Source organism: Silene latifolia, chromosome 2 (genome assembly GCF_048544455.1).
Source record: "Silene latifolia isolate original U9 population chromosome 2, ASM4854445v1, whole genome shotgun sequence".
Lineage (NCBI taxonomy): Eukaryota > Viridiplantae > Streptophyta > Magnoliopsida > Caryophyllales > Caryophyllaceae > Silene > Silene latifolia.
Genome location: NC_133527.1, coordinates 30,817,396 through 30,961,574, shown reverse-complemented (window position 1 = coordinate 30,961,574; position 144,179 = coordinate 30,817,396). Strand labels below are relative to the sequence as shown.

Below are 144,179 nucleotides of genomic sequence, written 5' to 3'. Positions count from 1 at the left end.
CTCTTAACCGAAATAGAGGAGAACAAATTAATATTTTGTGTCATTTTAAGTAAGACTAATATTGTTACTAGATCATAATAATATTGGTTATTAAGAGATTCCTTGGGTATATGCTTTTGGGAGGGATTCTATTTTGGATCCTTTGTTCATCGATTATAAGGAAGCTCAAGAACAAATAAGAAGGAGATCTTACTTGTGCCCTTTAATCCGAAACATCATAGTAAGAAGTGACGTTTTCTTCTCTACTCTTGTTTTAGTTTGCATACATAAGATCTAGAATTTTTTTTATGACTAAATAAATTTGAACATATATGAATATGTAAAGAAATGTGATTATATATTTCCAACATATGGAAAGGTCTTAAGTCCTCCCATAACTCGTATGAAGTCTTATAAGTAGTGTAGCCAATTGGTTTATAAAATTTACCCTTTTAGAGTTCAAATAACTCTTTTTCACTTTATAATCACTCTTTCTTATATCAAATAAGATGTGACGTTAAGTCACAAAAGCATAAGTGAGAATTAAATTCGTAGCTTATGAACTAATTACAATGATCGCATCGTTGTAATTCTTTTATGATTAGATTAAGTCAACATAATTTATGTTTTGATATGAAAGGTGTATAATGACAAGTTTTAGAACGAAAATTTCCATAAGCCAAGTGACTTGGGTTGCAAACCAAGCCACTAAAATTCAAATACAACTTCTGGTTCTTGAAAACAAAAGGCAATTAACTAATTTCCATGTCCAACTAGGAAATTAATAGAGTTCTAAAACAACAAGTTCAAAATACAACAATAAAACGAAGACTATTAATATTAAGGCCAAGCTTCCATAGGTCTTCTACTATGGGCAGCTACTCTAGCTTCCCTTGAAGAGACTGCTTAGGCTTCCTTGTCTTTGCCTTTGTCTTTGCTTGGATGCCCTTAAAAACAAGTTAAAAAGGTTAAGAATCACAACTTGTATCCAAATACCAAAGTTGAGACTTAAATTCAAAATATAAACGATAGGGAGAATTTTAATTATTACCTACTCGAACAATCTTTCCAGCTTTGGTATCTCCAAGATACTTCAGACAATTCCTCTTCCATTGTCCTATGCCATTACAATAATGACATTTGTCTTCGGAAGTAGCACCTTTTTTAGAAGAGCTTTTCACAATTGCTTTTCCTTTTCCCTTGAAGGGAGTGGGTTTCTTGCTCTTACAAATGAATTGTACAATTTTAAGGAATTGATTAACTTGTATCGTCATAAAATTAATCATCTTGTCTATTAAGGAAATTGTCCTATAGGTGTGACCTTAAGGGATCAACTGATCACCATCGTCAAACGATAGTAATGTTAAGCTCTAGTTAGCCAATCATTACTGGTTAATGTTGATCAGTTGACTATATCGCACTATTGTGGAGGACATATACTCCAACGGTCAAGTGGCCAAAGAAGACAGACAACCCTAACTCAAGGAAAGACACAACGAGATGGTGTGAGTTCCACATGGACATAGGACACAGAACAGAGGAATGCCTGGGACTATGCAGGCAAGTGGATTACCTATTAAAGAAAGCCTACCTGAAATATCTAATTCCATCAAAGAACATGGAAGACAATGGAACAAGATAGGACTAGGAGAGACCATAACGTGAGCTGCCTCCAGCACCACCCATCTATGAGGTCTAGTTCATCAACGGAGGATCTGAAATCTGCGGCCTGACTAGCTCTGCTGCAAAGAAAATAGCCAGGGCGTCAAAAATGAAATCTCCTTTTAAACCTAGAAATTTACAAATTACTTTTGATGATACTCACATGCAGGGAATCCTTGATGTACATCATGACGGCCTGGTCATTACCATACAAATAGGAACTCCACGTGTCCTTATAATTTTACTAGATGAGGGCATCTCAGTCAGCCTAATCATGCTTGACGTCCTGAAAGCAATGAAGATTGATGAAAGCCCGATCATAAAGAAATCAAATGTCCGGGTAGGATTTAGTGGTTAAACAAATAACACTCAAGAAGAAATATACCTGCCAACATACGTTGAAGGTGTCTCCTCATATGAGATATTTGGAGTCCTAGATTGCCTGTCATCTTACAATGCCATCCTAGGCAGGCCTTGGATCCATAATGTCCGAGATATCCCTTCAACTTATCACCAATGCGTCAAGATACCAACAGAATAGGGAATAACAACCATTAAAGGTGAACAAAAGTCTGCCCAGGAATGTTATACTGAATCATTAAAAGCTTCCAAGACAGGTAAGTCTCTCGCCTAGCAATTACAGTACCCTGTCAGGAGCACTTATGTAGCAGAAACCAAAATGGAGACAGATCAAGTAATTTTAGACCATGAGTATCCTGACAGACATGTACTGGTAGGATCTGATGTCCCTGACAATATCAGACCATAACTAGTATGTTTTCATATATGTAAATTTTCATGCTTTGTCTAGTTCCACTTTGATATGAATGGTATAGACGACAATATTATTACCCATAAACTCAATATTGACAAATCTTTTAAGCCTGTACAACAGAAAATGAGGAAGTTTGCCCCTGAACGCACCTCTATCATTAATGAAGAAGTGGACAAACTCCTAGACATGTGAATGATCAGAGAAGTCGTGTACCCTGAATGGCTAGCAAGTGTGGTTGTGGTACATAAGAAAAATGGCAAGTGGAGAGTTTGTGTAGACTACACAGACCTAAACAAAGCCTGCCCAAAAGATCCATTCCCACTTCCTCATATTGATGCCATGGTAGATGCTACAGCATGGCATGGGCTGTTAACATTTATGGATGCTTCAAGTGTATTGAACCAGATCAAGATGCACCCAGCTGACCAAGAAAACACTGCATTCATCACGAAAAAGGGGCATATATTGTTATACAGCAATGCCCTATGGCCGGAAGAATGCATGGGCAGCCTACCAACGCCTGGTCAACATGATGTTCAAAGATCAAATAGGTGATACAATGGAGGTCTATAGTGATGATATGGTGGTTAAATCAAAAAAGGTTTAAGATCATGTAAAAGATTTAGAAGTAGAATTCAAGATCCTGGAAGAATTCAATATGAAGCTCAACCCTTCCAAATGCTACTTTGGAGTCTCTTCAGGCAATTTCCTTGGATACATGGTGACAAACAGAGGGATTGAAGCCAGCCCCGAACAGATAAAAGCCATTATGGATTTGGACTCTCCCAAATCAGTTAAAGATATCCAAAGGTTAACAGGAAGAGTTGCAGCCCTGAATAGATTCATATCCAGATCATCAAAAAGATGCAGATCCTTCTATGACCTCCTCAGGAATAACAAATCATTAAAATGGTTGCCTGAACATGAAGTAACCTTCCAAGATTTAAAAACCTACCTAACTACTCCTCCACAGCTGGCTAAGCCTAACAAAGGAGAACCCCTGACGGTTTACTTATCTGTCACTAAAGCAACACTAAGTGGAGTCCTAACCAAAGAGGTTGAAGGCCAACAACACCCTCTCTACAATGTAAGTAAAAGTCCTTGGATGCAAAAACAAGGTATGGATGACGTGAGCGTGTCGTTGTACACCCAATCAAAACACATTTATAATACTCAACAAACAACTAGTTAGTGGTAAGTCGAGGTATATCCATGGGACGGTGTTATTTGGGTTATAAGTCTATCTATCTCAATTTATGCTAGTGTCACAATTTGTTTGGGTATGTAGTTGTGTCTAAACTAATGCAAACAATAAAGTAAAACAAGCAATTAAAGGAAGGATGTAAACAAATGATTAAGAGTACTAGGATATCATGGGTTCATAGGGGATTCATAAGAGTTAACTGTAATACCCGCCCTTCTAGGGACCCGTTGACCGGCGTTGACCGATCTTAGGGGCAGTAATAGCCCTTAAGAATGCGTGCCAAGTTACCTCGTACCTTGAGTTGTGGGTCGTACTCGATAGAGTAGAGGCTACTCGATCGAGTAGCTTGGGTACTCGATCGAGTAGTTTGCCACTCGATCGAGTACGTTAGTTACTCAATCGAGTAACGTCTTTTCAGCGAGGGTTTATAATCGTGTTTTCTTAAAACCGCAAATAATTTCCGCCTCTTTCTTCTAAACCTAGATTTTGTTCCTTCCTCTTCTATTCACCATATACCTTCCTTGGAAGCCTTTGAAGGTCCTTGTGCCATAGGAGCTCATAGCTTGAGTCGGGTAGTGGTTCTCTGCCAGTTTTCCTCATGTAGGTATGTCGTCATCATCATCCGTGTCTTTGAGTTTTCCGTTAGGATTATAATGGTAGTGATAGATGATTGTATTGTGTATATAGGGGTTGCTTGATTGCTGGGTATTGCGTGTATGGGCATGGAATCGTTGCAGTCGCTTAAAGGTAGGTTCGCCTACTCAGTTTCTGTGGATGGTCTAGTGTGTCGGTTGTTATGTCGTGTATGTTGTGTTTATGTGGCAGAGTATATGCGGTAAAATGTTGGTGTATACAGTTTGTTGGTTGTTATTGTATTGCAGCTGTCTGTAATTGATTGTCTCTGGTTCTCGAGGTGCGTCCTCGGCTAAGTGGAGTCACTTGCGGGAGTGGCTTCACGCCCTAGTTTCACCCTCCGTGGAACCCGCCACAGGAGGGGATGTGCACATTAATGGGACAGGGTTATCACTCAGTACGATGAGAGGGCTTAGGTGGGAACGGCTGCTGTCCCCCACTAGCAGGGCTGATCCAGTAGACAGTCGGTGACGGAGATTTATTGGTGTGGGTATGATTGTGTGTGACTGGTTGTGTTTTGTGTTGTGTTGACGGTTGTTGTTGGTTAATGTTGTGTCTTATCTCAGTTATTAGCCTTGTGTGGTTGTCTTGTTTTTTTATGTGTCTGCCGTGATCCCTTTGGGTGAGCAGTCAGTCTTAGCAGGTGTTGATGTGGTTGATGGCTGGAGTCCTGGCAGGGATGAGTCGTCACTAGTTATAATAAAGATAGTGTGTAGCTGTCGAGTTGTATCTTTATTTTATTGGTTGGTTGTAACACTTGTAATATAATTATAAATGTTCTATTATTGACCTTTGATGATTACTTTCCTCGGGCAACCGAGATGGTAATGCCTGTATATGCTAAGGAAGGTCTGGTTAAGGCTCCTCGGTATATGGGGGTGTTACAAAGTGGTATCAGAGCGACGATTTTGGAACCCGTAACAAATGAACCTAATGAACGTAGTTAGTCTAATAAAATGAACCTGGTGTATGTGTAATGGGTGCCCCAGCTGATGCTAGATTTTGGGTGAGTAGGTGCCCTCATTTTGAAATCTTGGTCCCATTGCGCTTAAGCCAGTCAATGGGTATGGGAATGTGGAGTCCGAAAGTATGTGCTTAACGTGTATGGTGATTAGGTGAGAATTGTTTGTGGTTGAATCTTTGTTGAAGTTAGTATCGGTACAATAACTACGTTAGAATCGTGTATGGTGAATTTGTGATGGAGTTAAGGGGCGTATGTGATGATAATGAGAAACGTAGAAGGTTTTATGTGTTAGAAGTGTGTGAAAAGGGTAGAGATGTGTACTGTGATATGAAATGTGGTAATGTTGGTGTTTGTTTCAGGTTGTTAGTGATGGTGATCCTATACGAGTTTATAAGTCTTACAGTAGCCATAATAATGATAGCTAAAGAAGTGTTGAACTATGAGAATTATCAAAATAGTAGTGGGTATATGCAATGTTTATTGGTTGAAAGTTTCCGCTGTGTGGTGATTAATTTGTGTAGAATAATTTGTTTATGTTGAAGCTTGAACGTGTTGATAATACACTTGGATGACATGTGGAAAATTTATCGTTAATTATGCGTTTTGTATAACATGAGTATAAATTTGTTAATAATGTAGTAAAACAAGTCTAACCGTGATATAATAATTGCATACATGGATGACTCGGTAGCAGGTAAACCGGGTTGATAGGATGATGTGATGTGAATCCTATTTGATAGGACCGTATGATATATTTGAGTAGTAATGGGGATATATGAGTGAGTACGATAACCTGTGACGATTTCTGAACTTGGTTTAAAATCGACACGTGATATTGTTTTGCAGGAACCTTCAGTTAATTTTGTAATTCTGACTATGTACTCAACCTTACTTGACCGAGTGCGAGTGCTTACTAGACCGAATAGGCCTCACTCGATCTAGTTAGGAAGCTATGACGTCGAGGTGTAGGAATTTTCTGCGGACACTCGATGAAATAGCACCTACTCGATCGAGTAGAGGGCACTCGATCGAGTACCTGAGGCACTCGATCGAGTAGGCTACAGTACAGCGGCTTCCGCGGGTTTCATAAAAGCCTTATTCTTTCTCATTCTTCTTATTCTTTCTTCATATTTCGAAACCCTAACCTCCTAAACCTCTCAAAAACTCCTATATCTTTGTGTTTGTGGTGATTAATTTGGGTAGTTTTCTTTGCTTTGATTTGTTCTTTCACTTCCTGTTTGATAAAGGTATGAATTTCCTTCCTATTTTCATGTTTTCATCACTTAGAATCTATTGGAATGGTAAAATAATCTGAAATTTCGATTTATATGGAGGAAAAGTTGCTTGTAATTGTTGTAATATGATCCACATGCTTCCCTTTTATGATTGTTGATGTTTATTGTGCTAAAAAAGAAATGAAATTGCAAATTTGGGGACGAATTTTTCTAGGGTTTGTGAAATCAAATTGATATTTGGGTGCCTTTTATAAGTTGGATGATGAAATTGAGTAGTATATGTTGCATATATCATGTTTGAAGTTGAATTTTGTGATTTTCACCTTAAAATTTGCCTTAAAACCCCGTCTTAAAAGTGCCCCAAATTGAAATTCGTTTTCTATAATTGAGATTTTGTGTTGAATATGAATATATATGAAAGAGTTAAACCTTTAATATAGTAGTGGTGATGTTAATTCTTGATAAATGTGTCAAAATTGTTACAGCTGTAGAGATCGTCTGACTATTTGAATTGAGCAGTTTGCTCATAATGTTGAATGTCGGTGATGGTGTGTACTTAGTTGCCCTTTTTATTAGCATACATGGATGTTTCACACGTTTTCAAGTATCTATGGAGTCGTATTTAAGCCAAGTGTTGACAGTTGTAGTAGTTGAGTAATTCATGTTATCTATGCTAAAATTTTCACAGCTATAGAGATCGTCTGAAATGCTATAAACTGAATTTATACATCAAAATTAGGAATTGGTTGGTGAAAGTGTGTACATAGATGATTATTCAATGTTCAATTTGTGAATATTACATGTTTTGAGTGCCTATGTAAGTACGTTTAAATTGTATGCTGAAACAGATGCCGAGACTAAACCTGCGAACCCGTCAAAGTAAGAGGGGGAGGGCTTCTCAGCACGAAATTGGGGAGGGTAGTGGACCGGTAGTACCGTCTGTACCCGAGTATCCTTCGGTAGTCTTTGTGGACTTCAAAAAGAGGGAGAGGTTTGTAGCGTTACAGAAACACAAGATGAGACCCACCCGTTGTGTGGACACCACACTTCTTCATGACCTGGGTGAAGAGTCTATTGATCCAAAATACTCAAGAGGGGGGGGGGGGGGGTGAATTGAGGATTTAAAACTTTTTCGATTATGCGAATGTAATTGATTATTTAAAGTTTATTGATTAAACTTTAACTAATCAACTAACGACATTAAACAAAATAAACGAAGCAAGCGAAAGAACGAAGAGACACACGGATTTTTGAAGTGGTTCAGTTTCACAAGTCGAAACCTACGTCCACTATTCTCGATTAATAAATTTAGTACCTTTCTACGGATTACAAATTTACTAACCCAACTCGTACAACTAACTCTAGCTGTAACTCAATGAGTACCGTTAAATACTCGAGTGACTAACTTACGCTAATAAGAAAGCACTAATGATTCTAACAAAGGTTCACGTTAATGAACAAGTTAAGAAATCAACTAAGCACTATTATCTTATAACGATTAAATAAGAACAAGTATGCGAGTTTTAAAAACACACGACCTTTCAAAATAACAAAACGGTTTTTCTTTGAAAACACACGGTTTGCTTTGTAAAGATTAAATTAATTTTTATGCTTAAGGTCTCTATTTTAGATGTTGTAAATAACAAAGTATTTATAGGGAAGGAAAGATTAGGCTACACGGTTTGTACACAAACCCTAATAGCCGAAATAATAAGATATAAAAGCAAATCATATCTTCTTATTATCTCTTTCCTAAAACCCTTAAAACATAAAAAAGAATATTCCAAAAGATAGAATATAATCTATTCAAATATTATCTTTACTATAAATTCTAAGATTATGATAAGATTTCCTAAAACAAGAATATCTTTTATCATAAACATGTTGGAGCGTGTGTCCTCCACAAATTAGTGTGATAACATTTGTAAATCTCTTACAGGTTCACAAGGGTATACTTTGTATATTTAATCAGTTGATTAACGTTTACCTAATAACGGTTGGCTTGCTAGAAAGTTTGACGTTATTATCATACAGATGGCGGTGATCAACTGGTCCCTAAAGGTCACACCTATAGGATGTGTTTAAAAATGTGGTTATAGAAATATAATCACATTGATGCCCAATATGACTAAAAAGTTAGTCAATGTGTTGATGAGATAATTATTTAATGAAAATTAAATAATATTAGTTGAGACAATTAATCATTAATTCGTAAATTAAATATAATAAGTTATATTTAATTAAATGTATGTAATGTTATCTTGGACTAATTAATCTGTTAATTCGTAATTAAATATAATCAGTTATATTTAATATCAACAAGATGAATGTGTCATTGTGGTAATAGTGAGGGTACACATAACAAGAGGTCTTGGGTTCGATCCTCACTAGATGACAATTCAACACATTTTATATATTTTTGGAAAGACCAATAATAAGGAGATTATACTCCTTATTCGGTCAGATGGGCCGAAATTAGGAGAAATTTTATTCTTCCTAATTTTCGGTCAGTATAAGAAAGAAAGGGAGAGAATTATTCTACCCTAATTTCTTTTTCTTGACCTAGCCTCCTCTCTTATCAGTCCGGTTCGTCTTCACTCTTAGTGTGTTGTAGCAGATTCTACTACTGAATCGTTGAATTATGATAAGCATGTAGGGCACGTTATTTCCATGGGAATTAAACGTGTTCCTGAGTTGTAGTAGTTGATTATGGATTTGATACATTATCTTTTTCATATACTATAACTTCATCGTTTTATATTTATAATATTTTGTTTTTCATGTGGATTGTACTGACAACATTGAACGCCACAAAGTGAACTGAATTACATCATATTTGTTTTGGTCCGTAATCGCCAATGTAAGCTGATAACTCCGGCTATTATATTGTGCAGTCGATTAATGGTGGGTTCAACGAGCCATAAGTCAAACGGTTGACTGATCGATCACAGATGCGAGATTATAACGATACCTCGTAGGACAACCTTTTTTTTGTGACAACGTAATGCAGTCCTAAATGTTTAAAAACATTCGGTGCCAGGTCGTGGATAGGACGTCCATTGTGTTCCTAGATTCGATTCTTTTGACTATCGACTGTCTCTTGAGATTAAGGCAGTTTTTGGGTTACTTTGGTTTCTTTCTCACGGTTTGCCGTAACTGGAGGCTAAGTAGATTTTTTCTGGGTCATTTCATACAGTGCTTACATATGCAGGATTCGAGTTGAGGAAAATATCCAACCCTTATCAGGTATAGTTATTTCTCAGGGCCACTCAAGGAGTTGTAACTGAAATGCATGGCCATGCTCGAATGTTGATTCGTTTATCAGTTAAGTTACTCTCTAGTCGGGGAAACCACTCTTGATATTGATCGCTTGTAAAATACGACCTTTGTGAATACGGATTTGCAAATTGTTTTACATTGAGTGGGAGAAATTTTAGGATATGAGAATCGGTTATCGCACATACACTTGTGAGGACAAGTGGGAGTTTGTTGGAGCTTGTGTCCTCCACAAATTAGTGTGATAACATTTGTAAATCTCTTACAGGTTCACAAGGGTATACTTTGTATATTTAATCAGTTGATTAACGTTTACCTAATAACGGTTGGCTTGCTAGAAAGTTTGACGTTATTATCATACAGATGGCGGTGATCAACTGGTCCCTAAAGGTCACACCTATAGGATGTGTTTGAGAAATGTGGTTATAGAAATATAATCACATTGATGCCCAATATGACTAAAAAGTTAGTCAATGTGTTGATGAGATAATTATTTAATGAAAATTAAATAATATTAGTTGAGACGAATTAACTGTCAATTCGTAAATCAAATATAACAAGTTATATTTAATTAAATGTATGTAATGTTAGCTTGGACGAATTAATCTGTTAATTCGTAATTAAATATAATCAGTTATATTTAATGTCAACAAGATGAATGTGTCATAGTGGTAATAGTGAGGGTACACATACCAAGAGGTCTTGGGTTCGATCCTCACTAGATGACAATTCAACACATTTTATATATTTTTGGAAAGACCAATAATAAGGAGATTATACTCCTTATTCGGTCAGATGGGCCGAAATTAGGAGAAATTTTATTCTTCCTAATTTTCGGTCAGTATAAGAAAGAAAGGGAGAAAATTATTCTACCTAATTTCTTTTTCTTGACCTAGCCTCCTCTCTCATCAGAAAAAACACAAAACAACTAAATTTTACAGAAAATTTTAGATCGATTCTAGCACAATCAATAGGGCATATCTCATATCGTCTTGGGTGCAACTGATAGGCGAATATCAATTTTGATATTGTTCTTAGGCCGTTTTTGCTAGGACCGAAGGTTATTTCTGAATCTTTTACTTTGTTCATGTATTTATTTTATGACTAGTGATCGTCTTAATTTAATTCGTTATAATCCTTCAATTTAAGGGAAGTATACAGATTATTTCCCACAAAACAAATATATTAGGTAAGATATATAAGATAAGTAATGATATTATTATAGAAAAAAATCTTTACCTAATATACCCTAGGTAACACGAGATGTCACGGCTCATGTGCCTCGTGACTCGTGCAAACCCTAACCTTAACATATGATTAGAATTTAGGTTTTAAGAGAGGCTATATAGAAACCCTAATTAGTAGCAAAGTCCAACTCATAAGTTGACCCATCACGACTACTAATTAACGTTCAATACAAAGCCGCACTCCTCACTAAACTGGGCTTAATATAAATACTTTCATTAAAACAATTAAAATAAACTTTAAACCATTATAAGACAATTTTTGAAACAAATATAAGTCGTGTGTAAAAACTCAGCATCTCAATGTTATAGTAGGGGAGCTATAACATTGAGCTCTTTTACTAGTAATGTTATAGCTGCAAAGCTATAACTTTGCCAAATCAAGAAACTCATTCTTTATTATCATTATGAAATAATCACCTATACTATTCTAATCTTCAAGGAGATTTTCGAGTATAGGCTACGTCATCATCCAAGCTTGATTAATATTTAGACGAACTCCGTCTTCACATACTTCTTGAATGAATCTTAAATCTTTCGATTTTTGAATAAGGGCTTGAACTTTATATGTAATTGTCACAATATTCTTTGTTGCTCGTAATAGGTTAGTTCTAAAACACTTGACAAACGATTATACGCAACAAGTATATAAAATGTAAGGCACCTTGACATCATCAAAACATAAACATATAAGCTATATGGTTCAACAAATTCCCCCTTTTTGTTGATGGCAAGTCTCCTAAGATTGTAACTAAGTATGTAGTTCCCCCTCAATATAATACCGTTATCTTTCTATTAAAGATCAACGCAAGATCAAAACGATTTTTCAAAAACCGAAACTTTAAGGACTTTAAGAGACAATTGGTCTTGACAAGGAGCAAGCTTAGGTAGATGCTTACTATAAACGTTCTTTCCCCCTTTGACATCATCGAAAAGCTAAGAACAAATAAAAAATGACTAGAATAATATAAGACGAGACAAGAGATAAAACGTCATATAAATAATAATAACACGCAAGACTATAAGCATCCAAAAGATAATTATCATACAAACTAGGAATTAAACATGTTTACGCCAAAGTGGGCCGAATTAACACATGTCTAATGAAACACTTGGGCCATAACCACAAGTGCATTGCCAAAATGGGCCGAATGAAAATGTCTAAACACACCAACAGAAAAGTAAAAGAAAGCTAGATAAGGTAAGGGCTATATGTGGTAGGACGAGAGGAAATCAAATGTTACGGATCTTATACGGGTTTATGTAGTCGGGCCTAGTACGATGCTCTAAGGCATCAAGACGGTCAAACGAGCTCCGATCCAGCTGAGAAAGAGTACCAATGCTCCTCTCAAAGTTAAGCACTTTCAAGGAAAGAGCTTTTGTGGCCTCCAACGTGAGCGCTTGATCACCCGCCATGGCTTTCCCGTGCATAACCAAACTCCACCCTGACTTGTAAGGAAAGTGAGACGATCACCATGTGGGAACACTTCCCCATGAATTGCCTTCAACTCCCTCTCAAAACCCGCTAACCTTTTGTCCACTTCCTCCATCCAAGAGTACACCCGAGTAGCATCCAAGCCCGAGACTAAAGACTGAGATGGTCCAACCTGTGACAACACCGTAGCCACATTAGTCGAATGCTCCTCGAATTTCTCCATTAAACCACTCATAAACCCTTCCAATTTCGACTCCATAGCTCCCAAACTCGATTCTCCCAGGGTTTTCTCAACATCTTTAACAAGAAGCAACTCGGGTCCATCAACAACAAGACCCATTAGCTTGATCAACTTGTCACACATACAATCCCGAGCACTAACACCATAACTGTCTTGTCCCACCACACGCTTTATCTCCAACAACCGAGACACCCACATCCCATATGGTAAATCGATTGTAGTGCTCAACTTCTCTTTTGTCACGGTGAGACTTGTTTGAATTATACGGTGCAACACGACACTACCCAAATTCACTTTCTGACCTTCCAACCAAGAATAAACCATTATAGCTTCATAACTCGACACCTTATCACGGCCTCCTCTCCTCGGCACCACTGTGTTCCATAAAAAGTTCAAGAGGAACTTGATTTTTGCCGAAAGAGGACGAACCACGATATTACCTCCTTCCGTCATCTCCTCAAAATACTTTTTCACTAACAACTCCTTTTCAATCACAACATTAGACCATTCAAGACTCGGATTTAATTCAATTCCTTCATCGGGAACCGAAAAATCAGAGCAAAAATCCGAAACAGAGACCGTCACATCAACTCCATTAACAACCGTATGCAAGACTCCTTTCTTAATTGAGACACTAGCAAAGAATTGAACCACCTCAACTGGATAAATAGGACCCGAAAACTGACTAATGTGACTCCACCCTTGAAAATCAAGAAAATTAACAAAGAAAGCAAGAGCGGGAACATTAGCCAACCAAGATTTCGGATAATACCTTCCACCATGAATGGAATACCTCAAAACTCGATTAACTAGGATGCTTTCGTCATGAGTAAGCCGAACACGATTTAACCCTTCCTTGGTCGCGGCTTTCGAAACATCCCTAAGCAAGGTACAAGCAACACCATTCCGAACTATTACCTCGGGTTCCTCCACAGCTTCACTGTCATCGAAAACTACCTTATTTTTTCCTTTGAAAAGACGACGTCTTTTGACTTCGGACACCGACTCGTCCCGACCACGAAACTGGGGCGTATTTTGGTTTGGTTGTGGTGAAGGACAATTAATGGAATGAGGATCATGTGGTGGTAGTGGTGATGTTTGGTTGTGAAAGAGGCGGTTTTGGTGGTGACGGGTTGAATATCGGGTATTTTTTGCATGGGTTGGATTCATGATGAAGATGATAGTTTGAAAAAGAAGGTGATGGTGATGGGTTGTGTAAAGAAGATGAGTTGTGATGATGGTAAAAATTTGAGAGAAAGAAAAGTATGCAAGTGGGGTTGTGTGGACGGGTAACACGCAAGGAGGGTAGATATAAGTGTAGACTAGGTATAGGGTTAACAAGTGGAGAGTAATTATGGTAAGTGTATAATTAGGAATAGGAATTATGGTAGGTGTAGGAATTTAAGGGATAGATTTATTAAGGTAAAGGATAAGAATAAGGAAATTGAGTTTGTATGGGAAGTTTATGATTGAGCCGTGTACAAGAAATAACAAATATAGGAATGATTCTTTGTGAATTGGAAAGATAAAAGATTTGGTGTGTTTTATTTATTGTGATAAGTAATTAGTTTGTATAACAATTAAATTCTAAATTACAAATAGAATTTTATGATAAAAGTATTCCTACATACGAGATTATTCATGCAACGCAATATACGGACACAGTCATACAATCTTTAACTTAACTAGTCAGTCATAAGAAGATTGAACATATATAGAAGCTTAGGTACCACTGATTAAACCAATTTCCAACCGTAAAGTGTCAAAACGTTCTCTAGCTAATGATTTTGTCAAAATGTCTGCCCATTGTTTTTCAGTACTACAAAATTCAAGTTTTATATTCTCCTTCTCAACATGGTCTCGTATAAAATGGTGTCTTATTTCAATATGTTTGGTACGTGAAAGTTGTGCGGGATTTTTAGAAATTATAATCGCACTAGTATTATAACATAAAATAGGAATACATCCTACGTCAACACCATAATCACGTAATTATTGCTTAAGCCATAAAAGTTGAGTACATACCAGTCCTGCAGCAATATATTCGGCTTCAGCGGTTGAGAGAGTAACCGAATTTTGTTTCTTCGAACCCCACGTGATAATACACGGTCCGACAAACGTGGCGACCCGACGTGCTTTTCCTGTCTAGAGAACATCCTGCGTAGTCGGCATCAGAATAACCGACTAGATCAAAATTGCACTCCATTGGATACCATAGGTATAAGTTGGCCGTTCCAATCAAGTAACGTAAAATTCGTTTTACGGCCGTCATATGCGATTCTTTGGGAGATGATTGATATCTCGCACAAACGCATTACACTAAACATAATATTGGGTCTACTTGCGGTCAAATATAACAGTGACCCAATCATCCCACGGTAAGTAATTTCATCAACTGATTTACCGTTTTCATCCAATGTCAATTTCTTGTTCTCGACCATTGGAGTAGGCATAGCATGTGAATTTTCCATTCCGAATTTCTGAATCAACTCCTTGATATATTTCTGTTGATGGATTTTAATGCCTTCATCAGTTTGTTGTATTTGCAGCCCTAAGAAGAATTTTAATTCTCCCAACATACTCATCTCGAACTCGGAAGTCATCAGCTCAGAAAAATACTTGCATAGGCTTCGGTTGGTTGATCCAAATATAATATCATCGACGTATATTTGAACAACCAAAAGGTCAGAACCCTCAGTTTTTAGAAATAGGGTTTTGTCGACGGATCCTCTACTGAATCCACTGTCAAGTAGAAACTTAGATAATCGATCGTACCATACCCTAGGTGCTTGATTTAATCCGTATATGGCTTTATCTAATTTAAATACGTGATCCTCAAGTTTGATATTCTTAAAACCAGAAGGTTTCTCAACGAAGACTTCTTCTTGTAAATATCCATTTAAGAATGCTGTCTTTACGTCCATCTGGAAGAGCTTCATCCCTTTGTGTGCAGCGAAAGCTATTAGTAGTCTAATAGCTTCAAGACGAGCAACAGGTGCGAAAGTCTCGTCATAATCTATTCCTTCTTGTTGTTTATATCCTTGGACCACCAATCTTGCTTTATTTCTGACAATGACTCCGGCATCATCTAGTTTGTTCCTATAGACCCATCTTGTTCCAATGACTGAACGATCTTTTGGTCTAGGAACTAAATGCCAAACCTTGGTTCGATCATGGATAGGAAAGAGTAGAAAGAACAGAAGTTGTTTAAGGAACGTCTTGTTTGAACACCCTTCTTAATATTCCCAAGAATATTGTCCATGGGGTGTGAGATCTTGTATTTCCATTTTGTTGAGGTACTTGGTTCTTCATCGTTATTTGAGCTTGACCCGACTTCATTTGGTTCGGAATTAGAGAAAGTTCCCCCTGAATCCAATTCGGGTGTTGTATTTGAGCCAATTATAACCTCAGACTCTAAACCTTGATTTGGATTCAATGTTATAGTAACATCATCTATAACATTGGTTTGGGAGTTCTTGTCTTGAGTCAATGTTATAGTATCATCAACTATAACTTTGTCTTTCTCCTTTTTATCTTTTGAGGAACGATCTAGTTCATCATTCGTTCCCTCAATCTCATTGTCCTCCAATTCCAATTCCGGGGGATCGTCTCTTGAAAGACGAAAGTCGGGTTCATCCAAGTCTTCTTCCTCATCCTGTAAAGGCTTATCGAACACGTTATCTTCATCAAATATAACGTGGACACTTTCTTCAATACAAAGAGTTATTTTATTGAAGACTTTGTAAGCCTTGCTATGATCTGAATATCCTATGAAAATCGCCTCATCACTCCTGGGGTCGAATTTGCTTAAATGGTTTTTACCGTTATTATGCACAGAGCACTTGCTCCCAAAGCAACGAAGATGGGAGATATTAGGTTTTCGACCTCTAAGGAGTTCGTAGGGGGTTTTCTTAAGAATAGGTCGGATCATAGCACGATTATGGATGTAGCAAGAAGTACTAATGGCTTCAGCTCAAAAGTTACGGGGTAAACCACTACACAAGAGCATAGTACGTGCCATATCTTCTAAGGTTCTAGTCATACGTTCAACAACACCGTTTTGTTGAGGAGTTCTTGGTGCAGAAAAGTTATGTCCTACACCATTAACTCTACAATATTCTATAAAGGTTTGATTATCAAACTCGGTACCATGATCCGTACGAATAGGCACAAGATTAGTCTTATATTTATTTTGAATACGTTTCATAAGACAATCGAATTCATCAAAAGTTTCGTCTTTTGAGTGAAGGAAGATAGGCCATACATACCTTGAGTAATCGTCTACAAGAACAAAGACGTACCTGGATCCTCCTCTACTCCTTACCTTCATAGGTCCACATAAACCCATGTGTACTAATTCCAAGGCTTGATTTGTGCTCACTACTCTTTTTGGTTTGAACGATGATCTGACTTGTTTGCACCTAGCACACGTGTCACATATCTTTTCTTGGTCGAACTTGATCTTGGGTAACCCTTCCACCAAGTCCCATTTCTTGAGTTTGTTCAACGTTAGTGAGCTAATGTGACCAACCCGTTTATGCCATAAACAAGGATCATCAAGGGTAAATTTCATGCATGAGAAAGAGTTAGTAGGCACAACATTTAAATCTACCATATAAACATTCCTTTTTCTGTGGCCTTCAAGAATAACATTGCTAGTACCTTCAATAATAATGCGACAACTATCAGTATGAAACACTACTTTGTTACCTTTGTCGCATAGTTGAGATATGCTTAGCAAGTTATGTTTTAGACCATCCACGAGATAAACATCACTGATCGCGTGAGACTTAGAGATTCCGATTTTGCCAACGCCGATTACTTTTGCCTTTTTATTGTCCCTGAACGTCACTTTTCCTCCGTTGAAGGGTTTGAGTGAAAGAAATAGATTCTTATCTCCGGTCATGTGTCTTGAACATCCACTGTCAAGATACCATTGATTGTTTTCTTTCACTTCTTCCTGCAGAAAGGATTATATACAGTTTTTAGGTACCCAAGCTAGGTTGGGTCCCTTATGATTAGTTACTCTATAAACTAAGTCCTTTCGAATCCAAACTTGCCTAGTAACCATTTTTCTAACCCTTGGTTTATTTGGCTTAAGAGGAGTTCTAGGGTTAGGGTTTTCTCTAGGTCTAGGAATTTCTCTAGGTCTTTCACGACTATTTCCCTTGTAAGTAGGTTTAGTAGGTTGAGATCGACAAGGGTTTTGTGAGGTGCTAGGTTTCTTAGCGTAGTCAAAGGCCATGTCATAGAACCAACGAAAGTTATTGTTCCTTTCTTCGTTAGGTTCGTTAGTGGGGGTTTCCTTATCCTCGATAACTGTGTCAACAGTTTTGGCAAGTTCGGCATTTTTTCTTATATCATGAGCCTTTTTGACACAATTGATTTGGATGTGACCTGTATGACCACAGTAATTGCAAATCAGGTATTCAGGAAGATCACCATACTTCCCTTTTCTGAAATCAAAATCCGAAGGTGTTGATTTGTATTTAGAGTGATCTCTACGGCTGTAGCACTCATGTCCTAACCCCATCTTCATATTATTGTCTGATTTTTCGGTTAAGAAGTTTAGGACTTTTGTGATACCTTCCCACTTATCATGGACCTTTCTAGCGTGTAGAAGTAGGTCTTTTAGAGTTTTAATTTCCTCTTGACATTTCGTGTGATCTACATCATTGTCCTTTTTAATGTTATCACGAAAGTCTTGGAATCGTTTATTAAGAATGAACACCACATCGGTGTGGTGTTTCTTAATATTAATCATATCGGTCTTAGATTCTTTCAATTGCTTTGAAAGAGAATCTATCTCTTTCTTTTGGTATAAGATCACTTTCATTAGATGTGACCTTAGCTTCCAAAAGTTCTTTAGCTTTTCTAAGTTCTAAAGTTATAGATTCATTAGCTATAACTTTGGCTTGAAGATGCTTGATGTTAAGCTTTAGGTCTAAAGTTATAGCTTCATTAGCTATAACTTTGGACTTTAATTCCTTTTTTTCAGCTATAGTGGAATCTAATGTTATAGCCTTCTCAACTATACCTTTAGATTTCAACTTCTTAGCTTTAGACTTGAGAGTATGATTCTCTTCTGCGATTTTGAGAATATGTTCGTTTAGATCTTTCAATTTCAAATCCTGTTCGTGACACTTATCAAGAGATTGTTCAAAGTATTCAATTAAAGCCTTTTTAGACAATTTCTTAACACGTTTTTTAAGCTCAAGATAACTTACCTCGTCATCGTCATCTTCGTCTGATTCTCCAAGAAAGCAATAGTTTGAGTGAGAAATTGTACTTTCATCGTCACTGTCGGAGATTAGGTCAAGACTAACACTGCTGAGACAAAGGTTTGCTACTTCGTCGTCTTCAGATTCCTCGTCATCTTCTGAGTCACGGTCTCCCCAACACAAAGCCATCATAACTTTCTTGAATTCTCTCTTTGTCTTCTCACGCTTCGTCTTGTCCTTTATATTTTCCCATGTTGGACAATCTTTGATCATATGACCAGATTCTCCACACGTGAAGCATCCTCTATTTGCGAAAGATGACTTTGAATCAGTAACATTCTTATTGGACGTTTTGTTGTTGTTGTTGTTGTGGGATGGTTTTGTTTGTTTGTTTCGAAATATCCTATTTTTAAAACGGCGTGCAAACAGAACAGTTTCATCCTCTATTTCAGAGTCAACTTCTTCAATCTTTAAGGCCATACTCTTATTGCGACTAGGTTCAGCGTCATCTTTGTTAAGAGTAATTTCATGGGCCATGAGAGCACCAATGAGTTCTTGATAGGAAAGGGTTTCAAGATCTCGTGATTCCTCCATTGCAGTGACCTTAGCACGCCACTTCTTAGTAAGGCTCCTAATAACCTTTCTAGCAATGTCCTAAGTACTGAATTTCCTACCTAGGTTTTTCAGTTTGTTTATGATGCTTGAAAACCTTGCAGACATGCTATCTAAGGACTCATTAGGCTCCATAATGAATAGCTCATATTTTTGCATAAGCAAATTTATTCGGTGCTTCCTAACAATGGAAATACCCTCATAAGCTAATTCGAGCCCATCCCATGTCTCCTTGGCCATGCAACATGAAGAGAACCGATCAAACTCAGTAGAAGTCATTCCGTTTTGCAGGAGACTTATTGCTTTGGAGTTCTTCTCGGCCTTCTTGTAGTCGGCCTCGACATAGTCCTCTTCTTTCTTTTCATAGGTAGTGCCTTCCTCGGATGGCACAAGAATTTTGTGCGGTCCGTTTTGAATAATCCTCCAGCACTCCCAATCGTGTCCTTTCACATAGTGAGTCATCATGTTTTTCCACAATCCGTAATTCTTCCCATCAAAGATGGGACAATTGAGATATTTGGAATCCATTTATCACGTGATAGGCAGCGGAATATAAAACGATAAGATAAATGAAAAACAAGATAGATCATCCTCTTTACGGTTAGGCAATCAAGAGCACGAGGCTCTTATACCAATTGAAGAGTCTATTGATCCAAAATACTCAAGAGGGGGGGGGGGGGGGGTGAATTAAGGATTTAAAACTTTTTCGATTATGCCAATGTAATTGATTATTTAAAGTTTATTGATTAAACTTTAACTAAACAACTAACGAAAGTAAACAAAATAAACGAAGCAAGCAAAAGAACGAAGAGACACACGGATTTTTGAAGTGGTTCAGTTTCACAAGTCGAAACCTGCGTCCACTATTCTCGATTAATAAATTTAGTACCTTTCTACGGATTACAAATTTCCTAACCCAACTCGTACAACTAACTCTAGCTGTAACTCAATGAGTAACGTTAAATACTCGAGTGACTAACTTACGCTAATAATAAAGCACTCATGATTCTAACAAAGGTTCACGTTAATGAACAAGTTAAGAAATCAACTAAGCACTATTATCTTATAACGATAAAATAAGAACAAGTATGCGAGTTTTAAAAACACACGACCTTTCAAAATAACAAAACGGTTTTTCTTTGAAAACACACGGTTTGATTTGTAAAGATTAAATTAATTTTTATGCTTAAGGTCTCTATTTTAGATGTTGTAAATTACAAAGTATTTATAGGGAAGGAAAGAGTAGGCTACACGGTTTGTACACAAACCCTTAAAAGATAAAAAAGAATATTCCAAAAGATAGAATATAATCTATTCAAATATTATCTTTACTATAAATTCTAAGATTATGATAAGATTTCCTAAAACAAGAATAATATCTTTTATCATAAACAAATATATTAGGTAAGATAAATAAGATAAGTAAAGATATTATTATAGAATAAAATCTTTACCTAATATACCCTAGGTAACACGAGATGTCACGGCTCATGTGCCTCGTGACTCGTGCAAACCCTAACCTTAACATATGATTAGAATTTAGGTTTTAATAGAGGCTATATAGAAACCCTAATTAGTAGCAAAGTCCAACTCATAAAATGATCCATCACGACTACTAATTAACGTTCAATACAAAGCGTGACTCCTCACTAAACCGGGCTTAATATAAATACTTTCATTAAAACAATTAAAATAAACTTTAAACAATTATAAAATAATTTTTGAAACAAATATAAGTCGTGTGTAAAAACCTCAATGTTATAGTAGGGGAGCTATAACATTGAGCTCTTTTACTAGTAATGTTATAGCTGCAAAGCTATAAATTTACTAAATCAAGAAACTCATTCTTTATTATCATTATGAGATAATCACCTATACTATTCTAATCTTCAAGGAGATTTTCGAGTATAGGCTACGTCATCATCCAAGCTTGATTAATCTTTAGACGAACTCCGTCTTCACATACTTCTTGAATGAATCTTGAATCTTTCGATCTTTGAATAAGGGCTTGAACTTTATATGCAATTGTCACAATCTTCTTTGTTGCTCGTAATAGGTTAGTTCTAAAACACTTGACAAACGATTATACGTAACAAGTATATAAAATGTAAGGCACCTTGACATCATCAAAACATAAACATATAAGCTATATGGTTCAACACTGGGGATTGAGACGGATGTCCGTCATATTTTTGAGACCTTGGGGTTCACGGGGCTGTATCGTTTAAGGAAGCATTCCTATTCTTTTCTGACTTTGGGGTTCATGAGCTCGTTTAAATACGAGCCAGCTGAACAGTCTGTTGAGTTTCGTCTTATGAACACGAGTTTTGTGTTGACCGTGGACCTCTTTGCTTCTCACCTTGGTTTGGCTAAGCCTCCCAAGGATTCCATCAGCGAGATTCCAGCTGAGTGCGTGGTTTGCCGCCTTATGCCTTGTCTTTCTGGGAAGTCAGCTCCCACCGCCAGCAACATATTGATTAACGATGTTCAACATGTCACTTTGAGGGTCTTTCTTCGTTCTATATCGAATCTTCTTTATGAGAGACAGGATATTAGTAAGTTGAACAATCACGAGTTGTTGCTTTTAATATCTTATCTTAACCCGGAGCGGACTGAGAGGGTGGTCTTCAATGCTCCTGCCATGGTCTATGCTAGCCTTGCTTTGATGGCTACTTCTACCACTCGGTACTTGAGTTGTGGTGCTTTTGCCACCCGGTTAGCTGAAAAGCTAGCCTCCTTTGAGGCTTCTTCTGAGTACGTTCCCCTAGACACACCGGTGCCTACCATGGACAGAGACTACTACCTCGACCTGAAATGGTTGAGTACCTTAGAGAATGGTAGCCTAGCTTAGAGGGTGTGGGGTATGAGCTGGATGAGGATACCGGCTCCTGAGCACCTCCCACCGACAGAGCCGTTCGACCCAGTTGTAGTAGCTGTGGACTCTGATAAGGAGGATGATGATGATGTACTCCGGCCGCGACAGACGTATCTCATTGATGATACAATTCTTCAGGTGATGCCTAAGCCGAAGAAGGGGGAGAACGTGAGAGCGGAGGAGGATAGGCTCAGGTTGGGGAGAGGACCTCGCCGTGTGAGGGAGAGGACAACTGAGACCAAATCACAGCCAGCAGCACCACCACAACACCCTTTTCCTTGTTACCCCTACCTTGATACCCAGAGACGCGTTCGAGCTACTTAGCGGAGAGAGTGTCCTCTACTCTGACATTCCGGAACATGCACGAGATGGCATATACTCAGGGTATTGGGACCGAGGGACAACATCCAGTGTGGTGGAGTGGAGTTGGGGACTATAGTGTGGTTTTCCACTCCTATGGAGTGGACATGGCAGCGACACCTCAGTCCTTTACTTTTGGTGGTTTGACCCCATGGTATTAGAGTCCAGGAGCTGGAGCAGGGGTCGATACGAGTCTTGGGTCATCAGGAGCAGGCACCTCGGGAGAGGATGGAGCTGGAGATGAGATAATGGACGAGCAGCAGCATAAGTGATACACCTTTTCTTTCTCTTTGATTATGGTTTGGTTGTGTTGGATGGTAGTAGGAGTTTTAGTTAGTACTTTTTACATTTGGGTTGTATGGATGGCCATAAGGCAGAATTTGCTTGGTTTAAACTTGTTTGCAGGATTTTGAGGGGTCGGGTTGTCATCCCGACTCGCGTTTATCTGACATCTTATATATATATATAGTGTGTCATGACGGCAAGATTTCGAGGGTTTTGACCTGTGGCCACTCGACAGAGTGCCCCTCACTCGGTCGAGTAGCTACAGGTGTAACGAGGATGAAGCATTCTGATCTCGGACTACTCGATCGATTAGCCAAGACACTCGATCGAGTACCCAATATACTCGATCGAGTAGCACTGTTACAGGAACATTTTGTTATTTAAAATCGTTTTAATGTTAATATCATTGCATGTTTTGGGGTTTAACATGGTTATTGATGATTAGTAATATGTTTGAACCGTTAATTTAATTTGTTGGAAGTCGTGCTTGGAAGGTGAGTGCAATTAGCGACGAATAGTGAAAGTAATAGTTCCTTTTATTGCCTTCTTTTATATATCTTCTATAACTAATTCTATTGGAAAGTCTAGTTATATTTCACGGAGTTCTCATATTTCCCGTACACAATTGATACACTCAAACATTCGTGTCTGTGACTAATTATTCGAATAAAGTTGCATATGCTTTTATGAATTACTGGTTGTATGAGTAATGAGTAATGTCAATAACGAATCATATGTGTTGGGTACATGTCAAGAGGTACGTTTTAAGTAATATGAGTAGTAATTCGGTGGTGAACTTCGGGGACGAAGTTCCTTTTAGAGGGGAAGAGTAATGTCCCAAAATAAAAAGGCTGATATTACAATCATTTTGTTGTTTGTTTATAATCATTTCTATTATTTCGGTTACATTTCTTGTACGAAACTATAATTGTTTTCACTTGTTCGTTGAGTAAATTATATGTTGAAGTAAAGGTTGAATAGTATGCTATGAAAAGACGGTCATAGAGAGATAGTTATGATGCCATGTGTTGGGAATAGAATCGTATCGTTGGGTAACATAGTTGTGTTAATGTGACATGTTTCGTGTTAATGGTTGTTACTAGTGAACGTGTAATCTCGTAGTGCGTGGCTAAGAGTTGTGAGCAGCAGTGTAGTCGTTGGTTGTGTTGGTCCATGTTGTGAGGTTGGTACCTCAAGGGGTAGGTTGCAGGAGTTGATCTATATAGTGTGTGAGACAGTTGATGATGATGACATGGGGGATAGTATTTCCATGGAGTAGTGACCTATGTCGGAAGAGTAGTGATGTCATTTTGTTTCCGTATCTTGTGCTTTGGGATAGGTGAGTTTAACTTCGGGGACGAAGTTCTTTTTAAGGGGGAAGACTGTAATACCCGCCCTTCAAGGGACCCGTTGACCGGCGTTGACCGACCTTGGGGGCAGTAATAGTCCTTAGGAATGCGTGCCAAGTTACCTCGTACCTTGAGTTGTGGGTGGTACTCGATAGAATAGAGGCTACTCGATCGAGTAGAGTGCCACTCGATCGAGTACGTTAGTTACTCGATCGAATAATGTCTTTTCAGCGAGGGTTTATAATCGTGTTTTCTTAAAACCGCAAATCATTTCGGCCTCTTTCTTCTAAAGCTAGATGTCGTTCCTTCCTCTTCCCTTCACCATATACCTTCCTTGGAAGCCTTTGAAGGTCCTTGTGCCATAGGAGCGCCTAGCTTGAGTCGGGTAGTGGTTCTCTGCCAGTTTTCCTCTTGTAGGTATATCGTCATCATCATCTGTGTCTTTGTGTTTTCCGATAGGATTAGAATGGTAGTGATAGATGATTGTATTGTGTATATAGGTGTTGCTTGATTGCTGGGTATTGCGTGTATGGGCATGGAATCGTTCCAATCGCTTAAAGGTAGGTTCACCTACTCAGTTTCTGTGGATGGTCTAGTGTGTCGGTTGTTGTGTCGTGGTTGTTGTGTTGTTGTTGTGTTTGTGTGGCAGAGTATATGCAGTAATAGGTTGGTGTATATAGTTTGTTAGTTGTTGTTGTATTGCAGCTGTCTGTAATTGATTTTCTCTGGGTCTCAAGGTGCGTTCTCGGCTGAGTGGAGTCACTTGCGGGAGTGGCTTCACGCCCTAGTTTCGCCCTCCGTGGAACCCGCCACAGGAGGGGATGTGCACATTAATCGGACAGGGTTATCGCTCGGTATGATGAGCGGGGCTTAGGTGGGAACGGCTACGGTCCCCCACTGGCAGGGCTGGTCCAGTGGACAGTCGGTGACGGAGATTTATTGGTGTGGGTATGATTGTGTGTGACTGGTTGTGTTTTGTGTCGTGTTGACGGTTGTTGTTGGTTAATGTTGTGTCTTGTCTCAGTTACTGACCTTGTGTGGTTGTCTTGTTTGTTTATGTGTCTGCCGTGATCCCTTATGGTGAGCAATCAGTTTTAGCAGGTGTTGATGTCGTTGATGGCTGGAGTCCTGGTAGGGATGAGTCGTCACGAGTTCTGATAGAGATAGTGTATAGCTGTCGAGTTGTATCTTTATTTTATTGGTTGGTTGTAACACTTGTAATATAATTATAAATGTTCTTTTATTGACCTTTGATGATTACTTCACTCGGGCAACCGAGATGGTAATGCCCGTATATGCTAAGGAAGGTCTGGTTAAGGCTCCTCGGTATATGGGGGTGTTACATTAACCATACAAACATGTTCACAAAGTTGCAAGCAATTAATGTTGTAAAGGAACCGAGTTGGTTTATGTCTTACGGTTCTTATGAAGAGTTGGGTCCTGGAGCTGAATCGATTAGATTGTAAAACACCTACAAGTCGAATTAATTTCCTCCTAATCAATTCTATGCATGGTCTAACGAGACTCGAGTTGGTTTATATCTTACAAGTCAAGTTGAATAGATAAGAGATGGTTATAAATGCAAGGATTCATAGGCTTAGCATTTCATCAAACATAACATGTGCATAGGTTGACATTACAACAAACTAGCAATTTAATCATGGAAACATATTGGATTAAGCATGATTATTCCCCATGTTTACCTCCCTTAATTACCCACTAACCCTAGTTAAGAAACTACTCACTCATTATCGTGAAAAACATGTCATTAATGGTGTCAATCATCACAACAAGTATAAACATGATAAGAGCTTAAGGGAATAAACAATAAAGAGTAAAGAGTAAAGGAATTATACCAAACTTGAGATGATAATAATGTTGGAATATGTTTCCTCCGACAATAATGCGATCACAATTGTCGATCATATTGATCACATGTTTAAATATCATTTTAAGAATACGTAAGGGATGATTCATTTTATAGTCAACTGATCAACATTAATCAGTAACGATTGGCTTGCTAGAGTTTGACGTTACTGTCGTGGGACGGTGGTGGTCAGTTGATCCCTTAAGGTCACACCTAAAGGATGATGCCCTTATCTGTAAAGTTGATTAATTGTATGACGATACAAGTTGATCAATTCCTTAAAATTGAACAATTCATTTGTGAGAGAAAATATTGATTTCTTATTTTAATGAGATTAAATAAGATTTATTTGGTAATAAAATGCTTTATTACTAAAATTGTTTATTGTTTGAGAAACGATAGAAATAAGAACGAATGGTTAATTATAATTACAAGATGTTATGAATTATAATTATATGACCCATTTTATTTATGTGATCAAGTATCACTAGTCAATTTGTTGTATGTAATTTAATTAATTCATGAAATGATATTTATGTGATAAATATGCATCAAATTAATTAATAACATGTAACATACTACATGTGACATATTGTGTGACAATTGACAAACTAAAATGGTAGTCCATTTTATATAAATGGACCGAAATAATGAGTGTTATGGGTGTTAGTGGGTGAATTATTTTATGAGATAAAATAAACTAATGATACCTAACCTAGACTTAGTCTTACAAGTCTAAGATATGGAAAAGAACAAAAGAAAAAGTAAAGGACCATATATTGGTCCTCCTCTCACCAAAAACCGGTGGCCTTGCTATCCTTAAGGGAGTTTTGTTCTTATATTTTCTATTACACTCAACCATTAAAATCACATGCAAACTCTCTCTTACCTTGTTCATCTTTCTCCAAAATTGGAAAAATTATGATCTAAATTGTTCAAATCAAATTACTAATATTATTAATGTAATATATGAGTATTAGTAATCAATTTTAAGGTAAACTATTAAACTAATATCTAGGTAATATTATTTAGTGGGGATAAGGGATAATCTTGGGTGCAATCAAGAGAAGAATCTCTACTTTGGGATTTTTGGAGGATCATCCTAATATTCATCATAGCTCAAGAACTAACAAGTAGGAGATCTTGTTGGTGCCCATAATAGCCGAAATATTCATATGGTATGAAACGATTTTTCTTATTCTTTTTTAGTTTTGCATGCATAAGATCTTTAAATTTTTATGACTAAAACTTTAAATCAAAATATTGAAGGAAAAGTAGATCTATATACTCAACATACTCATATATGTTTTAAGTTAATTTAGTCATAAAATTAATGGTGATCTTATGCATGCAAACATTAAACAATTTAAAATAAGAATCTCCATCTTACATTGTGATTTTCGGTTTATATGGGCACAAAAGAGATCTCCTTCTCTATTGTTCTTGTACTTTCCTCAATGGATGAACAAAGACCCAAGTGTAGGATCTCTCCCAAGGATTTATACCCAAGACACACTCTTAATAAAATTAATATTATGTATACTAGACAATATTAATTTTGTAAGAAAAATTGACCCAAAATTATTTGGTTTTTACTCCCAAAACCGGTTGAGAGAGAGGAAGAATAGAGGAAATTTAATCTTTCTAAAACTTTTTATTTTTAGATGAATGAATAATAATATGTCACAAGTGAGTATACTAGTGAACATAAGGCAAAAATAATAAGAAAACCAACATGGTTTTCTTCCCCAAAACCGGGTGGGAGAGGAGGAACAAAAGGAGCCAATGCATGCTCTTGGTTGCCTTCACAAGAATATGTAGGCATGCAAGTCTAGTTTAGTAGGTAATCATGGTGCTTACCACTAACAAAATCAACTTAATATAAGCCTAATCCTCCTCATATTTTCGGTACATATGGATAACATGGAATCCATTTTATTTTTGTCAATTTGTCAATATGTCACATGTCACATGTCACATAAAATTGCTATGTATTTTTAACATATTAAAAATCAACGTATTAATAAAAATACGTCATAAACAAAAATTGACTTAGTAATTCATAATTACTTGTACCAAAATATTTTACCAATTATAAATCACAATAATTTGTATTTATAATAATTCATTCAATTTCAATTGTTTCTTTAAACAATAATTTTATCTGAGTAATGAAACAATTCGATTACTCAAACCGCATCTCATTTAATCAAATTTCAATGAGACACGTAAATATTACTTCCAAAATCGTCCGTCAATTTTAAATAATTTAATTGACTCGTAACGTTATACGATCAATTAAATGATCAATTAAGAGTGTTGCCCTATAGGTATGACCTAGGGGATCAACTGATCACCACCGTCGCACGACAGTAATGTCAAACTCTAGTCACCAATCATTACCGATATGTGTGGACCATTGACAAGAAAATTACTTCCCAATTGTATTCTTTATAATGAGACTTAAACATGTGATCATCATGATCAACAGTCGTGATCGCATTATTGTCGGAGGACACATATTCCAACAATCTCCCACTTGTCCTCGACAAGTGTGCGTCACCAATTCTCTTGTCCTATTACTATCTCCCACTCAATGCAAGGTGTCTTTCAGGTCGTACTTGCAAGTGATCATATCGAGAGTGGTTTCCTCGATCTGGAGAATAACTGATTGACCGAATTTATCCACCATGGATACGTTCCGAGCGTGGCCACGCATTTCCAGTTCATTACTCCTCGAGTGGCCCTGAGATATTGTTATAACCCTGACTAGGGGTGGACAATTCCTATCGCACTCATTCCCTTCAACTAGCCACATCCATCATAACCCAAAATATGCCCATTTGACCCCATTTACGTAGGTCGTAGTAACACAAATCAAAGTTAATCTGAAACTGTGCCATCTGAGGCGAATATTCTTTAGTCAAAAGAATCGACTCATTTGAATACTATAGCAGCTCTCGCCACGACCAGGCTATATAAATTTGCCAGAACTCTATAAGCGGTCATTAGGCCCGACAAAATGTTCCTAACAGTCTGCCTATGTGATCGACTAGTCATCTCACATGACTCTATGGCACTTGAACTTGCCATCAATCGCATCACACTCTAGTCACTTCGAGACGTCACCTCATACAAGTGACTATGGGCAAATACTATGTTAATCCGTGTTCACTTTAACGGGGTTCAATTGTCACTACAACCCGTTTGGATGTAACAATGTATAAATTAAAGATAAAAGACAAATGTGATTATGAACATGAACAAAAACAACACTTTTATTTCATTTCAAAATCTAACATAGACTTGGTACACGTTTAAGTCCCATGGACGCCATATGTCCATCATGTTTAGCCTGCGATAAAGGCTTGGTGAGCGGATCGGCTATGTTATCATCCGTCCCAACCTTACAAATCGCAATTTCCTTTCTTTCAATGAAATCTCTTATGACATGATATTTTCTAAGTACATGTCTAGATCTATTACTAGACTTTGGCTCCTTAGCTTGGAAGATCGTCCCACTATTATCACAATAGAGAGTGATGGGATCATTGGTGGTAGGTACTACTCTTAGACCTTCCGTGAATTGCCTGATCCAAACAGCTTCCTTAGCAGCTTCTGATGTTGCAATGTACTCAGCCTCCGTTGTAGAATCCGCGATTCTGACTTCCTTGAAGCTTCTCCAGCTTACGGCACCACCATTGAGCATAAAAACGAAACCAGCTTGTGATTTCATGTCATCTCTATCTGTTTGAAAACTTGAGTCCGTGTATCCATTAACACGCAACTCAGTGTCTCCTCCAAACACTAGGATAAAATCCTTAGTTCTTCTCAAGTACTTAAGGATGTTCTTGACGGCTATCCAGTGACTCTCACCTGGATTTCCTTGATATCTACTCATCATGCTCAAGGCATACGAGACATCAGGACGTGTGCATATCATGGCATACATGATTGATCCAACAGCGGAAGCATAAGGGATTGTCTTCATGCGTTCAACATCATGGGGTTCGGAGGGAGATTGAGTCTTGCTCAATATCGTCACGGTTACCATAGGTACCAATCCCCTTTTGGATTTGTCCATGCTGAACCGTCGAAGAATCTTATCAACATAAGACTCTTGACTTAGTGGCAATATCCTCTTGGATCTATCTCTATGGATCCGGATACCTAATATGCGTTGTGCTTCTCCTAAATCCTTCATTTGAAAGTGGTTACCTAACCACTTCTTAACAGAAGACAACATCGGAATATCATTTCCAATGAGTAGTATGTCATCGACATACAAGATTAGGAACACAACATTGCTCCCACTAAATTTCATCTATAAACATGGTTCCTCAACACTTCGAGTGAAACCATTTTCCTTTATAACATGATTGAATTGGTGATTCCAACTTCTAGATGCTTGCTTAAGACCATAAATGGATCTCTTAAGCTTGCACACTTTGTTAGGATTTTTAGAATCAATAAACCTTCGGGTTGTATCATGTACACCTCCTCTTCTAAATGCCCATTTAGAAAAGCGGTTTTGACATCCTGATAGGAGTGTCGTTGGGGCTCTCAATCAAACACATTTATAATACTCAACAAACAACTAGTTAGCGGTAAGTCGAGGTCGATCCATGGGACGGTGTGCTTTGGGTTCTAAGTCTATCTATATCAATTTATGCTAGTGTCACAATTTGGTTGGGTTTGTAGTTGTGTCTAAACTAATGCATGCAATATAGTAAAACAAGCAATAAAAGGAAGGATGTAAACAAATGATTAAGAGTGCTAGGATATCATGGGGTCATAGGGGATTCATGGTGTTGATCATACAAACATGTTCACAAGGTTGCAAGCAATTAATGTTGTGGAGGAACCGAGTTGGGTTATATCTTACGGTTCATAGGAAGAGTTGGGTCCCGGAGCCGAATCGATTAGATTGTACAACACCTACAAGTCGACTTACTTTCCTCCTATTCAACTTCTATGCATGGTCTAACAAGACTCGAGTTGTTTTATATCTTACAAGTCAAGTTGAGTAGATAAGAGATGGTAAAAATGCAAGGATTCATAGGCTTAGCATTTCATCAAACATAACATGTGCATAAAGTTGACATCACAACAAGCAAGCAATTTAATCATGTGAACAGATTAGATTAAGCATGAATCAATCCCATGTTGGTTTCCCCTAATTACCCATTAATCCTAGCTAAAGAAACTACTCACTCATTATCATGGGAAACATGTCATTAATGGTGTCAATCATCACAACAAGTATAAACATGATAATAGAATGAAGAAATGAACAATAAAGATTAAAGAGTAAAGGGATTATACCAAACTTGAGATGATTCCAAATAATAAAGCAAGAATAAAAGAAGAAACTTGATGATTGATGGAAGGTTGTCAATCTCCCAATAATAACCCAATAATCTTCAATTACCCAATAATAAACTTGAATAATAAATTTGAACAATAATTATGGAGAGATTAATGTGTAATTTGTGGAAAGATTAAAGAGTAATTTATTCTAATCTACTCCTAATCTAATCTAAGAGGAATTCCTAGCTAAAAACAACATAAAGAGATCCCCCTTACTTATTTACAAATGGGGTATTTATAGTAGAAATTAGGTGGGATGCATTAGGTTAACTAAGGGCTTAAATGACGATTAAGTCCCTATTTAGGGAGACTCCGGTCTTTTTCGAGGGAAGGGAGTCTCTTCGTAGCTTGAAGAGTGAAATCCGTGCTGTACTGAAATCCGTGCGGATTGGGGACAAGACGGGCGGAATCTGGCAAAGGAATCCGAGCGGATTCAAAGCAGGACGCTCGGATTGTTTAGTGGAGACGGGCGGATTTGAGACAATCCGCTCGGATTGTTCTTAAGCAGTGGTTCTTCTTCTTTTCTTCCTTTTCGCTCATTTCCATTTTATTTTTGCGAGATTGGTCTTTTAGTCTTTGCTTCCTCTTCATACTAGTCCATCTAATATCGTCAAGTAGCTTCCAAATATGCACGAAAGACGGGAATTTCCGCCTTATTATCTTCTTTCCTACAAAACATGTAAAATGCACTAGGAAAGCAAATAGGAAGGATTTGACGGATAAAATGGCCATAGAATGATATAATAGTATGCAAAATAGGCTCAATTAGGGGACTAAATGTGCGCTAATTATGGTCACATCAAATATCCCCAAACCGAACCTTTACTCGTCCCGAGTAAAGAGGTGACAAAAACTAGACCTTTATTTAAACTAACCTAATAATATAGCCGATATGAGACAATTAGCGGGTCTCACTCCGCTCCTTCAACTCACAACAAGACAACCATGAGGTAGGATGCCTTCTTGCAAGGCAAGGTGGGGCTTGCCAAAATGGCGACACATCCAATCATTAAGCACACAAAATCAAGTAATGGATGCATCTACAAAAGAATAGCCACTTTCCTCATCTAAGTGGCGGAAATTATCTACAAGGGAAGCAATTCAAGGGTACACAATCCTTCATAGATGCAATTTGTTCAAACTACTAAGCCTAGAAGGATACCAATAAATCACCTCCAAAAGGTGTCAAGCTAGGGTATCTTTGTCCTCAATCGTTAAATGCTTTTGTCAAGAATAGACTCCCTATGGTGTTAGAAACACTGGAGGATCGCGGAATTCCCCCTCTTGCCTAAACAAGAAGAAGGGTCGTCCCCTCTCTACCATGCACAAAAATGGATACGATGGATAAAGGGATCGATAGAATTTGAGTTTCATTTGGGAGTTTGCTTTGTTGTTGTTTTTCCCCCCAAATTTCTTGTGGCATATACCATTTGAGAACACTTTCTTGCCATTTTCTTTGATGTTTGGCATTTCAATACTTGACAACTTTTCAACTTTTTGCATTTCTTTTGAACATTTTCAAAGTCACCCCATATGTAGGGAGGGTGGCTTATATTTGAAGCATAGGAGTTTTCATTTTTGTTACTCCTCTTTTCTTTTTGATGCATTTTTGCAAACTTTTTCTTTTCTTTTCTTTTCTTTGAACTCAAATTGATTTTCTTTTTGATTTTGTGCCCATTCCCTTTTGTTGACAAAAATGTGGTAGAACATGGATGAATGATGGATGGATGGATGCATGGTTTCAAGGGTCACCTTGGAATAAACGGTAGCCAAGAAGTTATCACACCACAAGGTACTCTTGACTAGGCCTTAATCCATGGGTCAAAGGATACTAGCATGACACATCCTAGGGTGTTTTACAAGTATTCTAACAAGCAAAGTCTTAAGAATAAAAAGCATCTACTAGGGCCTATATACACTTGTCAAGCTTCCCAAGTAGACGGTTTCACAAAGTTTTTCTAACATGCGACTACATGCCATGATGCAACTAACATATATACATCCTAATGCAAATGATTCTACCAACTAATATGACATATAAACTAAATGCAAGTCCTAAGTTCACATTGTTGTACCACATCAATCAAAATAAAGCCACATAGTCATTAACATAAAGAGGAAAAAGGAGATTGGAAAGATCATACCATGCGGTCTTCAATATCCTCATGTCTCGGATGTGGCGTAGTCAATCAATGTGAAAAAGGATGAACAAACACAATATATACAAAAATATATACAAGACTACACTACAAAGGAAATGAACATGTTTTTGGATTTTTCAATTATTCAAATTTTTATGGTTTTTGTTTTTATGAAATTAAAAGACATATTTTTTTGATTTTTCGAAATTTTTCAATTTTTATGCATTTTTGGAATATAAATTCCCATCCCCCACTTTATTTTGGACATTGTCCGCAATGTACATGTAGGAGTAGGAAAAAAGGAAATACATGTTTTTGGATTTTTGATTTTTTTTTTGAAATAAAGTACAAATGCAATGATATGGTATGAATGAATGCATGCTCTAACTAAATGCAATTCTATATGACATATATAACACATGAATGCAATCTAAACTATACTATATGATGCATGTTTCTATTAAGCTATGGTCACTTATGATCAAACCTCCCCAAACCGATTTAAACACTATTTCTAGTGTAGAAATGAATAGGTTTGGTCATTAGTAACTATGCATGAATTCTAATCTATATGCAATTATCTACATGAATTATATTACAATGCAAATATATTATATGAACTAACTAATGTAGATGCAACATGAAATATAATACAAATGCATGCAAAAGCAACACTAAATGCAATGTAAATGCAAAAGAGAGAGGGAGAGATGGGTATCATACAAGTGGTAGTGGTGAAGTAGGCCTCTTTCACTCGTCATCCTCATTTTGGTCGTAGCCATAACCATGAGAGCTTCCGGCTTGATCATGTCCCGGTGCTTGGCCCCAATATCCTCCTTGGTCAAAATCTCCTCCTTATCCCGAGTACCCTCCACCTTGGCTAGAATGCCCTCCATCGCCGCGACTCCTATGGTGGTCCCCATAATTTGGGAACAAGAGCTCCGGTTGTGCCCAAGAGGGCTTAGGACCATTGGGGTCAATATACCCTTGTTGAGCCATGTTATAGTATTGGGGGTAGAGGGCTAAGTAGTCGTCTTCCCTCCCTTTATGCATCCCAAGGTCCACTCTATTCATGAGTGCCATCAAATCATTAATACCCGGGGTGTTGGGGATTGCCGGTTGGAAAGGGGTATGCGGAATAGGGTAAGGTGGGATAGGGACGTAGGAAGGTGGGCGCATTTGTATGCCCGGCCCTCCACGAGGTGGTTGACGGCGTGGCTCTTCCCTTTGAGGGGGGTTTTCAAGAATTTGGATATCAAGGAGGTAGCTTGGTGGAGGAGAGTATGGACTCAATCTTGGGTCAATGCCCGGTATCTTCCATCCTTCAAGGATCATTGAAGTGCAACCCTTGGTGTACCATTCCACACTCCCATCTTGAGTGTAGTTGCACCATCGGTGACTATAGAAGATGGTGTGCTCATCAATCAAAGTCCTCCCTTCAAGAGGAATATAGGTTCCTCGGGCATTGAACCCGGGACAAAGGTGTTTAGCCAAAATTGTAATTAGACCTCCCATCACGAAGGTTTTAAGTTGAGATGTCCCTTGAGCAAAGTCATGGAACCTAGTGAGTATCTCAAGTGGCGTATTGAAGTTATAAGGCCTCACCGCACGAACATTCAAATAAGACTCAAGAAAAGTTAAGTCGATGAGAGTACACCGATCTTGCTCGTATCTCCCATTGATGCACCCGGCTACAAAGCGTTCGGTGAATCGAATCACCGGATGTTGGATAGCAAAAGTATAGCAACGCTTTATATGGGTAAAGTCCCTCCCGGAGATAGCTTTCCAAAGAAAATCCACATTGAAATTATCGGGCTTTTCGGTATAGGCGGTGGGTACTTCAAGACCAAAAACATAGGCAAATTCCTCAAGAGAAAGAACATGGTCTCGGTTGCATAACCTAAACTCCATGCCTAAATTGTTGCGGGCATCCGCTATAATGCGAAGGCTACTCAAAAACTCAAGGGTGAGACTAAGGTAAGTCTCTTCATGAGCAAGGAAAAAGTTCCCAATGCCAAGGCCATTAAAGAACATCTCGGTAGGGTACCTTATCTTAAGGATTTCCAACACCCTAGTGTCAACAAATTGAGTAGGCTCGTATTTCTTACCTAGAAGCTCGACGAATTTTTCGCGTTGGTCGTCGGATAGGAAGATCACTTCTTGGAAATTGTTGAGTTGTTCAATACCTCCCCTCATTATCACATCTCGTGGTGTTGAAGAGGATGATCCCTTGCGCTTCTTCCCGATCGGATCAAACAATTTCTTGGCCTTTCCCTTGGAACTCATGTTGGTGATGGGGGTGATGTGGGTGTTTTTGAGGATATGAAGGTGATTTTGAGGATTGAAGAGAGTGTTTTAGGGTTTGATAAGATGAGGAAATGAGGAGGAAAGGGGGGGTGTTTATATAGGAGAAGGAGGAAATCCGAACGGATAGGGTTGGACTTGACCCGTTTTATCCGCATGAACAGTGCAATCCGAGCGGATTCAAGTCGGGACGGGCGGATTCTCGATGGGCAAGACGGGCGTCTTCTGTAGAATCCGCACGGATTCTAGAACAGAGAAATCTGTTGGTTGAGAAGCAGGGACAAGACGGGCGGATTTCGTACGGGACGGACGGATTGATCAGGACGGGCGGATTTTTGAAAATCCGCACGGATTTTGGCACAGATTAAAATCTTGCTTCTGGTCGTCATACGGGACGGGCGTCCCGTGAAGAAGACGGACGGATTGTCTGGGACGGGCGGATTTCTTTGAATCCGCTCGGATTCTTCCTCAGTTTCAGCTTTTTCTTTTCCGTGGGCCCTGGACGGGCGGATTTGTTTGGATCCGGGCGTCTCTGCTTCTCTCTCCTTCTTCTTTCTTCTTTCGTGAAATGATAAACCCCTTTTCATTGATTTCCTCTTTTTCCTTATCTTTTTCTGAAATTTGCTTTAGGAAACATGTAAGATGACTCTCTCTCTCTCCTCTCTCATGCAAGGAATTAAATGCAAAAATAAAATGTACAATATTATACAAAATAAAAGGGTTCAAGAAATATCTTACAAATGGTGGTTTGAGGTAGAAATCCACCAAACTAGTTCAATTTGTTGCAATTCTTATCCATAGAGCTCAAGGCTCTCAACAAAAGGTCAAAAGCTTGTGAACAAACTCCAAATAAGCATATGTATGGGTTTCTCCAAGTGAATACGAAATTTGGCCAAGGGAGCTTGTCATAAATTCTCTTCTTCACCTTACCCTTAGCATTTGAGCTTTTGAAGTGCTTCAAACCAAGAAGCCCATGATTCTTGTTATTATGAGGTAAGAAGTATGGTTCATGGTTGCCCGGAGACTTCCACTCACTACCTTCTTTTTCAACTTTGGTGATGATGATAGCATTTTGATTTTTCAATCCTTCCAAGGTGGAAGGAGAATCGTCATGGCTTTGATGATCGGATACCATAGGAGTTGATGTTGTGGGTGCCAAATTTCCACAAGCAAGCTCATTTGCAATTTTCCTCTTGAGCTTTTCCACCAAGTACCCTTTATATGATGATTTGACTTTTTGGAGAAGATCCACCATATCATCTCCAACCATCATAGGTTCCATGGTGGGTGCAAAAAGGTCTTCATGGTCAATAGGAGAGAGGAATTCATCTTCTTCTTGGAGGCATACCTCAAACTTCTCAAGGATGGGCTCCTCAAGTAAGGCAATCTCACAACTCCATTCCTCTTCTTCATTGTAAGACACATATTCCGCACAAGCTTCTTCCAAAGGCTTGTCATCGTCGCTATCTCCATACGAATCATAAATGGGGGCTTCATCTAGCTCCTTTTCCAACACCTCACCGTTCACATCAAAGGACACACCTTCATACTCGCAAAGGTTAAGAACATTTGGTTTGCTCAACCTCATGTCTTCTTCATCAAACATGACACTCTCATAGTCACAAGAGCTCAAGGAACTTGGCTCCTCCCACTTTTCATCTTCCATGTCAAAAGTCACTACTTCAAACTCGCATTTATGCTCAATATCCAAAGAGCGGTGGTGAGGGGTTGCTTGGAATTCTTTCAATTGGGCAATTTGAATCCCCAATTCCTTTCTTTGGATAGCGATGTTTTTAAGAACATCTTCTTCTTTTCGGCTCTCTTCTAGCATTTGTTTGAAGAAGTTTTGTTGGTCTCCCATCATTTGGAGGATCATGTTTTGAATGGGTTCATTTCTTTGTTGTGGGTGGGTGTGAAAATGGTTGTATTGTGGCAATTGAAGTTCATTGTGAAATGGGTATCGGGTGGGTGGTTGTTGTTGATATTGGGTGTGGTAATTTTGGGGGGAAAAATTGGGGTAGTGGTTAGGATTTTCATTGTATGAGTAGTAAGGTAGGTTTGTGTTGACTTGCTCCTCAAACTCCCCATACCCATAGTCATACTCAAAAGATCCACAACACATGTCTTGAGTCATCATAACTAAGACAAGGAGATAACTACAAGCATGGAAACTACACAAAAACGGTAAGAACAATCCTTGAGGAACGAGTTCCTCAAGGTGAAAGCACAATCAAAATAGACAAACAAGTAAAAACTTAATCACATAGCACCATCCCCGGCAACAGCGCCATTTTGATAGGAGTGTCGTTGGGGCTCTCAATCAAACACATTTATAATACTCAACAAACAACTAGTTAGCGGTAAGTCGAGGTCGATCCATGGGACGGTGTGCTTTGGGTTCTAAGTCTATCTATATCAATTTATGCTAGTGTCACAATTTGGTTGGGTTTGTAGTTGTGTCTAAACTAATGCATGCAATATAGTAAAACAAGCAATAAAAGGAAGGATGTAAACAAATGATTAAGAGTGCTAGGATATCATGGGGTCATAGGGGATTCATGGTGTTGATCATACAAACATGTTCACAAGGTTGCAAGCAATTAATGTTGTGGAGGAACCGAGTTGGGTTATATCTTACGGTTCATAGGAAGAGTTGGTTCCCGGAGCCGAATCGATTAGATTGTACAACACCTACAAGTCGACTTACTTTCCTCCTATTCAACTTCTATGCATGGTCTAACAAGACTCGAGTTGGTTTATATCTTACAAGTCAAGTTGAGTAGATAAGAGATGGTAAAAATGCAAGGATTCATAGGCTTAGCATTTCATCAAACATAACATGTGCATAAAGTTGACATCACAACAAGCAAGCAATTTAATCATGTGAACATATTAGATTAAGCATGAATCAATCCCATGTTGGTTTCCCCTAATTACCCATTAATCCTAGCTAAAGAAACTACTCACTCATTATCATGGGAAACATGTCATTAATGGTGTCAATCATCACAACAAGTATAAACATGATAATAGAATGAAGAAATGAACAATAAAGATTAAAGAGTAAAGGGATTATACCAAACTTGAGATGATTCCAAATAATAAAGCAAGAATAAAAGAAGAAACTTGATGATTGATGGAAGGTTGTCAATCTTCCAATAATAACCCAATAATCTTCAATTACCCAATAATAAACTTGAATAATAAATTTGAACAATAATTATGGAGAGATTAATGTGTAATTTGTGGAAAGATTAAAGAGTAATTTATTCTAATCTACTCCTAATCTAATCTAAGAGGAATTCCTAGCTAAAAACAACATAAAGAGATCCCCCTTACTTATTTACAAATGGGGTATTTATAGTAGAAATTAGGTGGGATGCATTAGGTTAACTAAGGGCTTAAATGACGATTAAGTCCCTATTTAGGGAGACTCCGGTCTTTTTCGAGGGAAGGGAGTCTCTTCGTAGCTTGAAGAGTGAAATCCGTGCTGTACTGAAATCCGTGCGGATTGGGGACAGGACGGGCGGAATCTGGCAAAGGAATCCGAGCGGATTCAAGAGAATCCGGGCGGATTCTGGTGGAGGAATCCGAGCGGATTCAAAGCAGGACGCTCGGATTGTTTAGTGGAGACGGGCGAATTTGAGACAATCCGCTCGGATTGTTCTTCAGCAGTGGTTCTTCTTCTTTTCTTCCTTTTCGCTCATTTCCATTTTATTTTTGCGAGATTGGTCTTTTAGTCTTTGCTTCCTCTTCATACTAGTCCATCTAATATCGTCAAGTAGCTTCCAAATATGCACGAAAGACGGGAATTTCCGCCTTATTATCTTCTTTCCTACAAAACATGTAAAATGCACTAGGAAAGCAAATAGGAAGGATTTGACGGATAAAATGGCCATAGAATGATATAATAGTATGCAAAATAGGCTCAATTAGGGGACTAAATGTGCGCTAATTATGGTCACATCACATCCATTTGCCATATTTCATAATCATGAAATGCGGAAATCGCTAACAAAATCTGTATGGATCTTAGCATGGCTACGGGGGCGAAGGTCTCATCATAATGGAGACCTTGGACTTGGGTAAATCCTTTTGCCACTAGCCTAGCTTTGTAGACATCGTCATGTCCTTCTATGCCATTCTTGACTTTGAATATCCATTTGAATTGAAGGGGTCTTGCCCCTTTAGGCAAATCTACCAAGTCCCAAACTTGGTTTTCATGCATAGAATCCATTTCGGACTTCATGGCTTCAAGCCATAAGGAGGAATTTGGACTAGAGATTGCAGTCTTGTAGGTCGCGGGCTCATCACTTTCTATAAGCAATACATCGAGTGTTCTATCTTCTTCGATAAGTCCCACATATCGATCAGGATGGCGTATAACTCGGCCCGTCCTTCTAAGTGGAGGAGGGACAACCGCATTAGACAACGAAGGAACATCTTCTTGCGTCTCTACCTCGGTTTGTGGCTCTTGAACTTCATCAAGTTCAAACTTTCTCCCACTCTGTCTCTTAGAAATAAATTCTCTTTCTAAGAAGACAGCCTCGCAAGACACAAACACTTTGTTTTCTTGAGGTTTGTAGAAGTGGTAACCTCGTGAGGTTAAGGGGTAACCTACAAAGATGCACTTTTCGGATCTTGGGGCAAGCTTGTTGTCGCCCTTAGACTTGACGTAAACATCACATCCCCAAATATTCATATAGGATATATTGGGAACCCTTCCCGTCCACATCTCACATGGAGTCTTTTCAGTGGACTTTATGGGACTATTGTTTAAAGATCTAATTGCGGTTTGAATCGCAAATCCCCAAAATGAGTTTGGTAACTCAGTTTGTCTCATCATGGATCGAACCATATCAAGTAGGGTTCGATTTCTCCTTTCAGCAACACAATTAAGTTGTGGTGTTCCGGGTGGAGTAAGTTGTGATATAATACCACGACCTTTCAAGTGTGAATCAAATTCAAGGCTAAGGTATTCTCCACCACGATCGGATCGTAGTGCCTTAATCATTTTGTTCAATTGGTTCTCTACTTTGTTTTGAAATTCCTTGAATTTCTCAAACGCTTCACTCTTATGCTTCATTAAATAGATATACCCATATCTACTCAAGTCATCGGTGAAGGTTATAAAGTAGTCATAATTACCACGAGCGGTGATACTCATTGGTCCACATACATCGGTGTGTATGAGTCCCAATAGTTCACTAGCACGTGTCCCTTTACCACTAAAAGGATTACGAGTCATTTTGCCAAGTAGGCAATATTCGTATGTACCATATGATTGATAATCAAATGGTGTAATCACATTAGTCGAAATTAATCTTTTGATGCGATTCTCGTTTATGTGACCTAATCGACAATGCCAAATGAAGGCTTCACTTGGGTCACTTGATTTGAGTTTCTTTGATTGAATGTTATAAATATCATTAGTCGGATTTGAGGTCTCTAAAATGTAAATGCCATTGATGGAAGAAGCTTGGCCTATAACCAAATCATTCCTTGAAATAGTACAACGATTGTTCTTAATGACCAAACAAAAACCGTCCATGTCTAGCATAGCGATTGAAATAATGTTTTTAGAGAGTGTAGGCACATAAAAACAATTATGTAAATACAACTCAAATCCATTAGGCAAAGCTAGAACATAAGTTCCTTTGGATTCGACCGCTACTCGAGCTCCATTTCCAAGGCGTAGATCCACATCTCCCTTGCTAAGCCTCTCCACATCTCTTAAACCCTGTAAATGATTACAAAGGTGAGAACCACAACCGTTATCTAGTACCCATGTCGTAGTGGAAGTATAATTTATATCAATAACATAAATTTCTTTAGGAATTTTAACTTTTGGAACGATGATTCCTTCCCTTATATTTCGCAAATATACTGGACAATTCCTAAGCCAATGTCCCATGCCATAGCAATAATGGCACTCATCATTAACTTGCTTGAAGTTTTTGATTTTCTTTCCCTTCTTCTTGAACTTTTTGCCCTTTGAAACAAGAACTTGATTGCTTGAGCTCCCACTAGTTTTGGCATCTTTATCTTCCAGAGACAAAGACCCTATAGATTGTATGAGGTAGTCATCCTGAGACGGGCTCACACGAGATCTAGTAGTAGTAGGTGGTTTAGAAGAAGTGATGAAGTTAAGGTTTCCATCCGAACCTATCCCAAAATGAAGTTCTCTAGTAGTGTCGAAATCATTGTTGGAGCAAACGTCGTCAAAAACATTGTGGTAAGACTCAATAGTTATCAGTGCGGTAGCATTTGATGGATTCATTGTAATGAACTACAAATATGGAGGAAAAGGAAATATTAACATTTGTCTTTTAATATCATACTTGTAAATAACTAACAAGTTATGAGCATTTATATAGTGACCTCTACCCAACTATTATAAATGATTCCAAGACCCAAATTCATATCGACTTAGGCACGGTGGATTAACGTTTAATCGATTCTACTTTTAGAACTCTTGGTCGATAATATTACATTAACATTTATCTTTAGCCCAAAACACATTCAACAAGGGGACGGTGTGGCCGATAAAACCCTTATCGAAAAACTTTTGTTGAGTTCAATCCAAATTTCGAATAAATGTGTCCATGATCCAAACCCACATTAACTTGGGCACGGTGTGGCCGATTCATACCTTATCAACATGAATTCGGCGGATAGACATTTATCACCCACTTCCCCAACGTAACAAGGTTTGTACCCCGGTGTGGCCGAGTGCACTCCCTCACGAAATAGGTTTTCATGGTTTCTACTCTTTGGTAAGGCTATGTCTCAATTGATTGTTTTAGCGAGAGGTCATGTCAATTTATTATCTATCACGTTTTAAGTGAACTAAAGCGGTGAACTACGACAATTGTAATTGACACGGTCGATAAACTCGATGAAAGATGATGCATGTTTTAGTTATGGCGATTTAGCAATGCATGTGACATATAAATAAAATGCAAAGCATAAAAAATAAATCCTAGTATGGCCTTCCTAAAATAGAAAAAGTATTTAACTATTACATATTCGGAAACCAACTCCATTGGTCCCTTGACCTTCGGTTGTGGCACGCATCTCGAGGTAACACCGTCTTTATGTATCGCCATCTTGAAGAAATCCGTCTTTGGGAACTCCGAGATAATTAAAATTACATAATAAATTACATAATTTCCTATTATACATTTGTAACTAAAATAAAATAAATCTATTAAATTACAAAACGGTGATACGAGATCACAATAAATTACAACCGAATCGATATTCCCATACATTTCGGGTAATACCAATTAAAAACTAAGGCCATACTAAGTAAAAATTACATAAAATAAAATTACATAAAATAAAATTATGACAATCATAAAGAAAATGCAGCATTATAATATGTATGATCATGCCCAATTTTAAGCTAAATCGCCTTTAAATAGCCAAATATCGTATATTACTCGGTTTTTACGGATTTGCGTGATTTCAACATTTTATAATCACAAAAAATACATAAATTCATATTTATGCATAAGTTAATTACCCTAACCTCTTAGGACTCAAAATTTAGTCCTCACTAATAATTTGACCATAATTAATTCATATTTCTAACATTTGTTCATAAATGGACTTAAAATTATAATAAAAAGCTATAAACTTCAAATAAATCACAAAATTTCAAATAAATTTGTAATTTGAAATTTAAACTCATGAACATTCTGGAAAAAATACCATGACGCTTATAATGTTCAAAAACTTAGGTTAAAAATTTCGAAATTTATCCGGAAAAACAATGTTGCGGTTTATCGGTTTTAACTAAAATAATCATAAAAACATGTGAAAAATTATATACATCAACTTTTAAATTTTAGATCTGAAAAAGATAATAAAATGCAACATATAATGTTTTTCCTTAGTCATAGAGTATGTTTTATTAATATTTCACTAATAAAGTCACTATTCATGCTATTTTTCTTCAAAAATCCATAAATCATGCAAAATGAGTTCACTATAGCCTATTATTTTACACACATCTTGTAAAATTGTATGTGACAACATACTAAATTTCTATGACCAGATTCGAATTTATCTCATATTAACCTATTTTTCACTTAAATCCGATTTTAATAATGAAAAATCCATTTTTCGAGCATAAGAAGTCCAAAAATTATGAAAATTTACAGGTCATCTCAAAATAATATATGTGACAACATATCCAAAAATCACTGGAAAATTCTAAGTTTAGCTAATTTTAGTCCGAAAATGACATTTTTACTCATAAAATCATATTTTAATGCCATTATGATATAATATGACCAATAAAAATCCATAAATTAACCAAAATATCCTAAAAACATTTTAGGACCAGAAACATAACATGCATGAATTTATTACGTGATATTTCATAATAACACAAATTATACAAGTTTTATATGTTATTCTTATAACTCGGAAAAACGTTTAACCGATTTGCATGCAAACAACCATGGCTCTTGATACCGATTGAAGAAAAACTAGATCTATATACTCAACATACTCATATATGTTTTAAGTTAATTTACTCATAAAATTAATGGTGATCTTATGCATGCAAACATTAAACAATTTAAAAGAAGAATCTTCATCTTACATTGTGATTTTCGGTTTATATGGGCACAAAAGAGATCTCCTTCTCTTTTGTTCTTGTACTTTCCTCAATGGATGAACAAAGACCCAAGTGTAGGATCTCTCCCAAGGATTTATACCCAAGACACACTCTTAATAAAATTAATATTATGTATACTAGACAATATTAATTTTGTAAGAAAAATTGACCCAAAATTATTTGGTTTTTACTCCCAAAACCGGTTGAGAGAGAGGAAGAATAGAGGAAATTTTATCTTTCTAAAACTTCTTATTTTTAGATGAATGAATAATCATATGTCACAAGTGAGTATACTAGTGAACATAAGGCAAAAATAATAAGAAAACCAACATGGTTTTCTTCCCCAAAACCGGGTGGGAGAGGAGGAACAAAAGGAGCCAATGCATGCTCTTGTTTGCCTTCACAAGAATATGTAGGCAAGCAAGTCTAGTTTAGTTGGTAATCATGGTGCTTACCACTAACAAAATCAAATTAATATAGGTCTAATCCTCCTCATATTTTCGGCACATATGGATAACATGGAATCCATTTTATTTTTGTCAATTTGTCAATATGTCACATGTCACATAAAATTGCTATGTATTTTTAACATATTAAAAATCAACGTATTAATAAAAATACGTCATAAACAAAAATCGACTTAGTAATTCATAATTACTTGTACCAAAATATTTTACCAATTATAAATCACAATAATTTTTATTTATAATAATTCATTCAATTTCAATTGTTTCTTTAAACAATAATTTCATCTGAGTAATGAAACAATTCGATTACTCAAACCGCATCTCATTTAATCAAATTTCAATGAGACACGTAAATATTTTTTCCAAAATCGGCAGTCAATTTTAAATAATTTAATTGACTCGTAACGTTATACGATCAATTAAATGATCAATTAAGAGTGTTTCCCTATAGGTATGACCTAGGGGATCAACTGATCACCACCGTCGCACGACAGTAATGTCAAACTCTAGTCAGCCAATCATTACCGATATGTGTGGACCAGTTGACAGTAAAAAATTACTTCCCAATTGTATTCTTTATAATGAGACTTAAACATGTGATCATCATGATCAACAGTCGTGATCGCATTATTGTCGGAGGACACATATTCCAACAAATATGTGATATTTAAAATATGTTTTCCAACAAGTGGTATCAGAGCATTATGGTTGTTGCATGCAAGATCGGGTTAGTATTTCCAAGTTAATTTAATTAACATATAAAACTTGTTATTTAGGATTTATGAAGATAAATCATGAAATAATTTTGCATGTTAAAAGTTTCTGGTCCTAAGTGATTTTTAGGACATTTTGGTTTATTTATGGTTTTCTATTGTTCATTTTATATATTATTAACATTAAAATGTAATTTTTATGATAAAAATGTCATTTTTGGACGAAAATTAGCTAAACTTCAATTTTTCCAGTGGTTTTTGGATATGTTTTTACATATATTATCTTTAGATGACCTGTAAGTTTTCATAATTTTTGGAGTTCTTATGCGCGAAATATGGATTTTTGCTGATAAAATCGAATATAAATGAAAAATAGGTTAATCTGAGTAATATTTCGAATATGGTCATATAAATTTAGTATGGTGTCACATGAAATTTTACAAGATGTGTGTAAAATAATTGGCTATAATGAAGTCTTTATGCATGATTTATGAATTTTTGATGAACAATCACATAAATAGTGACTTTAATTAGTATAATTTGCTAAAACATACTTCATGACTAAGGAAAAACGTCACACGTTGTATTTTATCACCTATTTCAGATCTAAAATTGAAAAGTTGATAAAAAAAAATTTCTCGTATTTTTATGGTAATAATTGATAAATCCGATAAACCGCAACATTGTTTTTCTCGATAAATTTCGAAATTTTAACCTAAGTTTTTTTAACATTATGAGTGTCATGGTATTTTTCCAGAATGTTCATGAGTTTAAAATTTCAAATTTCAAATTTATTTGAAATTTTTATGATTTATTTGAAGTTTATGGCATTATTTTGTAATTTTAAGTCCTTTTATGAACAATATTAAGAAATATAACTTAATTATTATCAATATCTTAGTGGTGACTAATTTTGAGTCCTAAGTTGGTTAAGGTAACTAACTTGTACATAAATATGAATTTATGTAATTATTGTGATTTTAAAAGGTTAAATCAAGCAAATTCGTAAAAACCGATTAATATACGATATTGGCTCTTTAAAGGCGATTTAGCATAAAATTTGGCATGTTCATACATATTATAATGCTACATTTTATTTATGACTGTCATATTTTAATTTTATGTAATTTTTGAATTATGTAATTTTACTTAGTATGGCCTTAGTTTTAATTGATATTACCCGAAATGTATGAGAATATCGATTCGGTTGTAATTTATTGTGATCTCGTATCACCGTTTTGTAATTTAATAGATTTATTTAATTTTAATTACAAATGTATAATAGGAGATTATGTAATTTGTTATGTAATTTATTTCCGGAGTACCTTGAAGACGGTGCCACTCGAGAAGGCGATCCATCAAAGAAAGTGTTGCCTTAAAATGCGTGCCAAGACCGAAGTTCAAGGGACCAAAGGAGTTGGTTTCCGAATTTGTAATAGTTTATTAGATTTAATATTTTAGGAAGGCCATACTAGGATTTTATTTTATTTATGCTTTGCATTTTATTTATATATGTTGCATGCATCGCTAAATCGCCATAACTAAACATGCATTATCATTCTAATCGAGTTTATCGACCGTGTCAATTAAAATTATCGTAGTTCACCGCTTTAGTTCACTTAAAACGTGATAGATAATAAATTGACATGACCTCACGCTAAAATAAACAATTGAGATTTAGCCTTACCAAAAAGTAGAAACCATGAAAACCTATTTCATGAGGGAGTGCACTCGGCCCTACCGGGGTACAAACCTTGTTACGTAGGGGAAGTGGGTGATAAATGTCTGTCCACCGAATTCATGTTGATAAGGGATGAATCGGCTCTATGAAGGAAATGTAGATTCATATACATACTAACATACTCATATATGTCGAAATTAATTTGTCATAAAATTAAATACGGATTTTATGCATGCAAACAATATACTAAAATAGAGAAGAAATCATATCCTTACATTGAAATTACGGTTCAAATGGGCACAAAAGAAATCTCCTTTTCTTTTGTTCTTGAGCTTTCCTTTAATGGAAGAACAAGATCCAAGTTTAGGATCTCTCCTTGGGATTTATACCCAAAGCTTAACTCTTAATCTAATTAATATTATTTGAGCTAGTATAATATTAATCTTAGTGAAAAATTGAACCAAAAAATATTTTGGTTTTGCTCCTAAAACCGGGTAGGAGAATAGATGAGGAAGGATGTAATTTTTTATCTCTCTAAAAAATTATATTATGAAGTAAGAATGAATAATTATCTAACCACACTCTACATATGGTGAATGATAAAGATAATAAGTAAAAAGAACTCCTTGTTCTTTCCAAGGGAGAACCGGGTAGGGTGGTAGGAAATGGCCTATGCATGGCCTTTGTGCTCTTACACAAAAGGCACTAGGTATGCATGCCTATATTAGAGTAATTATCATTATGCTTACCACTAACTTAAACAAACACAATATTTGTTTAAACAACCTCCCATTTTCGGCACATATGATAATATGAGATTCATATTATTTTTGTCAAATGTCAATATGTCACATGTCATATGTGACATAAATTTGTTATGTAATTTTTAACATGTTAAAAATCAACGTATTAATAAAAATACGTCACATACAAAAATCGACTTAGTAATTTCATAATTACTTGTGCCAAAATATTTTACCAATTTATAAATCGTATTTATAATAATTCATTCAAATTTAATTGTTTCTGTAAACAATAATTTCATCCGAGTAATGATACAATTCGATTACTCAGACCGTATCTCATTTAATCACATTTCAATTTGATACGTAAATTTTACTTCCAAAATCGTCCGTCAATTTTTCAAGTAATTTAATTAACTCGTAACATTATACGATTAATTAAATGATCAATTAAGAGTATTGCCCTATAGGTATGACCTAGGGGGTCAACTGATCACCACCGTCACACGACAGTAATGTCAAACTCTAGTAAGCCAATCATTACAGATATATGTTGACCAGTTGACAGTAACAATATTACTTCCCAATTGTATTCTTTATAATGAGATTTAAACGTGTGATCATCATGATCAACAGTCGTGATCGCATTATTGTCGGAGGACACATATTCCAACACCCTACCGTGCCTAAGTTGATGTGGATTTGGATCATGGACACATTTATTCGAAATTTGGATTGAGCTCAACGGAAGTATCATAGATACTTTCCGAGCGTGGCCACGCATTTCCAGTTCATTACTCCTCGAGTGGCCCTGAGATATTGTTTTAACCCTGACAAGGGGATGGACAATTCCTATCGCACTCATTCCCTTCGACTAGCCACAGCCATCATAACCCAAAATATGCCCATTTGACCCCATTTACGAAGGTCGTAGTAACACAAATCAAAGTTAATCCAAAATCCGAGCCATCTTAGGTGAATAGTCTTTAGTCAAAAGAATCGACTCATTTGAATACTATAGCAGCTCTCGCCACGACCAGGCTATATAAATTTGCCAGAACTCTATAAGCGGTCATTAGGCCCGACAAAATGTCCTAACAATCTGCCTATGTGATCGACTAGTCATCGCACATGACTCTATGGCACTTGAACTTGCCATCAATCGCATCACACTCTAGTCACTTCGAGACGTCACCTCATACAAGTGACTATGGGCGAATACTATGTTAATCCGTGTTCACTTTAACGGGGTTCAATTGTCTGTACAACCCGTTTGGATGTAACAAAGTATAATAAAAGAGTTTTAAAGTAAAACTCGAACGACAAATGCGATTATCACATATGAATAGTCAATGCCTGATTACTATTTCATGTTCTATAATCTAATTTGATCTTGCATGTAGTTGTTCATTTCAATTCAGTTGAAATGGCATGACTCATCATGTTTAGCCTTTGAGGAGGCTTTGGTTAGTAGGTTTTATCAATTTCTTGTACCTTACTCAACCTTACTACATACTCGTTTTCCTTTGTAATGTATACATTTGCATCACAAAACTTTCTTAGTACGTGTCGAGATCCAATCAAGACATAGGTCCTCTAGCCTACGAATAGCTCCCACTATTTTCACAGTGTGTGGGACTCATCCTCTTGCACATCTCATGATTGCAAGTGTACTCAATTTCCGTTATAAATATCTCTTATTGTTCTTTATTGTCTAGAACGATTCTAGAAAATCTACTTCTTTGTTAACATAGCCACAATGGTATCTTAACCATCCTAATGTGTTTTGATTATGGTTTTGTCGGAAACCATGCGCAACCTCAATTGTCAATTGTCACTTGTGTAACACCCTTACACAAAATTGCATCATAAACACTTTGCTTTACTTCCTTAATGCTTCTGCATGCACTTAAGGGTAATCTATATGGTTTACTTGGCAAGGATTACTTAAATTCGATTTTGAAAACAATTCATCATACTCAAAGCATATGAAGTGTTATACATCATTACTCATTTAATTGATCCGGCAGCGGAAGCAAATGGAATCAATCAAATATGTTCAAATTAATTGAACTAGTCATGAATCTTATCAACATAAGACTTCTTACTGACGCTAATATCATGTGGATTTATCTTCATAAATCCGGATATTCCAGATGTATTATAATACTCCAAAAGTCTTAAATCATTCTCAATGATCAATATGTCATCCACATATCGGACTGATTAAAATTTCCGTAACTCCCACTAAACTCCATGTATAAACACAACTTCTTGACTTATCGAGAAATGTTTTATCACATGATCCAAAATGTTGATTCCAACTCATTGATGTCCTACTTAAGACCCTCTCTTAAGTTTTACATTATCTTAGGATTGCAAGAATCTACTAAACTCAAGACATGTATTGAATACATTCCTTCTATTGAAGAAGTGGGTTTTAGATTCACTCGCTATGTATTTCATAACCTCATAATGAAACACAATCCCTAAGAAGATCCAAATAGACTTAAGCAATTTAATTAGTGCAAAACCCTTTGTCACTAATCAACCAATCTTGCTTTGAAATATATCTTTATTAGTGCAAAACCCTTTGTCACTAATCAAGCCTTTTTATTTTGGATTTTCATGGCTCTAAGCCTTGTATTGAGTTGTGACTTAAACACTCTTATGTAAGTCATTTGTTGATTACTTTCCAGAAGTGATCAACTTGAATCAACCAATTTCTTTGTAAGTTGTAAGCTCTTTACTTTCTTAAAAGTAGAATGAATTCATCATTTTTAACAAGTGACGAATTAAACCTCCTAGATTTTTGAAGAAACAATGTCTTACACAAAACGTCTCATGTAGCCAAGAAAAACCGGTTTCTTGCGACATAACATTCTCTGTGGTATTCTTTGTGGCTCTTGAATAATTTCTCCCACTCTGTCTTCAAAAAATAAACTTGTATTTTAGAAAGACAGCTTCACGAGCCATAAACCCGTCGTACTCGTGATAATTGAAAAGGAAAAATGAGCATTTGTTTCTTGCGAAAACTTACAACCATGGTACCCTTACCATTTCATATCTCATATGATTCGATTTAGTGGAAAAATAATTTAGACAAAATTGATAAAATCCCCAAATGGATCAAGTAACTCAAAGTAACTTGATTGAAATCCAAACCATATCGAATAGCGTTTGATTTCTTATCTAATCACACATTATTCCATAATGCGTGCTAAGAGAGATTAACTTGTGATACTATATCACATTTCCTTTGGCTTATATCAAAGTCTTTACTTTGATAATCCCATCACGACTTAAATCGTGATTCCTTGAACTCTTTGAAATTCTTCAAAGATTTCTCTATTTACCTTATTAAGTGAACATATTAGCGTCAACTTAAATCGTTGGTAAAAGAAAATGATCAACCTATTTTGGATCGATGATTTACAAACTCGATCTCCTTTTCAACCAAAAGGCACGAGACATCTTGCTTTGAATACAAGATACGCATATACCATTAACCATCTAATTGCGTTCATCATTCCAAAATTTAAGGTTTAATCTTGGGTTACCAATTTGAGTCTTGCATCATCTTCATGATATATCATTCTAGCTTGGTTTAGAATATAATCACCTTGATGATGGGCTAGCCATACATCAAATCATGGTGTATAGGGTCACAAAAGTGAAACCTCTTTTGTATCTTAACAAATTTGTATTCTTATTTAGAGTTTATGTACTTAATAGTCACAATTAAGTACAACTCCAAACCCGAAAACTAGATTGAGTACACAATGACTCTATCTCTCGACATCATTGATGCTAGTCGTCATATTCTAATCATTCTATGTATCAAGTACAACGATGTAAACCACCACCGGTTTCAAATATTGACGAAGTGGTACTAGCAAAATTTATGTCAATCATATAAACATTTAAAGAAGAAGATCCTATTAGATGTCCCACAACTAATTTGTTGATTCTTCAATAATTTGGGGTAGTTTCCTTTCTTGTGTCCAACATTTAAGACAATGGAAACTTTATCGGTCGGGATTGATAGGTTTAGTATCGCTATTCTCAACAACTTTACTTTTAACATTACCTTGTATCAATTCCATTATAATCCTTACTTCTTGAACCTCGTTCTCATCTTAACGGTTTAAGAGAATGCTCCCACTCATTTCAACGAGTCTTTGCTTTGAGAAGCAAAAATTGAATTCATGAAGATTACTCTTCATTTGTTCGTTTTAGTCTTAAAACTTTCATTGAAGTGGTTGCGTTATTTTGGTTAATTACGAATTCTGAAAATCTAATTACCAAAACAATTTATCGCTTCAAGGTACTTAATTCAATTAAGTATATGAAAAACAATCCATTGTAAGTAGATGTGTTAGTCAAGAATCAAAAACCTGTTTGATAATGAATAACTTTAATCTATACTCTTTACAAGAGATCCTTAGCAATGGTTAATTTGAGGTCTTAAGAAGAAAATTCAAATTTTGTCTTTGGTTACGATGTTTTAATGGAGATTTGAATCAAAAACGAAATGATATCGTATATGAATAGTGGTAAAGAAATAGAACAATATGATAACGGAATAGTGGAAAACAAAACATTCATCGTTATATTAATACTTGTAAACAAGTATAGCATTTACATAGTGACCTCTACCCAACTATGATAAATGATTCCAAGATCCAAATTCATATTAACTTGGGCACGGGGTAGCCGATGAAACCCTTATCAATATAACTCGGTGGATTAACTCTTTAATCGATTCTACTTTTAGAACTCTCGGTCGATAAAATTACTCTAATATTTATCTATAGCCCAAAACACATCAACAAGGGCACGGGGTAGCCGATGAAACCCTTATCAATTACTTTTGTTGAGTTCAATCCAAATTTCGAATAAATGTGTCCATTATCCAAACCCACATTAACTTAGGCACGGGGTAGCCGATGAAACCCTCATCAACATGAATTCGGTGGATTATACATTTATCACCCACTTGCCCTACGTAACAAGGTTTGTACCCCGGGGTAGCCGAGTGCACTCCCTCGCGAAATAGGTTTTCATGGTTTCTACTATTTGGTAAGGCTCTGTCTCAATTGATTGTTTTAGCGAGAGGTCATGTCAATTTATTATCTATCACGTTTTAAGTGAACTAAAGTGGTGAACTACGATAATTCTAATTGACACGGTCGAAAAACTCGATAAAATGACAATGCATGTTTTAGTTATGGCGATTTAGCGATGCATGCGACATAAAATAAAATGCAAGCATAAAAATAAATAAATCCTAGTATGGCCTTCCTAAAAATAGAAAAACTATTTAACTATTACATTTCGGAAACCAACTCCATTGGTCCCTTGAACTTCGGTTGTGACACGCATCTCGAGGTAACACCGTCTTTATGTATCGCCATTCTTGAAGAAATCCGTCTTTGGGAACTCCGGAATGAATAAAATTACATAATAAATTACATAATTTCCTATTATACATTTGTAACTAAAATAAAATAAATCTATTAAATTACAAAACGGTGATACGAGATCACAATAAGATTACAATCGAATCGATATTCCCATACATTTCGGGTAATATCAATTAAAATCTAAGGCCATACTAAGTAAAATTACATAATTCAAAAATTACATAAATTAAAGTTATGACAATCATAAAGAAAATGCAGCATTATAATATGTATGAACATGCTCCATTTTATGCTAAATCGCCTTTAATTAGCCAATATCGTATATTACTCGGTTTTTACGGATTTGCGTGATTTCAACATTTTACAATCACAAAAATACATAAACTCATATTTATGCATATGTTAATTACCCTAACCTCTTAGGACTCAAAATTTAGTCTTCACTAATAATTTGACCATAATTAACCCATATTTTATAAAAATTGTTCATAAATGGACCAAAAATTCCAAAAATAAGCTATTAATCTTCAAATAAATCACAAAATTTCAAATAAATTCAAATTTTGAAATTTAAACTCATGAACATTCTGGAAAAATTCAATGACACTCATAATGTTCAAAATCTTAGGTTAAAAATTTCGAAAATTTACCGGAAAAACAATGTTGCAGTTTATCGATTTTTAATAAAATAATCATAAAAACATGGAAAAATTATTTTCACTAACTTTTCAATTTTAGATCTGAAAAAGATAATAAAATGCAACATTAGACGTTTTTCCTAAGTCATAGATTATGTTTTATTAATTTTCTACTAATAATGTCACTATTTATGCTATTTTTCTTCAAAAATCCATAAATCATGCAAAAAGACTTCTTTATAGCCAATTATTTTACACACATCTTGTAAAATTGCATGTGACAACATATTAATTTTCTATGACCAGATTCGAAATTTAACTCATATTAACCTATTTTTCACCTAAATCCGAATTTAATAATGAAAAATTCATTTTTCGAGCATAACAAGTCCAAAAATTATGAAACTTTACAGGTTATCTCAAAATAATATATGTGACAACATATCCAAAAATCAATGGAAAATTCGAAGTATAGCTAATTTTAGACCAAAAATGACATTTTTACTCATAAAATCACATTTAAATGCCATTATTGTAAATTATGAACAATAAAAATCCGAAAAATTAACCAAAATATCCTAAAACATTTTAGGACCAGAAATATTAACATGCATGGTTTAATTTTGTGATATATCATAATAACACAAATTTTACAAGTTTTATTTGTTATTCTTATAACTCGGAAAAACTTTTAACCGATTTGCATGCAAACAACCGTGGCTCTGATACCGATTGAAGGAAATGTAGATTCATATACATACTAACATACTCATATATGTCGAAATTAATTTGTCATAAAATTAAATACGGATTTTATGCATGCAAATAATATACTAAAATAGAGAAGAAATCATATCCTTACATTGAAATTACGGTTCAAATGGGCACAAAAGAAATCTCCTTTTCTTTTGTTCTTGAGCTTTCCTTTAATGGAAGAACAAGATCCAAGTGTAGGATCTCTCCTTAGGATTTATACCCAAAGCTTAACTCTTAATCTAAATAATATTATTTGAGCTAGTATAATATTAATCTTAGTGAAAAATTGAACCAAAAAATATTTTGGTTTTGCTCCTAAAACCGGGTAGGAGAATAGATGAGGAAGGATGTAATTTTTTATCTCTCTAAAAAATTATATTATGAAGTAAGAATGAATAATTATCTAACCACACTCTACATATGGTGAATGATAAAGATAATAAGTAAAAAGAACTCCTTGTTCTTTCCAAGGGAGAACCGGGTAGGGTGGTAGGAAATGGCCTATGCATGACCTTTGTGCTCTTACACAAAAGGCACTAGGTATGCATGCCTATATTAGAGTAATTATGATTATGCTTACCACTAACTTAAACAAACACAATATTTGTTTAAACAACCTCTCATTTTCGGCACATATGATAATATGAGATCCATATTATTTTTGTCAAATGTCAATATGTCACATGTCATATGTGACATAAATTTGTTATGTAATTTTTAACATGTTAAAAATCAACGTATTAATAAAAATACGTCACATACAAAAATCGACTTAGTAATTTCATAATTACTTGTGCCAAAATATTTTACCAATTCATAAATCGTATTTATAATAATTCATTCAAATTTAATTGTTTCTGTAAACAATAATTTCATCCGAGTAATGATACAATTCGATTACTCAGACCGTATCTCATTTAATCACATTTCAATTTGATACGTAAATTTTACTTCCAAAATCGTCCGTCAATTTTTCAAGTAATTTAATTAACTCGTAACATTATACGATTAATTAAATGATCAATTAAGAGTATTGCCCTATAGGTATGACCTAGGGGTCAACGATCACCACCGTCACACGACAAGAAATGTCAAACTCTAGTCGACCAATCATTACCGATATATGTTGACCAATTGACAGTAACAATATTACTTCCCAATTGTATTCTTTATAATGAGATTTAAACGTGTGATCATCATGATCAACAGTCGTGATCGCATTATTGTCGGAGGACACATATTCCAACACCCTACCGTGCCTAAGTTGATGTGGATTTGGATCATGGACACATTTATTCGAAATTTGGATTGAGCTCAACGGAAGTATTCGTGACCGTAGTCGCATGTGTTCGGGCTAAAGATAAATGTTAATGTAATTTTTATCGACCAAGAATTCTAAAAGTAGAATCGATTAAAGAGTTAATCCACCGAGTTATATTGATAAGGGATGAATCGGCCCTACCGTGCCCAAGTTAATATGAATTTGGATCTTGGAATCATTTATCATAGTTGGGTAGAGGTCACTATGTAAATGCTTTACTTGTTATTTACAAGTATTATTAATAAAACGATAAATGTTAAGTTTTCACTATTCCGTTATCATATTGTTCTATTTCTTCACCACAAATTCATATACGATATCATCTCGATTTTTGATTCAAATCTCCATTAAAACATCGTAACTAAAGACAAAATTTGAATTTTCTTCTAAAAATCTCGAATTATCCATTGGAAGGATCTTATTTAAAGAGTATAGATAAAAGTTATTCATTATCAAACAGGTTTTTGATTCTTGACTAACACATCTACTTACAATGGATTATGTTTCATATACTTAATTGAATTAAGTACCTTGAAGCGATAAATTATTTTGGTAACTCGATTTGTTGGAAATCAAAATTGACCAAAATACCGCAACCACTTCAATGAAAGTTTTAAGACTAAACGAATAAATTGAAGAGTAGTCTTCATCAATTTCAATTTTGCTTCTCTTAGCAAAGACTCATTAAAATGAGTGGGAGCATTCTCTTAAACCGTTAAGAAAAGGACGAGGTTCAAAGAAGTAAAATTAGAATGGAATTAATACAAGGTTATGATAAAAGTAAAGTTATTGAGAATAACGATACTAAACCTATCAATCACGACCGATAAAGTTTCCATTGTCTTAAATGTTGGACACTAGAAAGGAAACTACCCCAAATTATTGAAGAATCAACAAGTTAGGTGTGGGACATCTAATGGGATCTTCTTCTTTAAATGTTTATTTGATTAACATAAATTTTGCTAGTACTACTTCGTCAATATTAGAAACCAGTGGAAGTTTTCATCATTGTATTCAATAAATAAGATGATTATAATATGACGACTAGAATCAAATAATATCGAGAGATAGAGTCATTGTGTAATCAATATAGTTTTGGGTTTATAGTTGTACTTAATTATGACTATTAAGTGCATAAACTCTAAATAAGAATATAAACTTGTTAAGATACAAAAGAGGTTTCACTTTTGTGACCCTATACACCATGATTTGATGTATGGCTAGCCCATTATCAAGGTGATTATATTCTAAACCAAACTAGAATGATATATCATGAAGATGATGCAAGACTCAAATTGGTAACCCAAGATTAAACCTTAGATTTTGGAATGATGAACGCAAAGAGTTATCGAGTACTCTTGAAACCATTAGATCTTATGGTATATGTGTATCTTGTATTCAAAGCAAGATGTCTCGTGCCTTTTCGTTGACAAGGAGATAGAGGTTATAAATCATTGATCCAAAATAGGTTGATGATTTTCTTTTACCAACGATTTAGGTTGACACTAATGAGTTCACTTAATAAGGTAAATAGAGAAATCTTTGACGAAGTTCAAAGAGTTCAAAAACAATCATGATCTAGTCGTGATGGGATTATCAAAGTGAAGACTTTGATATAAGCCAAAGGAAATGTGATATAGTATCACAAATTAATCTCTCTTAGCACGCATTATGGGATAATGTGTGGTTGGATAAAGAAATCAAACGCTATTCGATATGGTTTGGACTTCAATCAAGTTACTTTGAGTTACTTGATCCTTTTGGGGATTTTATCATTTTGTCTAAATTATTTTTCCACTAAATCTAAAGTCATTCATATGTGATACGAAATGGTAGAGTACCATGCTTGTAAGTTTTCACAAGAAACAAATGCTCATTTTTCCTTACTATAATCACGAGTACAACAAGTTTGTGGCTCGTGAAGCTGTCTTTCTAGAATACAAGTTTATTTCTAGAAGACGGAGTGAGAGAAATTATTCAAGAGCCACAAAGAATGTTATGTCGCAAGAAACTGGTCTTTCTTGGCTACATGAGACGTTTTGTGTAAGACGTTGTTTCTCAAAACCTAGGAGGCTAAAGTCATCACTTGTTGAAGACGATGAATTAGTGTTACTTTTAGAAAGTAAAGAGCTTGCAACTTACAAAGAAATTATTTGATTCAAGTTGACTACTTCGGGAAAGTAATGAACATATGACTTACATGAGAGTGTTTAAGTCACAACTTAATACAAGGCTTAGAGCCATGAAAATCCGAAACAAATTCCAAGTGAATTGTTAGATACCAAAGCTTGATTGGTAGCAAAGGGTTTTGCAATAGTTGAAATGCTTAAGTCTATTTGGATCTTCTTAGGGATTGTGTTTCATTATGAGATATATAAAGCGAGTGAATCTAAACCCACTTCTTCAATTAGAAGGAATGTATTCAATACATGTCTTGAGTTTTGTAGATTCTTGCCATCCTAAGATAATGTGAAACTTAAGTGAGAGTCTTAAGTAGGACATCAATGAGTTGGAATCAATGTTTTGATCATGTTATAAAACATTTCTCGATAAGTCGAGAAGTGTGTTTATACATGAAGTTTAGTGGGAGTTACGGAAATTTTAGTAGTCTTATATGTGGATGACATATTGATCATTGCGAATGATTTAAGACTTTGGAGAAATATAGTACGTCTTTAATATCCGGATTTATGGAGATAAATCTACATGAAATTAATGTCAAATAACGAGTCTTATGTTGATAATATTCATGACTAGTTCAATCGAGTTGAACATATTTGATTGATTCCATTTGCTTCCGCTGCCGAATCAATTAAATAGGAAATGATGTATAACACTTCATATACTTTGAGTATGATGAATTGTTTCAAATCGAATTTAAGTAATAGTTACCAAGTAAGCCATAAAGATTACCCTTAAGTGCTTGCAGAAACATTAAGGATGTAAAGCAAAGTGTTTTTTATGCAATTATGTGTAAGGGTGTTACACAAATGACTATTGACAATTGAGATTGCGCATGGTTTCCGACAAAACCATAATCAAAACACATTAGGATGGTTAAGATACCATTGTGCCTACGTTATTTAAGAAATAGATTTTCTAGAATCGTTCTAGGCAATAAAGAACAATGAGAAATATTTACAACGGAAATTGAGTACAATTGCAATCATGGGATGTGCAAGAGGGATGAGTTCCGCACACTGTGAAAACAGTGGGAGCTATTTTAAGGCAAAAAGGCCTATGTCTAGATTGGATCTAGACACGTACTCAGAAAGTTTTGTAATGCAAATGTATACATTATGAGAGGAAAACAAGTATGTAGCAAGGTTGAGCAGGGAGTTGCTAAAACCTACTTAGCAAGGCCTATTCATATGCTAAACATGACGAGTCATGTCATTTCAATTGAATTGAAATGAACAACTACATACAAGATCAAATTAGATTATAGAATATGAAATAGTAATCAGGCATTGACTATTCATATGTGATAATCGCATTTGTCGTTCGAGTTTTTACTTTAAAAACTCTTTTCTTGTACTTTGTTACATCCAAACGGGTTGTGGAGACAATATTGAACCCCGTTAAAGTGAACCCGGATTAACATAGTATTCGCCCATAGTCACTTGTATAAGGTGACGTCGCGAAGTGACTAGAGTGTGATGCGATTGATGGCAAGTTCAAGTGCCATACAGTCATGTGAGATGACTAGTCGATCATATAGGCAGACTGTTAGGAACACTTTGTCGGGCAGTGACCGCTTATAGAGTTCTGGCGAATTTATATAGCCTGGTCGTGGCGAGAGCTACTATAGTATTTTAATGAGTCGATTCTTTTGACTAAAGACTGTTCGCCTAAGGTGGCACAGTTTCAGATTAACTTTGATTTGTGTTACTACGACCTTCGTAAATGGGGTCAAATGGGCATATTTTGGGTTATGATGGCTGTGGCTAGTCGAAGGGAATAAGTGCGATAGGAATTGTCCACCCCCTTGTCAGGGTTAAAACAATATCTCAGGGCCACTCGAGGAGTAATGAACTGGAAATGCGTGGCCACGCTCGGATGGTATCTATGGTAGATAACTCCGGTCAATCAGTTATTCTCCAGATCGAGGAAACCACTCTCTATATGATCATCTGCAAGTACGACCCGAAAGACACCTTGCATTGAGTGGGAGATAGTAATAGGACAAGAGAATTGGTGACGCACACTTATCGAGGACAAGTGGGAGATTTATGGAATATGTGTCCTCCGACAATAATGCGATCACAATTGTCGATCATATTGATCACATGTTTAAATCTCATTTTAAGAATACGTAAGGGATGATTCATTTTATAGTCAACTGATCAACATTAATCGGTAACGATTGGCTTGCTAGAGTTTGACGTTACTGTCGTGGGACGGTGGTGGTCAGTTGATCCCTTAAGGTCACACCTAAAGGATGATGCCCTTATCTGTAAAGTTGATTAATTGTATGACGATACAAGTTGATCAATTCCTTAAAATTGAACAATTCATTTGTGAGAGAGAATATTGATTTCTTATTTTAATTAGATTAAATAAGATTTATTTTGGTAATAAAATGCTTTATTACTAAAATTGTTTATTGTTTGAGAAACGATAGAAATAAGAATGAATGGTTAATTATAATTACAAGATGTTATGAATTATAATTATATGACCCATTTTATTTATGTGATTAAGTATCACTAGTCAATTTGTTGTATATAATTTAATTAATTCATGAAATGAAATTTATGTGATAAATATGCATCAAATTAATTAATAACATGTAACATACTACATGTGACATATTGTGTGACAATTGACAAATTGACAAAATAAAATGGTAGTCCATTTTATATAAATGGACCGAAATAATGAGTGTTATGGGTGTTAGTGGGTGAATTATTTTATGGGATAAAATAAACTAATGATACCTGATACGTGCATTTTATATAGTCTTATTAGCCTATTTTATGCACGTATTTCTATGCTTTTATCGTGGTTTTATGCTACGAAATGCCCCGAATATGCTACTTTGGTTTGTTTTGTCTTATTTGCAGGAATGAACCCAAAAGTAGTGAAATCAAGCCTTTTACCATCCTTTTAGCATGAATTTGGAGGAAGAGTGAATTTGGAGCGAGAATGAAGCTATTTTGAGATGCGCATTGGAGTAAGGAAGTTAGGCGAGCCAAGAGAGTGCTTTAATTTGCTAGTTCCTGCTTGTAAGAGCCATATCTAGAGTTCTACAACAGTTATTACGGTAATTCCAGTTGGAGGTGAAAGCTTATCCACTTAGCTTTCCAACGCCACCAACCACGCCCTATTTGTCCAAGTAACGAAGGAATGGCAGCCGTTTGAAGTTCAGTGCGCGAAGCAGGAATTACGCGCTGAGAAGTGCTCGATCGAGAACTATTTCTATTCGATCGAGAGCCCATTTGCTCGATCGAGAGCCACTTCTTCTCGATCGAGTGGTTTTAGGATGAATAAGTACTCGATCGACTATTTTTCCTTTCGATCGACCGCCTTTTATGCCTTTGCTCGATCGAGTGATTTAGTTACTCGATCGAGTGGATTTCGTTGACGGGCTGGGCTTTTTAGTTATTTTCCGTCATTAGGTTTAATTAAACTCCTAATTTCTTATAAATAGGAGTGAGGTCGTCGTTTATAGATGCTTTTTTCATCCGGGGAGCTTCTCCTCTTTTATCATTTTCACATACACTGTTACCTTTGTTCTACCTTGTTTTCCGGATCATTTATATCAGTAATTTCTTCTCTCCTTTCTCTCTTTTTATTTAATGTTTATTATTCCCTCTCCCTCTTTATTTATTGTTCTTATTAATTCCATGTCTAGCTAATCCCCCGTAGTATGTTAGGATTAGGGAAGCCGTGGTAGCGATGTTTTAACTGACTTGAATAGGTTAGACTTGCGGTAGGAATTGTATTAGGCAATTTAATTGTTATTCGGTCGAATGAATGCATGCAGGAGACTATTAAATCTAGTTAACCCTGACCTGGATCGAAAGATTGGAAGGGAAGGCTTGCTTAATTACAATGGGGTATTGCAGTGAGGGCGAAAGTTAAGCTGTTTACGCTCTAGGGCGGTTTAAGGACCGAAAGGTGACGGCCATAGCTCTTCTTATCAATAGTTTAATCGCCTCAGTATTCCCGATAGTATAAGATTTGATAGCTGCCACGGTGGACCGACTCTTAGCATACTCCCTTCTCTTATCACAATCCTTTTCCCTCGCGCCTTAGTCCTTAGTTAGTTAAATCAATCAAAACCCCCATTAGTGACATTTAGACAGATAAATAGACAAATAGATAGTACACCGCCTCCCTGTGGAGATCGACCCTACTTACCGCTGAATTCTGTTAGTAGTACTTAGGTATTTTATTTTTGGTACGAAACGACATTATCAAATTTTGGCGCCGTTGCCGGGGAGGCGACGCTTTTTATCTGTTTTATTTTGTTTGTCCTTCCGCCTCAAGGGAAGACTAAGTACCTTGAGGCCGTCTTATCTTTTTCGTTAGTGCTGTTTTGATAGGCCTACAGGTGTATTAAACAGGCTACTGAGGGAGATTATCGAAGGGAAGGCTTGAGTACCTTCGAACCCTCTTGCCAAGATGACATATGTCTCCCGACTAATTGCTCAGTTTGAAGCCCAAGCTGAAAGACCTGCTAGTTGGGAAAGGAAGAAATCTTGGGGATGTGGTGCTGCTGAGCACAATGCAGCTGTAGTTGTGCCGTCACATCCACCCCATCAATGGCCACCGCAACAGGATCCTCATGATATACAGAAAAAAGAAATCGCGGAGCTGAAATCCTTAATTCTAGAATATGATAGATATATGGGTGCTCAAGTCACTGAGCTGCAGTCTGAAATTGCTCGGTTAACAGCTGGGTTGGATAATCGGCAACCAGAAGAGGTGTACTTGACCAAGAGCGGTTTTTCCCATGAAGAACCCGCGTTGCCCAATGCTGAAAATGATTTCTATATTTCGGATGACGACTTTCTATCGTATTTCCAGAGTGTATGCGAGGATATTAGCGCTGTACAGGAAGAAAGTCCTCGATCGAGCAATATCTCTTCTCGATCGAGTGAAATGCAGGAGGATAGTTACCGATCGAGTGATTTTGTTACTCGATCGAGTGAGATGCGGGAGGAAAGTGGTCGATCGAGTGATTATTCTGCTTGATCGACTGAATTGGCCATTGGGAGCTTTAAATCGTCACTTGGGTTCATTTTGGATGACGATTCTGACGATGATGATAGTTACGGTGAACCTCCCTTATTCACAAAAGTCGGATACACTTGAAGCTGCGATTTACGGGATGGATTCCACTGAGGAGGTTGATGAAGAAACAGCTGAGCCGGTAATTGCTCCTAGCACGGAAGAGGTAATAAACTCTTTTATCTATGATTCCGTCATTGAAAGCAACCAACCTGAGGTAGTAAACGATAATTTTATTATTGTTTGTTTTAATAGTATATTGCCTCGTTTGACTCGTGCTATTTCTTTTAATGCTATACCCCCTCCTATGTGGACGTATGACTTAACTGCCTTTCACCGTATTTGTCATATCAAAATTGCTAATCTGAATCGGGACCCTAATATATTGACAATTGCTCCCGCGCTCCTTTATTTTGTGGACAAATTTAGGAGCGCTCATAGGAAATTTGTTCGGCTTAAAAAGTTTAACATTTTTATTTCCTATTTCTGTAATCCACTTTTGTGCTACTTATGCTTTTGTGTAGCACATGCGCAGATGCATGACAGGTTGTTGCGCGCTTTGAGTCATTTTGATCGTGATTAATTATAGAGCCTCGAAGAAAAGAAGGTCGAGCTGGGACTGATCAAGCTAGCGCTACCCGGGAGGCAACCCGGCGATTTTATTTTGCATTTTTTTACTTTAAGTTGTAATAAATGGTTTTATACCATAGACTATCTCGATGCTTGTCTTGTCGATTGGGGTTTTTTTCATTGCATTATGCGCAGAATACGCTGCGGATCACTCGATTGAGTACTTTTTGTACTTGATCGAGCACTTGTCTTTCCAAATCCATTCGATCGAGCATTTCATCTACTCGATCGACCACCTGCAAGATGAGAAACCACTCGATCGACCACAATTCTCTTCGATCGAGCTGATTTTGGATGCCCTTTCACGTGTTGACTTGGATTAGCTTCCTGAGACGGTTTTCCGGACCTTTAGCAACCTCCCATGTTCATGGTCGGTTTGGGGAGGTCCCTTTATTCGCGCTATCTTGTGAGTTTTCCGCATTTACTCTCTTTCTCCTTTCAGTTTGCATTTCCTTTCCATGTTTTTGGTACAATGGGGGCATTGTACGGTTTGGTTTGGGGAGGTTATGCATCCATATCTCGTGTTCTGCATATTGTTTTTATTGCATTTCAGTTATCACGCTTAATTTATGTTTGCATTGTTGTTTATTCTTGTTAAAAATTCAAAAATTCCACAAAAATTGAAAAAAAATTGTTAAAAATTAAAAAAAAAAATCACGTTTATTTTAGCATATAGGTTGAGTCGGAACGGTAGATTTCAATGATGATATTGCACTGCGATTGTCTTTTTGCTTAAGCCTTGCATTAAACTATTATCTTTTAGCTTTGTCTTTTGCATGTCTACGAGTTAATGTTTAATTTAGCTGAACGAATAGACTTGACCTGAAATTTTGGCAACCTACTTATAATTTCTAAGAACTAGAGCCTTATAAACTGGTGTCATTTACGACCGGTTCATGTAGGATTGTGAGTAGTTACTCCTTGCATATCATGTATCATTAATTTGCACGTATATGAAATTCAATTGCTTTTTGCCGTCATACATTCGGGTTAGTGGTTGGTGTCACATGCAGGGAGGTGCTTACATTTTCCCTTTCTTTCATTTTTACCCATAAACTCCACATTAGCCAAATCTGCGCATTGACCCTTAGCTACATTCCAAATTTAGCTTGCCTTGTCAAGCTAGTTTAGATTGTTCTGCGGTATATTGTCTATTGTATCAAGTTTGGCTCATATCATATTGATTTGGAGTTGGTAATTTATGAAGAAAAGGAGGTTGATGAGAAAAAAGACGTGAAAAAGAAATAGAAAAAAAGAAAACGAAAAAAAAAAGGAAAAAATTCGAAGAAAAGAAAAAGAAACCGAAAGAAATAAAAAAAAAGATAAGTATGTTCGGTTGTTGACGGTTTCTGCTCCTATGCTTTATTTATATCTTTTGAGGAGTGTTTGCAGTTTGGTTTGGTGAGTTTTATGCCAAATGAAGGGCATTGTGCTTATTTCATAATTGAGTTAGAAATGGATGTTGTCACATGGTTTGTTTAGGTACTAGCTTGATCACCTATACCTCCACATTCCCATATTGTTTTGCCTTTTCTTACCCATTGTCTCACTTTACCATATTTTTGTAAGCCCTCGGCTGTGACATGACCTCGTTTGGTTGGAATGTGTGTACGGTAGCTAGAATTGTCTATCATATTAGTTGCATGCATGTTTATGTGGGTCGTAGTCTAGGTGAGCGACTATTTTTCTTTCTCTCTTATATATATATATATATATATATATATATATATATATATATATATATATATTTGTTCACCCTTTGCTTCATCAGAGAAGAGTGACCCGTGAGAGTCCGATTTTAAAGGTCTTGCAAGGTCGACGGTTCAGCTTTATTATAGACATCTTACAACTCGTTTGCATTTGACTATTTGCTATAGGTGTTAGTTTGCTTGCATTAAATTGGCTTAAGTGGGCATTTGTAGCTAGCTCTGAGTTATCTTTTTCCGTTCCTTTAGTTGCATTTTAGTTTACTCGGGGACGAGTAAAGGTTTGGTTTGGGGAGATTTGATACGTGCATTTTATATAGTCTTATTAGCCTATTTTATGCACGTATTTCTATGCTTTTATCGTGGTTTTATGCTACGAAATGCCCCGAATATGCTACTTTGGTTTGTTTTGTCTTATTTGCAGGAATGAACCCAAAAGTAGTGAAATCAAGCCTTTTACCATCCTTTTAGCATGCATTTGGAGGAAGAGTGAATTTGGAGCGAGAATGAAGCTATTTTGAGATGCGCATTGGAGTAAGGAAGTTAGGCGAGCCAAGAGAGTGCTTTAATTTGCTAGTTCCTGCTTGTAAGAGCCATATCTAGAGTTATACAACAGTTATTACGGTGATTCCAGTTGGAGGTGAAAGCTTATCCTCTTAGCTTTCCAACGCCACCAACCACGCCCTATTTGTCCAAGTAACGAAGGAATGGCAGCCGTTTGAAGTTCAGTGCGCGAAGCAGGAATTACGCGCTGAGAAGTGCTCGATCGAGAACTATTTCTATTCGATCGAGAGCCCATTTGCTCGATCGAGAGCCCATTTGCTCGATTGAGAGCCACTTCTTCTCGATCGAGTGGTTTTAGGATGAATAAGTACTCGATCGACTATTTTTCCTTTCGATCGACCGCCTTTTATGCCTTTGCTCGATCGAGTGATTTAGTTACTCGATCGAGTGGATTTTGCTTTGACGGGCTGGGCTTTTTAGTTATTTTCCGTCATTAGGTTTAATTAAACTCCTAATTTCTTATAAATAGGAGTGAGGTCGTCGATTTATAGATGCTTTTTTTCATCCGGGAGCTTCTCCTCTTTTATCATTTTCACATACACTGTTACCTTTGTTCTACCTTGTTTTCCGGATCATTTATATCAGTAATTTCTTCTCTCCTTTCTCTCTTTTTATTTAATGTTTATTATTCCCTCTCCCTCTTTATTTATTGTTCTTATTAATTCCATGTCTAGCTAATCCCCCGTAGTATGTTAGGATTAGGGAAGCCGTGGTAGCGATGTTTTAACTGACTTGAATAGGTTAGACTTGCGGTAGGAATTGTATTAGGCAATTTAATTGTTATTCGGTCGAATGAATGCATGCAGGAGACCATTAAATCTAGTTAACCCCGACCTGGATCGAAAGATTGGAAGGGAAGGCTTGCTTAATTACAATGGGGTATTGCAGTGAGGGCGAAAGTTAAGCTGTTTACGCTCTAGGGCGGTTTAAGGACCGAAAGGTGACGGCCATAGCTCTTCTTATCAATAGTTTAATCGCCTCAGTATTCCCGATAGTATAAGATTTGATAGCTGCCACGGTGGACCGACTCTTAGCATACTCCCTTCTCTTACTGTCAATCCTTTTCCCTCGCGCCTTAGTCCTTAGTTAGTTAAATCAATCAAAACCCCCATTAGTGACATTTAGACAGATAAATAGACAAATAGATAGTACACCGCCTCCCTGTGGAGATCGACCCTACTTACCGCTGACTTCTGTTAGTAGTACTTAGGTATTTTATTTTTGGTACGAAACGACATTATCAAATTTTGGCGCCGTTGCCGGGGAGGCGACGCTTTTTATCTGTTTTATTTTGTTTGTCCTTCCGCCTCAAGGGAAGACTAAGTACCTTGAGGCCGTCTTATCTTTTTCGTTAGTGCTGTTTTGATAGGCCTACAGGTGTATTAAACAGGCTACTGAGGGAGATTATCGAAGGGAAGGCTTGAGTACCTTCGAACCCTCTTGCCAAGATGACATATGTCTCCCGACTAATTGCTCAGTTTGAAGCCCAAGCTGAAAGACCTGCTAGTTGGGAAAGGAAGAAATCTTGGGGATGTGGTGCTGCTGAGCACAATGCAGCTGTAGTTGTGCCGTCACATCCACCCCATCAATGGCCACCGCAACAGGATCCTCATGATATACAGAAAAAAGAAATCGCGGAGCTGAAATCCTTAATTCTAGAATATGATAGATATATGGGTGCTCAAGTCACTGAGCTGCAGTCTGAAATTGCTCGGTTAACAGCTGGGTTGGATAATCGGCAACCAGAAGAGGTGTACTTGACCAAGAGCGGTTTTTCCCATGAAGAACCCGCGTTGCCCAATGCTGAAAATGATTTCTATATTTCGGATGACGACTTTCTATCGTATTTCCAGAGTGTATGCGAGGATATCAGCGCTGTACAGGAAGAAAGTCCTCGATCGAGCAATATCTCTTCTCGATCGAGTGAAATGCAGGAGGATAGTTACCGATCGAGTGATTTTGTTACTCGATCGAGTGAGATGCGGGAGGAAAGTGGTCGATCGAGTGATTATTCTGCTTGATCGACTGAATTGGCCATTGGGAGCTTTAAATCGTCACTTGGGTTCATTTTGGATGACGATTCTGACGATGATGATAGTTACGGTGAACCTCCCTTATTCACAGCCGAGTCGGATACACTTGAAGCTGCGATTTACGGGATGGATTCCACTGAGGAGGTTGATGAAGAAACAGCTGAGCCGGTAATTGCTCCTAGCACGGAAGAGGTAATAAACTCTTTTATCTATGATTCCGTCATTGAAAGCAACCAACCTGAGGTAGTAAACGATAATTTTATTATTGTTTGTTTTAATAGTATATTGCCTCGTTTGACTCGTGCTATTTCTTTTAATGCTATACCCCCTCCTATGTGGACGTATGACTTAACTGCCTTTCACCGTATTTGTCATATCAAAATTGCTAATCTGAATCGGGACCCTAATATATTGACAATTGCTCCCGCGCTCCTTTATTTTGTGGACAAATTTAGGAGCGCTCATAGGAAATTTGTTCGGCTTAAAAAGTTTAACATTTTTATTTCCTATTTCTGTAATCCACTTTTGTGCTACTTATGCTTTTGTGTAGCACATGCGCAGATGCATGACAGGTTGTTGCGCGCTTTGAGCTGTTTTGATCGTGATTAATTATAGAGCCTCGAAGAAAAGAAGGTCGAGCTGGGACCTGACTGAAGCTAGCGCTACCCGGGAGGCAACCCGGCGATTTTATTTTGCATTTTTTTACTTTAAGTTGTAATAAATGGTTTTATACCATAGACTATCTCAGTATGCTTGTCTTGTCAGTTGCGGGCTGTTTTTCATTGCATTATGCAGGAATACGCTGCGGATCACTCGATCGAGTACTTTTTGTACTTGATCGAGCACTTGTGCTGCCAAATCCATTCGATCGAGCATTTCATCTACTCGATCGACCACCTGCAAGATGAGAAATCAGCTCGATCGACCACAATTCTCTTCGATCGAGCTGATTTTGGATGCCCTTTCACGTGTTGACTTGGATTAGCTTCCTGAGACGGTTTTCCGGACCTTTAGCAACCTCCCATGTTCATGGTCGGTTTGGGGAGGTCCCTTTATTCGCGCTATCTTGTGAGTTTTCCGCATTTACTCTCTTTCTCCTTTCAGTTTGCATTTCCTTTCCATGTTTTTGGTACAATGGGGGCATTGTACGGTTTGGTTTGGGGAGGTTATGCATCCATATCTCGTGTTCCGCATATTGTTTTTATTGCATTTCAGTTATCACGCTTAATTTATGTTTGCATTGTTGTTTATTCTTGTTAAAAATTCAAAAATTCCACAAAAATTGAAAAAAATTGTTAAAAATTAAAAAAAAAAAAAAAAAAATCACGTTTATTTTAGCATATAGGTTGAGTCGAACGGTAGATTTCAATGATGATATTGCACTCACGATTGTCTTTTTGCTTAAGCCTTGCATTAAACTATTATCTTTTAGCTTTGTCTTTTGCATGTCTACGAGTTAATGTTTAATTTAGCTGAACGAATAGACTTGACCTGAAATTTTGGCAACCTACTTATAATTTCTAAGAACTAGAGCCTTATAAACTGGTGTCATTTACGACCGGTTCATGTAGGATTGTGAGTAGTTACTCCTTGCATATCATGTATCATTAATTTGCACGTATATGAAATTCAATTGCTTTTTGCCGTCATACATTCGGGTTAGTGGTTGGTGTCACATGCAGGGAGGTGCTTACATTTTCCCTTTCTTTCATTTTTACCCATAAACTCCACATTAGCCAAATCGCGTTGACCCTTAGCTACATTCCAAATTTAGCCTGCCTTGTCAAGCTAGTTTAGATTGTTCTGCGGTATATTGTCTATTGTATCAAGTTTGGCTCATATCATATTGATTTGGAGTTGGTAATTTATGAAGAAAAGGAGGTTGATGAGAAAAAAGACGTGAAAAAGAAATAGAAAAAAAGAAAACGAAAAAAAAAAAGGAAAAAATTCGAAGAAAAGAAAAAGAAACCGAAAGAAATAAAAAAAAAGATAAGTATGTTCGGTTGTTGACGGTTTCTGCTCCTATGCTTTATTTATATCTTTTGAGGAGTGTTTGCAGTTTGGTTTGGTGAGTTTTATGCCAAATGAAGGGCATTGTGCTTATTTCATAATTGAGTTAGAAATGGATGTTGTCACATGGTTTGTTTAGGTACTAGCTTGATCACCTATACCTCCACATTCCCATATTGTTTTGCCTTTTCTTACCCATTGTCTCACTTTACCATATTTTTGTAAGCCCTCGGCTGTGACATGACCTCGTTTGGTTGGAATGTGTGTACGGTAGCTAGAATTGTCTATCATATTAGTTGCATGCATGTTTATGTGGGTCGTAGTCTAGGTGAGCGACTATTTTTCTTTCTCTCTTATATATATATATATATATATATATATATATATATATATATATATATATATATTTGTTCACCCTTTGCTTCATCAGAGAAGAGTGACCCGTGAGAGTCCGATTTTAAAGGTCTTGCAAGGTCGACGGTTCAGCTTTATTATAGACATCTTACAACTCGTTTGCATTTGACTATTTGCTATAGGTGTTAGTTTGCTTGCATTAAATTGGCTTAAGTGGGCATTTGTAGCTAGCTCTGAGTTATCTTTTTCCGTTCCTTTAGTTGCATTTTAGTTTACTCGGGGACGAGTAAAGGTTTGGTTTGGGGAGATTTGATACGTGCATTTTATATAGTCTTATTAGCCTATTTTATGCACGTATTTCTATGCTTTTATCGTGGTTTTATGCTACGAAATGCCCCGAATATGCTACTTTGGTTTGTTTTGTCTTATTTGCAGGAATGAACCCAAAAGTAGTGAAATCAAGCCTTTTACCATCCTTTTAGCATGCATTTGGAGGAAGAGTGAATTTGGAGCGAGAATGAAGCTATTTTGAGATGCGCATTGGAGTAAGGAAGTTAGGCGAGCCAAGAGAGTGCTTTAATTTGCTAGTTCCTGCTTGTAAGAGCCATATCTAGAGTTATACAACAGTTATTACGGTGATTCCAGTTGGAGGTGAAAGCTTATCCTCTTAGCTTTCCAACGCCACCAACCACGCCCTATTTGTCCAAGTAACGAAGGAATGGCAGCCGTTTGAAGTTCAGTGCGCGAAGCAGGAATTACGCGCTGAGAAGTGCTCGATCGAGAACTATTTCTATTCGATCGAGAGCCCATTTGCTCGATCGAGAGCCCATTTGCTCGATTGAGAGCCACTTCTTCTCGATCGAGTGGTTTTAGGATGAATAAGTACTCGATCGACTATTTTTCCTTTCGATCGACCAGTTCCTTTTATGCCTTTGCTCGATCGAGTGATTTAGTTACTCGATCGAGTGGATTTTGCTGACGGGCTGGGCTTTTTAGTTATTTTCCGTCATTAGGTTTAATTAAACTCCTAATTTCTTATAAATAGGAGTGAGGTCGTCAGTTTATAGATGCTTTTTTTCATCCGGGGAGCTTCTCCTCTTTTATCATTTTCACATACACTGTTACCTTTGTTCTACCTTGTTTTCCGGATCATTTATATCAGTAATTTCTTCTCTCCTTTCTCTCTTTTTATTTAATGTTTATTATTCCCTCTCCCTCTTTATTTATTGTTCTTATTAATTCCATGTCTAGCTAATCCCCCGTAGTATGTTAGGATTAGGGAAGCCGTGGTAGCGATGTTTTAACTGACTTGAATAGGTTAGACTTGCGGTAGGAATTGTATTAGGCAATTTAATTGTTATTCGGTCGAATGAATGCATGCAGGAGACTATTAAATCTAGTTAACCCTGACCTGGATCGAAAGATTGGAAGGGAAGGCTTGCTTAATTACAATGGGGTATTGCAGTGAGGGCGAAAGTTAAGCTGTTTACGCTCTAGGGCGGTTTAAGGACCGAAAGGTGACGGCCATAGCTCTTCTTATCAATAGTTTAATCGCCTCAGTATTCCCGATAGTATAAGATTTGATAGCTGCCACGGTGGACCGACTCTTAGCATACTCCCTTCTCTTACTGTCAATCCTTTTCCCTCGCGCCTTAGTCCTTAGTTAGTTAAATCAATCAAAACCCCCATTAGTGACATTTAGACAGATAAATAGACAAATAGATAGTACACCGCCTCCCTGTGGAGATCGACCCTACTTACCGACTTCGTTAGTAGTACTTAGGTATTTTATTTTTGGTACGAAACGACATTATCAAATTTTGGCGCCGTTGCCGGGGAGGCGACGCTTTTTATCTGTTTTATTTTGTTTGTCCTTCCGCCTCAAGGGAAGACTAAGTACCTTGAGGCCGTCTTATCTTTTTCGTTAGTGCTGTTTTGATAGGCCTACAGGTGTATTAAACAGAGCACGAGGAGATTATCGAAGGGAAGGCTTGAGTACCTTCGAACCCTCTTGCCAAGATGACATATGTCTCCCGACTAATTGCTCGCCTTTGAAGCCCAAGTGAAAGACCCGCTAGTTGGGAAAGGAAGAAATCTTGGGGATGTGGTGCTTCTTTGAGCACAATGCAGAAATGTAGTTGTGCCGTCACATCCACCCCATCAATGGCCACCGCAACAGGATCCTCATGATATACGAGAAAAAAGAAATCGCGGAGTCAAATCCTTAATTCTAGAATATGATAGATATATGGGTGCTCAAGTCACCGAGCCGCGATCCGAAATTGCTCGGTTAACGGTGGGTTGGATAATCGGCAACCAGAAGAGGTGTACTTGACCAAGAGCGGTTTTTCCCATGAAGAACCCGCGTTGCCCAATGCTTGAAAATGATTTCTATATTTCGATGACGACTTTCTATCGTATTTCCGTGTATGCGAGGATATCAGCGACAGAGAAGAAAGTCCTCGATCGAGCAATATCTCTTCTCGATCGAGTGAAATGCAGGAGGATAGTTACCGATCGAGTGATTTTGTTACTCGATCGAGTGAGATGCGGGAGGAAAGTGGTCGATCGAGTGATTATTCTGCTTGATCGACTGAATTGGCCATTGGGAGCTTTAAATCGTCACTTGGGTTCATTTTGGATGACGATTCTGACGATGATGATAGTTACGGTGAACCTCCCTTATTCACAAAGTAGTCGGATACACTTGAAGTCTGCGATTTACGGGATGGATTCCACGAGGAGGTTGATGAAGAAACAAATTTGAGCCGGTAATTGCTCCTAGCACGGAAGAGGTAATAAACTCTTTTATCTATGATTCCGTCATTGAAAGCAACCAACCTGAGGTAGTAAACGATAATTTTATTATTGTTTGTTTTAATAGTATATTGCCTCGTTTGACTCGTGCTATTTCTTTTAATGCTATACCCCCTCCTATGTGGACGTATGACTTAACTGCCTTTCACCGTATTTGTCATATCAAAATTGCTAATCTGAATCGGGACCCTAATATATTGACAATTGCTCCCGCGCTCCTTTATTTTGTGGACAAATTTAGGAGCGCTCATAGGAAATTTGTTCGGCTTAAAAAGTTTAACATTTTTATTTCCTATTTCTGTAATCCACTTTTGTGCTACTTATGCTTTTGTGTAGCACATGCGCAGATGCATGACAGGTTGTTGCGCGCTTTGAGCTGTTTTGATCGTGATTAATTATAGAGCCTCGAAGAAAAGAAGGTCGAGCTGGGACTGATCAAGCTAGCGCTACCCGGGAGGCAACCCGGCGATTTTATTTTGCATTTTTTTACTTTAAGTTGTAATAAATGGTTTTATACCATAGACTATCTCGAAAGATGCTTGTCTTGTCGATTCGGTCGAAGTTTTTTCATTGCATTATGCAGGAATACGCTGCGGATCACTCGATCGAGTACTTTTTGTACTTGATCGAGCACTTGTGCTGCCAAATCCATTCGATCGAGCATTTCATCTACTCGATCGACCACCTGCAAGATGAGAAATCAGCTCGATCGACCACAATTCTCTTCGATCGAGCTGATTTTGGATGCCCTTTCACGTGTTGACTTGGATTAGCTTCCTGAGACGGTTTTCCGGACCTTTAGCAACCTCCCATGTTCATGGTCGGTTTGGGGAGGTCCCTTTATTCGCGCTATCTTGTGAGTTTTCCGCATTTACTCTCTTTCTCCTTTCAGTTTGCATTTCCTTTCCATGTTTTTGGTACAATGGGGGCATTGTACGGTTTGGTTTGGGGAGGTTATGCATCCATATCTGTGTCTGCATATTGTTTTTATTGCATTTCAGTTATCACGCTTAATTTATGTTTGCATTGTTGTTTATTCTTGTTAAAAATTCAAAAATTCCACAAAAATTGAAAAAAAATTGTTAAAAATTAAAAAAAAAAATCACGTTTATTTTAGCATATAGGTTGAGTCGGAACGGTAGATTTCAATGATGATATTGCACTGCGATTGTCTTTTTGCTTAAGCCTTGCATTAAACTATTATCTTTTAGCTTTGTCTTTTGCATGTCTACGAGTTAATGTTTAATTTAGCTGAACGAATAGACTTGACCTGAAATTTTGGCAACCTACTTATAATTTCTAAGAACTAGAGCCTTATAAACTGGTGTCATTTACGACCGGTTCATGTAGGATTGTGAGTAGTTACTCCTTGCATATCATGTATCATTAATTTGCACGTATATGAAATTCAATTGCTTTTTGCCGTCATACATTCGGGTTAGTGGTTGGTGTCACATGCAGGGAGGTGCTTACATTTTCCCTTTCTTTCATTTTTACCCATAAACTCCACACACTAGTAGAAAAAACCACTATCACGACGCGGTTATCGTGGCGGTTCTAAGAGAAATGACGCGAAAAGCCCAATAAATTGGCGGTAACACAATTTTTATGTATGTAGGAGGTCTATTGTGGCGGTTTATGTAAGAACCGACGTGATAACTGGAACTTTTTATGACGGTTCCGAATAGAAAACGCCACCATAAGTTAATTATGGCGGTTATATAAACAACCGACGTTAAAAATGACGCTAAAAGTTAATAATAAGTGTGCTAAAAAACCGCCATTATTTATTTTTGTGTCGGTTTTTAATCACAAGTTCACAACCGACTTTAATAGCAAAAACAAATAACGCGCAAAACCCTTCACATTTCCCTAATACACAATTCAGCCCATTGATTCATTCATCGTCTCTTCATCTCCACACCCCCAAAATCTCAATCCCCTCAATTCAATCATCAATAGAAAATCTGATACCGGCAACCATCCATTTCCTTCTCACGCCTCCGTCGACAACCCACACCAGACTCCGTGAACTGGGCATCTCTTTCACCAGACTCGTTTAATATCCCATGTAAGTTACTACACTATATGAATCTTTAATCGTAATTTTAAATTTTGTATTAAATCTAACACCGGAAACACCGGACCACCCACGCCCCTTCCTTCGAATCCTACACCCTAATTTTGCGACCATCAACAATCTGAGGAGGTATAAACCCTAATTTTTGATTTGTTTTTTTATATGTAATTAATTGGGGGTTGAATTTGAGTTTTTGTATGTAATTAGTTGGGGAATGAATAAGGTAAAATCCCTAATCTAAAACTTAACATCGTTATTTAATTACTGTACTGGGTCTTTGATTTCATAAGGTTTGGAAATGGGTTTTGTTGCTTGATTTTGTTTGATTGTGTTAATTGATATTTGGTAGTTTGCTGCAACATTGATCAGGCTTTACTCTTATTTGATCTTAGTTAATTGTACTCTTCAAGTTTTAGCTTATGGGAATTTATTTCTCGCTGCACTGAGACCAACTATAGTTTAACATAAGGCACCACAAGGAAATTAATTATGTTGCTGCTAGTGCTGGGTACTGGCATTGGGCTCTCTACATTTACATTTCATATAATTTGCGTTGTCTGTAAGTGTCCATAGGCTTTAGATAGTCATACACTTTAGTCTCTTTTTTCTCTTTTCCAAGCAAATGTAAATGTAGAGAGGCCAATGCCATGTACCTGATGTAAGTATATCAATTATTTTGAATCTTGTCCCCACTTATAAGATGTGTAGTAGTTTGATGATCTGGTATATCATGAACCTGTTGTTATGTGATGTAACCTAATGTTTGATGTGTACTATCTTAAAATTCAACAGATTTCAGTGTCTTACTTATCATCAAGGAAAACAGAGAAAGCTATTATTTTGCTAAGGTCATATCATTACTCCAAGTTGTCTTTTTCTTGCTTGTTTATCTGTCTGGCTGAACTAACTAGAAAATTAGATTGGCAGTTGAGAAGGATCCTGATTGTTATAGAGTTCACTGGAAGACATTATGATGGAGAAGGGACTCTTCAAGACTTCAACAAAGCCTCGGAATATTCAGAATGTGCTATTTCTAAGGTATTGATTTATCCTTATAATTGAAGACATTCTTCTATTAAAGTTTCTTAGCTTCCTCCCTCACTCTGTAATTTTGGAACACTTCCATAATGATCATCTAGTCTAATTTTCAAGTAGCATTTGTGTATAGCTACACTTTAACTGAGGGTGGTTCTGGTTGAATATTTTTTTTTACTAGAGATTAGACAATAAACTCTTGCAAAGCGAGCTTGATACAAACAAGTTTGACTTGTATGACAGGTTATATGGCCTAACAATCTGCTTTTTTGATATCTAAACCTTAACATGATCTACGTTTTCTACAGGAACGAGTGATACCCTTTTGAACATTGTCGACGACGAAGGAGGACGATAACGAAGCCTTAAGGACATTGGATACTCTTACTGAGGGAACTCTGGTACCTTATGTTCAACTTGCATTCCTTGCGGATAGGGTTCAAAATACAGGTTCGTAGATTGTGCCTTAGGTATTGAAGAGATCTAGTTAAAGAAAGGGACAAGTAAAATAATTTGTCTCAAAGCCACAATTGTTATGTTTTACTCTCCATGATTTCACACGATTTAATTGTGGTGTTCCAAATGGTTTTCTATTGTTGTTTGTTATTTGTTGTTGAATTTCGATTGCAATGCCTTGTATTGGTTTTCCCAAAATTATAAACCCTAATTTCCGAGTCTAATTGATTTTATCATGCTATTAGTCGTCACTTGGTGCATTTAAAGTTGTTCAATTTTAGAATCACGCTTATTCGTCCTAGGATGGCAATCACGTATCCGTTTATTTTTTTTTCTGTAAATCGTCCTATTTTTCATTCATTTCCTGCTGAATTGTTATCATTTTAGTGTGTTTCTCCTCTAATTTTGCTTCGTTCTACTCTAATTTATACTACTATGTATGTTCTCTCTTTTTAGGTATATATTTCTTCATTTGAATCTTATGGGGGAGGGTTGGAGAGCAATAAGATGCAAAGTTAAGTGCCTAATTTTGTGTGCTTGTGTAGATTGTCTTGTTTATATGTGAATGACCCAACTGATGCAAATCTCCCTCACCAGTAACAAACCAAAAACTTTGGTTTCATGCTCGAAGCTTTACGAGTCTTTATAGTAGTGTAATGGTAGGTAATCCTAGCTGGTTTAGTAGGACAATTAACCAAATGATTGGCCAATAATTTATTAGTCATGGTTTCAAATCAGAGAATTTCTGATAACTTGGTGAATTCTTATCGTGGTGAATTCTATCGTATTACTCTCTTAGTTTTGAATCTTGGTTGAGTTCGTCTCTGAAATGTATGTAGGAAAAATATTAGTGATTGGCTCTACAAGATCAGCAGCTTAGGAGGACATAGCCATAGAGGACCGAATGTATTGACGTTGAATCCTTGCTGAGTTTGCTAATATGCCATCAATTTCAACTTCCTTTAAAATTGTTGACAACCAAAACACCGATTTTCTTTGCTGAAGGTAAGTTCTGCAATGTGTGTATTAGCTTTTTTAGTAATTGGTGAAGTCATATGCTACGAATGTTTTTGGTTTATTGCTCTTTCTTGTCAATCACTGCTCGACACCCTCACTGCCACCCGATGCCGTCTGTGGTACCTTTACAATTTTCAACCTACCAGAAGATATAATTAAGTTTAGCAATATTGTGTTAGTCCAATCTGTTGATTTTAATAATGCTAAGGTTGTTTTTCTTACTATTGGTTTGCTAAATTTATTATTGCAGATTCAACAATGTTGATTGACGAGATGAAAGATGTTAAAGAGGTGTGGACTATCAAAAGTATAGAGAACATGTAATGTTGATTAGTTTATTAACTAAGACGTGTATGTGATTATTTATACACTTGGATGTTATTTATACACAAGTTTTTTGGTTGTCATTCCCTTGTATCTATTATATGTTCATTTCGCTATTTGGATTGTCAAATCTCTAGAATATTGATACCAAAATTTTGGTAGCAAATAATTTTTTTTTTTTAAATAACTACCTATGGTGGCGGTTTTTCACCAAACAACCGACGTTATAATTACCTTTAGTGGCGGTTCTGCACCAACAACCGACGTTATAAGTACCTTTAGTGGCGGTTCTGTAACAATAACCGTCGTTATAGAGAACATGTAATGGTGTAATGATATTATTGATATACCTATGGTGGCGGTTTTCAAACAATAACCGCCACTATATGTGAGTTATAATGGCGGTTCTTGTCTAACAACCGACGTTTTATTTAAGTTTATAATGGCGGTTTTGGTCTATAACCGCCACTATAGGCGAGCTATAGTGGCGGTTGTACAACCGCCGCATAAGTATATACGACCCCGTGATATACGACGGACCCAAAACCTTTCAAAACCGCCACAAAAGGTCATTTATGACCGCCACCGTAGGGGGTTTTTCTACTAGTGACATTAGCCAAATCTGCCAGTTGACCCTTAGCTACATCCAAATTTAGCCTGCCTTGTCAAGCTAGTTTAGATTGTTCTGCGGTATATTGTCTATTGTATCAAGTTTGGCTCATATCATATTGATTTGGAGTTGGTAATTTATGAAGAAAAGGAGGTTGATGAGAAAAAAGACGTGAAAAAGAAATAGAAAAAAAGAAAACGAAAAAAAAAAGGAAAAAATTCGAAGAAAAGAAAAAGAAACCGAAAGAAATAAAAAAAAAGATAAGTATGTTCGGTTGTTGACGGTTTCTGCTCCTATGCTTTATTTATATCTTTTGAGGAGTGTTTGCAGTTTGGTTTGGTGAGTTTTATGCCAAATGAAGGGCATTGTGCTTATTTCATAATTGAGTTAGAAATGGATGTTGTCACATGGTTTGTTTAGGTACTAGCTTGATCACCTATACCTCCACATTCCCATATTGTTTTGCCTTTTCTTACCCATTGTCTCACTTTACCATATTTTTGTAAGCCCTCGGCTGTGACATGACCTCGTTTGGTTGGAATGTGTGTACGGTAGCTAGAATTGTCTATCATATTAGTTGCATGCATGTTTATGTGGGTCGTAGTCTAGGTGAGCGACTATTTTTCTTTCTCTCTTATATATATATATATATATATATATATATATATATTTGTTCACCCTTTGCTTCATCAGAGAAGAGTGACCCGTGAGAGTCCGATTTTAAAGGTCTTGCAAGGTCGACGGTTCAGCTTTATTATAGACATCTTACAACTCGTTTGCATTTGACTATTTGCTATAGGTGTTAGTTTGCTTGCATTAAATTGGCTTAAGTGGGCATTTGTAGCTAGCTCTGAGTTATCTTTTTCCGTTCCTTTAGTTGCATTTTAGTTTACTCGGGGACGAGTAAAGGTTTGGTTTGGGGAGATTTGATACGTGCATTTTATATAGTCTTATTAGCCTATTTTATGCACGTATTTCTATGCTTTTATCGTGGTTTTATGCTACGAAATGCCCCGAATATGCTACTTTGGTTTGTTTTGTCTTATTTGCAGGAATGAACCCAAAAGTAGTGAAATCAAGCCTTTTACCATCCTTTTAGCATGCATTTGGAGGAAGAGTGAATTTGGAGCGAGAATGAAGCTATTTTGAGATGCGCATTGGAGTAAGGAAGTTAGGCGAGCCAAGAGAGTGCTTTAATTTGCTAGTTCCTGCTTAAAGAGCCATATCTAGAGTTATACAACAGTTATTACGGTGATTCCAGTTGGAGGTGAAAGCTTATCCTCTTAGCTTTCCAACGCCACCAACCACGCCCTATTTTTCAAAGTAACGAAGGAATGGCAGCCGTTTGAAGTTCAGTGCGCGAAGCAGGAATTACGCGCTGAGAAGTGCTCGATCGAGAACTATTTCTATTCGATCGAGAGCCCATTTGCTCGATCGAGAGCCCATTTGCTCGATCGAGAGCCACTTCTTCTCGATCGAGTGGTTTTAGGATGAATAAGTACTCGATCGACTATTTTTCCTTTCGATCGACCAGTTCCTTTTATGCCTTTGCTCGATCGAGTGATTTAGTTACTCGATCGAGTGGATTTTGCTGACGGGCTGGGCTTTTTAGTTATTTTCCGTCATTAGGTTTAATTAAACTCCTAATTTCTTATAAATAGGAGTGAGGTCGTCGATTTATAAATGCTTTTTTCATCCGGGAGCTTCTCCTCTTTTATCATTTTCACATACACTGTTACCTTTGTTCTACCTTGTTTTCCGGATCATTTATATCAGTAATTTCTTCTCTCCTTTCTCTCTTTTTATTTAATGTTTATTATTCCCTCTCCCTCTTTATTTATTGTTCTTATTAATTCCATGTCTAGCTAATCCCCCGTAGTATGTTAGGATTAGGGAAGCCGTGGTAGCGATGTTTTAACTGACTTGAATAGGTTAGACTTGCGGTAGGAATTGTATTAGCCAATTTAATTGTTATTCGGTCGAATGAATGCATGCAGGAGACCGTTAAATCTAGTTAACCCTGACCTGGATCGAAAGATTGGAAGGGAAGGCTTGCTTAATTACAATGGGGTATTGCAGTGAGGGCGAAAGTTTAGCTGTTTACGCTCTAGGGCGGTTTAAGGACCGAAAGGTGACGACCATAGCTCTTCTTATCAATAGTTTAATCGCCTCAGTATTCCCGATAGTATAAGATTTGATAGCTGCCACGGTGGACCGACTCTTAGCATACTCCCTTCTCTTACTGTCAATCCTTTTCCCTCGCGCCTTAGTCCTTAGTTAGTTAAATCAATCAAAACCCCCATTAGTGACATTTAGACAGGATAAATAGACAAATAGATAGTACACCGCCTCCCGTGTGAGATCGACCCTACTTACCGCCGACTTCTGTTAGTAGTACTTAGGTATTTTATTTTTGGTACGAAACGACATTATCAAATTTTGGCGCCGTTGTTTGGGAGGCGACGCTTTTTATCTGTTTTATTTTGTTTGTCCTTCCGCCTCAAGGGAAGACTAAGTACCTTGAGGCCGTCTTATCTTTTTCGTTAGTCTTTGTTTTGATAGGCCTACGGGTGTATTAAACAAAGCACGAGGGAGATTATCGAAGGGAAGGCTTGAGTACCTTCGAACCCTCTTGCCAAGATGACATCTGTCTCCCGACTAATTGCTCTGTTTGAAGCCCAAGCTGAAAGACCTGCTAGTTGGGAAAGGAAGAAATCTTGGGGATGTGGTGCTGCTGAGCACAATGCAGCTGTAGTTGTGCCGTCACATTCACCCCATCAATGGCCACCGCAACAGGATCCTCATGATATACAGAAAAAAGAAATCGCGGAGCTGAAATCCTTAATTCTAGAATATGATAGATATATGGGTGCTCAAGTCACCGAGCCGCATGCAAATTGCTCGGTTAACACCGTGGGTTGGATAATCGGCAACCGGAAGAGGTGTACTTGACCAAGAGCGGTTTTTCCCATGAAGAACCCGCGTTGCCCAATGCTGAAAATGATTTCTATATTTCGGATGACGACTTTCTATCGTATTTCCAGAGTGTATGCGAGGATATCAGCGCTGTACAGGAAGAAAGTCCTCGATCGAGCAATATCTCTTCTCGATCGAGTGAAATGCAGGAGGATAGTTACCGATCGAGTGATTTTGTTACTCGATCGAGTGAGATGCGGGAGGAAAGTGGTCGATCGAGTGATTATTCTGCTTGATCGACTGAATTGGCCATTGGGAGCTTTAAATCGTCACTTGGGTTCATTTTGGATGATGATTCTGACGATGATGATAGTTACGGTGAACCTCCCTTATTCACAGTAAGTCGGATACACTTGAAGCTGCGATTTACGGGATGGATTCCACTGAGGAGGTTGATGAAGAAACAACTGAGCCGGTAATTGCTCCTAGCACGGAAGAGGTAATAAACACTTTTATCTATGATTCCGTCATTGAAAGCAACCAACCTGAGGTAGTAAACGATAATTTTATTATTGTTTGTTTTAATAGTATATTGCCTCGTTTGACTCGTGCTATTTCTTTTAATGCTATACCCCCTCCTATGTGGACGTATGACTTAACTGCCTTTCACCGTATTTGTCATATCAAAATTGCTAATCTGAATCGGGACCCTAATATATTGACAATTGCTCCCGCGCTCCTTTATTTTGTGGACAAATTTAGGAGCGCTCATAGGAAATTTGTTCGGCTTAAAAAGTTTAACATTTTTATTTCCTATTTCTGTAATCCACTTTTGTGCTACTTATGCTTTTGTGTAGCACATGCGCAGATGCATGACAGGTTGTTGCGCGCTTTGAGCTGTTTTGATCGTGATTAATTATAGAGCCTCGAAGAAAAGAAGGTCGAGCTGGGACCTGACTGAAGCTAGCGCTACCCGGGAGGCAACCCGGCGATTTTATTTTGCATTTTTTTACTTTAAGTTGTAATAAATGGTTTTATACCATAGACTATCTCAGTATGCTTGTCTTGTCAGTTGCGGGCTGTTTTTCATTGCATTATGCAGGAATACGCTGCGGATCACTCGATCGAGTACTTTTTGTACTTGATCGAGCACTTGTGCTGCCAAATCCATTCGATCGAGCATTTCATCTACTCGATCGACCACCTGCAAGATGAGAAATCAGCTCGATCGACCACAATTCTCTTCGATCGAGCTGATTTTGGATGCCCTTTCACGTGTTGACTTGGATTAGCTTCCTGAGACGGTTTTCCGGACCTTTATCAACCTCCCATGTTCATGGTCGATTTGGGGAGGTCCCTTTATTCGCGCTATCTTGTGAGTTTTCCGCATTTACTCTCTTTCTCCTTTCAGTTTGCATTTCCTTTCCATGTTTTTGGTACAATGGGGGCATTGTACGGTTTGGTTTGGGGAGGTTATGCATCCATATCTGTGTCTGCATATTGTTTTTATTACATTTCAGTTATCACGTTTAATTTATGTTTGCATTGTTGTTTATTCTTGTTAAAAATTCAAAAATTCCACAAAAATTGAAAAAAAATTGTTAAAAATTAAAAAAAAATTTCACGTTTATTTTAGCATATAGGTTGAGTCGGAACGGTAGATTTCAATGATGATATTGCACTGCGATTGTCTTTTTGCTTAAGCCTTGCATTAAACTATTATCTTTTAGCTTTGTCTTTTGCATGTCTACGAGTTAATGTTTAATTTAGCTGAACGAATAGACTTGACCTGAAATTTTGGCAACCTACTTATAATTTCTAAGAACTAGAGCCTTATAAACTGGTGTCATTTACGACCGGTTCATGTAGGATTGTGAGTAGTTACTCCTTGCATATCATGTATCATTAATTTGCACGTATATGAAATTCAATTGCTTTTTGCCGTCATACATTCGGGTTAGTGGTTGGTGTCACATGCAGGGAGGTGCTTACATTTTCCCTTTCTTTCATTTTTACCCATAAACTCCACATTAGCCAAATCTGCCAGTTGACCCTTAGCTACATCCAAATTTAGCCTGCCTTGTCAAGCTAGTTTAGATTGTTCTGCGGTATATTGTCTATTGTATCAAGTTTGGCTCATATCATATTGATTTGGAGTTGGTAATTTATGAAGAAAAGGAGGTTGATGAGAAAAAAGACGTGAAAAAGAAATAGAAAAAAAGAAAACGAAAAAAAAAAAGGAAAAAATTCGAAGAAAAGAAAAAGAAACCGAAAGAAATAAAAAAAAAGATAAGTATGTTCGGTTGTTGACGGTTTCTGCTCCTATGCTTTATTTATATCTTTTGAGGAGTGTTTGCAGTTTGGTTTGGTGAGTTTTATGCCAAATGAAGGGCATTGTGCTTATTTCATAATTGAGTTAGAAATGGATGTTGTCACATGGTTTGTTTAGGTACTAGCTTGATCACCTATACCTCCACATTCCCATATTGTTTTGCCTTTTCTTACCCATTGTCTCACTTTACCATATTTTTGTAAGCCCTCGGCTGTGACAGGACCTCGTTTGGTTGGAATGTGTGTACGGTAGCTAGAATTGTCTATCATATTAGTTGCATGCATGTTTATGTGGGTCGTAGTCTAGGTGAGCGACTATTTTTCTTTCTCTCTTATATATATATATATATATATATATATATATATGTATATATATATATATATATATATATATATATATATATATTTGTTCACCCTTTGCTTCATGAGAGAAGAGTGACCCGTGAGAGTCCGATTTTAATGGTCTTGCAAGGTCGACGGTTCAGCTTTATTATAGACATCTTACAACTCGTTTGCATTTGACTATTTGCTATAGGTGTTAGTTTGCTTGCATTAAATTGGCTTAAGTGGGCATTTGTAGCTAGCTCTGAGTTATCTTTTTCCGTTCCTTTAGTTGCATTTTAGTTTACTCGGGGACGAGTAAAGGTTTGGTTTGGGGAGATTTGATACGTGCATTTTATATAGTCTTATTAGCCTATTTTATGCACGTATTTCTATGCTTTTATCGTGGTTTTATGCTACGAAATGCCCCGAATATGCTACTTTGGTTTGTTTTGTCTTATTTGCAGGAATGAACCCAAAAGTAGTGAAATCAAGCCTTTTACCATCCTTTTAGCATGCATTTGGAGGAAGAGTGAATTTGGAGCGAGAATGAAGCTATTTTGAGATGCGCATTGGAGTAAGGAAGTTAGGCGAGCCAAGAGAGTGCTTTAATTTGCTAGTTCCTGCTTGTAAGAGCCATATCTCGAGTTATACAACAGTTATTACGGTGATTCCAGTTGGAGGTGAAAGCTTATCCTCTTAGCTTTCCAACGACACCAACCAGGCCCTATTTGTCCAAGTAACGAAGGAATGACAGCCGTTTGAAGTTCAGTGCGCGAAGCAGGAATTACGCGCTGAGAAGTGCTCGATCGAGAACTATTTCTATTCGATCAAGAGCCCATTTGCTCGATCGAGAGCCACTTCTTCTCGATCGAGTGGTTTTAGGATGAATAAGTACTCGATCGACTATTTTTCCTTTCAATCGACCAGTTCCTTTTATGCCTTTGCTCGATCGAGTGATTTAGTTACTCGATCGAGTGGATTTTGCTGACGGGCTGGGCTTTTTAGTTATTTTCCGTCATTAGGTTTAATTAAACTCCTAATTTCTTATAAATAGGAGTGAGGTCGTCAGTTTATAGATGCTTTTTTTCATCCGGGGAGCTTCTCCTCTTTTATCATTTTCACGTACACTGTTACCTTTGTTCTACCTTGTTTTCCGGATCATTTATATCAGTAATTTCTTCTCTCCTTTCTCTCTTTTTATTTAATGTTTATTATTCCCTCTCCCTCTTTATTTATTGTTCTTATTAATATCATGTCTAGCTAATCCCCTGTAGTATGTTAGGATTAGGGAAGCCGTGGTAGCGATGTTTTAACTGACTTGAATAGGTTAGACTTGCGGTAGGAATTGTATTAGGCAATTTAATTGTTATTCGGTCGAATGAATGCATGCAGGAGACCATTAAATCTAGTTAACCCTGACCTGGATCGAAAGATTGGAAGGTAAGGCTTGCTTAATTACAATAGGGTATTGCAGTGAGGGCGAAAGTTAAGCTGTTTACGCTCTAGGGCGGTTTAAGGACCGAAAGGTGACGACCATAGCTCTTCTTATCAATAGTTTAATCGCCTCAGTATTCCCGATAGTATAAGATTTGATAGCTGCCACGGTGGACCGACTCTTAGCATACTCCCTTCTCTTACTGTCAATCCTTTTCCCTCGCGCCTTAGTCCTTAGTTAGTTAAATCAATCAAAACCCCCATTAGTGACATTTAGACAGATAAATAGACAAATAGATAGTACACCGCCTCCCTGTGGAGATCGACCCTACTTACCGCTGACTTCTGTTATTAGTACTTAGGTATTTTATTTTTGGTACGAAACGACAGTATCAATACCTAACCTACACCTAGTCTTACAAGTCTAAGATATAGAAAAGAATAAAAGAAAAAGTGAAGGACCATATATTGGTCCTCCTCTCACCAAAAACCGGTGGCTTTGCTCTCCTTAAGGGCGTTTTGTTCTTATATTTTCTATTACACTCAACCATTAAAATCACATGCAAACTCCCTCTTACCTTGTTCATCTTTCTCCAAAATTGGAAAAATTATGATCTAAATTGTTCAAATCAAATTACTAATATTATTAATGTAATATATGAGTATTAGTAATTAATTTTAAGGTAAACTACTAAACTAATATCAAGCTAATATTATTTAGTGGGGATAAGGGATAATCTTGGGTGCAATCAAGAGAAGAATATCTACTTTGGATTTTTGGAGGATCATCCTAATATTCATCATAGCTCAAGAACTAACAAGTAGGACATCTTGTTGGTGCCCATAATAGCCGAAATATTCATATGGTATGAAACGATTTTTCTTATTCTTTTCTAGTTTTGCATGCATAAGATCTTTAAGTTTTTACGACTAAAACTTTAAATCAAAATATGTGATATTTAAAATATGTTTTCCAACAAATAATGCAAAGAATAAAAGAAGAGAACTTGATTGATTGATGAAGAGTTGTCAATTCTGCAATAATGACCCAATAATCTTCAATTACACAAAAGTAATAAACTTCAACAATAATTAAGGAGAGATTAATGTGAAATTTGTGGAAAGAGTAATCTAATCTAATCTACTCCTAATCTATTCTAAGAGGATTTTCTAATGTGGAATCCCCCTTTTGATTATTACAAAATGGGGTATATATAGTAGTGCATCATTAGGTTAAATAAGGCTAAATTAGTACTCCCCCCATACTACACCAATGGTAACATTAAGAATCTTGGCACTATTCATTATTGTAGGGAATCTTCGATATTATTCTTAATCTATAAGGCAAAATATAGTCATGTGAGATCTTGTTTGATTTATCGTCATGATGCTATAAGAATATCAAATTTTTATAATTTTTAATAATGTGTAAGGGATCAACAATTGTCGATCATGATGATCACATGTTTAAATCTCATTTTTAAGAATACATAAGGGATGACTCATTTTATAGTCAACTGATCAACATTAATCGGTAACGATTGGCTTGCTAGAGTTTGACGTTACTGTCGTGGGACGGTGGTGGTCAGTTGATCCCTTAAGGTCACACCTAAAGGATGACGCCCTAATCTGTAAAGTTGATTAATTGTATGACGATACAAGTTGATCAATTCCTTAAAATTGAACAATTCATTAATGAGTGAGAATATTGATATCTTACTGTAATGGGATTAAATAAGATTTTTTTTAGTAATACAAATGCTTTATTACTAAAATTGCTTATTGTTTGATAAACGATAGAGATAAGAATGAATGGTTAATTATAATTACAAGATGTTGTGAATTATAATTAAATGACCTATTTTATTTATGTGATCAAGTATCACTAGTCAATTTGTTGAATGTAATTTAATTAATTTTTAAAATGATATTTATGTGATAAATATTCATTAAAATTAATTAATAACATGTAACATACTACATGTGACATATTGTGTGACAATTGACAAATTGACAAAATAAAATGGTAGTCCATTTTATAAGTGGACCGAAATGTAGAGGGTTAGTGGATGGTGGTGATTTATTTTAATAAGCTAAAATAACACCATCAGGACACTACTTACCTAGCCTTACATGCCTAAGGTTTAGATAAGAACAAAAGTAAAAAGGAAAGGACCATATATTGGTCCTCACCTCCCCATAACCGTGCTCCCTCTCTACCATAGAGAATTTTTGTTCTCTACTCATTCAACTAATGCATGTTCATTCATTTACATGCATTTTTCTCTCTACTCTTTGATTTTTCTCCAAAATTAGAGAAATCATGATCCAAATTGTTCAAATAATATTACTAATATTATTAGTGTAATATATGAGTAATAGTAATCAATTTAAAGGTAAACTACTAAACCAATATCTAGCACATATTATTTAGTAGAGATATGGGATAATCTTTGGTGCAATCAAGAGGAGTGGCTTCTACCCTTGAAGTCTTTGGAGGATCATCTCATTATTCATTATAGCGCAAGAACTAACAAGTAGGAGATCTTGTTGGTGCCCAAAATGGCCGAAAATATTCATATGGTATGAAACGATTTTTTCTTACACTTATTTATATGTTTTTCATGCATAAGATCCTTAAGTTTTTATGACTAAAACTTTAAACTAAAATATGTGATATTTAAAATATGATTACCAACAACTGTTTGCCTAAGGTGGCATGGTTTCAGATTAACTTTGATTTATGTTACTACGACCTTCGTAAATGGGGTCAAATGGGCATATTTTGGGTTATGATGGCTGTGGCTAGTCGAAGGGAATAGCGCGATAGGAATTGTCCACCCCCTTGTCAGGGTTAAAACAATATCTCAGGGCCACTCGAGGAGTAATGAACTGGAAATGCGTGGCCACGCTCGGAAGGTATCGATGGTAGATAATTCCGGTCAATCAGTTATTCTCCAGATCGAGGAAACCACTCTCGATGTGATCACTTGCAAGTACGACCTGAAAGTCACCTTGCATTGAGTGGGAGATAGTAATAGGACAAGAGAATTGGTGACGCACACTTGTCGAGGACAAGTGGGATATTGTTGGAGTGTCCCCGACAATAATGCGATCACAATTGTCGATCATGATGATCACATGTTTAAATCTCATTTTAAGAATACGTAAGGGATGATTCAATTATATAGTCAACTGACCAACATTAATCGGTAACAATTGGCTTGCTAGAGTTTGACGTTACTGTCGTGGGACGGTGGTGGTTAGTTGATCCCTTAAGGTCACACCTAAAGGATGATGCCCTTACCTGTAAAGTTGATTAATTGTATGACGATACAAGTTGATCAATTCCTTAAAATTGAACAATTCAATTGTGAAAGAGAATATTATTTCTTATTGTAATGAGATTAAATAAGATTAATTTTAGTAATAAAAATGCTTTATTACTAAAATTGTTTATTGTTTGAGAAACAATAGAGATGAGAATGAATGGTTGATTATAATTACAAGATGTTGTGAATTATAATTAAATGACCCATTTTATTTATGTGATCAAGTATCACTAGTCAATTTGTTGTATGTAATTTTATTAATTTATAAAATGATATTTATGAGATAAATATGCATTAAATTAATTAATAACATGTAAGATACTACATGTGACATATTGTGTGACAATTGACAAAATAAAATGGTAGTCCATTTTATAAGTGGACCGAAATGTAGAGGGTTTAGTGGATGGTGGTGATTTATTTTAATAAGCTAAAATAACATCATTATGACACTACTTACCTAGCCTTACATGCCTAAGGTTTTGATAAGAACAAAAGGAAAAAGGGAAGGACCATATATTGGTCTCTCAACCTCCAAAACCGTGACTCCCATTTGAACACTCGAGGCTTTTGTTCTCTACCTATTCAAACTCATGCATGTTTATTCATACACATGCATAAGTTTCATCTCTCATATTTTTGTTCATCCTTCTCTAAAACTTGAGTAATGATGATCCAATTTGTTCAATTAGATTATTAATATTATTAATGTAATATATGAGTATTAATAATCAATTTTAAGGTAAACTACTAAACAAATATCTATCACATATTATTTAGTAGAGATAAGGGATAATCTTGCGTGCAATCAAGAGGAGTGACTTCTATACTTGAAGTCTTTGGAGGATCATCCTAATATATATGGAAAGCTCAAGAACAAGTGAGGTAGGAGACCTTACTTGTGCCCAAATTCGGTCCGTTTTATGTGGTATGAAAAACCGATTTCTTTAATCTTATGTAATTGTTTTTGCATGCATAAGATCCTTAAGTTTTTATGACTAAAACTTTAAACTAAAATATTTGATATTTAAAATACGATTTGCAACAAACCCATCTCACAAATTAATTAATGTAACATTAATATATTATAACTAGTATATAAATAATATCGCATTCAATCTCAACAATCAATTTAAACACATATAAAATGAATAAATTACATATAATCATATAACCCCTAACAATAATAATTATAATAGGATCGGTAGAATTGTGTTACATACATATTTTTACAATAAAGTTAAAATCTTAAAACTAAGTATTAAAATATACGGGTTGTTACACCACCATAAAAGCTCTGTTTTCCCAATTAACGAAGCAATGGCGTCCGTTTGAAGTTCATTACGCGAAGCAGGAATTGTGCGTTGGACAGTACTCGATCGAGTACTATCTTGTTCGATCGAGTACATAATGTCCTCGGTCGAATGAGGCCTTTTTGATAGTGTTTGATCTAGTAGGTTTTCTACTCAATCGTGAGGTTTTGCTAGAAGTTACTCGATATAGGAGTTCGAAAGTCCTCGATTGAGTACTTTTCTATGTCACGTAAGATTTTAATATCTCGTCACTGTATTTCTAGGAAAATAAATGTCTCTCCTATGAATAGGAGAGACTTAATTAGGTTTAGGGATCTCTTTTTCATTCAAATTTTTCTCTACTCTTGGTACTGCTCAAAGTTACTTTTGGCTTTTCACTTTCCAGATCTAGACTTTTGTAATTCCTTCTTCCCTTTTACTCTAGTATTTTTTATCTTTCTTTTCATCTCTATACTATGCTTTCTGTTGCTTTATCTATATCTTTTTCTTCACCCATTTTTATGTTTAGATAATTCTCCTGCTAGGATTTAGGGGATTCAATGAGTTGATGTTAATGAGTTGATGTTAGTTGCTAATTAGGTTTGCAGATATGTTACTAAAATCATGTCTTTGTTGTTAATCACTGCAATTAACTGTAATTAGCTGCTTGAGTCGATGCATTTAGCTAGTTGGTCGGGTGTCAATCTTTCGGTACTTGTCGTGAGGTGCACCTAGACCAAAACACAATTTATATCTCCACAAACAACTCTACAATTAGTAAAGAGGTAAGTAAAGGTCGGATCACAAGGGATGGGAATTGAGATGAGAATAATATTGAAACTAGCGGTGTCTTAGGGTGTCACAATTTGGGTTGATGTAGAAGATCACTAAACTAAAAAGCAATGAAAGTAAACAAGCAAGATGAATTAAAAGGGGTGTAAACAACTGATAAAATGCACTAGGGTGTCATGGGATCATAGAGGATTCATGGGAATTGATCATACAAACATATTCTCAAATTATAAGCAAGCAATTATTGTTGTGATGGATCGAGTTGGTTTATATCTTACCATCCTAGGAAAGTTTGGGTCCCGGAGCCGAATCGATTAGATTGTACAACACCTACAAGTCGACTTAGTCTTCCCTACTCAACAACATGCATGGTCTAATGAGACTCGAGTTGGTTTATGTCTTATAAGTCTCATTGAAAAGATAGGTGATGGGTAAAAAATTCAAAGATTCATAGGCTCGCATTTCATCAAACATAACATGTGCATGAGTTGAGATTCACAACAAGCAAGCAAATAAACTATGAAGACATATTAATTTAAGCATGGATCATTCCCCATATTGGTTTCCCCTAATTACCCATTAGCCCTAGCTAAGGAACTACTCACTCATTATCATGTTGAACATGCTAGCAAGGTTGTCAATCATACCAACAAAGTAAAACATGATGAATAAATGAAAGTGATTAACAATAATTAAAGAGGGATTAAGAGAATTATACCTACTAATGATTCCAAAATTAAAGCAAAGAATAAAAGAAGTACTTGATGATTGATTGAGAGGTTGTCAATCCCCCAATAATAACTCAAATAATCTTCAATTACCCAAAACAAAGGATGAACAAGAGAGAGATTAAGGAACCAAAACTTGTATTAAAACTTGATTAACTGTTCATTACAAGATTAAAGAGAGATTTGATTGATATTATCTATACTAAAGATTGGTAAGAAGAACATGCTCTTCTCATTAGACTAATGGGGTATTTATAGTGGGAATTAGGTGCATGAATTAGGGTTAACTAAGGGCTTAAATGACGATTAAGTCCCTACTTAAGGAAACGACGGTATTTTTGGAAGGATGGCCATCTTTCTTGAAGCTTGAAGAAACGAAAATGGTATGTGAGGGAATCCGGGCGTCTTCAGCACGGGCCGGGCGGATTCTGTGGTATGTGCCCAGGCGTCTTGGGGAGAAGACGGGCGTCTTCTGGAGGTGCTGCCCGGGCGTCTTGAAGAGAAGACGCACGAATTGTGCTGGGTGGAGACGGGCGTCTTCTGGGGAAGACGCACGGTTTGTGGTGCAGTCTCTTTTCTTCTTCTTTTCTTCCTTTTCCTTCATAAAATCCTTGGGGATTTCCTCGGGGGTGCAAGGATATTTCTCATCATTGCCCATTCTACTATAGTATGTACAAAGGCCTTCTAATCTTATCTCTCATTGATGCTTGGTCGTTGAATTCAATCAATTTAGTCTCATTTTTCCATGAAAATGCAAGGTTTGCACTCCATTCCTACCAAGGACACAAAACCTCAAAGAATATGCAAAACAAAGAGCTAAAGACAATAAATAACCCAAATATGCACTAAAAAGCATGGGAACGAGGCTAATTCGGGGACTAAATGTGCTCTAATTATGGTCACATCAAACATCCCCAAACCGAACCTTTGCTCGTCCCGAGTAAAGAGGTGACAAAGACTAGGACCAATACTAACCTAATATTATAGCCGATATGAGACAATTAGTGGGTCTCACTCTGCCCCTTCAACTCACAACAAGACAACCATGAGGTAGGATGTCTTCTTGCAAGGCATGGTGGGTCTTGTGAAAATGGCGATACATCCAAACATTAAGCACACAAAACAAGTAATGGATGCATCTACAAAAGAATAGCCACTTTCCTCATCTAAGTGGCGGAAATTATCTATAAGGGAAGAAATTCAAGGGAACACACTCCTTCATAGATGCAATTTCTTCAAACTACTAAGCCTAGAAGGATACCAATAAATCACCTCCAAATTGTGTCAAGCTAGAGTACCTTTGTCCTCAATCGTTAAATGCTTTTGTCAAGAGTAGAATCCCTATGGTGTTAGAAACACTAGAGGATCGCGGAATTCCCCCTCTTGCCTAGACAAGAAGAAGGGTCGTCCCTTCTCTACCATGCACAAAAATGGATACGATGGATAAAGGGATCAATAGATATTTGAGTTTCACTTTGGGAGTTTGCTTTTGTTTTTGTTTTTCCCCCCAATTTCTTGTGGCATACAACACTTTGAGAACACTTTCTTGCCATTTCTTTTTGATTTTTGGCATTTCAATACTTGACAACTTTCAACTCTTCTTTGCATTTCTTTTGAACATTTTCAAAGTCACCCCATATGTAGTGAGGGTGGCTTATATTTGAAGCTTTAGGAGTTCTATTTTTGCTCCTCTTTTTCATTTGATGCATTTTTTGCAAACTTTCTTTCACTTTCTTTTCATTTCTTTGAACTCAAATTGATTTATTTTTGTTCCCATTCCCTTTGATGACAAAAATGTGGTAGAACATGGATGATGGATGGATGCATGGTTTCAAGGGTCACCTTGGAATAAACGGTAGCCAAGGAGTTATCTCACCACAAGGTACTCTTGACTAGGCCTTAATCCATAGGATATGCTTTGGAGTCATAAGGAGGTGGGTTTTTATAATACAAGTGGAAGGAAGGGTGATGTGTCACAAATTGTGTGGTGGGGTGTAATAAAATTAGGAAAATCGGGGTGGATTTACCACAGGAAGACGGGCGGATTCGAGCAGAAAATGCTCGGATTCAAGCAACTCAGGACGGGTGGATTCTTGGTAAGACGCCCGAATTCTGTCATAGTTTAACTTTCCAAAAAAATGACGCATCCAAGACGAGCGTCCCGATCCTAAGACTCTCGGATTCTTCTGAAAAAAGATGGGCGTCTTTTCCCAAAGACGGCCGGATTCCGAGACAGTAAAACTTCTTGAAATGCACAGGCAAAAAGACGGACGTCTTTTCGCAGAAACGGGCGGATTCCTCAGGACGAGCGTCTTCTCTGCTAGGACGCTCGGATTCTTCAACGGTCCCAAAAATTCAATTTTACAGGCAAAGAGAACGGACGGATTCCACTAAAGACGCCCGGATTCAACAGGACGGGCGGATTTCAGAGAAGCCGCTCGGGTCCTTTGTCTTCCTTAGATTTTCCTTGTCTTTAATGAATACGTTCCCACACTTGAACATTGATTCCTTCCTTCATTCAAAATTCATTAGTGACCCTCCCGCACTTACTCTCATGGAAAGAATTTATGTTTATGATAAAGGGAAATGCAACAAAATTACAAATACAAGTTAGAGGGTTAGTATATTTACAAGTGGTGGTTTAGGGAGGACTCCACCAAACTCTCCCTTTGATGATTCCTTCAAGGATGAGGAGGTCCAAGGTGGGTGACCTCGACCTCTCCAATAAATGCTCCCTCATAGTATGGCTTCAATCTTTGACCATTGACCTTGAATTTGCTTCCATCTTCCGCTTTGATTTCAAAATCCCCATATCTTCCAACTTCAGTGATTACGTAGGAACCCATCCATCTAGAGTTCAACTTTCCCGGAAAAAGTCTATAGCGGGAATTGAATAGAACGACTTTATCCCCTTTGTGCAAGGCTTTTTGCCTAATCCTCTTGTCATGGAGCAATTTTGTCTTTTCCTTGTAGATTTTGGCATTCTCATATCATTGTAGTCGGAATTCCTCCAACTCTTGAATTTGAATCATCCACTTTTGACCACTTAATTTGAGATCAAGGTTAAGCGCTCGGATTGCCCAAAAAGCATTGTACTCCAATTCGATTGGCAAATGACATGCTTTTCCGTAGACAAGCTTGTAAGGGGAGGCTCCTATGGGAGTCTTATAGGCCGTCATATAAGCCCAAATAGCGTCATCAAGCTTTTTGCTCCAATATTTCCGGGTCTTATTCACCACTTTCTCAAGAATTTGCTTGATCTCTATATTCGAAACTTCAACTTGGCCGCTTGTTTGAGGATGGTATCCCAAGCCGGTTCTATGTTGAACACCATACTTAGTCAAAAGAGATGTGAGTTTCTTTTCATGAAAATGCGTTACTCCATCACTTATGATTGCTCTAGGAACTCCAAATCTTGGGAAGATTATTTTCTTGAAGAGCTTGGTGATCGTCTTTTCATCATCATTTGGAGTGAAAATTTCCTCCACCCACTTTGAGACGTATTCTACGGCCACAAGGATATACTTATTCCCATTGGATGTCACAAAGGGACCTTGGTAGTTGATCCCCCAAACATCGAAGATCTCTACCTCTAAAATGCCCCTTTGTGGCATTTCATTCCTCCAAGAGATATTCCCGGTTCTTTGACATGCATCACAATGAATGATGAATTCCCTTGTGTCTTGAAACATTGTAGGCCAATAGAATCCTGATTGAAGAATTTTTGCAATGGTTCTCCTTGCTCCATGGTGCCCACCGTAGGGTGATGAGTGACATCCTTCCAAGATTCCTTGGACTTCCCATTGAGGGATGCATCTCCGGTAGAGACCATAACTACACTCTTTGTAGAGGTTTGGGTCATCCCAAAAGTACCTCTTTACATCGAATAGGAACCTCTTTCTTTGGTTGTGGTTCAAATTTGGAGGTAGTACTCTTCCAACAATATAGTTGGCATAATCGGCAAACCATGGGGTGATGTGCCTTTCAAGTTGTGTTTGAATGGCCATCAAGATATCGTCGGGAAATGAGTCATTGATCGACATTTCTCCTTGTTCATCATGAAACCGAATCCTTGACAAGTGATCCGCCACTACATTTTCGGCTCCTTTCTTGTCTCTTATCTCCAATTCAAATTCTTGAAGGAGCAAAATCCATCTCAACAACCTTGGCTTTGCCGTTTTTTTTATCAAGAGATGTAGGAGAGCACGGAGATCCGAAAAGACAATCACCTTGGATCCGAGTAAGTAGGAACGAAATTTGTCTAAAGCATAGACAATGGCAGGAAGCTCCTTCTCGGTGGTATCATAATTCACTTGGGAGGGGTCAAGAGTCTTGCTTATATAATAAATGACATGAAGAGCTCTTTCTACCCATTGGCCAAGAACCGATCCAACGGCGTAGTTACTAGCATCACACATAATCTCGAACAGTAGTTCCCAATTTGGAGGTTGAATGATCGGTGCCGAGATTAGTGCTTCCTTGATTCTATTAAAGGCTTCAACACACTCATTAGTGAAATGGAATTGGGCATCTTTAAGCAAGAGTTGAGTGAGGGGTTTCGCTATTTTTGAAAAATATTTTATGAAACGGCGATAGAAACCCGCGTGACCGAGAAAACTTCTCACCCCTCTAACATTCACGGGAGGTGGGAGTTTCTCTATCACTTCAACCTTAGCTTTATCGACCTCGATGCCCTTTTCTGAAATTAAATGACCCAAAACAATTCCTTCATTGACCATGAAGTGACACTTTTCCCAATTTAAAACAAGACCAACATCTTCACATTTTTGCAATACAAGAGAAAGATTATGCAAACATAAGTCAAAGTTCTTTCCATAAACGCTAAAATCATCCATAAAAACTTCCATTATGGCCTCTAGGTAGTCGGAGAAGACACTCATCATGTATCTTTGGAAGGTGGCGGGGGCATTGCATAAGCCAAAAGGCATCCTCCTATATGCAAAAGTACCATAAGGGCATGTGAAGGTGGTCTTATGTTGGTCATCCGGGTGTATAGGGATTTGGAAGAATCCCGAATACCCGTCAAGGTAACAAAAGAAATTGTTGGAGGCTAATCTCTCAAGCATTTGGTCAATGAATGGTAGGGGAAATGATCCTTTCTTGTTGCGGTGTTTAATTTTCGATAGTCAATTCACATACGCCAACCGGTGATCTTCCTTGTGGGTATTAACTCGTTCTTTTCATTTATCACCACCGTGGTACCTCCTTTGTTAGGTGGTATGAACGGGGCTAACCCACAAAGAATCCGATATGGGGTATATGATTCCTGCATCAAGCAATTTCATAACCTCTTCTTTGACAACTTCTTGCATGTGGGGGTTTAATCTTCTTTGAGGTTGAATGGTATGTCTATGGTCCTCCTCTAGATGAATTCTATGCATGCAAAAATTGGGACTTATCCCCTTAAGGTCATCTAGACTATAACCTATAGCCTTCTCATGTTGTTTGAACACATCAAGCAATTTACCCAATTGGGTTTCATCAAGTCTATCATTAACAATCACGGGTTTGGTCTTTGATTCATCAAGGTAAGCATATTTCAAATTTGGGGGAAGGGGTTTTAAAGTAAGAGTTTGTACCTCACTTTCCTTCTTTGAATATTCATTGAGAATTTGCTCCATCTCCATTAGACATTCCATTCTCATTGCATATTCAACTTGTTCCTCATTCTCATCAATATCGTCACACTCGAATTCCATGACGAACTCTTCTTGCTTTTGAGCTTGTAAGATGTCTTCTAGGATGGATTGCTCATCTTCTATAGGTTGACATGCTTCCACAAGGATGTTATACACAAATTCGGATTGTGCATGAGTAAGCTCTTTGTTAGCTAGAGCAGCCTCAAAAAGATCTACCTCCAATTCCCAATATGTGTTTTTAGCCTCACTTGCTTCCAAGGGTTCCAGTGCTTGAATGGGATCTTTGAAGAAAGGTATACTTAAGTGGACCTCTACAAAACAATCCATAAGGTCCATCTTGCAAAATATCAAACAACTTGAAGACAATTAGAACAAACCTTGAGGAGCTTTACTTCCCCAAGGCTAAGAAAGACACAACTAATAACAATATAAGAAAATCTAAATCAAGTTAACACCGTCGCCGGCAACGGCGCCATTTTTGGTCGGGTATCAATCTTTCGGTACTTGTCGTGAGGAGCACCTAGACCAAAACACAATTTATATCTCCACAAACAACTCTACAATTAGTAAAGAGGTAAGTAAAGGTCGGATCCCAAGGGACGGGAATTGAGATGAGATTAATATTGAAACTAGCGGTGTCTTAGGGGTGTCACAATTTGGGTTGATGTAGAAGATCACTAAACTAAAAAGCAATGAAAGTAAACAAGCAAGATGAATTAAAAGAGGTGTAAACAATTGATAAAAGGCACTAGGGTGTCATGGGATCATAGGGGATTCATGGGAATTGATCATACAAACATATTCTCAAATTATAAGAAAGCAATTATTGTTGTGATGGATCGAGTTGGTTTATATCTTACAATCCTAGGAAAGTTTAGGTCCCGGAGCCGAATCGATTAGATTGTACAACACCTACAAGTTGACTTAGTCTTCCCTACTCAACAACATGCATGGTCTAATGAGACTCGAGTTGGTTTATGTCTTACAAGTCTCATTGAAAAGATAGGTGATGGGTAAAAAATGCAAGGATTCATAGGCTCGCATTTCATCAAACATAACATGTGCATGAGTTGAGATTCACAACAAGCAAGCAAATAAACTATGAAGACATATTAATTTAAGCATGGATCATTCCCCATATTGGTTTCCCCTAATTACCCATTAGTCCTAGCTAAGGAACTACTCACTCATTCTCATGTTGAACATGTTAGCAAGGTTGTCAATCATACCCACAAAGTGAAACATGATGAATAAATGAAAGTGATTAACAATAATTAAAGAGGGATTAAGAGAATTATACCTACTAATGATTCCAAAATTAAAGCAAAGAATAAAAGAAGTACTTGATGATTGATTGAGAGGTTGTCAATCCCCCAATAATAACCCAAATAATCTTCAATTACCCAAAACAAAGGATGAACAAGAGAGAGATTAAGGAACCAAAAAACTTGTATTAAAACTTGATTAATTGTTGATTACAAGATTAAAGAGAGATTTGAATGATATTATCTATACTAAAGATTGGTAAGAAGAACATGCTCTTCTCATTAGACTAATGGGGTATTTATAGTGGGAATTAGGTGCATGAATTAGGGTTAAATAAGGGCTTAAATGACGATTAAGTCCCTACTTAAGGAACGCCGGTATTTTTGGAAGGATGGCCATCTTTCTTGAAGCTTGAAGAAATGAAAATGGTCTGTGAGGGAATCCGGGCGTCTTCAGCACGGGCCGGGCGGATTCTGTGGTCTGTGCCCGGGCATCTTGGGGAGAAGACGGGCGTCTTCTGGAGCTGCTGCCCGGGCGTCTTGAAGAGAAGACGCACGGATTGTGCTGGGTGGAGACGGGCGTCTTCTGGGGAAGACGCACGGTTTGTGGTGCAGTCTCTTTTCTTCTTCTTTTCTTCCTTTTCCTTCATAAAATCATTGGGGATTTCCTCGGGGATGCAAGGATCTTTTCTCATCATTGCTCATTCTACTATAGTATGTACAAAGGCCTTCTAATCTTGGCTCTCCTTGATGCTTGGTCTTTGAATTCAATCAATTTAGTCTCATTTTGCCATGAAAATGCAAGGTTTGCACTCCTTTCCTACCAAGGACACAAAACCTCAAAGAATATGCAAAACAAAGAGCTAAAGACAATAAATGACCCAAATATGCACTAAAAAGCATGGGAACGAGGCTAATTCGGGGACTAAATGTGCTCTAATTATGGTCACATCACTAGTTAATTTTGGTACACCTTGACCTAGATCGGAAGATTGGAAGGGGTAAGACCTGCAGTGAATATTAGGACACTCTAATGAGGGCGGAAGTTAAGTTAGTACTGTTTTAGGGCGAATAGAGGAACGAAAGGACGTATTCACTGCCCCTTAGACCGATACAAGTGATCGATCTGTGACCTTAGCTACAATTATCTGACATTCATTGGTGACCCGACAATCCCAGTTCTCTCTCTTTATTACTAGTCCCTTTTATTCTTTTCTCTGCTTTAGTTAGTCAGTTTAGATAACAAATCAAGAAAACCCCCAGTTTAGTGACATTAGACAAACTAGAATAACAAGTAGATAGTGACCGCCTCCCGTGGAGATCGGCCATACTTCCACTAGCTTCGGTTAGTTGTTTTAGGTATTAATTTTTGGTACTAAACGATGGTATCATTTCCCTTGCTTCATCAGCCTTTTCAGAGCGTTGGAGTACGAGTCACCAACGTCGGTGAACTTCCTCTGTGGGTTATTCTTCTTAGTAGACGATTCGACAAGATTGACCGCGTCGGTCTTGCTAGTGGAGCCATAATAACGACTCGTTGTGCCTTGATATCCACGACGTATCGTTTTGGACAGGAGTCCTTTACGGATGTCGTCTTCAATTCTCGTTCCTAGTACAGAATAAGTATTTGAAAGACTTTATGTTTTGGTACCTTAGATGGTTCTCATAGATCGGCCTTAGGTTGTCCACAAATTTTTCAACAATAGTAGCTTTGTTTGAGCGTTCGACGAGTTGCGTGCTAGTCTTTCTCCACCTAATTAGGAAGTCGGTGAAACCTTATTTCTCGTTTTGGGTAAGAACATCTAAAGTGCGCATATTGACTTGAATTTCAGCATTAACGTCCCCAACAGCAATTTTCTTGTGCTCCAAGGAGTAGAACCATTGCTTAGGAATAGTATCAATAGATGAAGGAAAGATCCTTAGGAACATCTCTGGCTTAATGCCTTTGATAGACACGTAATATTTGAATACAAGAATATGGTTTAAACGTTTTTCATGCCCCTTGAACTTCGGAATGTCAGTCATGTTGAAGTTAGTTGGCAGTTGAGCATTTACTGCCTCATATTTGCGGTTATTTTTGTTGGAGTTAGTGTCCTCCACAATAGTGCGTTTACATAATAAATCTCATTAAAGGAATATCATTAGGATATTTTATTATATGATCCTCGTCAGTTGATTAAAGTAAATCGATAACAGTTGGCTGACTATAGTTTGACGTTATTGTCGTGAGACGGCGGCGAGCAACTGACCCCTTTCGGTCACACCTATAGGAACAAACCCCAATTGATAACTAATTAATTGTATGAGATACCATTTATTTAGTTCCTTGATTTATTGACTAATAGGTTAGTCAATTATTTTTAGAGAGATTTCGAGTTGCGACCTCAGGCGCGGTTGTTATTATTTAATTATGCGATAATTAAATAATAAATTTTATGAGACTGATTTTAGTTAATTAATTGTTTATTCACTAAAATTGTAATAATTGATTAATGTGATTAATATTAGTACGTAAATAATATTTGTAGCGGTACACGTAAATTTACGGAGTGATTTGGACAAAATTTATTTGGGAAGTATTTAAACATAAATCGATGTTTAAAATAAAATTCACAGGTATTTGTGCCACAAATATAATATACAAAATTGACCAGTAAATGGGACATTGGACCATGTAAAAGAAGTGTAGTGGATGATTATAAACATAATCATTTCACTTTGCTTGATTTTTTCCATAAGTTATCTTATGATCATTTCCATGTGATATAAGATTGGACAAAAATAAAACAAAATCACTCCCTCACTCCACCTCTGCCTACTCGGCCACTTCCCCTATATACACTCCATCATTTGTTCATTTTGATACACTACACTTTGAAAATTTGTATGTGTATATCATTCCTCTCTCTAAAATAATAAAAACCATAATTTACTAAGTTGTTAGTAAACAAAATAATTACTAAGCTTGTTAGTAATATATATATATATATACATACATATATATATATACATATATATATATATACATATATATATATATACACACACACATATATTATCAAGGGTCAAATTTTACAAGCATCTAGTTAATACTTGTAAGATTATTTGGCTGTTGTTCTTGGGTGCTACTTGAAGAAGACTTTCTCTTTGAAGGTTTTTCTAGAAAGATCATCCAATTTTATTTAGCTCAAGTATCATATTCACATGTTACTAGCATATCAACCATATAAAATCTCTTCCATCATACAACATGCGTTATAAAAAAAATATCATATTATCATGCAACAATCATCATCTTTTCCACCAATTATCCATGCTCTTACTCAAACTTTCAGCTATATAAACTCGTACAACACTACCAACAACATATATGTATACATAACTCTATATATAGTTCCAATCAAACACATTTTCTTTCCGTATTTCTATAATGCCATATCGTAAAACAACTATCATGCTTTCAATCAATAACTTACGACATCACATCATCACCATCTTTTCTACACTTTCCCCATTCTCAACATACATACATCCACTGATTCATGCCACACATCACTACATAGGTACACCATACACAAGGTAAACACATAGCGATCCCGACTCATATCCCATAGTGACCGGTTCAAAATTGTAGGGCGAGTTCGCGACTTTAGGACGTCTCCCAAGTCTTTGCATTAGCTCCTACAACTTTTACTCCGGGTTCATTTTAATTGACTCCCTATATTCATTGGGTTCATTGGTTACAGGTTTCAGGATCGTCGCTCTGAAACCATTTGTAACACCCCCATACTCCAAGTGCCTTACCAGGACCACCCAGGTATAAGGATGTTACCATCTCGGTTACCCGAGGCAATGATAATCATAAGACAATAAAGAAACATACTTAAATAGTAAATATAATTTAAGTGATTACATATCTCAAACCAAAACTGTCAAAGGAATTACAAAGTACTCAATCCGTCTACTGATAAAACTATCAAGCTACTAGACATCGTCTAACGCAGCGGAAGACTTCTAGCTGCAACGTGATGACTCATCCCAGCTATCCCGTACGCATCATATCATACCTGCTCAATAACTGCTCACCACCCCCGAATGGATCACCACAGTTTTTAAAACATTTAAACGGGGTCAGTACTATTTACACAAGTTATATATCAACAGTACAACAACCAACACAGCTCAAGCAATCATACACAATCGGGCACTCCACTCCATCTCCGTCACCGATCGTCCACCGGACCACCCACCAGATGGGGGACCGCAGCCGTTCCCACCTAAGCCCCGCTTATCATATCGAGCGATAACCCTGTCCCATTAATGTGCACATCCCCTTCCGTGGCGGGTTCCACGAAGGGCAAAACTAGGGCGTGAAGCCACTCCCGCAAGTGACTCCACTCAGCCGAGAACGCATCTCGAGAACCACAGACAAACAATCGCAACCACAATCACAACATCATCTGAATCAACCAATTATACTAATTACAGCACAACACCACACCACATGTAAGTAATACTGAGTAGGGAAACCCTACCTGGAACAGCAACACAATCAGACGGTCTCAACAGCTGTATCAAAATTCCTCTCCTACGAATCCTCCTCCTAACATATAATCATGCAATTGCTACCAATCAAGAAACATAACAAAAACCTCCAATCCCAAAATTAGGGTTTAATGAAATTTAACGAAATACTATAAGATTGGTATGTAGATCTTACCCTCGACGCAAGGATTACAAAGGTATAAAGAACGATGGAATCCGACCTCTCGAGCTCCGGGATTTGTCAACAACACGGATTAATGCGAAGAACGTAACTTGAATCTCCCATTTAATGTTATTAGGTTTGTAAAGGTTAAAGTGACGGAAAGATTTATATATTAATCCGTGTTATTAACAAAACCCGTCGAATTATCACCCGCTAACCGCTACTCGATCGAGTAGCTGAGGTACTCGATCGAGTGCCCCCTTACTCGATCGAGTATCAAGGTTACTCGATCGAGTACCCAACAGGTCAGAAACTAATTTAAAACGCAACACACCCTTACTCGACAGAGTAAGGCCTACTCGATAGAGTACCCAGAGACTCATAAAACCGTAGTATTACAGTCTTCCCTCCTTAAAAAGAACTTCGTCCCCGAAGTTCAACCCATACATAAAAACAAACATACTAACTCGGTCAAGACGCAACAAAGCTACTAAGAACCCAAAACAAAAACCCCAACTTACAAAATATGAAACCATGAACTCTTAACACCAACTCTACCAACTATTCCTACGTCCACACCTCGCTCACGATGTCGTATCAACTACATCATAAACTCTCCCGACACTAACTCCATACATCACCAACTACATAAACATCAAACGGAATGTTACATTCCACCACCCTTAAAAGGAACTTCGTCCTCGAAGTTTACTCACACTCATAACCTCATCATCCAACTGTCAACACTATCGAAGTATTCTCGCATTCCTAACATCGAACTACTATAAGCACGTCCATGACCTTTTAATACTATCAACCACAACATATACAAATTCATACCTTATGCTACACCAACACTCTACTTCCAAATATACTATCATATGTACAACCATCAAAATCTCTTTTATCGCATCCTACTCCTCTTAAGATAAATGTTACGTCCTCGTAACTCACTAATACTAAATCCTAGATATATCTTTTCATTTTCTTATCACCACCGCATGTCAAAGATAATCACCTATAACCTAAACACTCTCCATGCACATATCCAAGGCTTTCTTACTTAAACATTTTTCATACCTCAACTCATACGGCACACCGCCTAATCTATACCATAAAACTCGTGGCAAAATCACCATACTAACTCTCCATTCTTACTGCAAAACAACATACCTCTCTATGTAAGGCACCTATCTCCCAAAAGCATAACTCACGATCTACACTCGTTACGTACACTCACACTAGATCCTCAAGTTATTTTCTTTATTACCGCAAAACTCATACAAAACTTAACATGACACTAATTCCCAACACCCTACACTCACTGTCCCAAAATCTGATTACGAACCACCTGCAGCGTCCAGATCAATAAACAAAGCCTAAAGCCTCATCTTAAAACAAGATCAAAAGTACTGTAACGACTTCTGACAACTGTGTCCCATCAACAGAATGTCACTATACCATGACAACAACGAAAACATATACAACTCTCTTTCATATCATACTCTACCCTCATACCAAGCCTTAACTGGTAAGAAACATCAATAAACAAAACAACTGTCTATCTGCACAAACTGAAACTCACAGGAAGCAACATCAAACAAAACAACAATCTATGTATGACTGGTATGAACTTTCGAAACTCGTATCATAATCATCCCGCCTACTCCACCACAACCGGTGACGGCATCGCAACACCGCCACCAACAACCACACCACATTGCGAAAATCTCCGCATCACAATACTAAATACCGTGCCCGGATCACCACCCGAGGCACCACAACCACATCGATAGACATCACAGCTACATACAATTTCCACAAACACTGACTCAAAATAACTTCTCAGACAAGAAAAACTTATTCAAATCCACTTTACTAAATCACATCGCAACATATTGTATGAATTAAACAGATAACCTCATGAATATCATCCCCTTACCATATCACAGATTAACATGTATCATGAATACATACAAGCATAACCAGTCACGCCAGATCACTCAAATTATTACCTTTTTGAATACCATTCAATTAGATTAGCGTACCCAACATGCATTACAGAACATTCAAATATGACTTTATAATAATCACACTATACCACTTCTTGTGAGGTCAAAACCTCACACAAACATTTATACACATCATAGACCCGTAATCACATCCAACTGGTCAGTCCTGATCACGTAAGTTACCACTCAACATAGGTTACCTGCCGCCCGAGCTTAACTCATATGCCCCTCACAACATTTTCCCCTATTCGCACAACCATCACTTCCTGCCAAGTATAACCATACCATTACTATTCAACTATTAGCATCCGCCTCATCTAACCACATCTTATACCCTCTCACAATTATACACAACAATCAGGTCCCTATCAAATCAACCTCTTTTGAATTGCTACCTTTCTAATAAACCATCACTCTTAACCATTAGTCACAAACCATAACACCACCACTGTTCGGACATCAAACCTCTTTCACTCATCTCTAAACATCACGATTTCTTTCCTATATTCGGTTAACATTCCAAATAACTATCATCAAATTCACCAACAAAATTACATCAACATCATTCCCAATACTATCTTACTCGTATTTTCATCTAACTCTCCACCAATTATCTATTATCGTGCAAATTCTCCACCAACTTCTTACTCCCTTAATTCCTCGAAACTCATGATTAATCATGTTGTCCTGAAATTTCTGTACAATCATTAACTTACTTACTCTTTATAGTATCATACATCTCGACGATTCCTTACTTTTATGTCACATAACTCCGGTCAACATTTTCCTAGTTTTATTCCCCTCATTCTTTTCTTTTACACTCTACAAAATCAATTAACCATTCAACTCCTTATCACTTCTACCTAACTCTTTAGTGTTCCGGTTACTTTCTCACTGCTCCAAAACTCACATCTAATTATTTTATATCGATATCATCTCACTCTTTCTTACCACAAATATTCTCTTATTATGTCATCAATCACCCTTGCCACTAATCCATCCATAGAATTAACGTTTACTGTTCAACAATTGCATCTCCCTTCTTACATCTCTAGAAATCAAAATTCCTTTCATACCGCTAATTGCCCAAGGAAAACCCACAATAGTTTCATCTCTTACTAAGCAAAATTTCCACCCCGCGACATGTCTCCACAAAGTTCACTATATACCACTCTTCTCAACCCCTTTAAAACGAACTTTCATTATGTATATTCTTAACCCACACGGCTCTTAACTATCTCCCTCCATAATTCTTTACACATCTCAAGTTGTCACTATCCATATCCTTACTCTCAATCCTTTCATTCTCACGTTCCTTAGACTCACATCATCCATTACCCACATTCACTTACTTTTACGTTACTCAACACACACTCATCTCATTTCATCTCAGAAAACATGCTCTATGTCTCAATTAAGCCATAACAATCTTCCTTTTCTTTTTCCACTATCTATTACAACCACGTATAACTCATGTCCTCCCACCGAACTCATACTCACCACAGGTGCCACTCACTACACCAAAAGATTGGGTAACTTAGGCGTCAAGACCAACATACATGTAAAACAATGCATGAAGAAGCAAAATAACAACTTTGAATTAAACATAATATGCAACGAATTCAAAAGATAAGCATATGACCCAAAACAGGGGTCACTAGATCGAGTACAGGACACTCGATCGAGTAAGTGACTTACTCGATCGAGTAGGTGAAGATCAGAAGCACGTAAAACAAATTACCAGGGCTAATCGATCGAGTAACTAACGTACTCGATCGAGTCCCCCCATACTCGATCGAGTATCTAGGCTACTCGATCGAGTACCTATGCATTTCTCAGCACTGTCCAGTTTTCGTAAAACAGTCATAACTCACTCATTTCTTGGTCGTTTTGGGCGTGTGACCTATCGTTAGAATTGTAAAAGGACAAGCTATCACCTCCAATTGGAATAACATTAAAATCATTTATGCATCTCAAGTTATAACAGTTTAATGACGACCTCCCTATAATCGAAAACACAACTACTTGATTTTACTTCCCAACAACTTAAACGACAACATGGTAAACAAAAACAACTCGATGCTCATAAAACCAGTATCCCTAACCACATGTTACTAACTTCAAAAGCAAAGCAACAAATAACTCGATGCACATATATCATTCAACTCACCAATCACATATTACCCACATGTTTTTATTATATAACTTTACGTAAACAAAATCACAATTATATGACATCAAGTATCATATTCACATGTTACTAGCATATCAACCATATAAAATCTCTTCCATCATACAACATGCGTTATAAAAAAAAAAATCATATTATCATGCAACAACCATCATCTTTTCCACCAATTATCCATGCTCTTACTCAAACTTTCAGCTATATAAACTCGTACAACACTACCAACAACATATATGTATACATAACTCTATGTATAATTCCAATCAAACACATTTTCTTTCCGTATTTCTATAATGCCATATCGTAAAACAACTATCATGCTTTCAATCAATAACTTACGAAATCACATCATCACCATCTTTTCTACACTTTCCCCATTCTCAACATACATACATCCACTGATTCATGCCACACATCACTACATAGGTACACTATACACAAGGTAAACACATAGCGATCCCGACTCATATCCCATAGTGACCGGTTCAAAATTGTAGGGCGAGTTCGCGACTTTAGGACGTCTCCCAAGTCTTTGCATTAGCTCCTACAACTTCTACCCCGGGTTCATTTTAATTGACTCCCTATATTCATTGGGTTCATTGGTTACAGGTTTTAGAATCGTCGCTCTGATACCATTTGTAACACCCCCATACTCCAAGTGCCTTACCAGGACCACCCAGGTATAAGGATGTTACCATCTCGGTTACCCGAGGCAATGATAATCATAAGACAATAAAGAAACATACTTAAATAGTAAATATAATTTAAGTGATTACATATCTCAAACCAAAACTGTCAAAGGAATTACAAAGTACTCAATCCGTCTACTGATAAAACTATCAAGCTACTAGACATCGTCTGACGCAGCGGAAGACTTCTAACTGCAACGTGATGACTCATCCCAGCTATCTCGTACGCATCATATCATTTGATGGGGTGATGTCGTCGCTCATCCAATCAAACACATTTATAAAACTCAACATACAACTAGCTAGTGGTAAGTCGAGGTCGATCCATGGGACGGTGGTTACTCAAATTATTCAATCTAATTATGGTTATGCTTGGGGTTGTCACAATTATAATGGGTTGATGATTCTAAGCTAATAAAGGCAATAAACAAGCAACAAAAGGAAAGATGTAAACAATTGATTAAAAAAGCACTAGGGTGTCATGGGATTATAGGGGAATCATGGGATATGATCATACAAACATGTTCTCAAATTATAAGCAAGCAATTATTGTTGTGATGGATTGAGTTGGGTTATATCTTACAATCCTAGGAAAGTTTGGGTCCCGGAGCCGAATCGATTAGATTGTACAACACCTACAAGTCGACTTAATCTTCCCTACTCAATAACATGCATGGTCTAATGAGACTCGAGTTGGGTTATGTCTTACAAGTCTCATTGAAAAGATAGGAGATGATAGTAAATGCAAGGATTCATAGGCTTAGCATTTCATCAAACATAACATGTGCATGAGTTGAGATCAAAACAAGCAAGCAAATAAAACATGAAAGCATATTAATTTAAGCATGAATCATTCCCCATGTTGGTTTCCCCTAATTACCCATTAACCCTAGCTAAGAGACTACTCACTTATCATCATATTGAACATGCTAGCAAGGTTGTCAATCATACTAACAAAGTGAAACATGATGAACAAATAAGAGAGATTAACAATAATTAAAAAGGGATTAAGAGATTATACCTACTAATGATTCCAATAACAAAGCAAGAATAATAGAAGAACTTGATGATTGATGGAAGGTTGTCAATCTCCCAATAAACCCAATAATCTTCTAATTACCCAATAATAAACTTGAATTCCTCAATAATAAACTTGAACAATGATTAAAGGAAAGATTAATGTATATTTTGTGGAAAGATTAAATGATAATCTATTCTAATCTACTACTAATCTAATCTAAGGAAAGATTCATTCCACCTAATGAAAAACTTCATGGTTTGATTATTACAAATGGGGTATTTATAGTGGAAATTAGGGAGGATGCATTAGGGTTAACTAAGGGCTAAATTAGTAATTACACTTTTTAAGTTGAGCAAGGAGCCTCCGGGATTATCCGAGAGAAGGGCTTCTCTTATCGATGCTTGAGGAATGAAAATCTCGTGATGTGAAGAAATCTGGGCGTCCAAGGGTGAAGACGGGCTGATTTGTAGTTCACGTAGCAAGGAAAATCCCCCTGTCCAGGAATACGCCCGTCCCGAGCGAAATCCCAGCGTCCTGAGCTTAAACCCGAGCGGGTTGAAATTGACCCGAGCGGGTTCACAGTATCCCGCTCCAGATAGACTTGACCCGCGCGGGTTGAGCTGCTATTCCCTTTCTTTTTGCTTTTAAGCCTAAGATTCCTCCATATACTCTTTATTTATTCTTCCTTGGTCATCATTCTTGCTTCCTCTTCATACTTAGTCCATCAAATATCGTCAATAAGCTTCCAAATATGCACGAAAGACGGGAATTTCCGCCTTATTATCTTCTTTCCTACAAAACATGTAAAATGCACTAGGAAAGCAAATAGGAAGGATTTGACGGATAAAATGGTAATGAAATGTTATAAAAGTATGCAAAATAGGCTCAATTAGGGGACTAAATGTGCGCAAATAATGTTCACATCAAATATCCCCAAACCGAACCTTTACTCGTCCCGAGTAAAGAGGTGACAAAAACTAGACCTTTATTTAAACTAACCTAATAATATAGCCGATATGAGACAATTAGCGGGTCTCACTCCGCCCCTTCAACTCACAACAAGACAACCATGAGGTAGGATGCCTTCTTGCAAGGCAAGGTGGGTCTTGCCAAAATGGCGACACATCCAATCATTAAGCACACAAAAACACATAATGGATGCATCTACAAAAGAATAGCCACTTTCCTCATCTAAGTGGCGGAAATTATCTACAAGGGAAGCAATTCAAGGGTACACAATCCTTCATAGATGCAATTTGTTCAAACTACTAAGCCTAGAAGGATACCAATAAATCACCTCCAAGTTGTGTCAAGCTAGGGTACCTTTGTCCTCAATCGTTAAATGCTTTTGTCAAGAGTAGACTCCCTATGGTGTTAGAAACACTGGAGGATCGCGGAATTCCCCCTCTTGCCTAGACAAGAAGAAGGGTCGTCCCCTCTCTACCATGCACAAAAATGGATACGATGGATAAAGGGATCAATAGATATTTGAGTTTCACTTTGGGAGTTTGCTTTTGTTTTTGTTTTCCCACCCAATTTCTTGTGGCATTTGACATTTGAGAACACTTTCTTTGCCTTTTCTTTGATGTTTGGCATTTCAATACTTGACAACTTTCTTTGCATTTCTTTTTTGAATATTTTCAAAGTCACCCCAATTAGTAACGAGGGTGGCTTGTATTTGAAGCTTAGGAGTCTATTTTTGTTACTCCTCTTTTCTTTTTGATGCATTTTGCAAACTTTCTTTCACTTTTCATTTCTTTGAACTCAAATAGATTTCTTTTTGTTTTGTGCCCATTCCCTTTTTGTGACAAAAATGTGGTAGAACATGGATGAATGATAGAAGTATGCATGGTTTCAAGGGTCACCTTGGAATAAACGGTAGCCAAGGAGTTATCACACCACAAGGTACTCTTGACTAGGCCTTAAACCATGGGTCAAAGGATACTAGCATGACACATCCTAGGGTGTTTTACAAGTATTCTAACAAGCAAAGTCTTAAGAAGAAAAAGCATCTACTAGGGCCTATATACACTTGTCAAGCTTCCCAAGTAGACGGTTTCGCAAAATTTTCTAACATGCAACTACATGCCATGATGCAACTAGCATATACACATCCTAATGCAAATGATTCTACCAACTAATATGCCATATAAACTAAATGCAAGTCCTAAGTTCACATTGTTTTTACCGCATCAATCAAAATAAAGCCACATAGTCATTAACATAAAGAGGAAAAAGGAGATTGGAAAGATCATACCATGCGGTCTTCAATATCCTCATGTCTCGGATGTGGTGTAGTCAATCAATGTGAAAAAGGATGAACAAACATAATATATACAAAACAATATAAACAAAGGAAATGAACTTGTTTTTGGATTTTTCAATTTTTCAAATTTTTATGGTTTTTGTTTTTATGAAATTAAAAGACATATTTTTGTGATTTTTCGAAATTTTTCAATTTTTATGTATTTTTGGAATATAAATTCCCATCCCCCACTTTATTTTGGACATTGTCCTCAATGTACATGTAGGAGTAGGAATAAAAAGAAAAACATGTTTTTGGATTTTTGATTTTTTGAAATAAAGTACAAATGCAATGATATGATATGAATGAATGCATGCTCTAACTAAATGCAATTCTATATGACATATATGACAAATGAATGCAATCTAAACTATACTATATGATGCATGATAAATGCTTAAGTCACCTATGATCAAACCTCCCCAAACCGATTTAAACACTATTTCTAGTGTAGAAATGAATAGGTTTGGCCATTAGTAACTAAGCATGAATTCTAGTCTATATGCAACTATCTACATGAATCATGTGGGATAAATACAATGCAAACTAATCTAATCATGTGAGGTATAATACAATGCAAACTATACATGAGAAATAGGGAAAGAAAGGTCTCACAATCACGATCTCAATCAAAGCCTCTATCATTAAGGCTATCATCATCTTCATTACTTTATTCTTCTTCTTCCTCTCCTCCTCTTTGGTCATCTTCATTCAAGCCTTGGTTTGGGAACACAAGGTGCGGTTGCACCCAAGAAGGCCTAGGACCATTAGGATCAATAAACCCTTGTTGTGCCATATGATAATATTGAGGATAGAGGGCCAAGTAGTTGTCTTCTTCCCCTCGGTGCATCCTAACATCCATGTTGCTTATCATACCCATCAATATATCCATGGCCGATGGCGGGCTACTCGGGCGAGGGGGAGAAGGTGAAAAGGGTCGGTAGACATGGGGGTATGGAGGTATCTCCGCATATGAGGGCCGAACTCCATGAAGGAATGGTGGAAATTCAAGGCTTGGACCTTGGGATGGTGGTGGTGCATGGGAAGGAGTAGAAGGTGCCTCCTCACGTCTCCTAGGTGGTGGAACCCTAATCCTCTCAATGGGGAGGAGGTAGCTCGGCATGGGTGCAAGGTAACTCGACCTAGGTGTGATAGGAGGAAGGTCCCAACAAGGAAGGGTGAATGTAGTGCTTCCCTTGGTGTACCAATCAATACCTCCCAAATCATTATGTTTGCACCATTTGTGATGCCTAAAGATGACCCTCTCATTAAGTAAAGTATCTCCGGGTAGAGGCTCATATCTCCCATCATCATTAAACCCCGGACATAAAGCATTGGCCATCCTAGTCACAAGACCACCCATCACAATTCCCTTTGATTTTGTCTTACCCTTTGATAGATTTCGAAATCGGACAAGTAATTCAAGAGCGGGATTAAAGTTGTACTTTGGCAAACCTTGGACATTCAAATATGACTCAAGAAAAGTCATGTCAAGTTGACTCACACATCCCGTGTCACTTCTACCATGAATAGTCCCGGCTATAAATTGATGCCACATCCTAATAACCGGGTGATGAATGCAAAAGGCATGACACCTCTTAAAACCCTCTAATTCCAACCCGGTGATTGCTCTCCACAAATGTGACTCCGTGAACCCCACGGGCTTTTCAATGTCGGTCTCGGGTATCGCAAGCCCAAAGATTTCACCAAAGGTACCCAAATGCATTTGATGGGTCTCATTACACAACCTAAATTCCAAAGACACCCCATATGTCTCTCCTTCAAATACTTTGAGACTAGACAAGAATTCCAAGGTGAGGCTAAGGTATGTTTCCTCATGCATATTAAATAAAGTCTCAAGACCCATTTCTCTAAATAAGGACTCGGTTCGTCCTTCAATACCAAGTTTATCCAAAGTTTGACGACAAATGAAACGAGTGGGTTCGAACTCCTTACCAAGTAGTTTCAAAAATCGCTTCCTATGCTCATTTTTGATGAATACTACCTCCGGGAAATCATCAAGTTGCTCAATCTCCGGCACTAACTCCTCTTCTTGCATTTGGTATTCCGGTGGAGCATTAGAATTGCTTCCTTTCCTTCTTTTTGATCCCTTAGAAGTAGTAGCCTTACTCTTTCCCCAAAGATTCATTGTTGTAGCCTTGAAATCCACCAAGTATCACTACCCAAGAATGCCACAAATCTTCACAAATAAGAGTCAAACAACCTTGAAAATGCCTTACTAGAACACTAAAAGCAATGTAGTGAAGCTAGAAGGCAAAAATCAAACCCGAAAATCAATTGTTGCTCACGGATTTTTGGAGCTCCAATTTTTGAAATGATGAAAATGGGTGATTTTGAGCAAATAGAAGGTTGGAAAGTTGGTTTTTATTGTGTAGAAATGGTTTAGAATGATTTTTAGAGTAATTAGATGGTGATTTGGTTGGATTTCATGGTTATTTGGGTGAGTTTTGTGAGTTGAGGTTGAGTTTGAAGGTAGAAGATGAAGATGGTAGGTGAACTTTGAGTGAAGAGTGATTTTTATAGCTGAAAACAAGGCATTCACGGGTTAAAGGCTGAACACGGGTGGGGGTAGCAATATTCTGCCCGTGATACTTGTGAGATTCCAAAGAATCGGAAGGTGGACCCGCTCGGGACAGAATGAACCCGCTCGGGTTGGCTGTGAACCCGCTCCAGATAATTTCAACCCGCGCGGGTTGAGAGTAAAGAAGGGCGTTTTTCTTAAAATCCGCCCGGATTCTTGGGCAGAGAATTTTTCTTCTTTTCTTGGCCTTCAACCCGCCCGGATTTATCTCGAGATGGACGTCTTTTTTGAAATTATGGCCCAACACCTTTCCCTTGATAACACACTTACTCATAAGCCCAATTTTTCCATTTTCTTCATTTTTTGACATTTTTCATCTTCTCATTTTTATGAATTTCCTTCAAAAACTTAATTAAAAATATGAGATCCCTCCCTTTCATCTCTCATGCAAAACTACACTAGATGCATATATACAAATTAATGGTTATTGAGGGACTCCATCAAACCAAGGACTATCAATTAACAATTTCATGGAAAATTATCACTAGCACTCAAAGCACGTAGAAGTCGGTCAAATTCTTGGGAGTGGGACATGAATAGGCATGCATAGCAACACAAGATTATGCAATGAAATAATGCCCAAGTAAAAGACCGAACAAGCATGTCAAGAGTATTATGACAAGAATCATAAGAAAAATGAATGGAATGAACATGAAATGGGTAGTTGGTTGGCAATTGGCTCAACCCATCCTCCAAATAGTCAAAATCACCACATTCAATGCAAGTGCTCTCATTATCATCCAAGGTGATTTTAAGGGTGTCTATTTGAGGTTCCCAAATGTCCTCATCAAATTCCTCATCCCAACAAGGTCCATTATCAAAGGGGTTGTCATAGCAAGGCTCACCAAGCTCAACACAATTGTCTCCCTCAAATATGTCATCCTCAAAGGGTGAGTTTTCACTCAAGTTTTCATCCATATCACTCTCACTTTGCCCATTAACATCAAATTCCATGGAGGTTGATTTCATTGAAACACAAGAAGAGTAGGATGACGGCATCCAAGCATTAGTTTCACAATCAAGAATGTATTCCTCCTCATCATCACTCTCCTCATCTAGCACACCATCTTCCCAAGGTGGGGTAATTTTATGGACAAAGTGGGTTGACTCAAAGTTATAGGAAGGTTTCTCATCCTCACAAATCTCATTTTCATCATAGTTTTCCTCAATGAATTTTTGAAATGTGGCTTTTATCACTTCCATTCCTTCCTTGGCATTCTCAAAGATGTCATGTATAGTTTGCTTAAGACAATGGGTGGTCATGAACTCAACAAATTCCCAAAATTCCTCACAACTCATCTCACATATCCTACCACCACTCAAGTGAAATGCCAAGTTGCGGGTTTCAAGGTTCATGCCATTATAAACAACACAACATGCTTCATAATTTGAAATAGTAAAACCATGATGCCAAGCATGAGTCATATAATCTTCAAATCTTGCAACATATTTATCAAATGATTCATTTTCATATTGCCAAAAAGTGAATGTAGACATGTTGAGCATGTGAAAAAGAACAAGTACAAGAAATAAATTCCCAAGGAACCAAAATTCCTCAAGAAGAAGCACAACTAAAACTAGACAAAAGAACAATTCAAATAAACAACACCATCCCCGGCAACGGCGCCATTTTGATGGGGTGATGTCGTCGCTCATCCAATCAAACACATTTATAAAACTCAACATACAACTAGCTAGTGGTAAGTCGAGGTCGATCCATAGGACGGTGGTTACTCAAATTATTCAATCTAATTATGGTTATGCTTGGGGTTGTCACAATTATAATGGGTTGATGATTCTAAGCTAATAAAGGCAATAAACAAGCAACAAAAGGAAAGATGTAAACAATTGATTAAAAAAGCACTAGGGTGTCATGGGATTATAGGGGAATCATGGGATATGATCATACAAACATGTTCTCAAATTATAAGCAAGCAATTATTGTTGTGATGGATTGAGTTGGGTTATATCTTACAATCCTAGGAAAGTTTGGGTCCCGGAGCCGAATCGATTAGATTGTACAACACCTACAAGTCGACTTAATCTTCCCTACTCAATAACATGCATGGTCTAATGAGACTCGAGTTGGGTTATGTCTTACAAGTCTCATTGAAAAGATAGGAGATGATAGTAAATGCAAGGATTCATAGGCTTAGCATTTCATCAAACATAACATGTGCATGAGTTGAGATCAAAACAAGCAAGCAAATAAAACATGAAAGCATATTAATTTAAGCATGAATCATTCCCCATGTTGGTTTCCCCTAATTACCCATTAACCCTAGCTAAGAGACTACTCACTTATCATCATATTGAACATGCTAGCAAGGTTGTCAATCATACTAACAAAGTGAAACATGATGAACAAATAAGAGAGATTAACAATAATTAAAAAGGGATTAAGAGATTATACCTACTAATGATTCCAATAACAAAGCAAGAATAATAGAAGAACTTGATGATTGATGGAAGGTTGTCAATCTCCCAATAAACCCAATAATCTTCTAATTACCCAATAATAAACTTGAATTCCTCAATAATAAACTTGAACAATGATTAAAGGAAAGATTAATGTATATTTTGTGGAAAGATTAAATGATAATCTATTCTAATCTACTACTAATCTAATCTAAGGAAAGATTCATTCCACCTAATGAAAAACTTCATGGTTTGATTATTACAAATGGGTATTTATAGTGGAAATTAGGGAGGATGCATTAGGGTTAACTAAGGGCTAAATTAGTAATTACACTTTTTAAGTTGAGCAAGGAGCCTCCGGGATTATCCGAGAGAAGGTCTTCTCTTATCGATGCTTGAGGAATGAAAATCTCGTGATGTGAAGAAATCTGGGCGTCCAAGGGTGAAGACGGGCTGATTTGTAGTTCACGTAGCAAGGAAAATCCCCCTGTCCAGGAATACGCCCGTCCCGAGCGAAATCCCAGCGTCCTGAGCTTCAACCCGAGCGGGTTGAAATAGACCCGAGCGGGTTCACAGTATCCCGCTCCGTATAGACTTGACCCGCGGGTTGAGCCGCTATTCCCTTTCTTTTTGCTTTTAAGCCTAAGATTCCTCCATATACTCTTTATTTATTCTTCCTTGGTCATCATTCTTGCTTCCTCTTCATACTTAGTCCATCAAATATCGTCAATAAGCTTCCAAATATGCACGAAAGACGGGAATTTCCGCCTTATTATCTTCTTTCCTACAAAACATGTAAAATGCACTAGGAAAGCAAATAGGAAGGATTTGACGGATAAAATGGTAATGAAATGTTATAAAAGTATGCAAAATAGGCTCAATTAGGGGACTAAATGTGCGCAAATAATGTTCACATCAGCATCATATCATACCTGCTCAATAACTGCTCACCACCCCCGAATGGATCACCACAGTTTTTAAAACATTTAAACGGGGTCAGTACTATTTACATAAGTTATATATCAACAGTACAACAACCAACACAGCTCAAGCAATCATACACAATCGGGCACTCCACTCCATCTCTCACACCGATCGTCCACCGGACCAGCCACGCCGCTGGGGGACCGCAGCCGTTCCGACCTAAGCCCCGCTCATCATACCGAGCGATAACCCTGTCCCATTAATGTGCACATCCCCTTCCGTGGCGGATTCCACGAAGGGCAAAACTAGGGCGTGAAGCCACTCCCGCAAGTGACTCCACTCAGCCGAGAACGCATCTCGAGAACCATAGACAAACAATCACAACCACAATCACAACATCGTCTGAATCAACTAATTATACTAATTACAGCACAACACCACACCACATGTAAGTAATACTGAGTTGGGAAACCCTACCTGAACAAAGAACACACAATCGAGACGGTCTCAACAAACAGATATCAAAATTCCTCTCCTACGAATCCTCCTCCTAACATATAATCATGCAATTGCTACCAATCAAGAAACATAACAAAAACCCCCAATCCCAAAATTAGGGTTTAACGAAACTTAACGAAATACTATAAGATTGGTATGTAGATCTTACCCTCGACGCAAGGATTATAAAGGTATAAAGAACGATGAAATCCGACCTCTCGAGCTCCGGGATTTGTCAACAACACGGATGAATGCGAAGAACGTAACTTGAATCTCCCTTTTAATGTTATTAGGTTTGTAAAGGTGTATTATGAAAGTGACGGAAAGATTTATATATTAATCCGTGTTATTAACAAAACCCGTCGAATTATCACCCGCTAACCGAGCTACTCGATCGAGTAGCTGAGGTACTCGATCGAGTGCCCCCTTACTCGATCGAGTATCAAGGTTACTCGATCGAGTACCCAACAGGTCAGAAACTAATTTAAAACGCAACACACCCTTACTCGAAAGAGTAAGGCCTACTCGATAGAGTACCCAGAGACTCATAAAACCGTAGTATTACAGTTGGTTTGAAGTTTTGCATGTTTATTGATTTTATGAGATAACAGTCGATAAAAGTGAAATAAATTAATCATATACTAGAAACATTTGTTCCTGCCCTTGATAAATTTATGTACATTTGAAACTATGATTTAAAAGTTAAAAAAGAAATTTAAAATGTGATTTCACCTTGTTTTGATGTTTATTGGTTTTTGTGGTTAAAAACGGATAAATATCGGTCTTTTTCTTCATAAAATTTTATCCAAATTTTTGGGCATTTTTTCTGACATTTGGGTGTTCTTGGGATTGTTCTAGAATACTCAAAATTTTTTGTTTCATTTTCTGGTAATATTTTCAATTATTTTGGATTTATTACTCAAAAGTTATGATTTTACAGATTAAATTAGCAAATTATCACCAAATCAAAATAATTATTCATCATTAAATTAGTGAGTACTAATTTTGAGATCCAAAACAGTCTGGACAATTAATTTGGACTTAAATGAGATTTAAGAGTTGATTATTGATTTTTACAAATTAAAAATCGATTAAATCCACAAAACCGAGATGGATACCTACGGTTGATAGATAGGGCGACTTTGGGTTCACTTTACAGCATTTTTAAGCATATTTATTTAAGTTGAATGAATGATTGTCATTTATTTAAAGTATTTATTTTGTTGTACCTAGTATGGCCTAGTTTATTTTAATCGTTATTACCCGAAATGAATGGGAATAGCGATTTGTTTGTAATTAAATACGATCTCGTATCGTCGGTTTGTAATTAATTAATAGTTTTATTTATTTTATTAATTAATGTATAATAGGAATAGCTATGTAATTTAAATTGTAATAGTTATTCTTACCGGCGTTTCCAAAAGACGGATTACATCAAGACGGAGTCTATATTTGGAAGGTGTTCCAAATCACACAAGAAGAAGCTGCTTTTGGAATGAAGCGGCAAGGGACCAAGGAGTTGGTTTTCGATATGTAATAGTCTAGTTTTTATTAACTAGGAGGCCATACTAGGATTAATTATATGCTTGCCTGTTTTTATTTTTGCGCATGCCAAAATCGCCATGCATTTTTATTTTTACGATTGTCAATTCACGTCATTTACATTCACCGACTTAGCTCACTTATAGGGAGATTATGACTAATTTGACAAGATCTCTCACATAACTAAAATTGAGATTAGCCTTACCAATTAGTTACACCTATGAATCCCTTGTTCGTTAGAACCACGCTCGCCCAAGCGGGGTGTTCTCTTTTTACCTCGGGTAAGTAGGGTGATAAACGATTATCACGCGCCAAAGTTGGTTGGACTCAACGGGGTATAATACAGTCTTGTATTTCTGGGCTAGTAGATGGATTTAAGGAAATTCGTCAACCAATAGTTCTAGAGGTAGAATTAGTCAATAGTTGACTTACAGAATTTACACGACTATGGGATGTTTCGCCCAAGCGATGCTCATTTTTGTTTAAAATTTGGGTTTTGGAATCATTTATATAACTTAGTGGGAGATCATTATATAAATGTTAAAACTTGTTGAACATGTTTTAACAAGTATTTTTTAAAACATTGAATGTTAATTTTTCCTATTTTTCGTTTTTTTTTTCATTAATGTATTTACTATGAAATCGCGCATTTCATCCTCCTTTCATTACTATACTTGTTTCGTTCTTTCATAGAAAGCGGTTTCTTTTAAAGAATTCGGTAGCAATGATTGGTAACATGATTTACTAATTCACCTACATAAGCTTACAACAATTATTGCGATTATTATACAACTTAACATCCATATATATTTAAAACACTTCTACAGATACAAGCTATAACAACGGGTAAAAACCTTTGTAAAAACAAAAAGCGGACGTTGTTAAAGCGGCTGTTGTAAAATGTATTTACAACGGTTAGGTTATTTACTAAAACCGTTGTGGAAATTATTCACAACGGTTAAAATCCGTTGTTGTTGCGAGTAAGCCGTTGTGGAAAGTTTGACAAAGTTTTGGTGAGAAGGATATAACAACGGTAATCATATAAAAAACCGTTGTTGTATCTTTCCCACCAAAATTGTCAAGACTTTTTAACAACGGGTATACGGAAATTAACCGTTGTTGAAAATTTTAGTAACAACGGTTCTTCATTTAAAACCTGTTGTCGATTATTATGCGCGGGTATTTGTGAAAGGTATTTGCAACGGTTCTTATTTTAAAATCTGTTGTTGAATATTATGCGCGGGTATTTGTTAAAGGTATTTACAACAGTTTTTGTTTTAGTAACCGTTTTTATTACAAACAGCTAATTTTTTTAAAAATTAAATTTGTTTCATGCCATTCAAAATCCTGCATATATCAGCAGCAACACATATCAGCACTAGTATAAATCACAGCTGGGTTCATCAGAACTCAATAGATTCAATTCAACCACAACAGCAGCATCATATATACTTACAATTTGATCACTTTACATGAACTAAGATCATTCCCTAACTTCAACAAAAAATTTACTAAGCTGATCTAAGCTCTAAGTATCATGCATTTAGTCTTCATTGCTATGTTCTAAGATGTATTTGCCCAACATGTCCCTTACCTCGTGTATTTGGTGCCATTTGTACTGAGGTACTTGTGGCGGCGCGTTGAGTACATACTGCGGAAAAAACAATGACAAGACATTATTGTAACAACATACATCATTCAACTTAGCAACATCATGGAATAGCAGCAAGCAAGACAACATCAGCTCTAATTTAACAAAAGTAATAAACACATTATTAAATTACTAACCTTTTCTGGAATAAGGATATATCTTCGCATAATAATCTCCAACATGAACCGAGAAACGTAGTATCCATATTGTATGCTATTCGGCTAGAGAGGGACCAATTATTACATAAAAAACGAAGAGACGATAAGGCCCACATCAGAATCTTGCACTTTAGGTATTGTATTTGCGCACGTATTATTATTAAGGACAGATTTTTGCACTTAAGGTATTGTATTTGAGCACGTACCCCTGTTATCGTAATAAAAGTAGGGCCATCATCAGAATCTTTCGTGGGTTGATCCTCGTTAGCTCTTTTCTTCTCATAGACCCTTTTTTTTAAAAACAAAAAAAGGAGTCAGAAACTCATATTTTTGTGGCAAAAATGAGCATTTTGCTATAAATAAAAATTGAAACTTAATGTTATTATAAATAAATCAGTATTATAAACTTACTTAATAATCAAGCTCTTAAAGGTCTCGGTTGGCTGTCTATGCAAAGAGTCCAACAAAAAAACTTTCTTCTTGGTCGGCATGATGGCTTCTAGCACCCAATGACTCCTACATCAAGAGACATCATCATTATTAACAAGTACATATATTAGTTATGAAAATGCAATTGTAGGGGGAAACGTAATATTAATTTGTTTATTACCCGATTTCATTATAAGGGGCAAAAACCAGCTTTTTGGTTGTCGCTAATTCCCGAGCAATATAATATACCTGATCTTCGAACGAAAACATCGTGATATGCATAGATAAAATATAGGGGCATAGGAATCCGTATTGATCACATGGAATCTTGTTCTCGGGGATCACTCTCGATTTCAATAATCTACATTATTACGGTATTAATTCCGGTATTTAAAACACTATCTAGTCATATTAGAATATGAAATGATTTATTAAGAAACTTACTTCATCCAAACAAAAAGGTGTTAGACATCAATCTCGAGAAGGCCAATCCAAATGTCTAGCAGCTCCCATGACACAATTGCTTCGCGCTCAATCCCTAAAATATCCTCCTCGAGCGGAATAATTATCAATTGCTCGGTTGCTATGCGACAGCCGGCCTCCACATACAGTTTCCTCATCGTCAGCGTTCTTACTTTTAGCATGAAATCGTTCCCAGAATAAACAGTGGAGTTTTACTCCTAACATCTTTCAGTGTTGGGAAATAATGCTTTTCTCTTTTTGTGCTACTACCACCAGCCTATACATTTAGATAAATAAAATAATAAAAAATCGAAAGGTAACATATCCTAGCTACTTGGAGTAATAAAAATAAAAGAGTATTTAACTAAATATCTCATCAACCTGCTCTTTCAATGATGAGGCAGTAGTAGGTATGTTTGGGGACTTAGCCTTATCCGTCTTTTTTGTCCCCTACAAAAAATTTCCATACTTTTTAGAAATATAGAAAAAATATAAATAAAGGGAGGTTTTTAAAAAAATGGAGAAGTTAATTAAATACCTCATCAAGTTGTTATTTCGACGAAGTAGTTGGAATGTCTGGGGACTTAGGCTTATCCGGCTTATCCGTGTTTTTTGTTCCCTACAAAAAAAAAATAACATATAAAAACATTTAACATATAAAAATTTAACATATAAAAGTATTTTTTCTGACCCCAACTTCTTTCGGTTGAGGCGGAGACGAACGAGCCAGGAAGATGTGAGAACTAGGCCATTGGATGAAACTTCCAACCACATCTTCCAGAATGGTAATGTCGTCACGAACTGGGACGAGCAGTTGAAAATTTCCATGGCCTTCTAAGACTTGAGTTATCTCCACTTTTCTGTGATTCGGCAAAAGTTGTTCGCCATGAACTAATAAATTTTCCGCTGATTTGGTGGTCAAGTCTACGGGACCCCAGCCAACACGCACAGGTTTCTCGGATTTAGGGTCAGTAAGAATAACTACCCTCCTGTTTACGGCCTAAATAATACACATACATTACATATTATATCCCAAAATTTAATAGAATTCATATAAATTTCACTAATTAAAGAACTCAAGCATATGTTGTCAAAAACTGTGAACTGATTTGAAGGGGATGTATGCTGCTGTTTTCCATCAGCCGTCTTCTCAAGTTGCATCCCCTGATTATTGTCAGCTGTGGTGGATAACTCAAGTTTCATCTTCTTTTCAGACTCATTTACCTAATAAAATTAACTAATGGCACGATGTCAGAAGTTATAGCATTAGAGCTAGCACGGAACACACCCCCTGATTTTATCCAAAAATAAAAAAAAAATAAGGAAGTCATATATTTACTTTATCGGCTGTAGTTGTTACAACTTTAGAAGCATTAGGTACCTGATATTTCTGAATCTCGTTGACCGATACTTCCTTCTCATGTATTGCCAAGGTAGTAGTGTTCTTGGCCTCTTGACCAATCTGTTGTACCTTACCCCCTTTAATGACATCCTCCATCATCTTCAATTCTTCTTCGGAAGGCTTGCCTCTAGAATTCATCTTTAGTATCACGGATGCCAATAACTGAACCTGCGTGCCAAGAATGTAATGTTTCAGCAATTTGTTTAAAATAATATGTGAACTTAAATGAAAATAATAGAATAAATGGTACCATGTCAGCCTTCTCAGCCTTAGCCTTCCTTTTCTTCTTTTCTGGGGCACTTGTTCCATAATTTTTCGTGACACCAACCTGTAACGGGACGCCCCTCAATTAACCTGTATGTTCGGGTCGGCCGATCGCTCTAGCAAGAACGTCATCACGATCATTGGGAGTAAATTTCCCTTCTTCTACCTCCTTCTTCTACCTTCTCCTATAATATATTAAATAAACTTCAAATTATATTTGTGACTAAAATAATAAAGATTTTCATGAACTCGTTAATACGTTCATTTTATATAGTCTTTTTAGCCTATTTTTTCACGTATTTCCATGTACTTTTGTACTGTTTTATATTGCATTATGCCCCGAAATGGCTACTTTGGTTCGTTTTGTCTGTTTTGTAGGAATGAACCTGGAAGTAGTGGAATCGTACCCTTTTCGTCCTGTTTTGCATGCATTTTGAGGAGACGTGGATTTCAGAGCGATATATTGCATTGGGATGCGTTAAGGAATGGTCAACGAAGAAGTCGGCAACAAGTTGAATCTGTTTTGGAAGAAGAACACTCGATTGAAGGCTTTTCTTGGTCGATCGAGTGGTTTCACGTGCTAAGGAGGTCGATCGAGTACTTTATTATACTCGATCGAATTGCTGGATATCAGGTTTCCTCGATTGAGTAACATTTCTGCTCGAGCGAGAGTTTTGTTCGCTGAAGTCCTCGATCGAGTTGTCTCAAACTACTCGATCGAGAGGTTTAGAGGTTTCACGGGCCTTAATTAACCCGTGTTACTTATTTTAGTTAATGGACTTGTTATTTTCTATTTAAGCTCGAATAATTAGGTCATTAGAACTACGTTTAAACTACTTAACTCTTAATTACGCCACTCTCTCTTCTCTTAATCTTTCCCTAAAAACTCTTCACTGTAACTTTGTTTTTGGGATTATTTTGCTCGGATCTTGTTGTTCTTTACGCCGAAATTCTTTCTATTATAATGTCATTCCCATTTTAATCTTTCTCTCTTTTTTATTTGCTTTAATCCCTTTGTTCTCTTGTCATTAATTTTTGCCCTAATTTATTTATGCGATTTTGTTATTGTTTTATCATGCCTTATATTAGTTATTTCATTATTATTAATCTTGACAACATTAATAGCATGAGTAGCTAATTTCTTTCATGTTGGGACTAGGGGATCTATGGTAGAATTGTGACGATGTAGCGAATAGGCTAGATGACTTATTTGTGGGAATCTGTACCCATGGCAATTTAATTGTATTACCGACTTAGTTGAGTGCACGCTTCTAAGTTACTCTTTAATCTGATTAAATTTATTCCTGGATAGGAAGATTGGACTAAATAGACCTTCTATGAACAGTAGACTACCCTGACGAGGACGGAAGTTAAGTTAGTGAAAATCTAGGATAGAAAGTGGTCCGAAAGGACCTTTTAATATCCGTCTCACAGTAAGTTATCTAGGCTATTTGCAGTTGCGTCTTGATTACCATAGTGAATCGAAATCCCGACATACTCTCTCTTTATTGATCGTCTTATTTACATCTTCTTGCCTTTACTGCTCTTTCCTTGATACTCTTTCCTTTAAGCCTTTTAGTTTAGAAAACCAAATTTACAACCCCCCATTTTGTGACCAAATAGACGGACCTTTTACAGATATCTTGCCTCCCTGTGGAGATCGACCCGACTTTCCTAGCTATATTAGTTAGATCAGTTGGTTATTTTTGGTAGGTATACGACTAGCCTATCAAATTTTGGCGCCGTTGCCGGAGAGGCAATAGCCCTATCTGTTTCTTGTTTATTTTATTTTATCCGTCTCAGGGAATTTTTTATTCCTTGAGACAGTTCTCATTAATCTCTTTCAGTGCTGTTTATAGCCAGGTCAAACAGGTTGGAGTTACTTTCATCTGATTCTGAGCTGAAGTGACTATTCAAGCATAGACTCCGTCTGCAACGAGAATTAAGAAAGGAAGACTTGAGGACTTTCGAGCCCGAGCTACATCATTTTCTTTTTGTAGACGACCAGTATTTAGAAGAAGACAATATCAGTTCTGTAAACCAACCAGTAAAGATGCCGAATAATGCAAGTCATTCGGAGCCTAAAGCAACATCTATTCCCAAGGGTTTCAACCTCCAGACAGAGGACGGTAATACCTTTGACATTAGACCGTCTTATATAAATGTGGTGGAGAGAAATCTGTATAGAGGTGTGGCAGGTGAAGACCCGAGGAAGCATACGGAGGTCTTTACGGATTATTGTTCTACTATTCCCGCTACAAAGGGAGTAACTCAAGAGAAGATCAAGGAGGTGTTGTCTCCTTTTTCTTTGACTGACTCAGCCAAGGAGTGGTTGACCGATTTGGACCGTACGGCCGCAAGGATTACCAATTGGGAACTCTCGCGCTTGATTTCTATAAAAGATATTTCCCTCCACAGCGCACTAATCAGCTTAGGGGAAAGATAACAAGTTTCAAGCAGGCACCTAACAAGAGATTTTATGAAGCCTGGTGTCGGTTCAAGAAATTGGTAAGGTCTCTTCCTCATCACGGGTTTGATCAATGGTTTTTATGTAACCTATTTTATAATGGGTTATATGATGACCATAGAGCTATTCTGGACGCCTCATCCAACGGTAGATATCAGAAAAACATTGATGATGACAAGGGATGGGGAATTATTGAGGAGATGGCAACCCTTTGTGCTGAATATGGGAACCAATGGGACGACATTCGAACAGTTCACTCAGTTGATAAGGAAGTAGTGGCTCAGCTGGAAGCCATGAACGCCTGTTTTGATAGATTGGAGATGCAATCTGCTGGGAAGCCACAGACGGTTCATTTGCTTACTAGACAAGAAACTGTCATTTGTGGGAGATGTGGAAGAGATGACGGTCATACTGGTATTGACTGTCTTACGGACAAAGAACATGTCATTGCCTTTCAATATTACAGGCAAGGAGGGGGTTCTTATTATAACAACCAAGGGGCTATCCATTCCAATTTGAGGTGGACAAGTCAAAATGTACTCAATCCCACTCCTCCACCGCCGCAGCAGCAGCCATATGTCCCTCCTCATAAGGCTCACCAAGGCTTTCAAAAGGCTCCTTCCTTTCCTCCTCCCAATCAAGGTACATCATCTTCAAGTGGGGTGAGTGAGTTAGCTGAATTGAAGACGATGTTGCAGTCGTTGACAAAGCAATGGCAACTAACTGATCACCAATAAAAAGAAGCATCCATCAAGTCATTTGAAACTCAAGTTGCTCAGTTATCCGCGAATCAGTCCACGAGGAAACAAGGTCATTTGCCGTCTCAAGCCGATAAGAATCCACATGAGACGGTGAATTTAATTAATTTGAGAAGCGTTCATTCATATGAAGGACCAAAATTGCCTGTTGACAAGAGTATTTCATACCCGATGAAGGTTAACAATGCTGATGAACAGTTTACTGTTGCTGAACACGAGCTGACGACGAAGAAAATACTCGATTGACTAGTTTTAGGGGGTCGATCGAGTAAAACTAATGAATAAATGACTCGATTGAGTGGAAATTTTACTCAATCGAGGGAACAGAATAATGAACAGCTCGATCGAGGAGTCCAAACCACTCGATCGAGTGATATTGCTGAGGAAACCGTTCGATCGAGCGGTAATTTTGCTCAATCGAACACTGCTGATAATGAAGAACTCGATCGAGAGCCTGCTAGTGGTCGATCGAGTGATATCTCACCAGGAAGGACTCGATCAAGAGGCAAAATGTATCGATCGAGTGACAAGGAGCTTGATCCAGCCGATACGTTGGAAGAGAGAAACAAAGGGCTCGAGATACCTATTATCGTGCCCTTCCCGAGGCGATTACAGAACATGAAGGCGAATAAACAGTTCGGTAAATTTGCCGAGCTCTTAAAAAGCTTATAAGTCACTTTTCCATTCGCCGAATTGCTGACACAGGTACCCTCTTACCTTAAATTTATGAAAGAAATTTTATCACGTAAGAGGCACATTAATGATCATGAGACGATATCTTTGACCGAGGTAGGGACTGCCCTAGTTCAAAATAAGTTACCTCCTAAATAGTCAGACCCGGGTAGTTACTCGATTCCGTGTCATATAGGTACCCATTTGATTGATAAGGCACTATGCGATCTTGGTGCTAGCGTGAGTGTCTTACCTTTGTCTCTTGCCAAGAGATTTGGTTTGACTAACTTTAATTACACCAACATGACTGTACAGATGGTCGACCGTAGCATATCACGACCGTTAGGTGTCATTGAGGACATACCTGTTAAGATTGGGAGATTCTTTATTCCCGTTGATTTTGTAGTACTTGACATCCCCGAGGACACTCACACCACTATTATTTTAGGGAGACCATTTTTATTCACTGCTCGTGCAGTGATTGATGTCGGGGGTAAGACACTAACATTTCAGGTTGGAGACGAGGAATTGATTTTCCATCAGTCTAAGTCTCGAAGGGCTCCCATGAAAGCTAAGCCTTGCAATGCCCTTTCCTCTACTGACTTCGTTATTGACACTCCAGATAAAAATTTGGAATTTTGTGCTGCTATTGTGACCCCTCCACCTCAGATGGAGAGCAAAAAGGAGGAGAATTCATCTGTTTTCTTTGCTGCAGGTAGAGATGAAAAAGATGCAGGAGTTGTCAAAGGTCATTGTGCAATTAAGATCAATCAAATTGGGGGTGACAACGCCAAAGCTGGTGAGAAGGAAAAAGGGACGAGAAAATTTCGTGCGTATGTAGACGTCAACTATTCTCCTCCAACTGGTTCAAACTTAAGCTCGTGGAGAATGAAGAGGACGGTCAATGATGCTGAAGGGACGTCATCCAGTCAGAAGCCCTTCATGGAGCTATTGATTTGTCTTGAGAAATGAGCGGGGAATCCTCCGGGTGTAATAATTTGGAAAAACTATTTTTAATTTCCGTTTGATTTATTTACTGCATTTATTAGGACAATTAGAATTTAGACATTTTTAGCGTAGTAGAAAGACTATAGACTGTTAATTTTGTGGTTTGGTATATCTGGATATGCTTGCGAGTCTTTTTATACAGGTTTGGGGAAATAATCACGCATTTGGATGAACTATACGAGGAAAAGCACTCGATCGAGTACTTTTTGTACTCGATCGAGGGGATTTTGCAGGAAAGAGTTCAATCGAGGAGTCTGCAAATGCTCGATCGAAATAGCCAAAAACAGGAGTTCTCGATCGAGTAAATTTTTACCCGATCGAGTAAAATGAAGACAGGTTCTCTCGATCGAGTGGTTTAAAATCACTCGATCGAGTGGATTTGCAAATCCCGCGCAGGAAGTAACTCTTGCACTTCCTATTTTCATTATTTATTTTCATTTTCTTCATTTGTTCGACTATTTTCACGAAAAAACACCAAATTCTCTCTAAATATTTGCCCATTGCCAAATCAATCACCTATAAATTATTCTGTGCTAACTAGTAGACATTTCCCCCTTATTTTCCCTTTGATTTTCGTTGGTTTTCGCGGTGAATTAAGGGTATTAGGGTTTACGGTTTTTGCTCGAAAATCGCCTAATTTGCACCATTCTTTGTCGATTAATTGTTTATTTGTAGGTTTCAATCATCAAGTAAGTATCCCTTTTACCCTCTTGTTGTTTAATGGCTTTAACTTTATCAATTGAGGTAAATTAAGGTTTATGGTTTATCATATTCGACATTTTCGATTGAAATTGGGGCTTCCCATTTAATATGCTTCACTTAATGGTTGTTTTCCTTTACCTCAACCCTGATTACATGTTTGTTTCGAAATTTTGAGGTACAATTGGGAATTAGGGTTTCTGAAGTCGAAAACTTCGATTGTTTGGAGAATTTTGTCTATTTAATATGTTAATTACTTATCGTTTCCCCTTCCTTACTTGATTAGGATGGACAGTAGTTCAATGCCTTTTTCCAGTTCAACTGTTAGTCCGTCCTTGACTGAGACGGTGGTCTCTGCTACTACCACCGTCTCCACACTTGTTAGTACCACATCTGTTGCCCCTGTTTTTCTTGTTACTGCTACTGGTACGGTTGTTGCTGTTGCTAGCACTGCTGCTAGCTCTGTCTCAGCTTCTACCTCCGTCATAGCCACTGCTGCTAGCTCTTCTATCTCTGTGTCGGTATCTTCTGCTTCTTCTGTTGCAGCTACAACTAGTACTTTAGGTACGGTGATCACCCCTGCTGCATGCTCACCTGCAGTCACAGCTGCTTTCCGGGCGGCTCTAGTACCTCGTACCGTTAGAGGACGGTCTTCTACTTCAGGTTCTAGAGGACGGGGTTGTGCTCGTGCTACACCTGCTGCTGTCCGATTTACCATCCGAGGGGACGACACCCTCGACTCGCACCCCGAGGACCCCCAGGTAATTTTTGTTAACGGTATCATCGCACTAGAATTTATCATTTAGTTGACTGTGACTTTCTCCCTACTCGTTTCTTGTGTCGTAAATCACTTGAGAGGCTTGGTTTCTATCAGGCGGTGTGTGATATTTTGAGGGGTACGGGGATGGTTGGGCTTGTGACCATGAGTGCCTACACCTTCAGGGAGTTGTCTCTTAAGTTTTTCAGCTCCTTTACCTTCTCCTCTGGGGCACACGACGCTGCCCCTACTTGTACTTCTGTGCCTTTCCGGTTGTTTAACCGGATCTTTTCTTTGACTTTGGAGGAGTTCGGTACTAGACTTGGCCTTTTCTTTACGGGCGACACTACCGCCCCTAGGAAGGTCATCCGTCAGCTTTGGCGGACTTTCGCACAAACCACCTTCGAGGAGCGAAATCTCGCTCAGGTCCACCTTCCCCCTGCCCGTTACTTCCTTCGACTGATGGGAAGTACTATTTTTGGTCGAAAGGAGCCAAACAACATCACTAACACCGAGCTTTTTATTCTGGGCGGGTACCTGAACATTGACAGCGAGGCCCCTTTGCAATCAACATTGCTTAATTGACCGCCCAGTACTTTCAGACTCAGGGGGAGAAGCCCACGGGCGCCATTGTCTACGGTGTCATAGCCACTTTCCTTGCCTATTCTCTTTTCTCTGCCTTCCCTCGTGACCTACTGTACATACGTGAAGATATATTCCTTAACCTATCTTCTATGTTGTCCATGACTTGGCTGACTTCGGACTACCGGACTTGGAAGATTAGCGGTTCCTTGTCTGAGGACTTTCCTTGCACCACCCTTCCCCGTTTCGTCCCTTTGTGCACTGTTGCACAGGGCGTCTTACCACCACCATTACCCGAGTACCACTTAACACTCCGACCACCTCCTACTTTAGCCGCTTCTAGGAAGCGGCGTAGACCTGAGACCGGAGAGGGATCCACACCTTCCACGGGTGGCTAGACTTCCACGGCCACTCCTACCCCGATCTCTACTCCTACTCCTGCGCCCGACCAGACACAGACATAGCCGGTCTTTCCGGCTAACTTTGCACCTCCTCCACCCTTTGAGGCGTCCGCGGTCATGGACCAAGGGCACCATGAAAGTTTGTTGCTTGATCTTGTAGAGGGACAGGCTCGTATAGAGAGGGGCATAACTCTTACCTTCTTCCCTCTGTACGAGTATCACATGAGGCAACACCGTCCCATTCCAGAGGGTTGGCCACACCCGCCCTTCTATCGGTACCCATCTAAGGGGTACCCGGAGTCTGCTAGTGAGGAGTAGGAGGACGAGGACCCCGCAGCGACGGTAGAGAGAGCTTAGGCTGAGCAGAGGAGGAGGAGAGCAGGAGATGGACCCGGACTTGACAGTGACGGTGAAGGACGTTGAGGATGAGGAGGCTGACGAGTAGCTACTGGTCTACTCACTTCCCCAGTTTTCTGGCTGGTTTGGGGAAGTTCGTGTTTTGTATGTCTATTCTCGCTCTTTTATATCTTTTGTCTCCTTTTTATTTTTATTGTTTTTCATTCTTTATTGGTTGTATATTCTCGTTCTCCTGTATATATCTGCTGGTGTATGCTGGAGGACAACGTGGGCGTTGTCCGTTTTGGTTTGGGGAGGGTAATGCATCCTTTGAGTCTGCATTTGCATTTGTTTTGAATTCATCTTTCTATTTTTCAGCTTTCATAAAAATTCATAAAAATCCAAAAAACTAGAAAATTTCAAAAAATTCAAAAATATTCACGTTTATTTTTGCATATAGGTTGAGTCGGAACGGTTGATTTCCGTGATGATATTGCACTTTAACTTGTCATTTTACTTGAACCTTGCACTTTCATTGACGATTATTAGCTAAGTCTTACGCATAATCTACAAGTTTTTGTTCAAATTTAACTGACTGTTTAGACTTGACCTGATAAATTGGCAACCTACTTACAAGTTCTGAGATTTAGAGCCTTATAACTGGTGACATTCATGACCAATTTACATAGGAATTGAGAGTAGTACTCCTTGCATAGCATGTTCATTATTTTTGCACTTTTATGACATTCGATTTCTTGTCAAATGCAGGGACGTGCTTGCAAATTTTCCCTTTTCTTACATTTTTCACCCATTTAGCTCCACTTAAGCCAAATTTAGCCTTTTTGACCCATTAGCTACATCCAAAACTGAGCCTGCCTAGTCAAGCTAGTTTAGTATGTCTTTTGCGGTATGTTTTTCCATCTGCGGTTTGGCCGTGTGTATTTTGATTGGAGTTGGTGGAGGATGAAGGAAGGGAAGTTGAGGATGAAATAAAAAAAAGAATTGAAAAAAAAAAGTGAAAAAACGTGAATTAAAAAGAGAAAAAAAAGATGATGTATCACGTTAGTCAGGAAGGGAAAAAAAAGAGAAAAAATCGATTTTGAGTTGGTTGAATTACAAGACCGTTTGTGCTTATTTTTATCTTGTGACGGTCTCACTCCTCCGTTTTATTCTATATTTTTTGAGGAGATAGTGTATTTGGATGGTGAGTTGTGTGCCAAATGAAGGGCACTTGTGTTTATTTCTTAGTCAGTTGAGATTCAGACGGTCTTATATGGTCTTGTTTAGGAACTAGCTTGACGCTTTTACCTCCACATTTCCATAATTTGTTTTGCCTTTTCTCACCTGAACCTCACTTTTCTACACTATTTGTAAGCCCTCGGCTGTGACGGACATTGTTGGTTGGAATGTGTGCATTAGTACTGTAATCGTCTTTCATTTTTGTTGCATGCATGCTATGTAGGTCGCAGTCTAGGTGAGTGACTGTTTCTCTTTCTCTCTTTTACATATATTATTCACCCTTTGCTTCATGAGAGAAGAGTGACCACGTGGGAGTCCGATTTTATTGGTCTTGCAAGGTCGATAGGCCAGCTTTGTTTCTGAACAATATATAACTCGTTTGCGTATTGACTGTTGTACCTGTAACCGTTGATTTTTGTTGCATTAAATTGGTTCAAGTAGACAAGTTATAGCTAGCTCTGAGTTTTCATTTCCGTTCCATTAGTTGCATTTAGTTTACTCGAGGATGAGTAAAGGTTCGATTTGGGGAGATTTGATACGTGCATTTTATATAGTCTTTTTAGCCTATTTTTGCACGTATTTCCATGTACTTTTGTACTGTTTTATATTGCATTATGCCCCGAAATGGCTACTTTGGTTCGTTTTGTCTGTTTTGTAGGAATGAACCTGGAAGTAGTGGAATCTTACTCTTTTCGTCCTGTTTTGCATGCATTTTGAGGAGACGTGGATTTCAGAGCGAGATATTGCATTGGGATGCGTGAAAGAATGGTCAACGAAGCAGTCGGCAACGGGTTGAAGCTGTTTTGGAAGAAGAACACACGATTGAAGGCTTTTCTTGGTCGATCGAGTGGTTTAACGTGTTGAGGAGGTCGATCGAGTACTTTATTGTACTCGATCGAATTGCCGGATATCAGGTTTCCTCGATCAAGTAACATTTCTGCTCGATCGAGTGTTTTGTTCGCTGAAGTCATCGATCGAGTTGTCTCAAACTACTCGATCAAGAGGTTTAGAGGTTTCACGGGCCTTAATTAACCCGTGTTACTTATTATAGTTAATGAACTTGTTATTTTCTATTTACGCTCGAATAATTAGGTCATTAGAACTACGTTTACACTGCTTAACTCTTAATTATGCCACTCTCTCTTCTCTTAATCTTTCCCTAAAAACCCTTCACCGTAACTTTGCTTTTGGGATTATTTTGCTCGGATCTTGTTGTTCTTTACGTCGGAATTCTTTGTGGGAATCTGTACCCATGTCAATTTAATTATATTACCGACTTAGTTGAGTGCACGCTTCTAAGTTACCCTTTAATCTGGTTAAATTTATTACTGGATCAGAAGATTAGACTAAATAGACCTGCTATGAACAGTAGACTACTCTGACGAGGACAGAAGTTAAGTCAGTGGAAATCTAGGATAGAAAGTGGACCGGAGGGACCTTTCAATATCCGTCTCACAGTAAGTTATCTAGGCTATTTGCAGTTGCGTCATTAGATTGCCGTAGTGAACCGAAATCCCTACATGCTCTCTCTTTATTGATTGTCTTATTTACATGTTCTTGCCTTTACTGCTCTTTCCTTGCTACTCTTTCCATTAAGCCTTTTAGTTTAGAAAACCAAATTTACAACCCCCCATTTTGCGACCAAATAGACGGACCTTTTACAGATATCTTGCCTCCCTGTGGAGATCAACCCGACTTCCCTAGCTATATTAGTTAGATCAGTTGGTTATTTTTGGTAGATATACGACTAGCCTGTCACTCGTCTTAATAAAATAATGCTTACTTTGTTGGCCAATACTTCCTGGTGATATTTGTCACACGGCCGGTATCCTTTAGGTGTGTGCTCTTCTTTATAAGTTACATGCCGATCCAAGTCGGTCACTCCCTTTGCCACCTACACATTAACATGGTAACGGTTATATATATAAATGTGTATCAAGTCCAAGTATGATTAAAAAAATCAAATAAACAGGGGGATAATGCTACTTACGAGGTTGTCTTCTATCAATCTGTAACAGCCTGAGAACCATACCATTTCCCCTTCCTGCATGAAATGTTAGCACGATTTCTTTTGCTAACAGCCTTCAAATTATATAAAAGCGCAAGTAGATGAGATAATAAAAAGATTATAGAGAACTCATTAATTAAAAAAATGATAGGTAAATCATTAAAAGGCGAGGACATTTAACCTCAAACTTCTCACTAGTTCGAATCCCTTTGAAAAGATCCCATTGTTCCTGAGTGATGGTGGGACACTTGATTTCCGGTAGGCTCTTACGCATCTCCCCCGTTGCCTTGTCCACATACAACCAATACTTACTAACTTCACATTTCCACTGCCTTAAGACACTCCCTGCCTTCTGTATTAAATACTTATCATAGCATTCGGCAATATCAAAGGCTTCCTTTATGCCATCCAAGTATAACTGCGCCAATTTTGGATTCAAATTCCTAATTTAATCTAAATGGATAGGCACAAACTGTCTTGTGCAACATCCAATCCAAGTGGATAAATGCCCCACATTTGGACCAGTAGGGAAACCCTTCGCGTTCCATTTTATTTTAAGCGGCTTTTTAGCCTCTTTAGCTGCAAGGGCTGCAGGGCACTTCGTAGCACCCCTCTCACCAGGTTTATTATCTTCAGGCTTATTATTCTTTTGACTTCTTTTCCGTTTTTCACCCATGATAATCCTAAAACCCTAAATATGAATGAAATAGGAAATGAACAACAACGACATGCAGAGTATTATCTAAAACCCTAAAGAGGAATGAAAATTTAAAACAACAGTTTGAGCTTCTAAAATACTAAAATCCTAATAAGAGGAATGAAGTAGATGATGCGGGATGATAAAGATAACAAAGAAGACGAAAAACTAACAGCTGAAAAACAAAAAAAATGATCTTAAAACCCTAATGACGATACACAAAAGTGAACATACCTGATGATGATGATGATGATGATAAAGAGAATGAGCAAGATGATAAGGGAAGGCAACAGAATCTGGGCGTTGGAAACTGGGCGACCGCCGACAACGAGAATGTAGAAAGCAAGGGAGAAAGAATAAACTCAGGATACCAACGGTTGAACTGATGTTGTGTGTGTTTGTGTGGTATGCTGTATACCTGTATGTGTTTGTAAATTAGTTTTTTATCAAGACAAACTATTGACAACGGGTCCTTAAAACAAAACTGTTGTGATATGTTAATAACAACGGGTCAATAAAAAGTCAACCATTGTCATAACTTTATTACAACGGTTAAAATATACCCGTTGTAATATATTTTCACCCGATTTGCGCCAAAATGAAATATGTCTAAAAAAACCAATGACAACGGGCAGAAGTACTACAGTCGTTGTTGAAAGTAATAACAACGGGTAATGTCAATATAACCGTTGTTGAAAGTAATAACAACGGGTAATGTCAATATAACCGTTGTTATTGTTTAACACTTTTTTTTTTAAATTATCAATTGCATTACAGGTCCAAACTCAGTAACAATACAAAGATAACAACTCGTAATAAAAGTTGAAGCACTATATACTGCAACATTAATAAGCAATTTCAACAACAGCATCCACATCTAATAATAAGATCAGGAAAATAAGACAACAACACCAGCATGCATGCATACTGCATATCTACAGGATTTACCATGCCATGCAAATTTGGGAATCTTTAACAATAACCATTGCTTCTATTAACTTTTTAAAGCTACCAAAAGCTAAAGACAACATACATACACTTCAGCAACACATCTCAAACTTGCTATAAATTCAGAAAAGAGGCATCTCATTAGCTCCCCACAACTCACAAATAAACCATCAAATTACTGGTCTGAAAATGACTCAAAATGTTGGTCGTCCATATCATTGTGTTCTGATGAATGCCCCAGGCAACATAGATATAGACAATGGAAAATTTGCTGCCAAAAGTGATGTGACTCATATTTGCACACATTTAGTCCCCTAATTGAGCCTATTTTGCATACTATTATAACATTTTATGGCCATTTTATACGTCAAAACCTTCCTATTTGCTTTTCTAGCGCATTTCATATGTTTTGTAGAAAAGGAGATAAATGAGGCGGAATTTCCCCCTCTTGCATGCATATTTGGAAGATTTTTGATGATATTGGATGGACTAATATGAAGAGGAGGCAATAATGATGACCAAGGATGTAGGAATAAAGAGTATATAGAAGGATCACAGGGTTAAAAGTAAGAATGACGAGAGGCAAGGCATTGCAAGAAGAAATTGCTCGTAACCCAAACCAAGAATTTCTCCTTTGGATCTGAAAGTATGCTAGATGGAACGATGTCGAAAAAAAAGTGATCTAGGTTTTTGAATCACTCCAATAGGAGTCCGGATGAGAAAATGACGTCCGTTTTACAATCCGAGGTCAAACAAAACAGCTGTCCGCCAATCCGCTCGTCCCGAGACCCAATCCGCTCGTCTGCTACAGGAATCCGCTCGTCCACCCTCCAAATCCACTCTTCTTCCCTTCTTTTTATCCAAGCGTCCCGTGCTTGAATCCGCTCGTCCTCTGCTCCAACAATCCGAGCGTCCCGACCCATTGGCCGCTCGGATTCGCTTACAGCAACTTTCGTTTTCTTCTTTCTCCATGAAAGATGCGCATATTTTCGGAAGAATAGCAAAAAGAAGACCGGCATCTCTTTTGAGAGGAGCGATTACTCAAGGACTTAATCGTCATTTAAGCCCTTAGTAAACCCTAATGTGTGTACCTAATCCCCACTATAAATATCCCATTTGTAATAATCAAAGGAACCAAGCTCTCTTAGCTAGAAATCAAGCTTCCTTAGATTAGAACCAAGCTCTCTTAGCTATAAATAAATCCTCTTAGATTAGATTAGGAGTAGATTAGAATAGATTACTCTTTAAAGTTTTCCACAAAATTACATATTAATCTTTCCTTAATAATTGTTCAAGTTTGTTGCTTTTGGGTAATTGAAGATTAATGGGTTACTATTGGAGGATTGACAACGCTTCATCAATCAATCAAGTTTATTCTATTATCCTTTGTTTTATTATTTGTATCACCTCAAGTTTGGTATAATTCCTTTACCTTTTACTCTTTATTGTTTATTTCTTCATTCTCTTATCATGTTTACACTTGTTGTGATGAATGACACCATTAATGACATGTTTACCATGATAATAAGTGAGTAGTCTCTTTAGCTAGGATTAGTGGGTAATTAAGGGAGATAAACATGGGGAATAATCATGCTTAATCCAATATGTTTCCATAAATAAGTTGCTTGTTTGGTGTAATGTCAACCTATGCACATGTTATGTTTGATGAAATGCTAAGCCTATGAATCCTTGCATTTACAACCATCTCTTATCTACTCAACTTGACTTGTAAGATATAAACCAACTCGAGTCTTGTTAGACCGTGCATAGAAGTGATTAGGAGGAAACTAAGTTGACTTGTAGGTGTTGTACAATCTAATCGATTCGGCTCCGAGATCCAACTCTTCCTAAGAACCGTAAGACATAAACCAACTCGGTTCCTTTACAACATAAATTGCTTGCAACTTTGTGAAAATGTTTGTATGATCAACTCCCATGAATCCCCCATGAACCCATGACATCCTAGCACTTTTAATCAATTGTTGACATCCTTCCTTTTAATACTTGTTTTACCTTATTGTTTGAATTAGTCTAGACACAACTACAAACCCAAACAAATTGTGACACTAGCATAAATTGAGATAGATAGACTTAGAACCCAAAGCACACCATCCCATGGATCGACCTCGACTTACCGCTAACTAGTTGTTTGTTGAGTATTATAAATGTGTTTGATTGGATGTGTGACGACCAACTCTTGTCCATCAAAAAGCTTTAATCCTTTGAGGAATAAGCTTATTGAGATGGGATACTCGTTCAGCAACGTTAAGCCACAATGGGGGCCGTGGGGATTTAAAGGGAGTCTACTCATTCAGTTTGGAACATCACCTGTACATGAAGAATCAGCATTTAAGCTTGACATGATGTTTCAACTCAGAGGTCATGGGAGGAACGATTGGAATGCTCCGAATAGAACAACACTCGAACCATACCTCTGGGTAGCCACAAACTCGGATGTTGAGCTTCTGAAGAATACAGTGGACTATGTCCAAGTGCCATATGTGACCATCATTGATGGGCAGCAGTCGGCCAGGTCAGAAAGCGTCGATGCCTAAAACCAGGTTGTGGCTGTCTTCCAAGTAATGTACCCCTAAAACCCCTACAAAATGTGTCCGTGTCTGTGGCTGAAACTTCCAAGCAACACCGTGTGTTATTTGTTGAGTGTCAAATTGTGTGTGTCTGTATCCGCCTATCATAAGCAGTGTCGTGGCCCTGTATGAAAAGGCAAATTAAATAAAGGTAATGTGTAACCCTGTGGTCTTGTAAAATTTCTAGTACTGTTGTACAAGTAGCGTCGAGAGTATCAGTGCTTTACGTTTGTATTAAATATGCAGTTCCTAAATTCAAATATGTTCAGTGGAGATAGTTCTTTAAAAAAACTAAAAGGAAGATATATATATATTTAAAACATAAAAATAAAAATAAAAGCTCATAACTTACATTATAGACCATCTCAGGATCGGGGACGTTTCTGGGATGTCATAGTTTCTTCGTTAACCCAAATACCTTCATCATGATCATCACGCATATAGATGCTTTCAGTGTCCTCATGATCAGTGTCAACATCGTCGAAATAAGATACAATGGTAGAGTGATCCATTCCCTCAAAAACGACATACTGATCATCATCACCATTATCGGATGGACTACTCCTTCTACTCCTTATAGACAGTACACCATACCACTTCTTATCCATAGGATCGGTTACATAGAACACTTGTTTAACTTGGGATACCATTATGAAAGGATCATCCTTATTATTGCCAACCTTACCCAGATTGACCAACGTAAATCCCATCATATCCTTTCGGACACAATGGATGTTGTTATCAACGCAGTTACATCGAAACAAAGGCATTGAGAAATTAATGTAATCTAATACCAAAATTTCTTGAATAACACCATAATAAAGGCATTTCCCCTAAATAGGCTTTTTATCTTTTGAAGTAGCAAAGTGCATTGCCTCAAATTCAGAACTCACACCACTATTTTGCATTGTGCTCAACTCATCTTGCTCGCGGGTGTAAAAAGTATATCCATTGATGGCAAAACTGCTGTAAAAGGTGACCCTGGCATTTGGACCTAAACTAAGACATAGTAACGTAGGAGAGATGTCATCACCAGTTTGATTCGTACACTCTAAGACAATATTCCTAAACCACTCTCCAAACGTCTTCGTATGCTCGTTTGCAATCCACTTCTCGGTCATGTACAAAATCGACTTAGTAATTCATAATTACTTGTACCAAAACGGTGTATCATTTATAAATCACAACGTCTTGTATTTATAATGAATTATTCATTCAGTTTCAATCCTTTCGTAAATAATAATTTTATCTAAGTAATAAAACAATTTGATTACTTAGACCGTATCTTATTTACTCGAATTATAATAAGACACGTCAATAATACTCACAAAATCGTCCGTCAATTTTAAGCAATTTAATTAACCCGTATCGTCATACGATCAATTAAATAATCAATTAAGAGTGTTACCCTTTAGGTATGACCTAAGGGGATCAACTGATCACCACCGTCGTACGACAGTAATGTCAAACTCTAGTCAGCCAATTATTACTGATATGTGTGGACCAATTGACTGTAAAATATTAAATCCCACATGTATTCTTAAAATGAGATTTAAACAAGTGATCATCATGATCGACAGTTGTGATCGCATTATTGTCGGAGGACACATATTCCAAAAATCTCCCCTTGTCCTCGACAAGTGTGCGTCACCAATTCTCTTATCCTATTACTATCTCCCACTGAATGCAAGGTGTCTTTCAGGTCGTACTTGCAAGTGATCATATCGAGAGTGGTTTCCTCGATCTGGAGAATAACTGATTGACCGGAATTATCTACCATAAATACCTTCCGAGCATGGCCACGCATTTCCAGTTCATTACTCCTCGAGTGACCTTGAGATATTGTTATAACCCTGACAAGGGGTGGACAATTCCTATCGCACTTATTCCCTTCAACTAGCCACATCCATCATAACCCAAAATATGCCCATTTGACCTCATTTACGAAGGTCGTAGTAACATAAATCAAAGTTAATCTGAAACTGTGCCACCTTAGGCGAACAATCTTTAGTCAAAAGAATCGACTCATTAGAATACTATTGTAGCTCTCGCCACGACCAGGCTATATAAATTTGCCAGAACTCTATAAGCGGTCATAAGGCCCGAGAAAGTGTTCCTAACAGTCTGCCTATGTGATCGACTAGTCATCTCACATGACCCCATAACACTTGAACTTGCCATCAATTGCATCATAATCTAATCACTTCAAGACCTCACCTCATGTAAGTGACTATGGGCCAATACAATGTTAATCCGTGTTCACTTTAACGGGGTTCAATTGTCTCTACAACCCGTTTGGATGTAACAAAGTATAAGGTGAGTTAATAACTTAAACGACAAATGTGGACATCATATTCGGGTAGTCAATACCATATTACTACCTTGTGATTTATATAAGTGTGAAAACACTTGTTGATTGCAATAAAAGTTTAACATACCATGTGTCCATGTGTTCATACCTTTCGTATTGCACTTTCCTTTATATTCATGTTATCTCTCATAGCATGAACCTTACCAAGTACACAACTAGGTTCCCAACCTAGGTTTAAGTTCTTTATCTTGAAAGAACTTTCTTGTTGTTTATCACATAACCAACGAATTGTGGTAGATAATATAACTTGCACTGGTCAAGTGTTCTACCAACTCGCAATGCACTAGGTATACGTTTTGTAGGGTCTTGTAACAATTGTCAAGATGATTAGCCTAGCACTTCTCATAAGTCCTAGCATAATAGAAAATACTAGTTTTGAGTAACTTCTTACTATAACAAGTATCTTTTCAAACTTCTTATTTCTCCTTTTAGCTTGAATAGCTTAGGATTTTCATAAATCCTTACGTGTTTTCGAATTTCAATATGTGCAACTTCTTGTCATATAACAGAGTGTTATGTCAAGCACTAGAATAGCTCATTTGTTCTTCTTGAGAATTCATGACAATTCTTCTATGGCTTACCAATGAGTCATCATTCTCTTAAGCATATGATTCATTATAGGACATGTGCATGATTATTCTAATGGCGGAAACATTAGTAATTTTTAATCATGTGATCGACCATTCTTAGGTTCAATGAATGACCATGACTGTTCATGGTAATTATATTTTCATCGATATGAATAACCTACGTTTCTCGTTGATTTGATGTGTATATCTCAATACTTATCCAACATCCCATGATGTGACTGGATTCATCACAGTCCATTTTCATCCAGAATTGAAAACTCAAATACTTCTTTGCGAAGATAGTACTAGCTCGTTATTCTCAATGAGTAATGAGTTATAAATTTTACAAGATGATTGCTCCCACTAAATTTCATGTCTTCACATGATAATTTCAAACTCCCACTCAATTCCACAAGTTTCGCAATTGACTACTCAATCGAAACATTTCAAGAATTGAAATACATTTTGCTTTGCCAAGTTATTAAGATTAAAACCATATATGTTCCCAACATATCCTTTCAAAATCCCTATTTTCAAAAGGTTTCAGTCTGAAACTTTATGGAAAAAGATTTTAATCTCTAACTCAATCATTTTTATAATGATGCGTAGCAATGTCATTATTTAAATGTGAAATACCATTTAATACACGTCCTTATCAAAATACCCTTTTCCGGAAGAAGGTTTAACCATTTCATTTTTATAATGAGGTTAAGTAATGACACTAGCGTGGTTAACAATTAACTTAGCTCTTGAAGATATCAGCATATCTTCCTTTGCAACTTTTAGTCATAAATCTCATTTATTTTCAAGGATGCAACTTTGTTTCATTTAAGCTCTTAAGTAAATATCAATATTGAAACTCTTGGTCATATGTTGTTCATAAACTAGCCAAATCTCTTGTTAAAACTTTTCTTTAGTCATTTTCTATCAAAACATTCTTTTGGTCTCCTCGTGTAGTTATGCTGAGAACATATTCTTTTGATTACTTCACTTGGTCTCTTTGGTCATGTAGATCTCATCTATTAGAGACCATAGATCTCATCTATTCGTGTATACTATCTATTTAGGTATATAAATCATTCTTTCTTTCGTAGATCTCATTTACTCAGGCATACAAAATATTCCTTGTATTCTTTGTGTCTTCTCTATCTTTAGAATAAATATACTAGATATTCAAAGATAGCTTATGAGGCAAAAATAATGATTTTGAAGTAGAAGGAGGACTATCTCATAGATTGACTAATAAATTTTAAATTTGATGAGTGTACTTGGTAATTGACATTTCTTTAGGAGAGTTTATCAACTAAACATCACTTTATAATTGATCATACACAAACCTTAAGCTTGTGGACATATAATGAATCCCATCATTATAGTTGTCTATTGGATCACTTTAAGTAGATGATCATATGTTTCTATGTGAAAGCATATAAAGACGAATTTTTAGAACA

At 37.3% G+C, this 144,179-nt stretch overlaps 1 long non-coding RNA gene across 2 annotated transcripts; it reads left to right on the top strand.

Annotated features, from left to right (window-relative positions):
* Nucleotides 1–75,634: 75,634 nt before the first annotated feature.
* Nucleotides 75,635–78,838, top strand: LOC141642569 (uncharacterized). Of its 2 annotated transcripts, none has more exons than XR_012543339.1 (6): nucleotides 75,635–75,830; nucleotides 76,632–76,687; nucleotides 76,767–76,877; nucleotides 77,183–77,324; nucleotides 78,170–78,335; nucleotides 78,598–78,838. It is a non-coding gene; the product is annotated as an uncharacterized LOC141642569 (long non-coding RNA). The 2 variants fall into 2 exon arrangements; XR_012543338.1 differs by having other exon boundaries at nucleotides 76,759–76,877.
* The last annotated feature ends 65,341 nt before the right edge of the window (nucleotides 78,839–144,179 follow it).